The sequence below is a fragment of the Plasmodium malariae genome (genome assembly GCF_900090045.1).
Source record: "Plasmodium malariae genome assembly, chromosome: 14".
NCBI lineage: Eukaryota > Apicomplexa > Aconoidasida > Haemosporida > Plasmodiidae > Plasmodium > Plasmodium malariae.
The window spans coordinates 1,228,084-1,348,847 of NC_041788.1; the positions used below are offsets into that span (position 1 = coordinate 1,228,084).

At 24.4% G+C, this 120,764-nt stretch overlaps 26 protein-coding genes across 26 annotated transcripts; 15 read left to right on the plus strand and 11 right to left on the minus strand.

Moving 5' to 3' along the window:
• Nucleotides 1–1,594: 1,594 nt before the first annotated feature.
• Nucleotides 1,595–3,490, plus strand: PmUG01_14035800 (conserved protein, unknown function; the record flags this gene model as incomplete). The annotated part of the gene is made up of 1 exon (XM_029007918.1): nt 1,595–3,490. One exon carries the CDS (start codon nt 1,595–1,597, stop codon nt 3,488–3,490), a length of 1,896 nt encoding a protein of 631 aa, XP_028864259.1.
• Nucleotides 3,491–4,038: 548 nt separating this feature from the next.
• Nucleotides 4,039–6,636, minus strand: PmUG01_14035900 (conserved Plasmodium protein, unknown function; the record flags this gene model as incomplete). Its single annotated transcript, XM_029007919.1, has 1 exon — nt 4,039–6,636. The coding sequence occupies one exon, from the start codon at nt 6,634–6,636 to the stop codon at nt 4,039–4,041; it is 2,598 nt and encodes an 865-aa protein (XP_028864260.1).
• Nucleotides 6,637–8,278: 1,642 nt separating this feature from the next.
• Nucleotides 8,279–10,825, minus strand: PmUG01_14036000 (N2,N2-dimethylguanosine tRNA methyltransferase, putative; the record flags this gene model as incomplete). The annotated part of the gene is made up of 1 exon (XM_029007920.1): nt 8,279–10,825. One exon carries the CDS (start codon nt 10,823–10,825, stop codon nt 8,279–8,281), a length of 2,547 nt encoding a protein of 848 aa, XP_028864261.1.
• A 3,687-nt stretch (nt 10,826–14,512) lies between these two features.
• On the plus strand, nt 14,513–19,678 carry PmUG01_14036100 (conserved Plasmodium protein, unknown function; the record flags this gene model as incomplete). The annotated part of the gene is made up of 12 exons (XM_029007921.1): nt 14,513–16,580; nt 16,774–16,836; nt 17,019–17,099; nt 17,286–17,356; nt 17,503–17,649; nt 17,810–17,935; nt 18,077–18,242; nt 18,418–18,498; nt 18,598–18,683; nt 18,846–18,901; nt 19,004–19,085; nt 19,364–19,678. The coding sequence occupies 12 exons, from the start codon at nt 14,513–14,515 to the stop codon at nt 19,676–19,678; spliced, it is 3,342 nt and encodes a 1,113-aa protein (XP_028864262.1).
• Nucleotides 19,679–20,647: 969 nt separating this feature from the next.
• Nucleotides 20,648–20,872, plus strand: PmUG01_14036200 (conserved Plasmodium protein, unknown function; the record flags this gene model as incomplete). The annotated part of the gene is made up of 1 exon (XM_029007923.1): nt 20,648–20,872. One exon carries the CDS (start codon nt 20,648–20,650, stop codon nt 20,870–20,872), a length of 225 nt encoding a protein of 74 aa, XP_028864263.1.
• Nucleotides 20,873–23,700: 2,828 nt separating this feature from the next.
• Nucleotides 23,701–30,066, plus strand: PmUG01_14036300 (conserved Plasmodium protein, unknown function; the record flags this gene model as incomplete). The annotated part of the gene is made up of 1 exon (XM_029007924.1): nt 23,701–30,066. One exon carries the CDS (start codon nt 23,701–23,703, stop codon nt 30,064–30,066), a length of 6,366 nt encoding a protein of 2,121 aa, XP_028864264.1.
• Nucleotides 30,067–31,006: 940 nt separating this feature from the next.
• On the minus strand, nt 31,007–33,547 carry PmUG01_14036400 (protein phosphatase PP2A regulatory subunit A, putative; the record flags this gene model as incomplete). Its single annotated transcript, XM_029007925.1, has 1 exon — nt 31,007–33,547. One exon carries the CDS (start codon nt 33,545–33,547, stop codon nt 31,007–31,009), a length of 2,541 nt encoding a protein of 846 aa, XP_028864265.1.
• Nucleotides 33,548–36,283: 2,736 nt separating this feature from the next.
• On the plus strand, nt 36,284–36,718 carry PmUG01_14036500 (conserved Plasmodium protein, unknown function; the record flags this gene model as incomplete). Its single annotated transcript, XM_029007926.1, has 1 exon — nt 36,284–36,718. The coding sequence occupies one exon, from the start codon at nt 36,284–36,286 to the stop codon at nt 36,716–36,718; it is 435 nt and encodes a 144-aa protein (XP_028864266.1).
• A 1,158-nt stretch (nt 36,719–37,876) lies between these two features.
• On the minus strand, nt 37,877–41,866 carry PmUG01_14036600 (conserved Plasmodium protein, unknown function; the record flags this gene model as incomplete). The annotated part of the gene is made up of 1 exon (XM_029007927.1): nt 37,877–41,866. The coding sequence occupies one exon, from the start codon at nt 41,864–41,866 to the stop codon at nt 37,877–37,879; it is 3,990 nt and encodes a 1,329-aa protein (XP_028864267.1).
• A 3,228-nt stretch (nt 41,867–45,094) lies between these two features.
• On the plus strand, nt 45,095–48,832 carry GP1 (golgi protein 1, putative; the record flags this gene model as incomplete). Its single annotated transcript, XM_029007928.1, has 1 exon — nt 45,095–48,832. One exon carries the CDS (start codon nt 45,095–45,097, stop codon nt 48,830–48,832), a length of 3,738 nt encoding a protein of 1,245 aa, XP_028864268.1.
• A 955-nt stretch (nt 48,833–49,787) lies between these two features.
• PmUG01_14036800 (ATP-dependent Clp protease adaptor protein ClpS, putative) lies at nt 49,788–50,892 on the minus strand (the record flags this gene model as incomplete). Its single annotated transcript, XM_029007929.1, has 5 exons — nt 49,788–49,870; nt 49,964–50,109; nt 50,233–50,352; nt 50,488–50,561; nt 50,725–50,892. The coding sequence occupies 5 exons, from the start codon at nt 50,890–50,892 to the stop codon at nt 49,788–49,790; spliced, it is 591 nt and encodes a 196-aa protein (XP_028864269.1).
• Nucleotides 50,893–52,274: 1,382 nt separating this feature from the next.
• On the plus strand, nt 52,275–54,194 carry PmUG01_14036900 (TBC domain protein, putative; the record flags this gene model as incomplete). The annotated part of the gene is made up of 1 exon (XM_029007930.1): nt 52,275–54,194. The coding sequence occupies one exon, from the start codon at nt 52,275–52,277 to the stop codon at nt 54,192–54,194; it is 1,920 nt and encodes a 639-aa protein (XP_028864270.1).
• A 798-nt stretch (nt 54,195–54,992) lies between these two features.
• Nucleotides 54,993–57,296, minus strand: PmUG01_14037000 (conserved Plasmodium protein, unknown function; the record flags this gene model as incomplete). Its single annotated transcript, XM_029007931.1, has 1 exon — nt 54,993–57,296. One exon carries the CDS (start codon nt 57,294–57,296, stop codon nt 54,993–54,995), a length of 2,304 nt encoding a protein of 767 aa, XP_028864271.1.
• Nucleotides 57,297–58,438: 1,142 nt separating this feature from the next.
• Nucleotides 58,439–59,434, minus strand: SPB (type I signal peptidase, putative; the record flags this gene model as incomplete). Its single annotated transcript, XM_029007932.1, has 1 exon — nt 58,439–59,434. One exon carries the CDS (start codon nt 59,432–59,434, stop codon nt 58,439–58,441), a length of 996 nt encoding a protein of 331 aa, XP_028864272.1.
• A 951-nt stretch (nt 59,435–60,385) lies between these two features.
• PmUG01_14037200 (SNARE protein, putative) lies at nt 60,386–62,184 on the plus strand (the record flags this gene model as incomplete). Its single annotated transcript, XM_029007934.1, has 6 exons — nt 60,386–60,427; nt 60,775–60,889; nt 61,167–61,436; nt 61,585–61,640; nt 61,788–61,850; nt 62,098–62,184. The coding sequence occupies 6 exons, from the start codon at nt 60,386–60,388 to the stop codon at nt 62,182–62,184; spliced, it is 633 nt and encodes a 210-aa protein (XP_028864273.1).
• Nucleotides 62,185–63,450: 1,266 nt separating this feature from the next.
• RAB11a (ras-related protein Rab-11A, putative) lies at nt 63,451–65,207 on the plus strand (the record flags this gene model as incomplete). Its single annotated transcript, XM_029007935.1, has 5 exons — nt 63,451–63,490; nt 63,698–63,746; nt 64,186–64,610; nt 64,953–65,035; nt 65,154–65,207. The coding sequence occupies 5 exons, from the start codon at nt 63,451–63,453 to the stop codon at nt 65,205–65,207; spliced, it is 651 nt and encodes a 216-aa protein (XP_028864274.1).
• A 1,538-nt stretch (nt 65,208–66,745) lies between these two features.
• On the plus strand, nt 66,746–70,896 carry PmUG01_14037400 (conserved Plasmodium protein, unknown function; the record flags this gene model as incomplete). Its single annotated transcript, XM_029007936.1, is given in 2 exon segments — nt 66,746–67,909; nt 67,924–70,896. The coding sequence occupies 2 exon segments, from the start codon at nt 66,746–66,748 to the stop codon at nt 70,894–70,896; spliced, it is 4,137 nt and encodes a 1,378-aa protein (XP_028864275.1).
• A 1,543-nt stretch (nt 70,897–72,439) lies between these two features.
• PmUG01_14037500 (dihydrolipoyllysine-residue succinyltransferase component of 2-oxoglutarate dehydrogenase complex, putative) lies at nt 72,440–74,081 on the plus strand (the record flags this gene model as incomplete). The annotated part of the gene is made up of 3 exons (XM_029007937.1): nt 72,440–72,469; nt 72,665–72,770; nt 72,961–74,081. The coding sequence occupies 3 exons, from the start codon at nt 72,440–72,442 to the stop codon at nt 74,079–74,081; spliced, it is 1,257 nt and encodes a 418-aa protein (XP_028864276.1).
• A 944-nt stretch (nt 74,082–75,025) lies between these two features.
• Nucleotides 75,026–75,910, minus strand: PmUG01_14037600 (RNA-binding protein, putative; the record flags this gene model as incomplete). Its single annotated transcript, XM_029007938.1, has 4 exons — nt 75,026–75,061; nt 75,297–75,358; nt 75,461–75,607; nt 75,778–75,910. The coding sequence occupies 4 exons, from the start codon at nt 75,908–75,910 to the stop codon at nt 75,026–75,028; spliced, it is 378 nt and encodes a 125-aa protein (XP_028864277.1).
• Nucleotides 75,911–77,960: 2,050 nt separating this feature from the next.
• Nucleotides 77,961–79,922, plus strand: PmUG01_14037700 (conserved Plasmodium protein, unknown function; the record flags this gene model as incomplete). Its single annotated transcript, XM_029007939.1, has 1 exon — nt 77,961–79,922. One exon carries the CDS (start codon nt 77,961–77,963, stop codon nt 79,920–79,922), a length of 1,962 nt encoding a protein of 653 aa, XP_028864278.1.
• Nucleotides 79,923–80,438: 516 nt separating this feature from the next.
• PmUG01_14037800 (conserved Plasmodium protein, unknown function) lies at nt 80,439–89,526 on the minus strand (the record flags this gene model as incomplete). Its single annotated transcript, XM_029007940.1, has 4 exons — nt 80,439–80,510; nt 80,671–81,144; nt 81,459–87,733; nt 88,293–89,526. The coding sequence occupies 4 exons, from the start codon at nt 89,524–89,526 to the stop codon at nt 80,439–80,441; spliced, it is 8,055 nt and encodes a 2,684-aa protein (XP_028864279.1).
• Nucleotides 89,527–92,398: 2,872 nt separating this feature from the next.
• On the plus strand, nt 92,399–92,956 carry PmUG01_14037900 (conserved protein, unknown function; the record flags this gene model as incomplete). The annotated part of the gene is made up of 3 exons (XM_029007941.1): nt 92,399–92,422; nt 92,519–92,614; nt 92,840–92,956. The coding sequence occupies 3 exons, from the start codon at nt 92,399–92,401 to the stop codon at nt 92,954–92,956; spliced, it is 237 nt and encodes a 78-aa protein (XP_028864280.1).
• Nucleotides 92,957–93,223: 267 nt separating this feature from the next.
• PmUG01_14038000 (conserved Plasmodium protein, unknown function) lies at nt 93,224–102,808 on the minus strand (the record flags this gene model as incomplete). Its single annotated transcript, XM_029007942.1, has 1 exon — nt 93,224–102,808. The coding sequence occupies one exon, from the start codon at nt 102,806–102,808 to the stop codon at nt 93,224–93,226; it is 9,585 nt and encodes a 3,194-aa protein (XP_028864281.1).
• Nucleotides 102,809–103,527: 719 nt separating this feature from the next.
• DHHC8 (palmitoyltransferase DHHC8, putative) lies at nt 103,528–106,108 on the plus strand (the record flags this gene model as incomplete). Its single annotated transcript, XM_029007943.1, has 11 exons — nt 103,528–103,579; nt 103,764–103,884; nt 104,195–104,308; nt 104,439–104,485; nt 104,600–104,653; nt 104,789–104,876; nt 105,110–105,218; nt 105,342–105,415; nt 105,609–105,751; nt 105,871–105,919; nt 106,069–106,108. 11 exons carry the CDS (start codon nt 103,528–103,530, stop codon nt 106,106–106,108), a joined length of 891 nt encoding a protein of 296 aa, XP_028864282.1.
• An 858-nt stretch (nt 106,109–106,966) lies between these two features.
• PmUG01_14038200 (3',5'-cyclic nucleotide phosphodiesterase, putative) lies at nt 106,967–112,167 on the minus strand (the record flags this gene model as incomplete). The annotated part of the gene is made up of 9 exons (XM_029007945.1): nt 106,967–107,156; nt 107,283–107,686; nt 107,866–108,129; nt 108,387–108,794; nt 108,993–109,154; nt 109,489–109,599; nt 109,781–109,880; nt 110,107–110,211; nt 110,447–112,167. The coding sequence occupies 9 exons, from the start codon at nt 112,165–112,167 to the stop codon at nt 106,967–106,969; spliced, it is 3,465 nt and encodes a 1,154-aa protein (XP_028864283.1).
• Nucleotides 112,168–115,744: 3,577 nt separating this feature from the next.
• PmUG01_14038300 (3',5'-cyclic nucleotide phosphodiesterase, putative) lies at nt 115,745–119,460 on the plus strand (the record flags this gene model as incomplete). Its single annotated transcript, XM_029007946.1, has 9 exons — nt 115,745–116,003; nt 116,241–116,389; nt 116,499–116,680; nt 116,868–116,972; nt 117,101–117,302; nt 117,482–117,619; nt 117,786–118,058; nt 118,206–118,421; nt 118,624–119,460. The coding sequence occupies 9 exons, from the start codon at nt 115,745–115,747 to the stop codon at nt 119,458–119,460; spliced, it is 2,361 nt and encodes a 786-aa protein (XP_028864284.1).
• Nucleotides 119,461–120,764: the final 1,304 nt, after the last annotated feature.

Below are 120,764 nucleotides of genomic sequence, written 5' to 3' on the forward strand. Positions count from 1 at the left end.
TTAAATGATATACTTTTTAAATCTTATAAAGGAGAAACAATTTCTACTTTTTTTGCTTTTCCTTATTTACAATTTTTTTCTTTGATTATTTTTATGTTTTTATAAAGTAACATATTTTGTATTATTTTTTATTATATTGTATTCACACGATCTTTATTTTAAAATTTTGTTAATTTCTTTTAAATTATATATTATGGAAACCTCAAAAGAAAAGCCCTTATTACCCATTGATAAATATACACATAATATTTATGCATACAATGCTATACATATATAAAATAAATATTTAGATAACTAAAACAAAATGTCACAAAAATAAAGTTTGTTTTTTCCAATTTTACATACGAATAAGTTTTCTTTCTAAAATATTCTTTTATGCCTCTTAAACTACTTTCAGTATCGTTCACATGTATATATATATAATATATACATGTGTACAAGAATCTTCGCATAGTAGCATTATATACTTATATGTATATTTGTGAACATTTGTATGTATGTACGTATGTATATATATAATATATATAGTTTTTTTTTCTTTAGCGCCTTTTTTTTTTTTTTAGTTTTTTAATTATACTATGAAAATTTAGGAAATTGCATATTCTTCATCTTGTGTAATATTATATTTATTCTTTCATGAAGAATTATATATGCAATTCATATTTTACTTTATACGCAGCATGCATTTGACGCTATATATATTGTACATATATATATATATATAATATATGTATATGAGGATGCATAATATTTTTTTTCTCAGTTATATGCGACATTGCTGTTTATGTATTGTTATGATGTATTTGTTTATTTTTATATTGAAAAAAGCTCTTTGAACTAATGTTCCAAAAGTACATACATGTATATATATATATAAGTATGTATGTATATATATATTTAAGTATGTATGTATATATATATATGTATTTATATGTATATATATTTATTTATTTATGTTACTGATTTACATTTTGCACGAATTTTTTGTTTATTTAAAAGGTTTTTTGCGTAAGCTGGCAGTAAAATACGTACGAAAAATTCGTTTTAATGTATTTTCTCACGCTAAAATATTATTTATATTTTTGTGTATGTATTTTATGTGAAAAAAATGCTTTCCGATTTATAGTATATTTATATTTACATTTTTCCCCCGTATTCCTTTCCTTGTATCATTCATTTATTCATTCGTTTTTTTTTATTTTTTTTGTGTTTGTATTATATGCATGACGAAATAAACCTTGATTTTATCTTGTTTTAGCCACTATTTTTCGTGTTTTTAAATTTGTTTTATTTTAATTTCAAGTCATCTTTGTTTATTATTTATAATTGAGGGTGCACGAGTTGTACCTTATATTTGTCCCATTAAAATTGGAGTTACTATTCGTGTTTGGCATAATTATTACTTTAATAAAATAAAGTTAAATATTAGGGTGAAAAAAAAAAAAATTATATATACGTATACATATATACATATGTACTACATATGCATATATATATATATATATATATACATATCTGTTACATATATATAATATATGTATTTTATGAAATGTCTATACAAAAATAGTAATGAATTTTTAAGGAAGAAGAAAAAATGTCATCTCTGATTAAACTACATTATGACGAGAATAATGACGAAGAAGAAAATTTGATAATAAGATTTGCAGACTATGAAACGTTTAAGTCTTACGTATTAAAGAAATATGATAAAATCTACGAAGTAACAGATTATGAAAAAGAAAATATAAACTATTACAGTATAAAATGGATAAACTTTATAAACAGAAAAGTACCGATTTTGCTTCAGAACAAGAATGGACCATGCCCTCTTTTATGTATAACCAATATTTTACTATTACGTAATCAGTTACAGCTAGATAGGAAAATTAAAAAGATTTCACACAGTTTTCTTGAGGGGAAAATTATGGATATATTATTAGAATCAAATAAAAAGAATGTAACAAATCATGATTCATCATGTAATTATCGAAAAAATATTATTGAGTGTGTTGATATATTACCACAGTTAAAATATGGTTTAGATATAAATTGTAAATTTACTAATATTCATTCATTTGAATACACTAAAGGATTCTGCATATTTGATATGCTTAATATTCCTTTATATCATGGATGGGTTATATCCTCTGATGATATAATTTTCTATTCCTATTTAAAAGATTATTCTTATAATGTAATAATAAATAAAATAATTAGATACAATGAATATTATGAAAAAAATAAAACAAGATATGCAGACGAATCTTCAAATAGTGAACAAAAGACATTTTATCAAATAGAAGATGTGAAGGTTTTATGTGAAGAAAAAAATAGAAATGATACCGAAAAAATGGATGTGGATCAACATAATATTCCTGTTTTTCCAGATGATCTAGATAAAAATGGTCGGTCAAATAGGAATAAAAAATTATATAAAGAAGATAATGATATTGTTAATGGCACTTGGTCTGATAATGAATACAATGATGATACAACAAAGAAGAAAAATAATATTCCTCTCAGTAATAAAAATTCAGATGATGAAGGAAATAATAACAGAAAGAGAAGAACACATATTGCTAACTCCAATAGTGGCAAAAATTCTAATCATTTAAATTTGGATAAAAACACGAATAAGTCTGATGTAGAAATAAAAGATGATAACTTACCAAATTTTTCTAATAAAGAAAATAAATATACGAATAACTCATTATTTCATAGTAATAAAAACAATACTTGTAAAAATAACAAAAAAGATTATAGTGATAATAATTTGTTAAATACTCCAAAATTTCCTGAAGATGATTTTATATCCGGTTCTAGCTGTAATAATTCTCGAACAACTAACCAATCATGTGATAAAAATGTACAAGTTGATGGTGATACTATGAAGGAAAAAAATATAAACGAAAAAGAATTAAGGATTAATAATGAATTGTTTACTGAATTAAATAAAAAACCTAGCCAAGCTAGTGATATTAATGGTGACAATAACACGGATAATAATACAGAAAATTATATTATGAATAATTATAATACAGAAATTAATTTAACTCCATATGAAATTCATGAAGCTTTAATAATATCCGAATTCCTTGAAACATATAAAACACAATTAACCTTAGTAGGGTTGAAATTATTGAAAGAAAATTTGAACCCAAATCAACTTGTTGCATTTTTTAGGAACAATCACTTTAATACTTTATTTAAATATGATAATAAATTGTTCCTATTGGCAGCCGACATTTCCTTTTTACACCTAAGTTGCACATGGGAATTGTTTGATAATGTAGATAATGATACGTCTTACTATGATAACAACTTTCGCTGTTTATCTAGTCAGAAAAATCTTGAAAAAAACTTAAATCATTCTATGGTTTACTTAAAAAATTATGAAAAAGGTATTGCAAAGAATAATATGCACTGCGTAAGGTCAAATACAACCCTTTCTAATACCAAAAAAAAAAAAAAAAAATGCACATTTATGTAGCTTGTTGATTTGCACATTCATATACAGGCATCTACTTATGTGCTTATGTGCAAATTATGTACGAGCATCTGTTTTTGTATGTTGATATATGGACGTACATGGACATATATGTGTGTACGCAGAAAAACACTTTGCATTTTGTTCCTTTTTTTTTTTTTTTTTCTTTTTTTTTAAATAACGAAAAGGATTTAAACTTAATTTTTCATTAGCCCATGTGTATATTTCGAAGGCGCCTTTTTTTAAATAGAAACGCATAAGTGTATTATGTTAATTTTCGTTTTACCTAATTAAATTTATGTTATTAACAAAATAAGTCAAATTATACGTTATTATGATATATATATATAAGTGTGAGTTTAATTAAAGTTTTTTGTATAATTTTTTTATATTTCAAACAATTTTACGACATGATTACGTATATAAATCACTAATTTATTTAATTTTATTTTTTTTAATGTATTATTATTTTTTCTTTTTTTTCCTGTGTCTTTTTTCTTTGTTCTTTTTTCTTGTTACTTTATTCATTTTTTATTTTGCGCATATTTTTTTTAAAATATCATTTCAAGTAAACTTTTCAACAAGAGAGTTTTCTCCTTTATGCAGTTTTCATTGCAAATGAAAACATTTGGATATTTAAAAATAAAACTAAAAAACTTGAGTAATAAGGCTCTTTCTTTTTTATCAACAAATAAGAAAATGTAATTTTCCTTTCCTCGGTTAGTTAGCATGTATAATATATCTATTAAAATCACACAGTCGTTAGAATTTAGCTCTTCACCGTTTTCCGCCGTTCTGTTATTTTTGAGTCCCTTATTTACATTTCCATTTTTTATACATCCATTAAATTCTACTGAATTTCCATCTTCATTTGTTCCATTTTTGACGTAGGTGAAACAGGGATCGTTTTCATGGTTATTTCCTTGTAGCTTTTGCATGATCTCTTCTTCATTATCCATATTTTGAAATAATACTAAAAAATTATTTTTAAACAAACAGTCTAATATATCAACGTAAATATCTTTATCTAAATTGAAGTGAAAAATTCCTTCTTCCAGAAATGCAATTTTTAAAATATTTAATTGATTTTTAAAAGAGCTCTTTACTTTATCGGAGTTCCATATTATCTCGAAATTTATCTTGTTTTTAATTTTTATGTTTTCACAATTTTTTATACTAGGTATAGCAGTTAATAGTCCAGGTCTCGTTTCTTCTAAATCGCTCAGTATTTCGTTCTCACTTAATGTTAAACTACTATCACTATTTATATCTTCACTATTAAAGATGTTATTATTCTGTTTTTTATTGGTTTCACTTATATTGCGAATGCTTGCATTATTGTTTTTCTCATCTTCCATCTCTTCTTTTACTTTTTCCACGCGGTCTACAATTTTATTTGCACTTACTGTATACAGCATACCATGTTCTTTGCTGTTCTGTTCATTTTTAACAATATCGCGTATTACCCTTTCTTCCCCCTTTTTGACCTTTATTATTTTTTTATTACCCCCAATACTTGTAATACCAACACCATTTGTATGTTCCTTACTTAATCCTAGATTGTCCACTCGTTCAGAACTGCAGTTTAATGTATTACTATTACTGTTACTATTATTACTATTATAATTATTTTCACTATTGTTATGATGTTCTCTATTATTATTCCTATCACTGCCGTCGTAAGAGTCCTTTTTAGTGCTGTCCTGACATCCATTGTTGTTGTTAGCACAACCATTGGTGCTATTATTTTCTGGTGGTCCTAACTCTCTAGTGTATTTCTTCTGTATGATTTCAATCCTTAGCATCTTCGATTTTAATTTATATCGCTCTAATAATGTAGATGTGTACTCACTTTGTCTCCTAATGTGTTTTTTTATATTATTTTCTTTTATTATATTTTCAAGAAGTTGTATAGATTTATCTATATTTATTGTTGTTGAGCAATTTATATCATTTGTTAGATCTTTAGAATTTTTAAAATCTGCAAGAGAATGTTTATAAATTTTTAATTTATATCTTGCCATCGCTCTTAAATAATATGCTTTAAAAATAATATTTTTAATATTAACTGTAAGAAGATTTTTTATGCTATATTTAACTGAATCCTTCTTACGAGGTAAAAAATAAGTATAAAATAATATTACACATGAACAATCTTGTATACCTTCAAAGTAAGAACATACTCTTTGAAATGCTAATGCTCTGTTAATAAGTGCTTTAGTTCTAAGAATACATAGTTCTTCTATATTTTTATTTTCCAAAACATAGTTGCATGACATGACATCTATATATAATTCATTGTCATAATTTTTTTCTATTTCTAGAAATACATTGTTACTTCTTAATTCATAATCTATATAACTTATTATATCGTTGTAATTTTCTAAACATTTATTATATCTCCTATTCTGATAATTTATTTTCCCTTCTTCACTTTTACAAATAAATATGTCAAATGCTCTCGATCCCACTTTAACTATTCGTTGTTCTTCCTTATTTAAATTTAACGACCATTTACCATCCTCCTTCAATTTGTAGTCAGAACACACTTGTGCATCTGTGTAATTAGACTTACTTATATCCGTTTGTAATGAGTACACATCTTCATTTTTACCTCCTACACCTGCTATCTCATTGGAGCCTTTTCTTTCTTGTTCGTTTGTCCTTATTTCGCAGTGGTTGAAAAGACTCTCCGCATTGTTACTATTAATATTACTGTTACCGCTATTCTTCTCCTTATTTTCGATGCCATCTTCAACATTCTCTATTATTAGTTTTTCCCATGCCCTGTAGTAGTCATCTAAAGAATTGCAGTCCCTCTTAAGAGAAGAGTTTTGATTGAAGTTGCTTGTCTTGATTATATTAATCTCCTCACTACCCTTTTTGACATTCCTTATTTCACAATTTTTTCTTTCTTCCTTAATTAAATTAGTTGCATCATCCTTTTTTGCTGTGGATATTTTCCCCTTACTTTTTCCTTCCTTTGTACTCTTCTCTTTTTCTTTCTCTCTTTTCTTCTCTTTTCCCTTCTCCTTTTCTTCCTTTTTCCTTATTTCATTTTGCCATGCGTATAGGTCTTCGAAGTATTCCTTTATCTCTACAGAATTATGTTTTAGCTGCTTCGCTATTTCAATGTTTGATTTGGCCATATTTTAATTTCTCTTTGCACATTTATGCGTTTTGTTTCATCTATGTGTTCTCACTTTATGTTTTAACTTTGAGTTTTAACTTTGAGTTTTCACTTTTCACTTTTTTCTTTTTCTATTTTTTTTCTATTTTCTTTCTTTTTCTTTTTCTTTTTTTTTTTTCCTATATTCTATCTTTTTCTTTTTCTTTTTACTGTTTCTTACCCATTCACTGATATTTCACGCTTGTTTTCGATTTTTTTTTCGACAAATTTTTTACATTCATATGTGCTTTTACACTTATATGCGTATGAATTCTATATTGAAGAGAAATGAGTCGCTTTCTCTATTTCTATATTAACAAGTTTAATCATTCCTTTTTTCCCCAGAATCGTTATGCTATCACATTTTGTACTATCTTTCGTTTTGTTTTGTTTGTTTTTTTTTTTTTTTTTTTTCTGTAGAATACAGTAGTATACAAAAGACAAAATTTTCTTCATTTTCCATTTGTGAATTCATGTAACCTAGGAAAACTTATTTTGTATTTTTAAAGGTTTACATCGTTTATCTGTTTAATATTTTAGCTTTATTTTATCATATTTAAATATATGAATATAATGTAGTATCTCATCTTTAATTATAAGAGATGCCTATTTTTTTTTTTTTTTCTTTATCATGTATACGTTTTATTAATCTGTCATTTATAAGGCGCAAAATATGTCTTTTTCATATTTCTACGACAGAAAGAAATTCATTATATTCATTTACTTATTTTTTTCAAGAGTTCTTATAGTTCATTTTGCATATATATATGCAATTTAAATTAAAATATTTTAAAATATTTCAAAAAAAGAAAAAAGCTATTGACAAAGAATTATATGTTGAGAACATGGTTTCCTATGGGTTATTAAGCAGTTCCTAACCGCTTAGTTTAAAACATAGAAGTATCATATGTGTACAACAGTCTGCATTTATATACATATATGAGTTTCACAAATAATTGGAAAGCGTTAATTTTCAAAAGGAATTAATGACATTAATGAGCTATAAAGAGTTGAGTTAATTTCAAATAATAAACAAGATGTATAAACATATTTAGAAATACATAAAAACATATTTAGAAATATATATAAACATATTTAGAAATACATGTAAACATATTTAGAAATACATGTAAACATATTTAGAAATACATATAAACATATTTAGAAGCATATGTAAACATACTTAGAAATACATATAAACATATTTAGAAGCATATGTAAACATACTTAGAAATACATAAAAACATATTTAGAAATACATGTAAACATATTTAGAAATACATATAAACATATTTGGAAATATATGTATACAAATTGCTAAAATGCGAAATTTTACTAATGTACAATCGAATAATAAACACATAAAAAGAACAAAAAACATACATATAAATACATAATGCATGCATAGGTACATACATATATGCATACAAACATACATGCATACACATACATACATGCATACAAACATACATGCATACACATACATACATGCATACAAACATACATGCATATGAACATTTATAAAATATACAAAAGAGGTTAAGAAAACGTGTGTCAAAATAGGCATATATCAATATGCGCACATGTCCATACTGTACTCAAATTCGTACAAGGCTAAGTTATTAATTTCTTTCAAAATGTTTTTTCATTGGTCCCCAAAAAGGCTCAGGGTTTTCTATAGTAAATAATTTAAGGTGGGTTTTATCTTTTTTATAATTCGAAATATTAATGTTATCAAATGAAGAATTTTTTTTAAAAAATTCATATGTTAATAACTTTTTCTTTAATTTTTCATCTTTAATAGTATTTATAGAATACACTTTTTTCTGTGTATTTTCATTCCCTTCTTTACAATTTTTGTTGTTTATTCCATCTAATTCATCGTTTTTTCCATCGACAGAATTAAAGCTTCTTTTTTTCGAATTAATTTTATATATAATAGCGCGGAATATATCCATAAAAACGTTGTTAGGTGCATTCGTTTTTACACTATCCGGATCCTTGTGAAAATAAGAAACTTCATAATTCAAATTGACCAATGCATTAACCAGTAATTTTCTGGAAAATGAGCATATTTTAAAATTTCTAAATAAAGCTGGCATATTATAATATAATGGTATATTTATTTCTTGTTTTAAACATCTAAAATTTATTAATATCCTATCTCTTGTTTTTATTGTATTTAAATTATACTCCTCTAAATTCTCTAATAATGATATACATGTGAGTATAAAATCAGCATTATGTAATTTTCCTATATATATAGGTCCACCTATTAGTATATCCCCTCCGCATTCTTCACATTTATTCGATATTTGTAATTTGCTACTTTTGTATTTATATCCAATTATCGTACTCTTTGCATTTTCCGTTGCTTCTCCACCATTTTCTACCTTTTCCACTTTTTCGAAATTCTGTGCATTTTCTGTATTCTCACCATTCCTAACAATTTCAACCTGTTTACAAAATTCAGTGTTCAAAAGTTTTTCCTTCTTATTTTCACTTCCATTTTCTAAAAGATCACGATTACCATTAGGAAAAGAATATTTCTTTTTATTTTTTTTCCTTCTTTTTGAGTTATTATTATTATTATTATCATTATTATCATTGTTGTTGTTATCTGTTACAGACACATTTACATCTTTTTTAGATGCTAAAGGGTTAATGTAAAAGCTAGAACAATTGGTGCACTGGTACACTAAGCCACTATCAATGCAAAGGTCCTTTGTTTGTAAAGCATCATCCAATACTTGTATCAATATACGAATATAAAAGTAAATATTGAGAGATAAAAAGGGAATAATACACTTTTTATATTTAGAAGCAATTGTTTTTATTTTATAAAATAAGACTCTTATACTGTATTCATTATTGTAGTTTACTTTTTTACTAAATATCATACTATTATACTTATAAAAGGATACGTCTGGAAACTTTCCATTCAATATCCTCATATCTGTATTTGTTATTAAAATAAAAAAATTACTTCTACCATATTTTAAGCAACTTTCAAGATATTCTATTGATGATCCATATGGATCTATATCTATTATATCGAATATATATTTTTCCATTAATTTGCTTTTTTTAATTAAATCATCAAGAGTGCTTTCACTAATATTTTCCTTTCCATAATGGTTTTGTATTCCTTCATTATGCATCCCTTCGTTATGCATCCTTTCGTTGTGTACCTTTCTGTTTTGTTCTCCATTTTGAGCTTCTACATCTACTGATTCCACATCTTGGTGCACATCGTCCCCCTCAACAGTTTTATGCTCGTTCAATTCTTTTTTTGCTGATTCATTTCCACTAATAGCATCATCCCTATCACTACAATGCGTCAAGCTATTATAGTTGGTTTCGTCATACTGGTCCGATTCATCTTCTATTAAATCTATTTTAGTATTAACATCATCGTTATTTGAAAATGCGGTGGAGTCACTATCTTGTATGTCTTCTTTACTCTCATTATTATTGCTTTTTACTCTGTTGTAATATGTTAAAAATTTTAAAAATTTTAACGCTTGTTTGAAATAACTATTATAATTAATTATGTTATTAATATAAGTGAAACCTATATCCAATTTCTTATTGTTCCTTTTCTTTGTATATATATTATCAATGTTTAATATATTCATAACACTATTAGCATCGTTGCATAGAATTGTGTATTTATCTTTATTTATGTTATTTCTTTTAAAATTTCTTCTTATTTGCTTACAAGCATATTTGTCAATATCGTTTGTTATTATATGATTTATCGTTTCCCTTAATTCTTTCACATATCTTATGCTTCTTATTCCGCTTGCACTTAACAATTCAATAACATTAAATCCTCTGAATAGTGTTTTTCCATTGTCCTTATTTTTATTTTTTAAATAGATTTCCAATGCTTTTATTAAAATTATACTCATATCCCGATTATATACTTGTGCCTTATTATAAAAAAGGTGTTTATTCTTGTTTTTTATTTTCACACTGCCTTCAAATATATATTTATTATCTTCATTGTAGTATGCCCCTCCTACTTCTCCTTCCTCGAATTTATTTTCCGTCTCATTCTTTTTATTGCTTCCATTACCTTTTCTGTAAAATATTTTTTTATTTTCTTCTATAAACTTTCTTTTTCGCTTCTCATTTTTTCCTCTTTCATTACCAATCCCTATCATTTTTTATCTGTGCTAAATTTTTTTTTTTTTTTTTTTTTCAGTAAAAATTTACGTAAAATGTGTGCTATAAATATGAGCTATCTATGCACAACAACGAAAATAACTCCGTAGTTACGTACAACATATATACATGAGTATATGTATAAAGCAAACACACTATATAATAAATGTATTGTAGAGTCGTACTGTAATAATGTTCTATACATACGTACTATAAATATATATATTTTGTATGTGCAAGTATTAAACACTTAAATTATAAACACGAACTATAAATATGAACTTATGTGTGTCGTACTGTAAATATGTGTTTCAAATACGTACTAAAAATACGCATTTCAGATGCGTACCATAAATAAGTGTTTTAAATACGTAATATAAATTTGCATTATAAATATGGAGGATGTATATATTTTGAAAAAATGCATGTGTTTTAAAGGTACATATGTGTTATATATATGTATATAACATTATGTTAATTAATTTTGGGGAAAAGCATTTTGTTCCTCAATACCTACTACACCTTTGCTTTTAAGAGAAAAAAAACAAAAAATATACATATATATATATATAATATGAAATAAGTATTAAGATAACATTGTATAAAAAGTACTCAAAATATTGGCTAAATTTTTAGATGGGTGAAACGCATACATATATATATATGTATGTATATATATATATATATATATATATAATAATTATTATTAATTCACATATTATAATACTTTTAATTTCTTACAAGGGAAATAATAATATTGGCTTTTTTTTTATTTTTTTTAAATGTTCATATAAATGAACACTGTTTAAAAATATGGTAAAATTTAATTATTCTTTCATTTTTTTAAATATATCAATATGTATTTTTAATGAGATGTTACTTTATTGTGGTCATTTTTTTTTTTGTTTTGTCGCATCTTAATCTTTTTATATTAAGTTATTTTTCCCTTGGTACTTTTTATGCCGTTATTTTTATTGTTTCTCATTATCATTTTTTTATAATTTTTCCTCGATAATTTTTCTTCTTGTGTTTATTTTAAGATAATACTTGATGTAAAATTTCTGTTATTTATGTTAAATATAGCTTTATTTTTAAATATTATATTTTTTGCTAATTTGTGATAGCTTTTTAATAATATTTTTTTTGAGTGTTATTTTTAATATTTTATAGATGTATATATATATATTATATATTTTTTTTTAACGTTTTAATATTACTCTTGCTTTTTTATTATATATATAGTTTTATTTTTATTTTAATTTCAATATATACATATATATATATATTATATATATGTATATATAATTTTCAATTATTTTTATAATTACAGTTGTTTTTTATTTCCAAATAAAAATTATTTGTGTTTACATACAAACTAAATTATAAAAATAATTTGCAACGTTTTATGAAGACCATAAATAGTAAGTATACAACGAAAAGGAATATGAAAAAAAAAAGAAATTTTACATTAAATATTGTTTCCCCATTAATAAAATATACGCCAAGAAATAATTTTTTAAATCCATTCTTTTGAATTTATTCAGGAAATAAATACAAAATAAATGCATCAAAATATAATAAAAAAGGTATTATTATCGTATACTATATTTGAGTAAAAAAGTAATAAGCAAAGTAATATTAAAAAAAAAAAAAGAAATATATATGTAAAAAAAAAAAAGAAAACGGAACTCCCCCCTTTATATATTGCACCTGTCAATATTTAGGGTAAAAAACCCGAAGGTATTTTTTATAAAAATTGTATTATGCCCTTTAATTCAACCGCATATATATATATATATATTATATTAAAAGAAAGTCTCGTATTATATATATATAATTAAAGAACATGCTGAAAATTTTAAATGTATTATTATACTATAAGTCATTATATCTTTTTATTACAACAAAAATATGAAAAATATTGCAATTGTAAATATATGTATATATTAATGTATATACAGTTTACATGTATACATGTAGGCTTATATTTGCAAAAAGAGGGTGTTACTTCTGGATTTTTCATTGTACGCATGTACAAACAATATAATAATTTATTACAGTACAAAATTTTCAAATTTTTTTTTTATTTTTTAAACAAAGTGACAAAAAATACTCTACGATGAAAACGCAAAGAAAGCTCAAAACACCAAATTTAATATACAATTGTAAAATGATGAAAAAAGTTTTAAGCAATAATAAAACAAAAAGTAGTAGTTAGATTTGTATGCATACAATGTATTATATATATATACGTGTGCATGTATAGGTGTTCACCTGTTTTTCAAGCATATAAAGAAAGATACTTCAGAAATGAGAGGTGAAACTCATTATGAATTTTATATCTAATACAATTTTGCCAATTCATAATTTTTTATTGTTTGGTATACCATAAAAGGAAGAAAAAAGAAATTAAATAATGACAAAGAAATAGTATAATAGCTTTATGTTCAAAACTGTGTGCATGCTTTTTTTTTTCTTTTTTTTAAATAAAGGAAAATATCATGTTGTGCTGTCTAACAGGATATAAACACTCTTTCCTTTTTTAAAATTAATATATATATATGTGTACATGTGCAAGGAAATTTTAACGTATTGTACACAAAAGTCATTTTTATTAATTTATTTTTATACCATATTATGTCATACTATATAACGTGTTATTTGATTAAAATAATGTAAATACTTATTTTCTAATTAATAAAGAATTATGAAAGATAGTAAGTATAACATATATTTTTCTCTTTTTAAAAAAAAAATTAACCTGATGTACTGTAAAAGCTCAATAATGTACTATTATTTTCAAGACAAAATAATTGCTTGCTATCCATACATATATATATATAGTAAGATTTAGAAATTAGTAAGAGAGGGCAATTATCTTAAAAAAAAAAAAAAAGTGTAACAATACATTTTTTTTTATGATGTTCTTAAAAGCATCTCTAATAATTATTCGGAAAATGCTTCATGCAAAATACACAAAAAAAAAAAAAATAAAAATAATAGGTATGCATTGTAAGCATAATATATATGTAAAGAAAAAAAAAAATTATAATATATAAAAAAGTTAAGAAAAGCGCTTTATGGTGATTCTAGATTAAATATTATAACACTTAAAGTCAATTCATGCTTTTTTTTTCACTGATAAAATGAAAATATAAAAAAAAAAAAAAAATACCAAAAGGATAAAAGAGTAAATCATTAAAAGGAAAAAAATTATAATTTTCTGGGATACATATAATTAAAGGAGCATAAGTAGTTTTCTTTTGTGAAAATAATAAAGAATTTTATATAAAGTTATTAAAAGAAAAAGTGCTAAATGGCCTTTTTTTTTCTTTTTTTCTTTTTTTAAATATATTTTAATTAAACACACCTTAAGTATATTTAAATGACTGTATATTTTTTGTATACGTACACATATACATAAGTACATATGTAGATATATATATATATATATATATATGTAAGTATACAGGTGTGTACAAGTACGCATATTTATATGCGCTCGCTCATAATGGTTTTTGTGTGTAAATATTTATTTCACCGTAATGAGATGATTTCAATTTTCTATTTAAATCGAAAATATCCTAATTTCATTTTTTATAAAATTTAGAAAAGCACGAAAAAGAAAAAAAAAAAAAATTTTATTAAGCAAAAAAAAATAAAAAATAATAATAATAAAATTTAGAATGGAAAATACGGTTAAAAAAAAACCAAATGAAAAAAAAGGAAAGAAAAATACAAACGACATTAAAGAGAGAATTTTAAGTGGACGACCTGTTTTATGCTTTGATGAAGAAATTGAATTTGATAAGTGCTGCTCTATTAACACGGATATCGTTGATAATACAGTAGAAAATGGGAAAAAAAAAAAATTAAGTAAAGATAATAGTAAAAATGTTTCTCTAGAGGTCACCGAAACCCTCCCCAAAAAAAAAACTCAAAAAAAAATAGAAAAAGGAAGAACAGACCATCATATACAGAAAAACGCAAGGGATAAGGATAAAACGAAAAAAACAAATAGAATAGAAAGTTCCAATGCAAACTTTAAGGACAGTAATAAAGGGGATGATGAGACAAGCATATACAAGAATGTAGACAAAGACGACGAACTTAATTCAAATAAAAATGATTTATATATTGTTTTAGATAGTTCAACAAATAGTTCAGCTAGTCCTGGAATAAATAAAAATGATAATGAATTAAAAAAAAAGAGTCTTTCAAAAATTATAAAAACACAAAGTAGTAGTAATATTCAAATAATCTCTGAAGAAGATAATGAACAGATGAATAAGTGGATAGAATTCTTGCCAACGATTAACTTGGAAATTGAAAATATACTAAATTTTCAATTACCCTGTTATAATATACTTAACAATGTTAAAAGAATTAATAAAATCAAAAGCATTGCGTATAACGAAAGTGAAAATGATGAAAAGCTGAACTCAATAGAAAAGTCCAGTCTTATGTTTAATTCTGTAAAACTTACGACCAACGAAAAGTATATTATAAGATTCCTATGTGAGGGATCATTCTATAATTTATCACAGTTAGTTGATATCCTGTATTATGTTTTAAATAATGATGAATTAATATTTGAAATGTTTCCTGTTAAAATGGTTAATTGTAATATTAATAGAACTGTAGGGTGTACAAATTTTTTAATAAACGACAGTATTTCGGAAAAAAAGGAAAAGAACAATGAAGAAAATAACGTTAGCAAGGAATGCTTAGTTAATACAGGAGAAGATAATAAAAAATGTATAACAGGGAGTATCGCTAATGATGATAGCATTAACATTCACATCAACAGTAGGAGTAATGATAACATTGACAATATCAACATTAGCAGTAATGATAACAACGACAATCATAACAGCAGCAACGACAACCATAACAGCAGCAACGACAACCATAACAGCAGCAACGACAACCATAACAGCAGCAACGACAACCATAACAGCAGCAACGACAACAATAATCATAACAATCATAGCACCAACCTTTCCCTGGACAATTTTTCGGATGAAGATTGCTACTCCGATGATGCGGAGAAGGAAAAAAAAAGTTATAACATTTCCATCAGTAAAGAAGATCTATATTCGAGTATACCAATTTTAGTAAGTCGAAAAAATTTAGGGGATAACATGAAACAAGTAAATATAAGTAAAAATGAGAATAACGAAAAAGAATGCTTATGGGTTTGGGAAAATGATAACTATGACATATTTCCATCTTATTATAAAGAAATATTTAAATATTTTAAAGAATTTCGAAGTAATATGAGCAAAATATATAAAACATTAATTAAATTAAGAAATTTTATTATAACTAAAGATCTACAAAATATTATAAAGATATATGATTATTTAAATGAATTAAAAAAGAAACAGTATTTGGAATCCGAGAAAAGGTGCAAAAGGATACTTATTGAAAAAAAAAAAATTATAAAAAGAAAAATGGAAATAAAGAAACAAGAAGAAAAAAAAAAAAAAGTTGAAGATGCCAAATACCTAGAAGAGAAAAAAACATCAAATATTGTTAAGTTAGACAGCTATATAGCACAAAATAAAATGGAAGAAAAAAAACCGAAACAACAAAATCTTATACTTTCTTGGTTAACCCTCAAAAAAAGTCACACTGCAAATCCAAATAAAAATCCCGAACAGTATTTTAAATACCCAATTGTGAATGTTCTTAATTTTAATGAAGGATTGAAGGACAAACTGTTGGAAGCCCAAAACCAGTTACCTATCTGTATGATCTCTTGCATTTGTTTACGCATCAAATTATTGTTCATATATATATATATATATATATATATATATATATATATATATATATATATATATATGTATGTATGTATGAGTGTATACTTGTATGTACGTGTATATGTGCTCTAACGTGTGCATACACCAATATAACCCATGAACTACTTCTTTTTCGTCAGTTACATGCGACAGAAGGGATGTTAACGTGTCATATCATATATTTCAGAGCAGCTCAGAAATTGGTATAATTAACAAAATGATAGCTATGTAAAAGTGAGAAAGGGGAATTTGCAGGGCAGCACGGTGACCCCATTATATATGTGCGCACAACTGCACAAGTGATTGAGCTCATAAATGTACAAGTGTACATTTGCATAATTTTGATAATTTTTATTTATTTGTATATTTCTCTTTTTACTCTTAGACAAGCAAAAATTGCTCGCTGATTATGTAAATTTGTGCGAAAGTCATAAGAGGACAGTCGTAGATTATTTCAGAGTATACGGTATACTAAAGTTGAAAATGTTTCTCTTTAACAGATATATATAAAACATATACATGCACATGGACATATACGTAAAAAAACATATGTGTAATTATTTATTCTTTTTGGGTGCATTATTAATGTTAAAATAAGTGCGGATTAACACATATTGAAAACTCGTGAATATTTATTTATCCTTTTGTGTAGTGGAAAATAAAGAATTTTTTGAAGAAATCCCATTGGTAGATAGTCTTGACGGAAGTAAAATAATTACACAAGTAAGTATTTTATAAATTTTTTTTTATCGTTTTGACTATTGTTAATAATTATTACATTTTTTTGCTCATCCTTCTTTTATTTCATTTTCTTTTCAATTTTATGAAAAAATATTTTTTTTTTTATTCCCCTTTTCCTTCAATTGAAGAATGAAAAAGGTGTAAGATCGAAACTTTGGGAAGATAATGAATTTTATATTAAGTTAAAAAATTCAGATTATATAAGGAGTTTTTTTTTTTACGACAATTCATGGACCAGACCTTATATGTCCTTGCTAGTGCATAAAATTTTGGATGTAACATTTTTTTCCAACTCACACCATATTCTTTAATAACAACGTTTTATTATCTGTATACATATACGTACACATAATTATATATACCCAATGATATGAATTCATAGAGTTTTTAAAATTATTATATGCTTTTTTTTTTTTTTTTTTTTTTGAAATGTAGGACAACATAAATGTACTTCCCTTTTATTATCATGATGATATGATGTATGAAAATGACACAAATGAAGAATATTATGAAAAATTCGAAACTATCGATTTAACAACGGAAAATGAAGAAAATGAAACCGTATGAAATGGAAAAGGAAATTAACTTGTACATACAAGTACATGTTCATTTGTGCATGTATATATATTCGCACATGTCTGCATTCTTTGCATATGTAAAAAAATAACCGACAAAATGTCAATAAACTTTTAATTATCACAGGAAAGTGATGGAAGTTCACAAGACATGTTTATCGTTCCAGATAACGAAATAAATAGAGATATCGAAATTACACCTATTACTGTACCAACTAGTCAGGACATTTATTTTTTTTCTGTCTTTAATTGGGAATGGACTTTTGAGGGAAATCTTAAACGAAATTACAACAGTATATACAGCTAAAATGGAAAAGAGAGAAAACATATACATAACAAAAGGACGAAAAATGAAAATTAAAAAGAACATGAAAATGAAGGAATAAACTGCTATTTATGTTTCTTTTTTCCTTTTATATTATAATATAGTAATTTAATTTTTTTTTTTTTTTCTCACCATTTTTTCAGTAATTGATAAAAATACATGGAAAGAGTTTAATTTGATATGTAAAGAAAACATTTACGGGTGTCAGTATATGTCGTGGGGAAGTAATTACAACTATATTTATTTTTATTATTTATTTTGATGATATTTCTTTTTCTCACGTTTATATATATATGAAATTTTTTTTTTCTCCCAATTAACAGAGGACAACAATCCGTTTAAATACCTCTCTGAAAGGAACAATCCAAAAAATACTTTGGATAAATATGATATTAAGAAATTAATAAAAGTTAGAATGTTCAAATTTATTATTTTTTTCATATTGTACTGTATATATGCCAAAGTACAATTTTTCAATATTTCATGTTATAGTACATATATAACTGCAGCATTCTTTTGTACACATATTTTCCTATTAATTTTTTTTTTTTTTTTTTTTTTTTTCGCTAAGCATTCTCATGGAAAAGTAACAAAAAAGGATGTGCTCGTTGATCAGTTTAAACTTAAGTCAGATAAACAATTATATTTTTTGCTTACTTCTTTACAGAAATATTACGCGTGTGTGTTAATTTGTTTTAATTTGCACCTACTTGTACTTATTTGTTATAGGAATGAGCACCTAACAAAAGCAGATACCGAGAGAAAGTTCAAGATTTATTTGATGTATAAGAAATGCGAAGATAATAGAAAAGTAAATAACACTGAGTGTACATATTATCACGCATTTATGTCTGCACGTGTACGGTCATGTAGCTTCAAACATATAATTTGAATGCCAGGATGTTTTTTAACTTCCGCTAATAACAGATGTGTTTCATACATAACTACTTGTGCTCTTTCTCATTCACTTTAAATTATTCGCCATTTACTGTTCACTGTTTAATGTTCTCTATTTATTATTCAATGTTTACTGTTCATTGCTTATTATTTGATATCATTCTTCCTATTCCTCCCCCTCTTCAATTTCAGAAATGGATGGCCTCAGAAGAGGGTGTAAAATTATTTAAAAACGAGGAGCTGTTAAGCAAAATATATGACATACGAAAAAGGAAATTAAATTTAATAACTCAAAAAATGGAAGAAGTAAAAAGACAAAAGAAGATGGTCAAAGAAAACTTAAAAAAAGAAGAAAAAATAAAAAAAAAAGAAAAAACAAACCAGGAAAAATTAGCAGTTGTGGAAAACCTGAAAAAGGAAGAAACAACACAGAAAAAAGATGAGCCGAATGTTCAAAAATTATTGTCAAGTAGTTCGTTGACTAGTAACAAAAGAGCCAAAAAATAAAGTGAAAAAAATTAAGGAAAAAATATTTTTAAAATGGAGAAAAACTTAAAACATGTGCGTTTACATAATACAAGCGAAACTAAAATGAAATCTTTAATTTTAAAGGGTTGGAATGGATGAAGTTTATTTTGCACTAAATACGGTTTCTTTAAATGATACTATTTAAAAAGAAAAAAAAAAAAAAAAGATATATTTTTATAATAAACTCCATTTAATTATTATATTGTAATGAATAATTGCTTAAATAGGAATATATTATCACACGGATTTTAAATTTAGAGAGCGTTCTCTCTTTCTAGTACTTGAAAATTACATTGAGATGTTATTATACCCTCACTGCTTGCACAATTCTGGAAAAATTAATACATTTTTTCGTATTAACGTGTGATTATATATACATACATATATATATATATAATTATAAATTATTTTGTATTTTTTTCTTTTTTCATTTCTGACCAGTATACTATTACTATTGTTATATATTGCTACCATTTGGGAATTTAAATTGTAAATTTTTATCTTTTTAAAATAATGTATGAAATTTTTTTTTCCTTTTTTCAATACCAAAATAAACCTAGAAAAAATTTAAACTTCTTTATATTGTAATGTTACAAGCATCATAAATTTATGATGGTGCTTTCGGAATTTACATGTACAAATGATATCACATATGTATATACGAACATACTATATATATACATATATATATAAGTACACACATCTGGATATGTCATGATTCTCTTTCTTGCACTTTTAAAAATACATTTAGGAGACTAATTTTCTTTAGTCCCTTCAAATATTCACGTTTACGTAGAATTTTATGGAACTTATCTTACATTGCAGCTCTATAAATTTTGGTACATACAAAACATATGTAGTAATTTTTGCAGAAACATTAAAATATATTTGATGTAATAATAGCTTTCTATTTTTTTTTACTTTTTTTTTTTTTTTATTCATTAAATAATGGAAAAAAATATATTGAAGAAGTATAAGAGTTTCTTTAATTTTGTCAGTAATGTAAAAAGCCAAACGGATAAGGAAAAGAACATTCAGTTCAGTCAAAATTTGTATTTGAAGAATATATCAAAGAGTAATTATAATGTTAAAAATAATACCGATCAAATATACGACAATAAACTTTTCTTAAAATATTGGGTACGGAAAAAAAGACCAGGAGCTAGAAATTGAAAATAGACCAAAAAATCGATATAAAAACTCCTTTTTATAAATTTGATATGCTCTTTAAAAAAAATAGAAAAGAAAAGAAATGATAACAAAAGATAAGATAAGGAAAGAAATTAAGAAAAAAACCTAAAACATGCACATAGTATATTTCAAGTAGTTATTTATTAGTTAAGTAACATTATGGTACAACTTCGTAGTATTACTCATATAAGTAATTTTTTTTTTGATATATAAAATTATTCATGTATCAAATTATAATTACGTGGATTAACCAAAAAAAAAAAAAAGAAAAAAAATAAATTCTGATCACGTTTAATCCTTAATAGGAATATATATACTACATAAAATTTAATAACTTTCTAAATCTTTTTGTAATTCGTTTTTTACTCGAAATTTTCCTTTTTTTCCCATAATTTTACATACATTCATAATGCACACATAAACTACTAATCTTCCCACAAAAAAATTAAACATTTTTATATAAACCTTGAAAAACAAGCAAGCAGTTATATATGCTAAAAATGAGATACTATTTTCTTTTACGACATATATTTTTCAAAAAAATAGAAATTTTCCGCTTAACATCAGGCATTTAGGTAAAAGTTATAAAATATATGCTATATATATTCTTACTATTTCTGCTGCTTATTATTTTCCCCTTTTTTAAATGAATGGAAATACATTATAAGGAATTTATTGGGAACATTTCATTTTTTAAGTAAAACTGCGCAGAAATAAGAATAATCAAAATTTTTTAAGGATGTGCACTTAGGCTTTCACCATTCTTAAACTTTTGCATCTTTCCATATTTTGTTCTGCCAAGCTTTATTTTATTTTACATTATCTTGAATGAGCTCATTTTGTTTTATCTTATTTTATCCTACCTCATATCAACTTTTTTTTTTTTTTTTTTCGCATTTAGAGATAAAATAACAAGAAAGCGCTCTTTTTGATAAAACAAAAACAAGAGGAGATAAAAAAAAAAAAAAATAAAATAAAATAAAGAAAAATTATATCATCTTGCACATTCTTAATAGTGCAAATGGAAAATGTGGAAAAAGGCTTTTCCTAGATTAATTTTAATATAATTTTTTTTTTTTTTATAAAATGTGCAAAATACTATTCCAATATTTAAAGAAAAAAAGTGGTGTGCAAAACGTGGAAATTTTTGTGGTACATGAAATAATTCTATGAGAAATTTTTACGAAAAAAAAAAAAAAATATATTTTTAGAATTCTACAATTTCCGATATTTGAAAAAAAAAAAGTTTTAAGGTGCGTATATACATCAAAATTCCTACTTTTTTTTTCTTTTCCATTACATTTTCTTTTTTTTTTTTTTTTTTCCAATTTTTCTATTCATCTATTTTTCGTTTTTCACTTTTTTTATATTTTCATTTTAGTTTAAACTTTTCATATTTTCCTTTGAGGAACACTTGAGTGTTATTTTTTTTTATCACGAATTGCATTTTTTTATATATAAGACAGTTAAAAGAAAAGGAAAAATGAAAAAACATGTGACAAGTTTCCATTTTCCCTACTTTTTTTTAGCCTTTTTTTCCATTTATTTCTAACTTGTTAGTTCTACTGAGGTAACTTTCATTTATGTAAGGAACATTCTCCTGCTCTAAAGTGGGAATGATTCTATAATTGCTCTCAATTCATATTTTTTCTTGTTTCATTAGTGTTTTTTTATTTTTATGCAGTTTCTTTACATTCTTTTTATTGTTATTTGGTTTTTTTTTTTTTTTTTTATTACCATGCCTCTTTTTTTCTTTTCCCTTTTTTTTTCTTTTTTTCCGGCTTGATCACTTTTTTTATCATTTACAACGTTTTTCGTTTCCTAAGTATAAATACGCTTCAAGCAATACATGTATATACGAATCAATGTTAGTAAAAAAAAAAAATTTTAATGATACATTTTTCCTTTTTTTTTCTTTAGCTTCTTGTTTTTACTTTTGTCCTTAACATTCTATAACTACGCGAGTTTGACAATACCTACTGTTATTTCGTTCACGTATTTTTATCTTACATAAAAAAAAAAAAAAATAGAGCAAAATAAAATAAAAAAAACTGCTTATTTCATTTTATTTTATTTTTATTCTTATAATTTATTCAAATGTATGTAAACGTTTTTTTTTCTGAAAAGTTTATTTGAATTCGATCTTTTTTTTTATGCAATTTATGAGAGTACTTTGTTTTAAAAAAAGTACGTGCATATATATTTATATATATGTGTATATATATGTATGCCTATGTGTGTATATGTATATACGTGTACATATGACTGTATGCATATAACATTACAAAAGGGTACTCTAATATATATAGCTTTCACCAAATAAGGCGCATTTCACCGTAGTTAGTATGTAATGGAATTAAAGTATATTTTTTTTTTTTTTTATTCCACATTAATTTTATAACATGCCTTAGTTTTATTCTATTACAGTTTACTGTGAAATGCAAGGAAATAATTAATTTCGGAAAAAAAGAAAAAAACATTATTAGCTTAATTAGCTCTCTTCCTTAATTTAACATTTCTGTGCAATTTGTAGCTTATATATTTGTATAAAAAAAAAAAAAAAAAAAAAAAAACCCACGTCATTATTAGCATATACTTGTTTTTTTTGTACATTTTGCCACATTTTTTTTTTTTTTTTTTTTAATTTAAATAGACCATATTATGTAATTTTAAAAATGTATATATAAAGACGTATATGTGCGCACATATATGTATATTTGTATGTATATATATATATTTATTTATTTATTTACACATATTTATACACATACATACGTATACATATATATACGTATATATATGTACCCACAATGAATTGCAAGTATCGCCACTCTACGAATTTGTCAATTGAAAGATATGAAACATTAGATTTACGAAGGAAAAAAAGAAACAGTGAGGAATACATAATAAACAATAAGAAAAAAACACCAAAAAATATAGGACAAAACTTTGATAACAAAGTTGCTAAGTGCAACAAAAACAATTGGAATAGCAACAATTACATAAACGTTAGACACGTTAGAAAAAATCATTTAATTAAGTGCTCTTCACCTATTAAACGAATTAGAGCTCACATTTTTTCTGCGAAAAGAAGTAAAGAAGGGAAAAACATAGAAAACACAAAAAATATAAAAATTATTCCGTTATTATCAGAAAAACCAAATTTATGCGAGAAAAGATATTCTACAAACCACTCGGAAAAAGTGGTGACGCTTAATAATAATGTAAATAGAGAACTAAGTGATACTGATAGTAGAAGCAATGGTAATACTAACAGCAACAATAATAATAACAGTAATGGCAACAGTAACCACAATAGCAATGGTTCACACAACAATGACAGCATGCATATAATTAGCAACAACGCTAAATATCGGCTTAGTTGCAATAGCAGCATATATTTAAATGTTAAAAGCGAAAAAGAGAGGAGTCAACTAAGAAGTGTTAAACATGCTAATTCTATTTTTGCAGATAAAGTGTATGAGGATTTCTCTAATTTGAGAAAAACAAATGGTAACATAAAGAATGACGAAAGTGTGAATGGTCCTTTGAATAATAATACAAAGGAGAAAAGGGAATATGAAAATAAAAAGGGAAAAAATGACAATATGAAACAGATGAAAATGAGGAAGAAGGAGATAAAACAGGACGTTAATAATATGATAAATTTAGGTACCATATGTCGCAAAAATCATCCTTTAACAAACGAAGAAGATGTTTCTATATCTGAATCACATAGTAACACCATTTCAAGTATCGATCAGAACAAAAATGCTTATGAAACATATAAGGTAGGGCATAATGATGAACTCGTATTTAATAAGAAAAGATGTCTAATTGTAGATTCACCCAATGACCAAAGTATAGAGAATCCAAAAAGTTGTGTGAAAAGCAAAGGTAAAGGCTTTGAAAGTGTAAATTGCAGTAGCTGCACTAATAATTGTGTTAACTCAGGTGCCTTTGGCACGCCATACAGGTGTATTCGTAGTAGTTATAGTGACATTAGAAATATTAGTCGAAATGATAATTCAAATTTGATGTTATCATTAGAGCAAAATAATAATTATAACAGTAATAGTAGTAGTAGGAATAGTAGCAGTAATAGGAATAGTAGTAGTAATAGGAATAGTAGTAGTAATAGGAATAGTAGTAGTAATAGGAATAGTAGTAGTAATAGGAATAGTAGTAGTAATAGGAATAGTAGTAGTAGTAGTAGTGGTAATGATAATAATAATAGTAATAATGACACATCTCTAATAAACAGAGAAGAAAAAAAAGATAAAGAATTAATACACATAGAGAGCAAAGAATGTTTGGAGAAGAACACATATGAAACGTTTTCAAAATATAATTTAAGATGTGATATATATAATATTGATTTTAACGAACTAAAGAATGAAGAAGAAAACAATACTCTCAATTCAGAAAATTTAATTGAGAACGTAAGGGAAAATAGTAGCTTTTTACATAAACCATCTATCAGCGGCAAGAATGAAAATATATTATCAGACGTACCCATAAATAATGAGTATAAATGTTATAGTGTTTGTGGGTATAAGGACAGCAATTCGAATAAATCAGATAATTCGAATATTTCTAATTCTTCTGATAATTCTAAAAATCATAAAACTAGAAATGTAGATACGGAAGAAAGGGATATTCATTCCATTGGACGTGCAGGAAGCAGCATGTCTAAGGATGACGTGGAAGTTGGTCAATGTAAAGTCCAAGATCACGTTTTACATAAAAAATTAAATGGAATATTAAATCAAAAATTAACGGATGAAACAGTAACGGAAAGCACTAATAACACTTCCTGTGATTTCAATGAAAGCCCGTTTAACACGAGTTCATCAAAAATCACCAAAAATTTAAGTAATACCTACAATGATGAAGAAAATGAATTAACTGGATTAAATGAAAAATCTACCTTATATAAACCTTCTCCAAATAGTGCTGTAAATAGTTTAAGCTTGTGTACAGACTCTTCTTCTACCATGTCTGATGGCTATTTATTTATTGATTTAAATAAGAAAAATTCTAATACTATAGAAGAGGAGGAAAAGGGAAATATACTATCAAATGCACAGAAAAAAAAGGATTATAAATGTGTAAATGACATGAGTAATTTAGCTTTCACTAATAGTAATGAAAGTAGTGTTAGCAATGGCCTTGCCGTCAATAATATCAGTCAAGTTAGCCAAACTAGCAGTGTCAGCGGTGATCATACCAAAGAAGTAAATAGTGTCACTATCAGTAGTTGCGTCAGTTATGATAATAACAAAGATGTAAGTAATGTCACCATCAGTAGCAGCGTTAGCAGTGAACATAACAAGGAGTTAATTAGTGGTAATAATGGCGACTCTAAAAAAAGCGTTAGTAGTAGTGATATCAGTAATAACAAAAGAAAGAGTAGCTGCAGAAACAGTAGCAGTGGATGCGGTAGTGAACCTTCATCTGTACAAGGAGAAAGCAGTGATATCACTTGTATAAGGGGGGAAATTTTTCCCAATCGAGCAAATATAAAGGAGAAGGATATGTTACAAAAAAAGACGAATTTAAAAAGAACTTCAGATTGTAACTTGGATTATAATTTTAAAAAGAAAATGAGAATAGAAGAATACTCCTTTATTAACTTGAGCGTATACAAAAATAACCCCTCAGATATATACAAAAATAATAGTTACAATACATATATATTAAAAAGTATCCATAATTCTTATATACAAAATAAATTAAATGATAAGAATATCAAAGTACATAGCGTGAGGCCTCTCGGTGAACCCTCATCTAATACATTTCCTGAAAATACCATTTTTACAAATAATGAAGACAAATATAACTTCGATAAAGAAAGAAGCAAATATAGAGAATATGATGAAGGGAGAAAAGGGAGTTTAACTAGTAACATAAACAACGAAATAGATGATAAAATGAAAGGGACAAAAATTATTATGCAGGAGTATAGACAAAAAAATGATATGAACATTAATTCAAGTGAAAGTGCAAATGGTGACTCTAATGGCTATGTGAGTGGCAGTCCAAATGATTATCCTAATAACGAATGGAGTGACTATGCATGTAACTATCCGAGTGACTGTATGAATGACAAGTTAAACAAAATTGAACATAACAAATTCTCCAAAGTGATGAGTAAAACTGTTACATGCAGGAATAATGTCATTAAAGAAACAGCTTTCAAAGGAATCTCCAAAAATGCTCAAAATTTGTCTAATGAACAGATAAATTATGTGAACTTTTTAAGAGACAACAAATTTAACAATTTTGATTTGAATTTGTGTGATATAATAAGCTTATTAGAAAATGAAAAAATTGAAGATCTATATTCAGAAGAAGAATTGAAACGTATAATAATTCCCATACATGGTATATATTTTGATACTAACAGAAAAAGTTGGGTATGCAAATATGACGATATTGTAATAAATGAAGTACCAAATGGGAGAACAAAATTATTTTCCACAAGAATTAATTCTTATCATAAGTCAAGACAATTAGCTCTACAACTAAAATACAATGACCTAAAGAAGAACTGTACTATTTTTAGCAATTTAAATGTAGAAGAAAAAATCTTTTTTATGTCAGTTAAATCGTTTACGACAAATATAAGTAAAGAAAAAGCAGGAAAGGAACAAAAACGATGCACAAATTCGATTGTAAATAAAGAACTAGAACAAAGGAAATGGGTGACAGAAAAGGAAATAGACAAGGAATGTTTAGAGCATTGTATCGTTCAAGGAAAACAGGAGCGACAGAAGAAGATGAAAGCTTCTATAGCCTTACATAAGGATAATTTAAAAGAAATAGAACTTACAAAAAATAAGGTAGAGATAAAAGAATATTCTTCTAACGACATAGTTGAAAATCATAATTTTCTTGACACAACAACAAATGATACTTCTAACACAAATGAAGATGTAAATTTGAACGAAACTTTAAAGATATTAAACAAAGAAGTGTCCCTTGATTTGTGCTCATCTTTACCATATAACTGCGTTAGTGTAAGCCTTTCTAGTAACAACCAAATAAAAAATGATAGAAACGATAATAATAATGATTACAGCACAGGAATTAGTAACAACACAAGTAGTGCCATAACTACTCAAAATGAGATGTACATTTCAGTAAATAAATATATAAAAGGAAACATTAAGAAAGAAAATAATGCAGATGATAAGAAGTACAAACAATGTGAAATTAATTTTAAAACACAAACATTTCTACATAAAACACTAGGTATAACTTTTTCAAATGATATAATAAAAAGAATGAAAAATTTACAGAAGGAAAACATATTTTACGAAAAAGAAAAAGAAAGATGGGTTATTAAAATAATTGACAAAAGGAGCAATATGTTATTATATCTCAAAGAATTTGATTGTAAGGTGTTTGGTTTTGTGTATGCCTGTATTTTAACCATAGAGCATAAACATTTGTATGTAGACTATTTTTTAAATGAAAAAAACTATGACTTTTTAATGAAATTAATTCAAAATAGCTCCTTAAAAATAAAGAAATATACAAACACGATGTTTCATTCACCTGGTTTAAATAATAACAGTTATTGTAACGAATATAATAAGAACTTCTTTAATGACATTTTTCAGGAAAGAGAAACAATAAAAACAAAAGGTGTACATAAACAAAATAATCAAGGACCAAATGAGTATACCAGTTTTTCCTCTTTTGAAAAAGATATAACGTTAAGGAAGATGCACCAAAAGGTAAATCGAATAGAAAATAATTATGTGAAAAAGAATTTAGAAAAAGGAAGTTCAAAATTGCATAATAATACTACATTAAATAATCATTCCGATTTATTGTATAGCTATGAAAATACAAAGAGTAAGATAATGAACGAAGAGGAAATCCCTGTGCCCAAAAAGAACCGTTTGAAAAATATATTTCAAACATTGAACATTCAAGTTGCCAACAGATCAAATGTTGTTTCTTCCTCATATTTAGAAAATAAAATGAATGATAATTTTCCCAAAATTTTAGATAAGAATAACCAATGTACAGAAGGAAGATACAATTTTGAAAACGATTTAATTGGTATAAAAGTTGAAAATTTCCGAAATGGAGATACAGAAAAAGAAAGTTCCCACCCCTCAAAAAAGGGGCAGCAGATAGTAGACAAACCTCAAAAAAAGAAGTGTGGTAAAGTGGAAACAAATACATTAAATAACGAAAAGGAGGGAAAGGAAAGCTACAATCCATACACAAATAGAAATAATAAAACGTTAGTGAGAAAAGGAGACGGGTATAGCATTAACAATATTGTTAATGGTAATAATAACAATGATTATAATGATAATATTGTTAACTATAATGATAATAATAATAATAATGATAATGATAATAATAATGATAATAATAATAATAATGATAATAATAATAATGATAATGATAATAAAAATGATAATAAAAATGATAATAATAATGATAATAATAATAGTGATAAAAATAATAATAATAATAATAGTGATAATAATAATAATAATAATAATAATAATGGTGATAATAATAATAATGGTAATAATAATAATAATAATAATGGTGATAATAATAATAATAGTAATCATCCATACGAAGACGTCAACTGCGATGGCAGTACTAACAAAGTGTACACCTTCCGTAGAAAAGATAATAGCGAAAATTGCCATATCCAAATAAATGACATTAATGAAATCGATGATAAGAAGAGGAGGAGGAAGAAAACAAAAATGGACCCTTTGTTTCTTAAAAGATCGAAAAATTTAAAAGATTCATTATTATCAAATGCAAAAGATACCAGTTTGTCCTCATATTTATTAGCACAAGAAGAGACAAATAATTTGCACAAGTTAGATTCTTATGTAGACACATTAAACAATAACAGTGATGTAACATCATTAGCCAAGCAAACAATTCTTTTGCTGCTAAAAGATATTCTAAATTGTATTCCTTTTCAAATGGCTCCATCTGTAATATCAAGAAAAATATATGATCAGAAAATTAATGCTCATGTGAAATTTGTATACCAGTCAAAGAGTCTTATGGACCTAATGCCCTACTTTTTTATATTTAAAAATGTTATTAAACAGAAAACTCTTCCTAGCGACCAATCATTGTATATATGCAATGTTTTGTTGTATGCCTTGTTTGAGGCATGAAATATATGAATTTACAGAAACATACAAACATAGATAAGTAGATACAAAGATAAGTAGAAAAATAGATACGAAGAAACATAGATACGAAGAAACATAGATACGCAAAAAAATAGATATAAATAAACATGGAAGTATATGGACGCAGAAATGCAGAAATAGATAAATGTAGAATTTTGAAAATATAACGTAAAAAATAGATATTACTTCAGTTTTGTGTAGTAGCTGCTAACTGCAGATGAAATGCCGCTCCTTTTTTTGCATGTACACATTATTTTTGATTTTTTTTTTTTTTTTTTACACACCCCTAATTTATTTATATCCACTGAATAAATGAGTAAATGTATAAACATGTACCTTTGTACATAGGTGTGTTTTCATTTTGTTTATTTATGTTATTTTATTTTTTTTTTTTTTGCAATGTTTACACCCGCTCAAATGTTTTGGTGTCAAAATGCCATTAACAGGAAACTTTTAGCCTCACTTTTACATTTAAATGCAGCAGCAACAAGAAGTTTTGCTCAGTTGAAACATGCATATAGTTTGTCCGTTTGCATTTGTTATATTGTACGTATGTGCGTATGTATGTATATATATACTCATATATATGAACATATACATATATATATTTTATGTCATTTTGTAATGGAAAAAAAAACAAACTTATAAAAAAAATATTCCCATGAAATATATAGACATAAAAAAGGAAAAATTAATGCACGGCTAAAAAAAGTGGGTGGTAGGGGAAAATTGTACATATTAGTTTGAAATATAACGATAAGTCAATAAAAAGAAGTGTACTCCTATACGCGTCCACACACTACCAAACACTTTAACACACCACCGCAAACTACAATGAACCTACATACTCCAATTTACTTGCTCGTACATGTTGTTGGCGAAACAACTACCACTGATGGGAATTAGCTGCGAAGGGGTAGAGTCACTTAATTGGCTTACAAACAGTGTTAAATGTATTTACAGAACTTATGTAAAAAAAGAAATCATTATTTTTTAATGAGTACGAAGCCTTGGATACATCATTGTCAATGTCTTTTTCCAAGGAATTTAGTATGTCTGATAAGAAATTTAAGATATGTTCACAGCTGTTCTTGTTTGTAATTATATTCTTCATGTTATGATAAAATGAGAGTGAAGATAAATGACACGAATTTATTAAAAAGGAATCGCCTTTATTATGCATCTTATAATTTAGAAGATTTTGTCTATTTTCCAAAAAATGAAAATAGTGAGTATTATTATTTTTGTGCCTAGGGGTGCTGCAATTTTGCTTATTTTCTTTATTTTTCTGATCAATCATTTTAGTTACATTATTTATCAATTCATCATATGTATTATTTGTGATTATAGTCAGAACATGTTTAACATATTTATTTATATAATATATAGTCTTAACTATGTTATACCTAATATTACTTATTTTGTCTTTGCTTAGATCTTTGATAACTTTTAAAATATAATTTTCAATATATTGTAAAGGAAATAGTATAACTAGTTTTGATATAAATTGTAAACAGCTTATTCTATTTATATAATTAGTAGACTCTTTTAAATCATTTAATAAATATGTTAATCCCTTTTCAAAAAAAGAAAAATTTCTATTTTTAATTAAAAAATACAAAGTTTCAGCTACCTCTATCCTAATAGAGTACACTAAATCCTTAGCTCCTGTATGCATATAATTCCAGAAATCTACATAATTCGAAGAGCTATTTTCTTTATTTTGATATAAAAAAAAATGATCAAAAAATTTTAAATGATAATATAAAGAACATCGTAGTCTCCAATTTTTACTTTTTACAATTTCTTTACTTAGTGGAATAATTATTTGTTTCATATCAAAAAAAGATATAAGTTTTGATATTTTATGTAAGCAAATAAATAATTCTGATTTCAAATTACTTTCTTCTATTCTAATAAAAAGTAAAAATAGTGGAAGAATATATTCGATTGATCCGTCCTTATCTAAAACATCTGGTAAGGTACATAATAATTTGCATAACGAAATTTTCAAGTGTATATTATTACTATCAATATCTTTCTTTAAATCTTCAAATATTTCATCCAGTATATTTACTTTAATTTTTGAATGAACTAATATTCTATCCAAGTTATTCAAAACAATACTACGTACATTACTGTCCAAATCTTTTAACAATAATAACAATATCACAGATAAATCATCATTTTTTTGATTTTTTAGAATTTCTTGTATATTATTTGCTAACACTGCCCTAACTCTCCAACTCTCATCATTACATATACTAGTTAAAACCTGATCCAAATTATTCACAAAATTAGGGTCATTGTATAAAACCTCATTTAATATGGACACTGCACTAATTTGGACTTCATCCAACCCATTTATTGGATAAAAAAAACTACGGTATATTTCTTGAGCCTTTTCCCATATTTTGTCTACAAAGATTTTTGTTTTCTTTTCACTTGTTCTATCACTAAGTGAACTCCACTCCCCTTTGCCTCCCCATGGAAGGGCTGAATTTGGCGTACCTTCATTTGGAGAAGTGCCATTTGGCGTAATACCACTTGGCGTAATACTACTTGGTGTAATACCATTTGGCATAATTCCACTTGGTGTAATACTACTTGGCGATATACTGTTTGGAGCAAGCACCCATGCTTTATCGCCATCAGCATTCATTATAACATTTTCTTCTTCCCTTTTTTTTAGTTCCTCAGCTTCCCCTTCATTTTTATTTTCCTTTATCTGCTTCCATAAGCGGTGATTTGACTTCTTAATGTTCTTGTTAACACTATCAATATCGCTGTTATTATGGACTTCCTTTACATCAATTTCTTTTACATATTGCTCATGTTTTATAGTTGTATATGCAGAATTATGTATATGCTCTCTATACCTTTTTAATATTTTTAAAAAGTTACAAAATTTATCACAACAAGATTTTTTGACTAATATACTCTGGTCCTGACACAATTCTAGAAACAAGTGAATAAAAGATTTCATATAATTAGCTTGGTCTTCATATATACATCTTTCTATTAAGATTGGTATAATTTTACTGACTCCAATACGATAATTATCACTTTCATTATTGGCCAATCTTATTATTCTTGGGTATATAATATTAATCAATGTACTACTATCACATTTATGTATATAATTTTTAAAAGCATTATACCCATTTATATTTATTTCCTTTTCATACGTTATTATAAAATTTAATATTAAGTCACACAGAAAATAGCAGTTATTTACATTATTTATAAAGTTTGTTAAGAATACCAAATTATTTGATAACTCTATCAAAACATCTGAATCATCTTCTATTATGTTATATAAAAATTCAACTAACTCCATTTTCGTCCTCTCCATGCCTATGATATGGCATAATACTTTCAACTCCTTCATATATTTTAACCGAGTTTTACAATCAAATGATTGCATTCCATCTAGTATTTCTTGTGCTTTCTTGTCCCCCATAATTACACACTTTCTTCTGTTTTCTTCACTTTTTTTCTCACTCCTTAATTTTTCTTTTCATTTATTTTCCTCACTTTTCTTTTCTCTCCTTATTTTTTGTTCTCTTTTCTTTTCTTCCCTTTTCTTTTCTTCTTTTTTCCTTTTTCTTCTCCTTTCTTTTCTTATTTTAATGATTTTGTGTATAACTGTATATCTTCTTTTGTCCAACTGTCGAGGGAAGTTTCGCATTCATATTTGTTTAAATTGTGTGTACATGTGTGTTTGTTTGTTAGTATATGTACATGTTTATAAAAGGTGTGCGTACATATGTGCGTATGTGCTTATCAATAAATTCACATATATATATATTAATGTGCACTTGCGTATGCAGTTACGCATGTTATTATGTGTACAATTATGTATGTGTTATATGTATAGCAACTTATATCAACGCATAAGTGAAAATGTACATATCTGCCTATTAATTACTGGTATTAAAATAATGTATATAAAAATTGTTTCATATTTTTTTTCTTTTCATACCATTGCTTATGCAAAAGAGCATTTGCTTGTGAGATACTATATTCGAGTGTTTTTTTTTTCTTCATTTTTTTGTTTACTTCTTTCCTTCACTTTTATTTCTTAATTATTTAGTTATCATTATTTTTTTTAAGAAATATGTAGGAGCAATTAAAATATTTTTATTACGCCTTAACCCACAAAGAAAAGTTTTTTTTTATTTAGTATTATTATTTCTTTTACATGAAATCCTTTTGTTTTTCATAAATTTTAAATAATTTTAAAAGAGGTCTATTAAATCACAACATTCACTATTTCCATTTTGAGATTATTAATTTATTATTATTATTCTTAATTTATTATTATTATTAATTATTATTATTATTAATTATTATTATTATTAATTATTATTATTATTAATTTTTTTTCTTTTTTTTATTATCTCATTTTAAGTATAAAAATAGGAACTGTAACGTTCATTTAGGTATTGAGAATATTTAAACCTAGGAACTTCAACATAACAATTTCATTTTTGTGTCTTACTATATATACATTGTACTACAACATAATTACAGGTACATAAAATAAAAAGAGGCTTATGACATAACAGGTTTGTAGTTAAAATAGGAGATCCTTATCTCCAAGTTTTATATTTTTATTGCAGAAAGGTATAAATGTATCAGTAGAGCACTTAATACAGGTCCAAATATATATATATATATACGTACTTAAAAATGTTCGATCCTCTTAGAATAGTTTAATTTAAACTACCTATTATGAAGTGATAAATTCCTTTGAAACTTTCCCAATAAAAACGTAGAAATGGGAAAACAGGAAAATTAGAGTTGTTTTGTGGTCATATATAATAATTTTGTTTATAAATGAAACATTACTATTTTACCGATATTATATGCTTACATTGTTTTAGTAATGTTGTTTTTTTTATTAATTTTTTCATAATAATTGATCATTTTACTTTCTATCCTTTTTCTGTGTTTTGTCCGAATATTTGAAAACACCTTTAAGTGTATACTATATATTTATGGATCCCATTTATTATTATTTTTTTTCTTTACTATTCAAGTCACAAAATAACATATAAACTTTCTACATTTTTAGAAATGAGTTCGAGTATTAGCAATATTTTCCTTTTCAGGGGTCAACTAGAAAAAAAGTTTTTATATATCCAAATATATGTACATATATATATATACATAATATAAAAATATACAAACTTACTGAATATTTTGACGCTACTACTTTCTTCTAGGAACTTTTTTCATAAATAAAATACGGTATTGATTCTTTTAGTGCAGAAAAAAAAAAAAATTTAGCCATAGTACTTTATTGCAAAATACAATTTCAAAAAAAGAAAAAATCAAGTACCCACACTAATAGCTCAGTTAATAGCTCCTCATATATTTCTTAAGCTTGGAAATTTTTACTTTTTCCAACTTAAATAAAATATTATCCATTCTTTTTACGACAGTTGTTCCTTCTTCTTCTGCATAAACGCACACATAAGTACACATATATATATATATATTAAAATTATATGGGAATGGTACTCTATAAGGCACATTTGATACAACATAAGGAAAAAAAGGAAAAGGAATTTTTAAGTAATACATATAAGACAGAAGGAAAGTTACAATACACATACAGAAAAAAAAAAAAAAAATTATAAAATAGATGAAATACAGTGAAAAATTATTTTGAGGAGTATTTCCCCTTTTTATATTATATCTAAAAAAAGTGCAAACGTAAGGAAAACAAATGGATTAAAAAAAAAAAAAAAAAAATATAATAGACAAGGCACAGCTGTAAGCAAAAATCACTACATAATACGCACTTAGAGCAAAAGAAATGATAGCACACACACGTACATACATATATATATACAAATAAATTGGTACCTGTAAAGCATTTTTATGTTAAATATAGTTCAACAGAAATATAAATATTCACTTATGCTAAATAAATGTTATCCTTTTATTAAGCTATTAAGAAAGTATGATAAAGTAACAAAATTACATGTCATTAATGAAATTTTACATTATCTTTAAAAAAAAAAAACATTTATCTTAAATGAACGATTAAAACTGGAGTTGCTAATTGTCCATATTTTAACTTTTTAAAACTAATATATACTTTAATTATCATTTTTTTAAAAATATGCATAAAAAATTAATACTTAAATATTATACAACTTTACCTTGAATTATAACTTTTTTCACTATGGGCGCACAATTTTTTTTTTATATACTCATCCTATTTTTTGCATTTAATTCGGGAAAAGGTGCTGCAGATACGATAAGTGATAGCTACAAGAATAATTTGAATTACAATGTGGATTTATCATCTTTTAAAAATATATCAAAGAAGATGGAATTTAATAATTTAAAAAAACTTCTTTTGACAAAAAACATTTTGAAGGGTATAGGAACTATAATGATGATAATGTTTTCTGTATTTGTAATTTTAGACAAGATTTCACATTCTAAAGAATTAGAAAATTATAGAAAAAGGGAGGAAGATTTAACAAGTCGATTAAAGTCAGCAGAAAATGATATGTTATTATCTAGGGAGGATTATGGTAAGAAGGTTGAAGAAATTCAAAGTGTAATTAATAAAATAATTTTTCATACTCTAAATAATAAAAATATCAGTTAAAAAAGTTATTACGCATGTATTATCATGAAGAATGTTCTTATGTATCTTTATTATTTTTACTTTATTTTAATTTCGTTGAAATATAGCCATTAAAGATGTGCAAATTTATATGTTACGTTAAAAGCTTTTATTTGTTTAAGAAAATATTTTACATAAAAATTCAGTTATAATATATATATATATCATAATTTTTATGTATTCCATTTCTTCCTATTCTTTTTTATTGTATTATATTTATCATTTTTTTCGTACAATATATATAAATATATATACATGCATACATAAATACATACATATATGCGGGTATGTATAATTTCAAATTGTAAAATGGTTTTTATGTGTGTATGCATTTGCTTTAAACTATGATATTTACTACCAAAAATATGCCATATATCAGGTTTTTCAAAAGCTATATTAAACATATTTCACATAATAATATTTTAATTATTTTTTCCAAATTTTAATAAAACTTAAAAAACACTAATGGATATCATACGTGAAAAAATTGTAGAAAAATTATATTTTACTACATAAGTATTTAAACATTTCTTTTCCTTTGTCTGAACGTTCTTATATATGTAAGAATGTAATTCATTTAAAGATTTTCCTCATACTAATTTAATAAATAATATATACAAAAATAAGTTTAATTACTACCTTACTTTCTTCTTTGTAAAAAAAAAAATTACGGCATAATAGTCTTACAACGCAACACTAATAATGCATTAATTGTTTAATTACAAAAAAAAAAAAAAAAAAAAGAGAATAAAACAAAAGAGAATAATAAAAAAACAGAATAAAATAAAATAATGTAAAGCAAAGAGGAGTAAAAAAATAATTGAAGGAGCGTTTAAAGTCGCAATACGAAACTGATAAAGATGTCCAAAATAAGGAGTAACAAATTTAAGGAATGAGAAAAGGGGAAAAGGGAAATATATTTGACTGCAAGCTGTGCATTGGTCGCATGTATAGAACAAAAGGGAAAAAAAAAAAAAAAAAAATAATAAATAAATGAATATATAAATAAATAAAGTACAAAAATATAAAATATAACGAACTTCGAAAAATTAAAAGCACAATATTTTAAAACTGTATGGTGAATATTTTTTTTTTTTTTTTTTTTTCGTTATTACATTACAAACATAATGAGACAGTATATTACGCATTCCTATAAAATGTGTTAAAATGATATATAAACTCATAAGCATATGCCATTGGACAAAATATTGTTTGAGTTTTCGAATCAGTAAAAGCATTCCCATCTTCATTTTTTTGAATGTATTGAAACCTTTTCCAGAATTCGGTAGAAAAATTCCAAAAAATAAAAAAAGTTGAATTTTTTAAAATATGCGCTAAGAAAAAATATGCTTGTGCATGAGTCATATAATCATAATTTTTTTTTTCCAACAATCCACTTTCTCCATTTTTTATTAGCTCGCTCAATATTAAGTAATATGTATAGGATTTCCTTGTTAAATATTCTTGAACATTCATGTTATGATTAATGAAAAATGATGTTTTTCTTCTTGGTTTTATGAAGGTGTCTATAATGAAATTATAGTACTTACAACCTTCACTATTATTTGAGCAGAGAATATATTTTTTAATTTGTTCATAACATTTTCCAATACGGCTACCTATTGTACATACGTCAGGAAAAAGTTCATTGAGTTCTTTAAATATATTATTCATCTCGAAGTAACAATAATTATCGTTATTTTTTCTCACTAATGGGTAAATATCATAGCAATTTTTATAAGGATAATAGTCTTCACTACAACTGAAAGTTAACTTATATAACATGTTTTTAGCCTCTCTATTTATATAATGAAAAAAAAAATTTTCAATGTTATGATTTACATATAAATTATGTTCAAATTTTACAATACCTGATAATGTTAGATCATTTTTCGATGTAAATCCAGTAATAATATAATATAATTCTTTTGAAAAAATTGCTACATTTGTTAGTTTTAATCCTAATTGTTCATATTTTGTTTTTCCATTTAATAATATTTCCAAAATTGTTGTTTTCATTCCCGTCTCATAATCCAACGTTTCTGCTTCAACTTTTAAGGTTGTAAATCCATGCATAATACAATAACCAAAAACTAACTTTAGTAAAACATTGCTTAAGATAGGGTTATTTATGTGATATTTTTTTCCAGGTCCTATATATTTTATTATACATGCATTATTAAAAAAATGGAATCCTATAATTTGACTCTTTACAGAAGAATTTTCATCCAACGAAATGCCCTTAGCTTCATACAACAAACCTTCAGGATATATGAAAGTATCACTATTTCTTTGCTGTCTCTCTCCATTGATTGAAGCGTCCTCTGTATAGTAGTAATATATCCCCTGCTCACTATTCCTCAGTGTATTTTTGTTTTTTTTTTTACTAGTAATATGCCTTAGTAAATATTCAAATGTCTGCTCTTCCTCAAGCACTCTAACTGATAACACATTTTCAAATTGAGCTTCACAATAAACACCACTACTGCTGGAAAATTTTATAGGCTTTTTTGAATATGGCCATATACTGTCTTTAGTGCATAAAAATTTTAAATTTCTTTTTCGTAATAGAGAATTATTTGAATTTTGTTCTGTACCATTGTTAATAAAAGGTTTTATTTTTATTTCTTCATCATCTTCTTCTTCTTTTTCTTCTTCTAATAATAATATGTTTTTATATTTGGTAGGAACGTTCTTTACAGTAAAGCTATAATTATTATTTGTGTAATAAATAAAATTAAAAAATTCTTTTCGCATAATTTCATTTTTATTAGGATTATAGTCCTTCTTTGCATTAGTACCTCCGCTCATATGATAACTTTCATACACACTTCGTAAAGTATTGTATTCATATAGATTTTGTAAGTTATTAATCTCTTTTTCGCCTTTGTGCATTATAAATAAATACGGATATATTCCCTTAATTTTATTTTTATTATTACGAAAGAGTGTATCTAAATGGTTAGGGTATTTCTTCGTTAATAAATTAATTTCATCCATTATTTCATATTCTTCTAATTCATTAGAAGTATTATTATATTCTTTTTCAGAATAGCTTTCATGAACATACGAGTTTTTGTAATAATTTTCCCTTTGATGATAATCTAACTTTTCGTAGCAATTTTCTTTTTTATAATCATTATTATCATTGCAGCAGCTGCTGTGTTGTGAAGTGCCAAAATTTGAAATTTTATGTTGTATGTCTGTTAAGGAAAATTCGATACTATTTTTCCCCCCTTCAACATATTCATATTTTTTAAAATCGCTAATATTCTTACGATTAGAATGCTCCAGAAATAGATTATTCCAAATATTATATTCATTTAACGTTCTGTTACTTTTTTTTCTGTAGTCCCTTTCATAAAGCTTTTCATGATATTTTATATATTTACTAATGTTGCAAATTCTGTTTTCTAAGTTATCGTTTATATTTATTTTGTCTAATTCGTCTTTTAGTATAGAGTTTGTGGATTCAAATTCAAATGTGAACATAGTATTCTCAAAAAAGTCTTTTTGTATATTGTCATCATGCGGAAGAAATATGCCTCTATTTTCAGTATTTTTTTTAATTTTATCTTTTATTTTTTTTGAATAACTTTTATGTTTAAATGTAAAAGAGTTACTTTTATTAACATATTCTTGTAATTCTTCTATAATTATATCGTTACTAAAGATATGTAATTGTTCTTCTTTAATGGTGCAACGTTCAATACATACAAAATTTTCATATAGAAAATGATGCAAAACACTTTTTGCCTTTTCATCCAAAAGGGTAGATGATTTAATATTACTAACACATTCTTCAAAAGAGAGAACATTTTTATCACAAAAGTACTCAAAGATTACTATTAAGAAAGAATCTCCTAATTTGTTCATATTTTTTGACCTAAAATTTCTATATTTTATTTTATTACCGAATTTTTTTTTTATATATATTTCGTCCTGCTCATAATAAGTAAACAATTCGTTCAAATAACATGACTTTATCCTTTCCCTATAGTTTGTCTGATCTAGTAAATTTTTCAACTCCAATAATTTATAATTAAAGTTTTCCTTTTTTAATTCTATTCCTCTCCATAATAAATAGGATTTATTAGCAAAAAATTTTAAATTAATTCTAGGAATACCTGTTTTTATTAAGTCTTTTCTATTTCTATTAATAAAAGAGTTATCACTTCTTATACTGTATTTCTCACTGGAATTGTAAAATCTGCTACTACTAACATCAAATCCAAGATTAAAGATACTACTGCTTCCAGAACTGTTTTTTTCAAAAAGCTTCCCCAGGGAAAATATATTTTCTGAAAATAATATTTGTCTCTTATAGCCTAATCTTATGCATAGGCCAATTAAAATTTTTAGAATGACACTTTCTCCATACGATAAGTAAGAACTAACGTTCATATTTAACTTACATACATAGTTATTTCTGGTGATTTTATCAACATTGTTACCATAATTTGTGTGTTTTCCATTAGTATCATTACTACTATTATTGCCATCATTGCTATAATTGTTACTGTTTGCGTTACCATTTTCGTTATTTCTATTTTCGTTTCCTTGGTGTAATAATACTCCTTTACCTTTTTCAGAAGTACTTACATTTTTACTTAACAAGTTGTTTGATTTCAAAAAGTGCTTATAACTACTTTCCCTTTGTTCTATATCATTTCTCTTTTCTATGTCGAACCCTATAAAATAATTCTCTAACCTGTATGTACTGTTATCACATTTTATTATTTCGTAAGAATTGTCATAAATGTAGTATTTACACATAAAATTTATTTCCTTTAGGTATTTAGATAAACTTGAATGAACAAAGTCCCCGTAAAGTATATCAACATTTTTTATTTTTATGTAAGACGTAAAAAAAATATTTTTGCAAAGAAATTTTGAAATAAAAGTAACAAAATTCTTCTTCTGAATATTGCAAACAGAAAGTAATTTTAAATTATGAAATACATTTTCTGCGTCTAAAATATTATTGTCAGAATCTAAATATGTTTCGTTGAAATCCTCGTAAATTTTTAGCAACTCCCTTTTGCTAAATTCGTAAGGTTCTATTATATTGCAAAATAAATATTTAATAAAATAAGTTGAAAGCAATATGATATACAAAACTTTATACATTATATAAAGGCAAAAGAGAATGAAAATTTTATATATTAATTCCATTCATATGGGTATATATGTATATATGGATATCTATATATAAGTATATATATACTTCTTCTTTGCTTTAAAGGATCGATTGAATTAAATAACCTCTTTTTTTTTTTTCTTAATTCAAAAGGAATTTTATTTCATCTTACTTTGGGAATATTCTGTTTTTTCTGAGACACTTATTATATATCGAAGTAGTGTAATCTGTACACAGATATTTTATTTATCCTTCGTTATTGCTTATTTTTTGAGTGCTCTTTTTATTTGATCCTTTTTATTATAATAGTTCTTTTTTATCAACATTTTATTTTATTTTTTACACAAACACGAATGTCATTTTAAGGTCATACACCTTCCTTATAATCAAACTCAAATGACATAATTTTCATTTCGTATGTAAAGAGAAAATGCATTTCCTATGACTTCGATAAATTTTTGATGCAACTGTAAAAATGTATCTATATCTACATATACATACACTCATGTACACACATATATATATATATATATATATAATGAGAAATAGGAAAATTCCGGGAATACTTCTTTTACATGTCACACTTAAAAAATAGGTGAAGTGGTAACCTTTTTCTGCTTTAATTAATTTTCTTAAATAATGAACATAACAATGAAATTACCACATTGTAAAACTGCTAATTTGATCAAACAAAAATATATAAAAATAAGAAAAAAAGTTTGTTTTAAACAAATTCAGCTCCATTCACAGAAAAGAGTGAGGAAAAGGAGTGAGAAAAACTTAATATGTAGCATCTGCATGTTTTTATCTACATATACATACAGTGTATATAAATAAAATATATATACATTCTGTTTGAACACATTATATAGTTATTATTTAATGTGTCAACTTAAGTAATAACGTTCTTTTTATATGTTAAATTCTATAAACAATTTTTTTTTTTCTTAGGAATTGAATTAACGGCTAGTTTACTTACCTTTTGACTAACATAGAATATGTAATTTCAACTATTTTTTTTCATTTTCAATAGTTAATTCTTAACAAAAGGAAAAAAAATAGAGATCACATATATGATAAAAAAATTTCATTAGCCAATTTTTCTTATATATTCTAATAATCGATTATGAGGTGCTTTTAAAACACCATCAATATTGAAGCTCATTAAAATTTTCTTTTTTCCCAATTTCATAAAATTTGTCCTATCTCTAAATAAAATATATTCAGAATGTTTAAAAAAAAAGGAAGATTTTAATTAACTACATAAATGATCACAGACTATTTTATCATTCTATGTATACATCTTATTCAAAAACTTTTAATTTTTTGCTTTAGTTCCCCCTCCCCTCAACATTTTTCATTTGTTCATTTAATCTTTATAATGAATTTAGACAATGGGAATTATACGCCTTTAATATCGAACTATTTTTTTTTTTTTTTGAAATTATGAAATATTATGTAATTAATAAAAACATGCTTTTATTACTCTGTGATGAAGAAACAACTGTTTCATAGTTTGAAATAAAGGAAATATTTCAAGTTATAAAATTTTTTTTCTTTCCTACATCTTCCTATTTTAATTTTTATATGGGATATATTAATGGGGCATGTGAATGAACATTAATACGTACATATATATATATATATATATATATATATATATATATATATGTTTTATCTGTGTTCCTTTAGAAGATTTCCCTTTTTCCAAATAACATATTTTTTTTTCTTCATTTTACCTTCTCCATTTATACATACAATTAGTGTATATATGCCTATTTGATTATTTACATAGTTTGAGAATTTAAACTGTTTTTTTTTCTTTAGATCTTCAGTTCAACTTATTTAATTTCTTTGATTCTTTAACATTGAAAATATTATTATGTTAACTATTTTCTCTAAAATTATTTCATGCATACAACATACAGGCAACATACAAATGTGAAACATATATACATACAACATATATATATATATATACATGCACACAATGCACACTTATATAACGAACACACTACACAAATATATATAACGTACATGTACGTATATACATAATATACATATACAATTTTCTTAATTATGGAAAAGTAAGACGCACAACTATGTTTCAATCACGCATGTTTTCTTTTTAAAAAGGGCGATAAAATTTATCAACCTGACACTTATGTTTATAACAGTAAGCTTTTCCTCTTTACAAGAACTATGTTTTAATATGTAAATTTTTACTTATATAAATTTTAAAATAAATAAGGCAAGTACTTATTACTATTTATGAGTGATTAGATGAAGAAATTAATTCTGATTTACATAGAGGAACAAAACATTTTTATAATATTCATCTTATTTCTTAAATTTTCGAAATAAAATTATCGATCGTCACACGTTTTAAAATTTCACTCGTTTAAAAACTTATAAAATGTAAAAATGATAAGGAAAAATAAATAAAATATACATATGCTTCTCTATTTAAATATAACGATAATAATTTTATACTTAAAACCCGTACAACCTTCAGCCTTAAATTTTTTTTTTTTTTTAACTTTTTCGTAAACACATCTTTGTTGCCTTGTTTATTTTTCAATTTTTATTAATTTTTAATTTTTTTTGAATTAAAAATATATAGTAACGAATTCACAATATCAAAATGTTGAAGTTTATTAAGAGTACAAATTTATATATATATTTTTTAAAAGACTTCAAATAGGTCCCTTTTATTTGATTTAACTGTTTTATATTCACATAAACGCATATGTATACGCATTTGTACATGCATATTGTATACGCATATAGTATACGCATATGTATACGTATATGTACATGCATATTGTATACGCATATAGTATACGCATATGTATACTCATATGTACATGCATATTGTATACGCTTATGTACATGTATATATATATATGCATATGTATACGCGTATACATACAATATAATGCATAAGTTTTGTAACTGGGGAATGGTAAAATTAAAAAAAAAATATGGCTTTTTCCTTTGAATTTAAAAATATTTTTTTGTGTTTTTAAATATATAAGGAAATTTTTATTTCTCTTTTTAATTTTTTAAAATATTTCTCCTTTTTGTTCCAGATAAAAAAAAAATAAAAAAAGGAAAAATCAAATAATTTTCCATACTTCAGCAACAAAAAAAAAAAAAAAAAAAAAAAGAGTACTTACACTACAAGCACAATTTTACATAATTCGCACTATTTAAATATGACAACTAGTACATTAGCAATATATTTTGTATTTCTTAATTTTATTTTTAGTTTGTCAAGAATATACACTCTTTCTAGTAACTGCGATTTTAATTTTAATGTAAAGCTACTATCCGATATATATGATAAATATAATGGACGAAAAGTGGAAGAACAAGTTGAAAACACAAACCATTGTAATAATTTAGAAAGTATTAATTCTCTTAAAGCTTTTTGGTTATTAAAATTAAAGTCCATATGTACAAAAGAAACGTCAATTTTAGATAAACAGGTGTTCAATAATGTATGCAGTAGAACATTTACTGTACCCCATGTAACTATTAATGGGTTAGCAGTAGGAAATGATGTTGTGAACATTGAATTTTTTTGTGCTCATTTTTTATATAGTAATAACAAAGAAATTATAAAATGTGTAAGGCACAATGTGTTAAAAAATTACTTAAATATGTATCATATAGCGTTTGATTTGTCTGTGTCACAAGATTTATTAAAACAGTCTAGTCATGTCGATATTGTATTAAATTTAAAAGATATTAATGGATTATCCTTGGTAAAAAAAATTGTGGATGACTCTGTATGCAGAATACATTCAAGTGTCCACACTATTATGAATAAAGCAGATTTTGATTTATTAAAAGCATTATCAGGTTTATGTACGAAGTTAGGCTTTCATAACCAATTTATTATAACAGATAATATACATCCATTGGCCAATGCGTTATTGAAGGAAATACCATATAGTTTAAATTCATTACATTTTAGTATACAGAATAGTTCTATATATTATGGCAATTTTGATTATTATTTATATAACCTTAAATTAGCGGATATAGAATATATATTAAACTCATATTTGTCTTCATCAGTATTAAAATTAAGTAAAAACCATTCGTATGTTACATGGATAGGTTTAAATAAAGATAATAATCTTTATAATAAGAAATATTCAGAACTATATAATTTATTGGATAATAATAAATATGTTGATAGAATAGTACGATGCTACAGTCAGTATACTTCTAAATATTATGGAGACAGTACAAAATACTTCCTTAGGTATATACCAGAAAATAAAAGAGACATGATGCAAAATAATCCAAAAATTTTTATTTATTTAATTAATACTATATGTAAAAATATCCCATCAATTCATAAATGTGCCGAGAGAATTATTTTTTTGGATGGGGTATATGATCTTTATTTTAAGAATTTTATGATAAATTTTATATATTACAACGCAGCATGTATATTTAATTGCAATCCTGTTGATTTAGGAAAAATATTAAACGTTGAACAAGTGTGGGATATTCTTGTAACATATTTCTCCAATTCATATTTGATCAAGTATAAAAAGACAAAGCATAATAGTATTATTCATAGAAATAATGCTGATGCATCAGCAGATACGTACAAGGAACTATCCAAGTCATATTATGCGAATTATGATTATGATTATGTTCATACTGGCAAATGGAGAAAGGAAATAAATTTAGATGATGAAGCAGCTATTTTGAGGCCTTCAGATGATGCAGTTGAATTTGAATTTTACAACTATACTTTTCAATCTCTCGATTTAGGAAGTTATGGCTTTTTCATTTTTAAAAACCAAATGGACGAGGACAACATTTGTAAAATATCTTCCCTAATAGAAGCTAATGGGAAGAAGTATGTTCATGTAAATAAATTTATTACAGATTTCTTTAATAAGAATAATAAAAGAATGCTTTCTTTTGATAAAGGAAACGGTAATTCAAATGATCATCATGATGGTCATAACGGAGGAAATGACGATGATCATCACGATGAACATGACGATGATCATCACGATGGAAATGACGATGATCATCAAGATGGAAATGACGATGAACATCACGACGGAAATGGCAATAATATGGACTCTTTTAACCTATTTGATGACTTCCTTGGAGATGATAAGGAAGGTGGTAGTTTTATGGATTTATTTCAAAACAGTAACATGTTCAATAAGAATAAATTATTTGATAATTTATATCACGGTGAAGATGGGGAGGAAAGCGATATTTATTCTGATAAGGAAGAAGAACCTTTTGACATAGAAAAGCATAAAATTTCTACAAGCGTTGGTTATATATATCCTCTAAAAAATGAATATACTCTTAAGGAATTACAACATGTGTATGAAGTTCATCCAACTTTTAATGATCTTGATGAAGAAATGAGGCATCAATTTTTTAGAAATAAATTATTTGAAAAAGATCTTTTTTTTACGCTGAAAGATGTACCAACAAAAATAGATAATTATTATAAATATTATTATGAAATAAAAAAACACATGAATTTATTTGACGCACATGATGAGGAACATTATCAGACTTTAATTAAGAATTCAAAAAGTGATCCAAATGTTTTTTCCAAAATTGATGTAGAATTTTTATGCACAAGGACAGGTAAATGGCCTTTGCATAGATCTTCGGGAAGATGGTTATCAGATGTTTTGTGTGAAGCTAAATTAGTTCCCCAGTTATTGTATAATTATGAATACGCAGAGGAACACAAAAATATAAATAAAAATGAAATTGATGTTAATTTGTATACCATAGAAGAAGACACTAGATTAATTGGTATTGAATTTGAGGATCAAGAACCTCATAGATGTGCTATTAGTTATTTAGGAAATGAAAACAGAAAGACGCTTCTACCCATATCAGCAACTTCTTTAATTCAGGCATCTGTTGGATTTTGTATATTACATGGTTTTAAAATAGTATGGTTAGCAGATTCTGCTTTTGATATATATACAAATATTTATTTAAGATATACTTCTATTTTAGAACAAGGTGTAACATACTATGAACAAAGTAAATTTGAAGTATATGGACAGACGAGATTAATAGCCAATTTGGAGTATATATCATCTGGTATGAATATTGAAAACAACCTTATTACATCAGGTATATTTAAAAATAAATATAATTTAATTAGTTTTCCAGGAATTGATTTACCTTTTCAATTACTGATGAGTAAAAGGGTTAAAGATACTGTTTATAATTTAAAATTTGATTGTAATAGTTCGTCGTATAATGGATGCTCCGAATATTATCCTCTGATGAAAAAAAATAAAAAAGGTGCGTCTGATCGATATCATGGTAAAATAATTCTAAATGGTAATTATTCCCAGAAGGAAAAAGATGAAATGTATGAATGTAGTTTTATGCATGATGAAACGTTTATCAAATTGAATAAAATGTTTCCTAAAGAATGTACCTTTGGATCTAGAATAGGTGATTGTCATAAAATAGTAAGAAAACATATCCCATGTCATGATAAACATTCATGTAGGTACTTGTTATATATTTATGAAAATTTCCTTAAGCCGCAAAATCATACAAATTTGTTGCATGAACATTTTATAAAAGTTTCCGAAAATTTGACAAAATTGTCAAAACCATATTATTTACAATCGATTTTATCACTTGAACATGATATAGAAATAAAAAAAAGTAACAAAATGAATACGCAGTATGATGATATTGTATTATTTATTTTGAAAAATTCTATATTTTATGTTTCCTGGGTTACCTCTAGTGAATACTGGAAAAGGGCTGTTTACGTTCAGTATACAGATAACCTCAACACAAACAATACCTTTGATGGAAATAACAAAAAAGAATTATTTTGCCCAGTTGCTTATGCTCATGAATTTATAGGACACTTGTTAGTTCAGTACATGAAGTTTCCACAAAATGAACTGGAATAAAAAAAAAAATTAAACTAGTGTAATTTTACGCCTTTGGAATTTCCCACAATGTGCATTCGTGTATATATATATATATATATATATATATATTATACACGTATTAATACGCTTGCGTATACCTTTTTGTTTTTTCTTGTTTTTACAGCTTTTTACGTATTTTTGTTTTTTGTTTTTTTGTCCAATTCCTTTTGCTGGTATTGTTTATTGCATATATTATATATAAGTATAGGCATGTTATATATTGTTTGATGTGGCTGATGTCGAAAGGATTATTTTACATTTTTAAAAAAAACGCTGTTTTTAGGAAAATGCTTTGTTAATATGTATATGTATGTAACATATATATAAACATGCACATTTCATATGAGGCAAAATACTATAAGTTAAGCTCATTTAGATTGCTTTATTTTATTATTTTATATAATTGTCTTTTTCCACACATATCCCTAATTTTACAACTGTTTATTATTTTTTTTTTTTATTTAAATAAGCAAATATGATGTTCATTCATGTATATATTTTCCATCTATATTTTATGAGTAAATTGTTGAATAAAAAATTTTTTTTTTTATTATTTTTTATATTATAAACCTTTTAGTTTGTTTTTTTTTTTTTTTTTTTTTTCTCAATAATATGCATAAACTACTATTTTTGTGCTTACACATATATTAATTTTATTTTTTATAAAAAAATTATGTTTGAAAATTATTTACATCGTGTAAGAAACGGGCCAATATATATGTGTAAATATTTCTAACAATGGCTTCTTCTTTTTTTTTTTTAATTTATAATTAAAATTAATACAAAAATGTAAATATAAAAACAATTAAATTGTATTATTTTATTTTTTTTTTTTTCTATTTTTATTTACATAAGCATAATGTGCATAAAATGAAAAGCGATTTTCATTTATAACATATTTCTTAAGATAAAAGTGTTGGTAATGATAAAGACCTTAAGAGTTTGTATCTTGGTTCTTCTTACTTTTTAATTGACTTTCATGAATTATTGAAACTGTTAATCCATTTTTTTGCAGTTCTATAAAATAAGAATGTGTACAATTAATATTTTTGAAAACATCATCATATACGTATGTACGAATGTCTAAATAAGTATCCATTATAATATTACCTTCGCAATACTTTTCTGCTTTTGATTTCCAAGTTGATAAAATGAGAGCTTGCCCTGTACTATGAGCCTCAACAGTAATTGTATGCGCCTTCGCTTTACTTATTTGTCCAATTACTTTTACAATGACGTCAGTCACATAGGTGAAACTACAAATGGGAGAAAACAAAATAAAATAGGGAAACGCGTTTCACATGTATACATATATGCATGTACGTATGCATATATATACACATATAGATAAGCTATATTGAAAATTATCAAAAGAGTACTTGTGAATATCATCATTATAGAGGATGACCTTCCATGCTGTCGTTTCCTTTTCTCTCTTTTTCTTTTCTTCGTCATAAAACTCCTCTATGTTGTCTTTTTTTATCTCCTTTATAACTTGTCTATTAAAAATAATTATGTTATGTAGAGCGATATCCGTTGTAATAATACAAAAGGAAAATGAAAATCACAATGAGATTAAGTGCATAATACTCATCAAAAACAGTAAGAAAAGAATGGAGGGAATTTATTGTAACCTCAGTTTCTTGATTTCTTCCAAATTTGCATTTTGCTTAGACTGGATAATATTTTTATTTTTTTTTATTTGACTCTAAAAAGGAAAAGAATAAAAAAAAAAAAAAAAGACGGATAAAATATACTAGGTTGTTAACTTTGTAGATGGCCTCAATACCTTTATCTGCTTCATTATTTAAATAAAAAAAAACTTGAATGAATAAACAAAAATATCAAAATTTTAAACGTTTTTCCTAAACCTTGAATGCCTTAAATATGTATATGTTATTGTTACTGTTCTGAATTTTCGAAGAAACATTAACAAAATTCCACTGCCTATCGATATATTTTTTGTTATATGAATTTGTACACTTACAAAATAATATATATAATAACAACAAAAAAAAGGATTTTACATATTTATACATTTTTTCTTCATTTGAGGTTCATAACGTTCTATCAAATCAAACGAAAGTAAAAAAAAAAAAAATCATAAAAAAGGAAATAACTTATCTCTTATAAGATCATTTATTCATCTTCATATGGAAAAAAAAAAAGGTGTCCTATGACTTAATATTACGCACTTTCATTATATAATGTAATCATATAATTTTTCATATATCCATATGTGAAATACACTTATCTGTGTAAAAGGTTATCATCTGGAAGGAAATATTTTTATATGATAAGCGTAATGTACCAAGAAAAACCCCTATATATATAATGTTACACAATTCATTGAAGTATATCGTTAATTATATGCTATTACAATATCGACGTTTAACTTCTTAAGCATTTATCATAAATGACACGAATTTCTTCATATAAAAATGTACTTGTTCTAATTAGTAACGTTTCCCTTTTTTTTTTTTTTTTTTTTACTATTGTTCATGCTGTAAATTCCTTCATCCGAGGAACATTCTGTTTTATTACATTTCATTTTACCGTATTAAGGTATATTTTAATGCATTATATTTTATCACATATGCGATTCCGCATATTTTATTATATTATATTTTCCTTATATTTTTACTTACTTTTTGTGTAATTTCAATCCTTCACATTCTAAAACAGATACCCGTACAGGTGAAATTACTTCATCAATAACTTTCCATTATATATTTTTTTAAGTCCAAAAAAAGAAAATTTTTTTTTTTTTTACGAAAATATCAAAAGAAAAATAGAATACTGTTAAAAAATACAGTTTCACGCAATCCAAGTATACTATAAGGATTATGCGATTGGAAAAAATATTAAATCCACTTACATAAAAAAGAAATATTTGCATTGCAGTTATAATTTGTATGCATTTTACATATATATTATTATGAAGGTAGTAGGACATTATATACATTTAACAATAACATATTAAGAATATTTTATATATATTGCCAATAAATCCATTAATAATGGTTTTCCTTATATTTCCCATATCTTCATATTCTAACAATTTTTAAATTTTATATATTTAATGAATATTTTTTTCAAGTGAAAGTTTTTATCATTTATATATTTCTTTCTTTCTCAGTTACTCTGAAAATATTAAAACAGATGAGGATGTATTCTTTTAAGAATTCGATTAAGTTGCGTTATTCTGAAAATAGCAGCTTAAATGTCTACCGTATGTAGTATATATGTGTGTTTGTATTTATGCATATTTGTACGTATGTATGTATGTATGTTTGTTTGTACATGTGTATGTATTTATGTACGCGGGTATTTATCTACGTATTCATGCATCTGTTCATGTATGTACCATTGCGAACCAGCAACCCATGTTATATGAGCATAAAACATTATTCACATTAAAATGGAATATAAATTAGAGTTTTTGAGCTATTTGCTTATTTTTAAAAAGAAAAATGAAAGAATATCTAAATTTGATGAACAAATAAAAACGTGTATTAATATATTTGAAAAAATGGTAGTTGATGAAAAAGACTTGATATATTTGTTTGAAAAAAATATATTAGATATGAATCCATGTATTCGCTCATTATGCTGGAAATTGGCATTAAAACATCTTAGTTTAAATACGAAGAAATGGAATGAAGAACTTATTGAAAAGAAGAAATTGTATGAAGATTATATAAAATGTTTTGTAATAAATCCTTTGAGATGTAGTTATAGTAATGATGTATATGAAGAAGAAAAAAAAGAGAATGCTTCAACAAAATTAAATGAGGAATCGGAAACGAACATAATAAATTCCGAATTATTCAGTCAAATTAATAAAGATACATTTAGAACTAGACCAGAATTATCATTTTTCAATTTAAATCCGCAACAAACTATTAATAATAATATTAAAATTTTGAACAGCTTAATTAACGTAGAAAATTATGAAGAAGATAATGAAGAAATACCATTCTTAGTTAACATAAATAGTAACAACAATACAAACTTAAGTAGTAGCACGAACAACTTGAATAACAATGAAAACAACTCTCATTTTTACGATATATATACAAATAAAGAGAAAAATAGTATAGCAAGTACTGTTAATAAAAATGAAAAGGCAGTGGACAACATGATAAATATTTCAACAGATGTTAATAAAGACAGAACGCCAAATTTTGAGATAAACAGTCAGAGATCTAATGAGAAAATAACAGACATGCATATTTTAAAAAGTACTGAACCTAATCCAACTGATGAAGTTAATTTATTAGTATACAAAGAGGATAATAATTTATATATGGAACAAAAAAGGAATCATGTTGAATTTTTATCAACAGAAAGCACATCACAAAATCTGCACATAGGAATAACAAACCAATCATCAGAACATTGTGTTACTTCGAAAAATTACGAAAAATATGTAAACCATTTTTCCGATGTTTGTGATATAGTTAATCCGAGAAGACATTACGATTTACTATGTAGGATATTATTTATATATGCTAAAATTCATCCATATGTTAAATATGTTCAAGGCATGAATGAAATTTTGGCGCCTCTATATTTTATTATTTTTAATGATCCATTATGTAACTGTTCATTACAAGGGGAAGCTGATACATTTTTTTGTTTTATTGAATTGATGCAAAGACAAAGAGATGTTTTTTGTGAAGGGTTAGATAATACTGATGACGGTATAAACGGAAAACTTAAAAAATTTTCTCTTTTACTAAGAATAAAAGAATACGAAATATGGAAGAAATTATATATTCTTAAAATAGAAACTCAGTATTATGCTTTAAAATGGGTTCTATTATTATTAACACAAGAATTTGATATGGCAGATACTATTATATTATATGATCATTTTATTATTAATAATAATGAAAATTTTATTTTGTACATTTGTTTGGTTATTTGTATGAAGCTAAAAAGCTCCCTACTATGCGGTAATTTCAGTGTTAATCTAAAACTTCTTCAAAATATTCCACCTTTTGATCCATATGACATTATTTATGAAGCTAAGAATTTAATGAACAATGATTTAAAACAAAATTTTAACATTACTGATATTTATAATAACTATATTTGTGAAAAGAAAAGAAAAAACTCTTTGGAATCTTTAAAAAGTGATAACACAGTTGATGTATCATCGTCTTCTGAAAATTTGTCGAACATGTACGATTGTAGCATCAGCAGTAATAGGAGAGGAACTCTACTTAACAACCTACGAAATAAATCCATTGTACAAAACATTAAGAACTATATTAGCAATAAAATAGATACAAGCAAAGCGTTTGATGAGGATCTGGATTTTGATCATTTGTAACTTCCAGCCGATTTTTAGGACATTTTCGATAAATGGACCTACATGTACAGGCGTAAGCGTAGAACTGCGTGGGTTAAACTGTTCTCATATATGTGTATGAAGCATACATATATATAAGCTCTTTCAGTGTGTTCACAATAAAGCTTCCATTCATGATGTAAATTCACCGTGAAAATTAAAAAATTGAGTCAACTGTACTTTTCTGCGCGCTTTTTTCCCTTTTATTTTATTTATTTTTTTTTTTTGTGCACCTATTTTCTCTACTTAAGTGCATGTATAAATATATATATATATATATATATATGTATGTACAAAAGATAGTAACGTAGAAACATATATATTAAATACCCCCAAGTAATATTTCTTTTTTTTTGGTAAAACATGAAATAAAATTTTTAATTCATTTTTTTAGTTTTTCTTTCAATTTGCACTATATATGGGACGATATTATTTTGTATATAATTTATGTATATGCACAGTATCGGACGTATATGTATACATGTATTCATGTACATATGTACAAACATGTATTGATATGTTCGTTCTCAGTTAATATGCCTATATATATTACTAATGTAAAAGGACCCTTATTCAATCACTGATTAAAATAAACAAAAGTAGCAGTGTATCCTAGCGTGTCCATTGCTTTAAAAGTGTTTGAACAGCCGCAGAAAGTTTTTACACAAATAAATTTATATTAACCAGAAAGCTAATGAATATATATATTTTTAGACTTTTTTATTTTACTTCACTTCATTTTACTTCACTTTACTTTATTTCATTTTATTTTTTTTCTGTTTACTTACGTTTTTCATTATTTTGCGGCTTCATTTCTCCAGATTCAAAACATTTTGACAGAATATCTTTCAGCTTAATATCTATTTTATTAATATTATTTATGTTTTCACTGCATACAATACAATTTTTGAAATAATTATACTTTTCAATCTTTAGAGGCTCAGATGCATATATTCCAGTTTTGCTTCCCCTTCTTTTACTTTCCATATCTCTTTCGTCTCCTCTATTTAGGACAGATTTCACTTCGCATAATTCATCATAAAATTTTTTATTAAGAATAAAATACTTATCAACGTTTATTATAAAATTAGACAGCTGCTCTTCTATTTGTAAATTTATCGTTCTACTCACATTTTTTAAATGAATTCGAGATGATAATATCCAATGATCACTTAGTTCTTTATTCTTTTTTTGTGTTAATATATCTACACCATAATTATGTACCTGTTTAAATTTCATTAAAATGCCATTTTTATTAATTAATTTAGGAAAGTTATCTAAAGTATAGTTATTTATTGATTTCTTCAAAATGGTTATTTTTTCTTTTACTACTTCTTTCGGGTTGTATAAATAAATTAAATCATCAATATCTTCGCTATTTATGAAAATAGATTCTACTACGAAAATATTATCTGTTAAACCGAAACAATAATTTAAACCACTAACTAAAGTGTTTTTCCTATCAACGACACTGTAAGTTTTTTGTAGCTTATATGTGATATTTTTATAAAAATATAAATCCTTCATTTTTCCGTGACCATTTAAGCTTACAAGTTTTTCGTATAAATTTCTGTTCTCATGTACATCTATATTAAAACTGCCAATAACGAACGTGGAGCTGTTTCTAAAAATCATAGTTGATATAGGTTTGTCCTTATGACCATGATTTAAGTTATTGTCATTGTCGTAATATCTACCACCATTACTTATGCTACTATGGTTGCTACTACAAGCGCTATTACCATTGATGCTATAATTGATTGCTCCATTTCTGTCAGAATCGATATCATTTTTTGCAACGTAATGTCTATTCCTTTTCCTTGCACATTCTTCCCCTTCCTTATTTATTTTTGTTATCATTTCATTTACCTGCGTTTCCTCGTGAAACACACTTTCATTTTCATTGTCCACCTTTTCATCACTCCTCTTTAGACTCTTCCTGTTTTTATAAAATAGCTGAAATAAATATATTTTCCAAAATGTTTTCTTTATTAATACAATTAAATCATCTAAATTACTCATTTTATTTTGTAAACTATATAAATCGAATTCGCATAGGAAGAAATATAAATTATATTTTTCTTTATAAATTAATTTTACTACTTTGATAACTTTCCTTTTAAATAAGATATCTGATGATAAAAACATGTAATCATAATAGGATAGATGAAATAATTTCTTAGTCCAACAAATATATAGCCCCCCATTACCATAAAAATAATTTTGGAACGTGTACAAAATTTCATTTAAAAAGTTATATGATGAAGGTACATTATCAAGTAATATAGTATGTGTACATTTCAATTTATCATACAATATTTTCTGATATTTTCCATAAACTGATCTCAAAAATATTAAATCAAACTGCGAACATAAATGCGCAATTTGTTTACATCTATTTTCATTATTCCTGCAAGTCTCGTAAATACCGTACAGATGAGGGTTATATCTGAAAATGTCGTTGTACAGGTAAGCATTTAACGAAAATATGCGTATGCAGTTATAGTACATATTTTTTGTATCTTCATATCTTTGTTCATTACTGGTATTACTGATGCTATTGCTATGGCTACTACTATTACTACTACTCTTTTTAGTAGTACTGTACCTGCTATTTTTTTTACTCCTATTTTTAGATAGAATAACAGAACTATCGTTAATGCTTTGCTCACTTGAATTATTGTAACTTTCATTTTTGCTGCTATTGCTTAAGCTATTAGTTGAATTATAATCCTCTTTATTCCTGTAATCTTCATTAATAGATAATTTATCGCTTAAAGACAAATAGTCTATTTCATCGTAAGAACTACTACAATAGTCGGATCTGTTTAAATTGGATGAATTACTTGAAGAAGTATATTTTTTTGAAGAAAAAGAAGATATAGAGTACCCTGAATTTTTACTTTTTACAAAAGATTCATCTGATTTTATTCTCCCTCTTCCTGCACCTCTTTCATATAAATTTTTACAATCATTATTAATGTCTTTTAGCATATATTCTAAATCTTTGTACTTCCAACACTCCAATGTAAAATCCTTTGATAAATTACCTTCTTCTTCATCGTTGTCACAAACACAATTCATCTTAGAGGATAACTCCTCAACTTTTTTCATTTGGATACATACATACAGTGTATATATTAAGTAATTTTGTACTTTGCTTATTCTTTTATTCTGTATATACATATATATATATATATACTTTTTTTAGTTTTTCTTTTTGATCATAAATTGTTACTAAATAGTGTAAGAATTGTCTCGTCCGTTCTACGAATAATAAATATTCATATCAAAGATATTTAATTACACATAATTATATATTCAATATTATAGGGTGGAAAAAAAAAAAGAGCTAAATATTTACTTATAGCTATACCTATGCATGAACAGTATATAACTTTAAGCTGACATTAATAAACTTATATCTCTACGACAAGAAGTGCGATGAATACTATTCTTATAATATAATAATACTCACATTGTGTAAGTAAAGACCGTTGCTAAATAAAAAAAAAATAATTTAAATAAAACAATTTCAGAGAATGAAAACCCAATATATAAAATGATTTGCATGCAAAAATTATCCAAAATTGTAATTAATATTTTTTCATATACATATATATATACACACATATCTACAAATACTTCGCAGATATTTTTTATTCAAATAATAAAAAAAAAACTTCAGTGTCTTGGTTGTCATACAGCCATTAAGTTGCACAAAATTTGTTTTTTTTTTTTAAATGTCTTATTTTTTATTTATTTGTAACTAGTAAGTAACGTTTTTAAAATTTCAGCATAAAAGAATTTAGCACTTATTAAATAAGATACATTCAATTAAAAAAAAAAAAAAATCATATAATAAAATAAAACAAAATAAATATTCTAGCCTTTTAAACAAATAAAACGCAGACTTCTTCTCACATAATAAATATATGTGTATATATGCATATAATGACCCTTTGTTAGAGGTTTAATTTTTTTTTTCAAATTGACCCTTATAATTTTATCTCCTTTTTTCCCTATATCACTACTTATTTATCTGCTCTAACCTCCACATTTATAATTAATTACACATTCATATTTCGTTTTAAAAACATTTTATTGTACATATTTTTTTTATTTCTTTTTCTTCTTCTTTTTTTTTTTTTTTTTTTCCTTTTTATTGGTAATTTAACATTTTTTTCTGGAAACACTCATTGAAGAGTATTGATTCAGATCTTCATCTAATTGGACAAATACAAAAATCGATTTTTCTCTATTATATAATTTTTTTTATTGTTAATATAACAAAATTTCTTAAAAGGATCTAACAAGAAAAAAACCTTACCAATTATCAAATTTACATGTACACAGCCATAATTTCTACTATCAAAGGAATCCATTTTATTGTCCCCTTCCACCCATATATTATCTTTAGGGATTTCAAGAAAATACTTGAAATTATCAACAAATAATTTATCGCTTTCGATTGCTATAATTCGTTTGCACACTCTTTTTTTATTATTTACAGGTGATATTAATAACACAACATCACCTCTCTTATAAATATTTTTACGTGCTTCTATATTTCTTTTATGATTTTCTATTTTCCTATGAATTCTATTATTAATATTGATAAAATACGTATGATCAACATTTAAATTAATAATACTATGGCATTTATGCAGAATGTTTATACAACTACATGAGTACATATTGCGCAATTCATGAAAAAATCTTAAAGCATAATCACAAATATAAAATAAAATCACTCCATCCTTATTTATTAATGGGTACATACTAGAACCACTGGTGAGAGTCATATCAACAAAATAATTATTTATTCCATATATAAGCAAAGAACATAATAATAATTTTTTAGTAAAATTAAGAGGAGAATTAATTCTAACGAGGTTAAAAATACTCTTTCTTTTTTTCTTAAAATTTGTTCTACTATTACTTTTCCATCTTTTCTTTCGTGCGCATTTTTTCAATAAATATGCTCTAATTTCCAAATGCAATGGGGTACTAATTCTGCCACTAGTGCTTCTACCGCTGCTACTGATTAATATTTTATTTTTTCTGTATGTCTTATAGTTACTATTTTGGAGCATACATCTTATCCTAATGTTCTCATTGGAGCTTAGTGAATTGGAGTTAACTTTATTCGAGTACAATAATTTTCTTTGTAAAAATTTTAAGGAATATATACTTTTAACAAAATAACTACGCGTATTCATATTATTGCCATTCTAAAGGAATTTATCACTATGTATACATTTAAGTATACAAGCATAAATATTAGAATGCTCACATGCAAATAAACAAGTACACATATAAGCACCCATTATTTTTTCTTTCATGCAACATTTTCCATTTTATACTTTTTTGTTCGTGAAAAAGATAAATAAATAAACTACAACTCTCAATTTTCTTGAAGTGATTATTCTTAATTGTTTAACATAAATATTTCAAAATTTAATTAAAAAAAAAAATCTGGGTTGAAGAATATAAACATATCAAAGTAAAAGTCATTATTCCTTGTAACACATTTATTAATTTTCAAATAGTCACTTTAAAATATTAAATTCATGAATAGTCATAATAAAAAAACAAAATAGATATAACGGAAAAAAAAAAAAAAAAAAAAAAAAAATAAAAATAATAATACTATATATATCAGCTTCTTTTCCGAAAAAAAAATAAGCATAACTTTTTTCCTTATCGTTGATTATTCTTTTTTTTTTTTTACATATTCTTACAGACGAATACATAATTTACTTGACTAACTTAAAATGACGTTTATTTTCTCTCTTTTTTATGCAATATAAATTATGTTTTATGTATTAAATATTTCCTTATTCTTTTTCTCCAACACTGAAGTTATATTACAAATATGTATATATATATATATGTATATATATTATTGTTTATATATTTTTTTAAAAAATATAATAATTAACTTAAAACTGATAATTTCATCAGTTTTAGCATTTTAAGATTTTACATTTTCGTTCAGTAAGTTTAAAAAAAAAAATTTTTTTTTTAAATGTTTAATACTACTAATTTTTTTGTAACAATTTTTTTTTTTTTGGCATTTTTTTGGGTATACTACTCATGAATGTTCTGTTGTTTGAAACATTTAAGGATAAAAACTTTTAACAAATGAAGAAAACGTTTTTTTTCTCATTATGGATATGAGTCCAAAAAAATCTGCTTATTCCAAAAGAAATGTTAATATAAGAATGCATAAAATACACAAACACGTGTCCAGATGAACATACATATATTTAAATTAAAACATTATATACACGAATAAGAGTTATACACACATATATATATTTTACGATAAATATGTACATTTGTAAAGAATCATTAAATCTTTTTTGTATCTTTTTTGTATTAACTCATTTTGAGCACCTTTTTACATAAATGAGAGAGCTTATAATGAAACTTTTAAAAAGATGAATAATAATACCTATTCGTTATAAATAAGCATATAGGCATATACAATTTTGCCTATTTATTAATGTATATTTACTTACAAAGTTTCATGTGCTTTCCTTTTTCTGTTCCATAGAAAATAAGCGAAATTGAAAAAAAGTGTGAGGAGAGTTTAAATGAAATACTAAGGTCAGCAAATGAAGTAACCGAAATTTCGAAAAAAGCAGAAGAAGAATTAGAACAGCAGACAGGTAATAATTTTGTTATGACATCTATGCCATATACACAATTAAAATAAAATTATCATGTTTGTCCATGTTGATTTTATTAACAATAAACAAGAACAAAATTACACAAAAAATAATAATAATAAATATGCGAGCAAATATAATGAAAAAAGAGAAAAAATTCTACACATAGAGGTATATATATATATATATATATATATACATATATATGTATATATTTAACAAAATATAACATGAATATTTCAAAAATGCATTTGTATTTTAAAATCGTTGTGCACAGAACAAATAAAACATATAAATAAGGAAGCTGATAATATTCAAGAAAATTTAAATAAAAGTCAATATCACTTAGAAGGTATAAAATATTGGTGGAAAAATATAAACTCCTTCTTAGGATTCGAAACATTTAATAATATTGAAAATAAAAAAACAAATAATCAGTTAAACGATGATACGAAAAAAAGAATAAATCATAATATTAAGAACACTTATGAAAAAAATTGCAGCCAAAATTATAAAAGTTCGTTGAATATTGAGGGCTCAACGCAAAGTAAGCAATGATAGGCACACTTATACAATCGTTGTATTGTTTACTATTACACATAAATGCATAAATATATATGCATATATAAATATATATTCACGTAAGTACATAAAAGCAAATCATTATTTAGTATCAATACATTATTTTTTTAAAGGAAAAGGAACATTCGATGAAAATTACGAAAGAGATTTAAGCACTTTGTCATCTATGGTACGAATTGTGCATACGTTCAACATGTACACATATGCACCAGTTCGTGTTTTTATTTTTTTCCATATTTTTTGTTATTTATTACGCTTTTCTCATATATATTATAACACATGTTTTCTCCTTTTATTAAACTAATATTATATGTAGCTCGACGAATTGCATACTAGAGCGTTGATTATGGGAAATACAATAAGTAGTCAGAACAAAATGGTAAGCAAAAAATGTGTATATATGTATTATGGTACCTCTGTACATGTGCGTATGTGTATATATGTTTTTATGAACGTATATTGCTTATAAATTTTCGTTAACTAAGCAGTACCATAATTATTTAAAGTACTTTTCATTCTGATTTACCATAATTTTGCGAACATTATATAGTTTTTCATCTATATTAGAAATTCGCTTTTCTTTTCATTCCATTTATTTTATTTTTCTGTTTTGTTAAAAATTACAGCTAAGTGATGTTAATGAAAAAATGGAAATTAACATAGAAAAAATTAGAGATCAACAGAAGATGATGAAGGATATAATGAAAAAATAAATCTTTACATACATACGTATTCTTAAATGATAAAAATAGGGAGATATATAAAGCTACATTACCGAACATAATTATATATGTGTAATTTCCTTTTTAAAAAATCTTTGTCAGATATCTGTTTTAAATTTTTATGTAGTTATCCTTTAAATTTATTTGCAAAAATAAAAAAAATAAAAAAAAAGTACAACTTTTTAAAAATGATATATATATACACATACATTTTTACATATACACGTATGAATTTATATGCATTTTTTTTTTTTTTTTTTTTTTTTTTGGTATAAACATTTTTGCATTTCTGAAATATTTTTTATAATTTTTTTTTATATTTTATTATAAAAAAAATGTAAGTGTTGAGTTCTAATTGTGTGCAGTTATTTTTATTTGAAAAAATATTGTAAAATTAAAAAGTTGAAAAAGAAAATTTTTTGTAATTTCTACTTCATATTGAAAACTTAACAGCTATAGTTTATTTCAATTATTTTTTTGATTCATAAAAAAAAAAAAAATTATATATATATGTATATACTATATTGCATATATCATATATATAATGTATGATATACATTATATAGTATACGCAGATTTGTACAAAAGTAAGAAAAAGTAAATAAATTAAATTAGAAAAATTTTGTAGTAAGCAAACTGTGAAAGCTAAAAATTGTTATATGTACATATATACATATGTTCATTTGTGTATTTACGCATATATGTATAGAAATTATATAAATGTATATATATAATATTTAGTATAAACACTTAAGTATTTATGTATATATATATATATATATGATGTATGAGTTATTAGCAGGACACTTTTTAAATGACATTATATAATTTTGCATATTAAATTTATATTAAAAATACATGTTAACAAGATTCATTAGGTGAATCAGATGATAGGAAAAAAGTGATAATTAAATCATAAGAAACAAATTTTATAATGGTGTTAAAAAAAATGAAAAAATATAAATACATCATATTTATTTGTAAATCTTAATATTTACCATTTTTACATAATACGTTGCTTCATGATAATATATTATTATTAAATACAACACTATTAATATACAGTAGCACAGATTTGTGTAAATTATAGAAAACAATATTATAATACAAAGTACTAATAAAGGAAGTTCGTCCATAGAGATTAGAAGTCTTTTTTTTTTTTCTTTTTTTTTTATTTGCATAATCATAGAATATATATATATATATATATATAACATTTGGATTTATTGCTATATATAACTAAAAAGTTTTATAAAAATGTCTATGAAGGAGGATTACTATGATTACCTCTTTAAAAGTAAGTTACATATATAAATATATGTGTACCTATGAGTATACGTATTTATGGATATCTGTACACTGATAATCATACATATGAGTATGTGTCCCATTCGCAGACGTATTCGTAGGTGATGGACTAGTTTTGATATCATATTCATAGTTATTAATAAGTTGATATTATTTTTTGTCTTTCATTTTTTTTTTTCTATCTTGTATTACGTAGTTGTTCTGATAGGAGATTCGGGAGTAGGGAAATCAAACTTACTTTCCAGGTATGTGTGTACATATATACATGAAGGGGGTTGTATGCTTATTTTTTTGCTATTCTAAGTAGACATATTTGTATAATTCATTTAAACCTAAAATGAGTATATCACAACCAAAATAAAACGTATTAGAAAATATCTAATTAAACATTAGCATTACTTGCCACTAGAAAAAATAAAAAGAATTCATCATATAAAATGTGTGTGCAGATTAGATATCATATATTATTGTATTAGCGAATGCGTGTATATGTGCGTATGTATATACATGTTTATATTACTATATAAGATTATTTTGAATTTTATTTAAAAAAGAAGGCAATTCTGTAGAATAGATTAACAATATTTAGATGACATTCATATGTGCACATGCACATATATATATGTAATATTATTCATGATGTCCATTTTCCTTTTCCGGACTCCCTTTCGCCTGTAATTGCAGATTTACAAGGGACGAATTTAATTTAGAAAGTAAAAGTACAATAGGCGTAGAATTTGCCACTAAAAGTATTCAGTTAAAAAATAATAAAATTATAAAAGCTCAAATTTGGGATACAGCAGGTCAAGAAAGATACAGAGCCATCACCTCCGCATATTATCGAGGGGCAGTTGGTGCATTATTAGTTTATGATATTACAAAAAAAAATTCCTTTGAAAATATTGAAAAGTGGTTAAAAGAATTAAGAGAAAATGCTGATTCCAATATTGTTATTTTATTAGTTGGTAATAAAAGTGACCTAAAACATTTACGTGTAATAAATGATAATGATGCTACTCAATTTGCAAAGAAAGAAAAATTAGCTTTTATCGAAACTTCTGCTCTTGAAGCAACTAATGTGGAATTAGCGTTTCACCAGTTATTAAACGGTTAGCACGAGAACATGTACACACGTAAATGCGTGGTTGTTGTGTATTATGCATTCATGTATGTACATATGTTTGTTTGTATGTGTGTTTGTTTATATGTATGTTTGTGCTTATGTATGTTTGTGCTTATGTATGTTTGTGCTTATGTATGTTTGTGCTTATGTATGTTTGTTTATATGTATGTTTGTTTTTATATATGCTTGTACGCATGATAAATGTACATATATATTTGCCATATATGCTTTATCCCGACTTAACTTCTTAAAGTGCTTTTTAAAATAATTAGAGAAAATTGCACATATATAAATATATATACATCTTTGTTTTTTTTTCGCTTCTTAGAAATCTATAATGTCAAACAAAAAAAACAAGGCGCAAAAAATGAAGACAATTTATCGATACACCCTCGGGGAAAAAAAATAAATGTTTGAAGAAATAAAAAAAAATAAAATAATATACATTTTTAACAAAGCTTCATAGTAATATTTCTAAATAACAAATATTATTTGAAACTTGTTTTTTTATTTTTTTTTTCATTTCCAGGTTGACGATGATAATGACCAAAGTGAAGCAAAAAAGAAGTCGAAATGTTGTTGATATTCTTACAAATTATCTTTTTTTCTTTTTTTTTTTAAATTCAACCAAAAAAAAATTATAGATACAACACTTTTTTTTTTTTTTTTTTTTCTTTTTTTATTATATATTTGTTATTGTTATAAATTTTTTTATTATGAAACGTTTTTCATTTAATAATTTTTAGCTAATATATAAAAACAGTATTATTAATTTAAATGTTTTAATATATTTTTTATTTAAAATTGCTGCCTCATAGTTTATTAGAATTTTGCTAAAAAAGGAATAACTAAAAGTAAAAAAAGTTAATAATTCAATTAAAGGGTAAAGAGTAATATACAAATATGTAATTATATATATATATATGAATATACATATATCTTTTTCATTTGTTCCATTTTTTTTTTTTTTTTTTTTAAGTACTATTACTTCCATGTTTTTTCAGCAAAACAAATAATGTTGAAAGAATATTCATTAAAAATTTACAAATAATTCGTAAACCGTATGGTCTGACTAATTTTCCTGTTTACATTCTCAACAGGTTAAATAGCTCTTAGTTGGTGCATGTATATGGGTGTATTTATGTTTTACACTTACGTATTTACATTTTTGTTTTCTTTTTATTTGTGTAATTTTTATTTCAATGTGCTTTTCCATCCATTGGAAAAGTTACGTGTAAAAATTGATTTTCTATTAAGAAAAAGTATTTTAAATATTTTTTCACGCATGTATACATACAATATATATATAAATATATTATTTTTTTTTGTTGCGCGTACTTGTGCTTACATGCATACGTCCATATACATGTATATTTACAACTGTTTATATTGTGTTATTTTATTTTTATTATATCTCTTTTTTGCATTTATTTTTATTTTTCTTCTAAAAAAACATTCACTGTTCTTTTACAACTTTATTTTGAATAATAATTCAATTTAATCTTTCTCAAAAAGTTGTAAAGTAAAATATGGTTTTTCATGTATACGTTCTATTTCCTTTTTTCGGCTAATTTGCACATTTTTTTGGAAAATTTATTAAAATATTTGTCAGACAGTACTAAAATATTTATTATATATATTTATCTCACAATTATCAGATTTTTATTGGGTACATTTATAGTCGCTTTTTAACAAAATATTCGTTAGTTAAAAGTCACAATGGTTTAATTCCTTAATTGCAAATTTGTTTATTTGCCCATTTGTTTATTTGCCCATTTGTTTATTTGCCCATTTGTTTATTTGCCCATTTGTTTATTTGCCCATTTGTTTATTTGCCCATTTATTTATTCGCTTATATATTCACTCGTAATTATTTTTTCCATTTTTAAGTTAATTTATTTTTCTCACCTTTCTGATCAAAATTTTATAACGGATATTTTGAAAAAATCACATTCAAGACATATAAAACAATGTATTATTAAGATTTGTTTTTCACTTGTTTTTATGGATAGACAATACCCCAGCTGACAATAAAATAATAAAGTATATAAAAATCGTTTGTATCACTTAAATATACTAATTTCTTTACTTTTTAAATATTATAAAGAGGAAAAAAAAAAAATGGAAGAAAGGAATGTTCTCGAATATGCAGAAGTTATAATTGACAGACAAAGGGACAAGATTAATGAGTTGGAAAAAAAGTTACTAGAATTAAGAAGTAGTAGTGAAGAGTTACAAAAAAATGCTTTGAAAAATGATGAAGAAAATAAAACATTGAGGTTGGAATTAAATAGAAAAAATGAGAATGATATGCTTTTAAGCATGCAAATGAATAAAGGAAATGAATTTCTTCAAAAAATTAGTGTATTAGAAAAACAACTACTTAAAAGAGATACACTTTTAGAAGAACTAAATAATTTACTAAAAAAAAGGAAATATGAATATGAAATATTATTACAGGAAAAAGAAAATCTTATAAACACAATTAATACGCTAAGGATTGATATATGTAAAAGTAAAAAGGATGAAAACTTAAAACAACAGGAATTTTTACATAATGAAAAAGAAAATGAAAAACTCTTAAATTTATATAAAAATAATAACGAAGAATTGAACATAACCAAAAGATGTTTAATACAAATTGAGAGTGAATTGCATATGTATAAAAAACAAAACGAACAACAAAAAATTGAAATTCAAAAATTGTACAAAATAATTAGTTGTATGAATAAAGAAAGAATACTAACACCTCCAGTAATATTAGCATTACAAAATGATTATGGAAAAAAATTAAAAAATAAAAGTATAAATGAACATGTTCAACTAAAAGCTATTCAAGATTCTTCACCAAGTATTATTACCAATAAGGAAAATAAGTTAACCACATTAAAGCAAATGAATAATGAAAAAAACACACAAGAAAAATTAGCATACAGTGAAAACTTATTAAAATTAAACCTAATGCAATCAGAAGAGCAAAAAGATTTATTTAATAAAATAGTAGAAATGTTGAATAGAATAAAAGATACAAAAACTATCGATAACAAAGTTGATTTTTTTTTTTCATCCAATGTTTTACATTATTTTCGAAGAAATACAGCAGGTAAATTGACATCTCCGAATAATTCGTCAATAAATAATTCAGATGGTTCAACAACCGAATCGGAAGATGGATTAGATCAATTTTCCAACGTTAGTTCCTATATAGATTCTAAAAAACAGATGTACAAAAAAAAGACAAGGAAAAAAAAGGAGAAAAAAACAAGAAAAAAAAAAAAAAAAAAAAAAAAAAAAAAATGAAAGATGACACAGTGCATATGTATTCATCAGCTAAGATAAATAAAATGGATAAAATTATAAAGAAAAAGTATGAGCAAAAAGGAAAATGTAGCATAACAGGTACGGATGACAACACATGTGACCATTATATGAGTACGGATAGCATAAGTACTGAGAGTGCGAACGTGAGTGATAACAGCATGAGGAATAGTAGCATGGAGAATAGCATCCTGAGGAATAATAGTGTGAGCAATAGTAGCGGAAGTTATGATTATTCTTCTGACTTTAATACAAGTAATGAAGAATTCAAATCCGAGGATAGATCAAGAAGTGATACGGAAGAAACGGATAATGCCCATTTAAAGGATAAATATAGTTATAATAAGGGGGAAAAGTATAATTTGTTAAATTATGAAAATTATAAAGAGAGATTTATAGGAGTCACAAATAAAGAAATTTTTATTTATAATAAAAAAAATGACGAAGAACCAATGTACATAATAAGATGTAAAAATTTAAAAAGAATAAAAATGTTATATAATAATCAAATATATGTTATTAAGCATACACCTTTTTATAATATTTCAGAAAAGCATTATTTTTTAATAAAAAACGATGATAAATCTTTAAGGATATTTTATGCTTTGCAGTACGCCGGATTTATAAAGGAAAACAAGGATAAATTTATAGGAGATCAAGAAAATAAAAAAAATTATATGTTCAGACGAAATAATAATTATAATGATAATAAAATTCAAAATTTAAATAATCAATCTGAAAGGAATTCTTGTTATACAAAATTAAACTCTACCACACCAGAAGTAATGGTAAATATCTTTACCCCGAATGGAATAGATGAAAGCGGGAAAGACGTGCCTTATACATGCAATAATGTATTATTGAAAGGAGATCCAAAAAATAATCATCTAATATTTATAAATTTTGAAAAAAAAAATTCTTTTATTAATTGTGAAAATTATTATAAGAAATATAAAAATAATAAATTCATCCTCTACTTTAACAGTTTTAAAGATCAACATATTATAATACCTAAAACCAAAGACAGCGCAAATCTTTTACATGTTATTTTAAATAAGATGATCTGGAAAAATTCTAATCATAATAAGGAAGTGTGTAACAAACCAATGCATTCTGATGGTGACATCAAAAGCTCTACTGCATCTTCATACACTTATGATAAATTTACAAAGAGAATAGATAACTATAAAGATATCGAAGAAACACTTGAAAGGAGAGAACGAAAAGAAATAAAAGGAGTAAAGAAAAGAGGAATAAACAAAGGAAAAGAAGGTGAGCATGAGTATAAAAATGAGAGTTATCGAAAAAGTGAGAGTCAAAGAAAAAGAGAAATCGAAAGAGAAGGAAGCGCAAAAGAAAGTGTAAGAGAAAGCGCAAAAAAAAGTGTAAGAGAAAGCGCAAAAGAGAGTGTAAGAGAAAGCGCAAGAGAGAGTATAAGAGAAAGTGCAAGAGAGAGTATAAGAAAAAGCAAAGGAGGAAGCAGAGGAGGCAGCGAAGGAGAAAGCAAAGGAGGAAGCGAAGGAGGAAAAGAAAGTGATACGGGAAGAACAAAGAATGATACACCTTCACTTGGTAGCACTTCAAGTAAAAAGGGAGACACATTTTTGATAAAAGACAACGTTCTATATATATCTAAAGATGGTACCCCCTTTAAAAAAGATCAAGTAGATTTTAATGATTATAATACTTTCAAATTTATGAATAAAAACTTGAAAATTTTGAAAGATGACTATCTTAATGAATTGACATTTGTCAAAAGTGAAGAAAATAAGGACGAAGAAACATACATTTTTCAGTATCCTAAGAGAGAGAAATATAATCATTTAGTATCCAAATTAAATAATAATAATTTTGATGTAATAGAAAAAGATTTATACGATAAAATAAAAAAGGAAGATAAAAAAGATGAAGATGAAACAAAAATGATTGATAATAAATCAGAAACAAAAGATGAAGAAGAGGTAGGTAAAAAAGAAAAAGCAGATCAATTTATAAAAAATAATCAAGTTGTAGTTATTGAAAAGGGTGTTCTGTCTATTTATAAAGATTATGGTAATGAAAATTCTGTTCCAATAATGAGATTTATATCTGATTCTTCTGATGTTCATGCAAACGAACAGAATGGAGAAATTAGTATAAAAGATAGTTCAAAGGATTCCAACGAAAAAATAGTTCTTGATTGCCTAAATAAAACAGAATTCCATAGATGGAAAAGCGCATTATGTTTCGGTGGATTTATAAAAGGTGAAAATATCAGTATCTCCTATATGAATTTAAAAAAACATATATTTTCTATAAATTTATTTGATAATTTAAATATAAAAAGTTTAGTGCATGTTGAAGGTAAATTCATATATATCTACCCAAATAATAAAATTAACAAGCCATTATTTTCATTTGACAAAGAAAAGATAGAATTGACTTTGTTTCCAGAATTAAGGAAAATACGAATTTATTTACAAAGAGAAACTATATATGAACAGCGATATGATATAACAATTCCGTTAGCACGTGATTTTACCAGCATTAAAGAACAAATAGAAAAAAATAATTTTCATACATTAAGCAGCAAAAAAACGCAAAAAATTAAAAAACCATTCGTTTTATGCAAATCAAATATCATTGCTATACATAAAGATAAATATAAATTAAAACCAGAACTGATATTAGAAAAAAAAAATTGTACTGTTTCATTTGATAAAAATAAACATATTATCACCTTCAAAATTAAAAATAAATTTGATACTGCTCGTGAAGATACAAAAACTATAACTTTAACCAATGAAATTAATTTCAATAAATGGATGGTTACACTAAAATTGGCCTCATTTATACCAGGTTATAATTTTGAAGGAAGTATCACTTTTCCTACCATTGCTTTTGGACATACTTGTCCTGAAGCAGCTAGCTTACTTAAGAAAAGAAGTTCACTCATGAATTTATTCAAAAAGTAAAAAAAAAGGAAAAAGAAAAAAGAAATAAAGGCTAACTGGGTGAGCTACATATGAGTAATAATAAGAAGAGGATATTTTATAAAAAAGAACAATTAAAATACTTATTAATATGTAGTTATGAAAACGAAGACACATATGTATTAAAAAGAAAATATATAATATTCCCTCTTTACGCTGAAAAATTTTTAGCTATTTGACTATTAGCTATATTTGCATAATTTTTGAACGTGTACCAAAGATTTTTAGTACATCAAAGGGAATAATATAATTATCATTGATATATTAAAATCATATGCATGGTGTTATATGTTCATCAACACGAAAGTTATAGTAACATTTATTTAATGGTTCAATAATAAAAAAAAAAAAAACAAAAATCATAATCAAAAATTTCATATTTATACTGTTTTGAATTACCATTCCAAATGTAATTTTTTGAATGTTAATTGGAAATATGAAGTTTTAAAAGAATATAAAAGGAGATATAAGGACAAAAAGATGTATTAGAGTGATCCATGATGAAATATTTTTATTATGATGAATAAATATGTAGTTACATTTTTATTAATTTTATTTATTTTTAAACATATGTTTGTTTTCTTAAACAACTATTAAATGAATTTATTGATTTATATAACTTAGTTTTTACTTCTTAAATATTGATATAGCGTATTTATGAAAAGGAAAAACTAATACATGAAAATTTATATATGTTTTTTTTTTAATGTTTCTTTATTTTTCCCTTTTGTTTTATTTCTCTAAGAACTTTTGTAATGTACATGAATGTATGTTCCATACATATACTATTTAAAATCATTAACTTTTTTTTGTTTTATTATATTTTTCCTGTTTTTGTGTGTTATTCGTTAAATTTTACATTTACCAACCATTACACTTGTACATATTAGCAACATGATATTTTAAGAATTTGAACAATGCTAAACGTCTTTCTTAATTTTAAACTTCCTTTTTTCAGTTATCTTTTATTTTCATCGTATCAATAAAATAATTTAAATATTTTATAAGCAAAATATAACGTTTTCAAACAACAAATTGCTAAATTGCATTTGTTTTTCCCTATTTAATATTTTATTTTTATTTTTTATTTTTTTGTTGTATGTGTGTATGCATAGATGTTTGTAATAGTAAAAGTGCTAATTTTATTTTCATAACTGAATTTTAAAATTCTATGTAAAACAATGTTTTTTTATTTTATTTTATTTTTAATTTTACTCTAATTTTTTTTTTTTTTTTCCTTATAAAGAAGAGCATTGGACATATATACTCATTAAAAGAAATACATTTCACTCATAAATTATTTTATAATATTTCCTTTTTTTTCCGTATTTACAAAATAACAAATATGCGAGCATGTAGTAAAGAAAAATGAATGTAATAATAGATTAAGATTTCCGTATAAAATTAAAACATTATTTTTGTTTCGAAATTTTTTCTTTAAAAAATATATGGAAAATATACTGTAAATTTCATGTGATACATATTAAAACAAAAAAAAATTTAACCATATTTTTTACTTCAAAAAATGACACAGAACCTTATTATTCGAATAAATGTAATTTTACATGCATATGATATACACATACTCATATATATATACATATACAAATATACATTGCATTACTGATGCGCATATTACCTAAAATTTTTTCATGTTGATAAATAAAGCTGTAAAGGCCTTATTTATTCCCATCTGTAGAAGAAACATATGTTAATTTTTTTTTTTTCCCTTTTCCTTTTTTTATAATAGAAACCTTTATTTAATAACACAAGCAGAATTAAGAGAATTCTTTTTAATATAGAGAATAAGCACAGGGGAAAATATCATTCCTCTTTTAAAAGATACTTTTCTATAGGTAAAATTTAAATTTATATAAAATATAATACAGTTCTTTTTTTTTTTTTTTTTACACACACACAAACGTGGTGCATGATTTTAAATAATTGAAGTAATAACTTCTTTATAAATATTATATATATTTAACAAGTTCCGCTTACATATGCAATGTTTTACCTATTTGTGCATGTTACCCTTTTTTTATACAGATACGGTAAAGGTACCTAGGCTAGGTGATTCAATTACAGAAGGTACTATAAGTGAATGGAAAAAAAAAGTTGGTGATTATGTTAGGACAGATGAAACGTTAACAGTTATCGACACTGATAAAGTTAGTGTTGACATAAATGCAAAATCATGTGGAGCTTTATCTAAAATATTTGCAGAAGCTGGAGACATTGTTTTAGTTGATGCCCCACTATGTGAAATAGATACTTCAGTAGAACCACCTCAAATTATCGCAGAAAAAAAAGATGAAATAGAAAATGAAAAAGTAATGAACACTAATAATGAGAAAATAGAACGTGAAAAAGATGAAAATTTATTCAAAGGAAGCAATGTGAATATAAAAGAAACGGAAAAACAAGTAAATAATGAAAACAAATTAGGCCTCTCCTATGAATTGACAAGCGAACGAACAGAAAAAAGAGTTCGTATGTTACCAATAAGAAAACGAATCGCGGAAAGGTTAAAGGAATCGCAAAATACGTGCGCTTTATTAACAACTTTTAACGAATGCGATATGAGTAAAGTAATAGTCTTAAGAAATGAATTAAAAGATACATTTCAAAAAAAGTATGAGTGTAAATTAGGATTTGTATCCTTATTTATATATGCTTCAACATTAGCTTTAAAAAAAATGCCACAAGTAAATGCATATATTGAAAATGATGAAATTGTTTATAAGAATTATATAGACATTTCTGTAGCAGTAGCTACACCTAATGGGTTAACTGTTCCAGTTATTCGTGATTGTCAAAATAAAAAATTACCACAACTAGAATTAGCATTATCTGAATTAGCTACAAAGGCAAGAAATAATAAATTATCTTTAGATGATTTCACTGGTGGTACATTTACTATATCTAATGGAGGAGTATTTGGTAGCATGTTAAGTACTCCTATTGTTAACATGCCCCAGTCTGCTATTCTAGGTATGCACACAATAAAAAATAGAGCAGTTGTTGTTAATAATGAAATTGTTATAAGACCCATTATGTACCTAGCCTTAACCTATGATCATAGATTATTGGATGGAAGAGATGCTGTGCAATTTTTATCTGCAATAAAAGATTACATAGAAAACCCTAATCTTATGTTAATAGATTGAAGGGAGTCATGGAAGTGCTAAATATATGCGCATGTATATATATATATATATATATATATATATATATATATATATATATGTATTCTTTATATTGTACTTACTCCCCACCTTTTTTTCATTTCACCCTTTTTAATCTTACCCGATTTATCTGTAATATTAACTATAATTCAGCCTAAATTTATCAACTAATACGTGTACATGGTTGTCGAAACTGTTCAGATTATAATAAGAATTAAAACAACATAGTATACGTGTATTTACCTATTTTTAATAATATGAATATTTTCTTATAAAATATATATATATATTTACCATTAAAAATATATCCAAAGAATAGTACATTTTTCTTGGCATAAATAAAGTTTTTCATTTTATACTTTTCCTTTGGACATGCCTTTTCCTTTTTTCTTTATATATTTTATCCATATAACACCTTAAATAAGAACAATATTTAATTACAAACGTTGTATGCTCATCTACGTCATATCTTTAAGTAAATGAAATATTAAGATTATGTGCACATATATATTCATATACTGTTAAATCATTCTTAAATTAATTTCTTCTTTTTTTCCTTGATTGTAATAAAATAAAATTAGCTACATGTTAAGAAAACATCATATAAGGAACATAATTCTTCTGGACACATATGTGTATTAAATTAAATTGTGTTTTAAAGCTTTTTTTTTTTTTTATATAGTAAAATTATATTAATATTAATATTCATTTTTGTTTTTGTTTTACTTTTGTAGTGGAAAATTTAATTCATAACATATAAAATATAGTTGAATACGTGAAGGGATAAAACAAATATGCAGTAACTCACATAAAAAAATAACACAAAATAGAATGCGTCAATAAAATAAACTATAAAAAAAAGGTTATTCCATAATTAATAGTATCATTATGATAATAAAAATGATAAATCATAATGGCTTTCTATTTTACTCATTAGAAATATCCTTTCCAGCGTTTTCCACCTGCAATTGGAACAAAGTTATATATATTATGTGTGAATAAGAAGCTGATGTACACTTATTAAATGGCTGAAAAATAGACATAATAATATGAACATAGGAATGTAATAAATGACCAAATAAAAATAACAAAAATAATGAATTCCCCAATTAGCAATTACATATGTATAGCAAAGTTTACGAAACGTATATGACTAAAATTAAGCAGTATATATATATGTATTATGTATATATCTACGTGTGAATTTTCCTCTTCCAATAATTTCATTTGTTCCTGGTTATACAAGTCGTCTATCCATACTAATAATGAAAAAAAAAAAAAAGAATTGTGTATTTTTTAAAAAGAATTATTCTAAAAATAAAACAAAGAGTAATATAAAACAATACGGAGAAATAGTAAACCTGGTTTATACTGATCCATCTTTTTAGTTTTGGAATAGTTTACATAAATTTTCTTTCCATTCAATTCAAAATTATTCATATTATATAACGCGTGTTTGGCATCTTCTTTTTCTACGTATTCTATAAATGCGAAACCTCTGTTTTTTTCTTAAAAAAGAAAAAGGAATAACGAGAATGGTAAGTTTTTTTTATTTTTTTATTGTACTGTTTTATATATCGAAATAGTTAAAGAAAACTTAGAGATGTAATAATTATATGCAAAATATAAAGAAATAGAAGATGTAATTTCCACCCCCTTTCTTTTTTAATTGCAGTACTTGTAACTACATTCACAGGAATTTCTATATTCCTTATATCACCGAATGATGAAAAAATGTCATACAAACTCTTTTCATCTAATGTCTCATCAATTCCACCTACAAATAATATTTCAGCAGCATCATCAGCCATATTTGACTTTTTAAATTTTAAAACATTAAATTAGTAAGACTATAAATTTTTTTACATTTTCGATTTAAGTAATGCAAATAAGTACATAAACATATATACATATATATATATATATATATATATATATATATATATATATATATATATGTACATATATTGTAGCTCCCTAAATTGTTAACTACATAAAGGTGATAATTTCACCATATTGAAAAAAAAGAAAAAAATTTTATTGTTGTAATTATAGTAAAAATGATTGAAAAAATATATAATTTTCAAAAAGGAATTTTTAGCATGTATTTTTTTCTTGTGCGTATTACAAGAATATTTCATTTTATGAATGTGAAAAATCTATTACGTAATAATAAATATAAATTTTTTTGCCATTTTTTTTTTTTTTTCATTCAGAATAATTTTACTAAGTTAATACTCTTAACTTTTTTGAATATGTCAGATATGGCAAAATATATAAAAAATTTTATGTTTAAAAAAGATACGTTAAAGGCTTAATATATGTAGAACATACACTTTGGGAAGTACTAATTATATAAATAAATTTGATACTTCCAAATTAATACTACGTTTAATAAGCATATGCTCAAAAAAAAGAATAATCTATATTGTTCAGAAATCTAACATGAAAATATTTGAAAGAAAATTTTTAAAACAAAAGATATTTCCATAATTTTTTTTTGTTAATTCTAACTTAAAAAACTTGTTTATATATATAAAATTATTAGAAAAAACCAATTATCATAACGTATAAAAAAAATTTAACGCTGTATTAAAAATTGTCTATAAAAAATTATAATAAAAATATGAGAATATTCTTAACATGTAATTACATTAAATTCGAATATGTCATTTTTGTCATTATAGGAAAGATACAAAATATATATACCGTTCTTAATATTTCAATGTATTAACATTTTGATTTTTTTCTTTTTTCATATAATCAGAAAAGTATCCACGAAAAACTTGTATGCTATTTGGAAGATACATTTTTATAATTATTATTTTATATGTAATATAAGAATATATCTATATAAGGTCAAAACAATATTAATCCTTTTCTAAATGGAAAAATGTATTTAAAACAATAATTGGCTTAATTCTATTTTTATTGTACTTGTCAGAAACATATTTTTGTTTTTGTTGTTCCTGACATTTTATGCTTTTCTTCTAACAATACTGTTATTAACAAACGTATTTAAATCATATTCTTCTCATTAAAATCTCATCATTTATTTTATTTTGCTATAATTTCTTGTTATTATAGAATTTTTTTTTTTTACACACATTATGTATTTAAGCTAGGTCAAAATATCAGTGAACCTTTTTTTCGTTCTGATTCTCCGTACACTTTGTTTAAAAAAACAAAAAGATAATATTTTAATATACTTCGTTTATATTTGTATATATATATGTCTACTTGTAGATAATATACATGTCCGCATGCGAGAGTTATTCATAGATGATAATTCGAATATGATATATTTTGAAATTGTCTTATTTGGCGTAATATTATATTTTTAGTTCGAGTTAAAAATCAATATAATTCCACTTCTTTTTCTTATTTCTTTTCATTTTATTTACGTTTTGTACATTTTGTTTTATCTACGCCTTGTACTTTTTGCTTTATCTATCTTTTGCACTTCTTGTTTTGTTTACGTTTCGCACTACTTGTTTTGTTTGTGTTTTACACTACTTGTTTTGTTTACATTTTACACTACTCATTTTGTTTACATTTTACACTACTCATTTTGTTTACGTTTTACACTACTCGTTTTGTTTATGTTTTATGCTATTTGTCTTGTTTATTCTTTGCATTTCTTGTACTACTTCTTGTGCTAATTTTCCTTGCTTCAAACTTTTTTTGCTGCTTTTCCCCTTATCCAATTGCGACTATTTTATCATTGACCACATTTGACTTAGCAATTTTATCATACCTCACTCTTTTCCATTTGCTACAATCGTTTCTTGCATTATTAGTTGCTCTAAAAAAAAAAAAAAGAAATTTCATATATTAGTTAAAATAAAAAGTTGCGCAACAATGAATACGTCTAATTCGAAAAACGAAAAAAATCTCTTAATTTATGATAAATCAAGTAAAATAGGATGTATATATTTTATAGGTATTAGCAGCAATCTGTATAGAGGGAAAATAATTCTAAAAAAAAATAGCATTAGTGATAAAATAGTGAGATATACCAATTTAAATGATAACTTGTTGCTAATAAAAAATGGAAATTTTAACTTCAAACAGACGGCTATATTAATCAAAGGAATAACTATATTTCTACATAGACAATTAGAAGTGCTGCTAACCGATTTTTATTCTATGTACAAGAGATGTTTATTTAATAGCTTAAATGCAAATAACGAATTAAAAGGAATTTTAAAAAAATATAAAACGAATAAAAAATTTAAAATAAAAAAAAATATTATGTATTTACAAGATGCTGCAAATAGAAGTAGTAATAATGATATATTAATGAACAACACGTCTAATTATTTAAATAAAAACAAAAACATTGCAAATATAAATGATATAATGTTAAAAGAAAGTAATGAAATGTATATCAACGATTATAATTTTGGAAATGATGATATTCATAATGATCAAAATGTTATATATCAAGATATGCTAACCAATTCATCTTCTTTTGAGTGTTCAAAATTTAATAACTTTTATACGATTAATAACGGGATGTATAATTTAAATACCATAGGAACTAAAGGTGAAACAAAAACACAAAGAGATACGAATAATATATTATTAAAACTTAATTTGCAGGATGAAAAAAAAAGTAAACATATAGAAAAAAATAACTATTCAAATGTTAGTTTATTTGTAAGTAAAAATTTAGATAGAAAGAACTTTTCTTTGAGTATAATGAATAACAGCTTATTTATAAATGGTGATGCTATAAATAGCAAAATAGAAAAAAATATGGAAAATATATATGATCAAAATAAAAAAAATAAGAATAAAAGAAATTTTGCACAAATTGATGAAGAAATACTCTTACGCGATGACACATGGAAGAATATAAAAATAAACAAAAAAAAAAAGGTACTATCCTTTTTTGATGACCATTTGGAAAATATTAATAACTTCTTTCATTTTTTAAATAACAGTATTCAGGGGAAAAACTCAGTAAATAATAATAATTATATACCAATTTTCAATTTTCATGAACCCACAAAGAATTACTTTTCTTTGGATGCTAGAGAAGAATTATACAATATATTTGATAAAAAGTTAATAGAAAATGAAAAGTGTAATATGCAGACCGATAACACCAAGCTACTTCAAACTAAATCAACATTATCTTCTCTAAATGAAAAAACGAGAAAAGGAATGAATGATCTAAATATGGAAAAGTTAAGAGGAAAGTTTAATGATGATTATTTCATGAACATAGAATTAGAACATAACCAAGATAAGAGAAAATATCCAAGAAAATCAGCTAATTATTTTATGAACAATGAAGACCTTGTTGATTACAATTTTGATAGGATAAGTGATTCACACGACATCAGTTCTGAACAGCAGAAGTTAAATCATAGAGAGCCTCGTTGCAACAACATAGGCAGAACAGATATAGGTAATAATAATAATAATAATAACAATAATAATAACAATAACAGTAGTAGTGGTAGTGGTAGTGGTAGTAATATGTATTTTCAATATAACTATGCCTGTAACACATTTAGCGACACTTTTAAAGAAACTCTAAGTGTCCCTTCGAGTAAATTAGTTAAAAGAAGATCTTTTACTTCATCACAATATAAACAAAATGAAGAATTAATAAGATTAAAAGATTACATAAATAAATTAAGCGAAAAAAACCCTAATGCTTTAGAAATTGATCGAATATTCCCTATAAACAAAACATCAGACAAAAGTATTTCAATAATATTCTATAATTTGCTTGTTCTAGCATCAAATGACGAAATAGATTTATATCAAAAATTCCCTAGTGATAAAATTCTCATACAAGTACGATGAAATCGGTAGAAAAAATATAAAGAAAAGCTAAAAATTTTTTTCTTCTTTTTTTTTTTTCCTTTTTTATTTTTCTTTACCTTTTTTAAAAGACAAAATGGCATAATTAAAGTCAAACTAATTAACAAAAAGACATATAAAGACAAATATCACATAAATACAAAAAGGTGGTAGCATTTTAAATGTTCCTTTTTAAAAATTATAATAAATTTCATTAAAAGAGCACATGCAAGCATATACCTATATATGCATGTGTGCACATATATATTATACCTTTTTACTCGTATGCATAAAATTGAAAGAGACTAATAATAATGAAATTGCATTTAAAAAATTGCACTATATTAAAATATGCACCTTTCAGATTAATTACATTTATATTGTATATTGTATTTTATATGTACACTTAAAAAAGGTTAAAAGAAGAAAAAGGATTTTTAGATAACTGTAATTTACATATTAAAAAATTCAAGCGTAAATTTAAGTATAAATAGAAGTGCGAATTTATTCTGTGTTAAATTAGCTAAATATTCTATATTTCGCCTTTCTTAGAACTCCACGAATCTTTTTCCTTAAAAAATAATTTATTACCTAATAGAAAAAAAAAAGGAAAAAAAAAAAAAAGAATATGCTTATGTAATATAATAATATGTATCTTAGTTGTGTATTTATAAGCGCATGTTCGTATCAAGTCTAAATTTATACATGCTACGAATGTGTAAAAACGATATTTGAATAATTATGAAATTACATTTTTAACAACAAAAACTGGCTCCATAAAAGTGCTATTAATGTAACTAATAATTTCTTCTACAGCGGAAGAACAATTATTCCCATGGAAATTACATTTTTCATTTAAATTTTCATAGAATGTTGGATTCATTGTAACTAAAAATGATTTATTATTCTTTTTTAATTTATTCGGAATATCTACATAATAGCTTAAATCACTTAAAAATAAATATCGAAATTTAATTTCAATTTCAGTTAAGGGTGATAAAATGCACTTAAATAATTCCTTGCTGTATTTCATGGTGATTTCATGACTGGTAAAATTATATATCATTTTATTAAATGTATCCTTTGATATCCTATATATAATATTTTTATTCAAGAAATTTACGCTTAAAGGAATATATAATTCTTCATCAAATCCATCACCAAGTAAGGTTACATTTTTTCCATTTAGTTGTTTCAGGCAATTAATAACTCGCACATTTGAGCTCTGAGTAAATATGTATAAGCACATATACATACATAAATAAGTATTAGCACGCATACATATATATGCATCTGTACAAATACGTAAATACACATTATTACACATGCGCATATATATATATATATATGTACTCGTATGTACATATAGTACTACTCATTTTATACGAAAACATGTTCTGCTAAAAGAGCTACATTTCATGCATTATAGCAACTTAAAATGATTTTTTCGAAATAGATATAATTAAAATTGATGAAAATAATATGTATGTTAAAATAAACAAAGACATATATGAATAGTAGCAAAATTTTTTAAAATACCTCATTAAATTGGCTATCTAAATTTTGTATATCTGGGAATATGTAGTTAGATTCATTCTTCAAAACAAAAGAAATTTTTAAATTGTGCATTTTAATAGCTGACATTATAAATTCAGATGTGTACTGATTAATATCATGGTCCTTTAAGATAATATAAAAGAGAAATTTTATTACATCCTCATTATTTTTATATAATATATGTTTAGTTTCTTTTGCTGTTGTGATACTTAATACCATGTCATAAATTGAAGTATTGCTTTTATGAGTTATAAAATTACATCTATCATTTTTATCGTACGGTTTATCCAACAAAAACCATTGCAAAATTGAATATAAAAAATCCGAAGAAGTATACATTTCTTTTTGATATTTTTGTAAATTCATTATATTAGAAACAATATTGAAATTTACTGTTTTAGTACTATGTATAAAGTTTCCATTTTTTCCCTTTTTATCTTTATTTATAAATATAAATGAGGACGGAATAACTATCTGATCAAAAACATTTGTTGTATTATAATCATTAAAAAAAGGTATAACCTTTTTATTTAAAAAATGTAAGCATTCAACTGTCCCATAATGGTAACTAGATTCCTCATCATTTACTCTTATCATATTTTTTTCTTTCCGAACTCTTAAGCAATCTTGCTTAGAAAGTTTTAATTTATCGCTATCGATATTTTGATTAGACTCCTCAGAATAAACACCATTCGATAGTTCTAAGAAATATTCAGCTTCATTAGAATCAACTCCTCTTTTTTCATAAATAACATTATGAATTGTAACGAGGCGTAGTAACCCATTGTCCCTTCCCCTATTGTTGTAATAATTCATAGATGCTTTAATAACATAGTTAGGCTCCATTAGTTCTATATTGTATAATAATGAAATAACTTTATTAAAGGATGTTTCTTTTATAAGATTACCCGTGAGATTGTTATAAAAAAATGTATTATATTCATTCATCAATAGGCAGTTAAATTTGGACCGATTTTTATTTCTACGTATACTGGAATATGCGATTGTTCTATCAAGTTCGGATTTATAATTTCTATATAAAAAATAAACTATATCTTTCACTAAAATTTCTTGTGATCTTAACAATGATATATTAAAGGATAGATAAAAAAACTTAGATGAACCTAAATCTATTTTTATTTTCACTGTTTCGTTTTTCCTAATAGATGAAATGCTAGGAATATAAATCTCTGCTTTCTTATTTAATTTTCTTGCACAACTTATGACTGTTTTTCTATCAATTAAATGTAAACTATTTCTGAGAACAATATCTAACTGAATATTCATAGGTTTAAATGAAAGAACATTAAATTGTTTATTTTCATTAACTGATAACTCGGATTCTTCGTTAATTAATTCTTTAAGAACAGTACCTATTGGCTTATGTAAGTCTATCTGGGTAATCCTAATTTTGTCTTCTGATAATAAGTCATTTTTTTCAAATTCTTCTTGTATATGCGTATAATTAATACATTTACACTTACCTTTAAGACTCCAAAATATATTATTAAGCAATACAGCCAAATTTATATCTATATCTTTTATTGCAAAGTTATCTATTCTTATAATAAAGGAATTTATAAAAGGAATATTATATTCGTTAGTCGCTAAGCGTATTGATCTATAGTCCACATTTAAGGGGGGTGTTTTTAATTCATTTAGATTAGTATGATACGCTCTACTTTCCATAGCTTCCTTTCTCATATATAATAAAAAATTATATTTACCTTTGAAATCAATATCGATAAATCTATTTTTATTATTGTTACTTATGAAACTAGTTATTTTATCCGTGTCTATATTATAAATAGAATCCTCTACAGTATATAAATTAATATATATATTAGAATATATTTTTTCTTTCTGATAATTATTATAAATATGTTGAACTAATAGCAAATTACTGAATTCACTGAAATTCACTCTCTCCATACATCTATTTATAATAGTTTCAAACGTGTCATTATTCATTTCTTTTAAGGGAAAATTCTCCAATTCATATAATTTAAATTCATACGATAAATGTTCATATATACTGAAATAACCATAGAATAACAAAGCCTTTAAAATGATATTTTTTTTAATGTTATAATATCTATCAAATAATCTTTCTCTCAATATGGTATTTATATCAGGTTCTGAAATATTTCGTAAAATAGATAATGTATTTTTAATATTATCATCCTTATCTTCTAAATAGGTCAGCTCTTTTTTAAGTAGTAAATATATATCAAATATCTCTGGTCTGTATGCTTCAAATTCAATGGAGAATATTTTCATGATTGTTCCTACGATTCCGTTTTTAAACGTATAACAAGCATACATATATTTCTTCATATTATATTCATCTAAACTTGAATAATCTATCGTATTTTCTAATTTATCACCATATGGTATTTTATTAACATTTGATTCTTCAGATATATATGCCTTTGGAATCTTTTTTTTTTTCTTTCTTCTGGAATAATTTTTCAAATTAATGTTAGAAGCATTTGTAAAATCATATTCATTTTCAGTTTTATCTAATTTATCACTTTTGTCAACACTCTCTGCAGTAGTATCCTTTGTTCTACGGTAAAAATCTTCATCTGTGCTTTCATGCTTAACTGAAATGGTGTTTATTTTTCTTTCATACGTAGGAAATTGATAAAGGAACTTAGACATCGTTTTACCTTTGTCATCGTCTTTTTTCAAATTATCGTAAAAATTATGAGACCCCTCTGATGAATTACTAAAACTTGTTTTTTCTGCACTCGCATTCATTGTATATTTAAAAAAACACGTATCAAAATTATTCTGATCTTCTCCTTTACTGCTTATAATATCACTACTCCATCTATTCATCGTTCGATCATGCGTTTTCATAAAAAGCGATTGCAGATAACTTTCCTCTTTGTACCCAATAGATTCACATTTCCCTTCAAACCATTCGTATATATACTTTTTAGAAAGTCTTTTCTCTAACTCATGCACACTGACTTTCAAATAAGATCTATATTTAAATATATTAAACCTTTTTTTTATGAAAGGATTCACAGCTTTTATCCATAATAACACCATAGGGTTTCTCTTAAGAATGCTTACTGTGTATTTCCCCACGGGGAATTTTAATTTCCTTTCTATATTTTTAAAAAAAAAATTTCGTTTTAAAAAAATAGTAGATAAACTTAAACCTAGAGAAAAAACATCACTTTTTAAATTATATATGGTCCTGTTAAAATATGAATCTAATTTTTCAGGGGATGAATATATTGAACTTCCTCTGAATGTTCCATAACTGCTTTCTTCTATAATATAATTAAAATCTCCTAATAAGATATCGATATATTTACTGTGTGCTTGCTTTTTTTGAACAAAATAATTATCTGCCTTAATATTTCTATGAATTAGACCTAATGATTGTAAATAGTATAACTTAGAAGCTACTTTTAAAAAAAAATCATATTTTACATCGTAATCATTATCCATTATATCACGGTTATTCATGACAAAGTGAACTGCATCCTCTTCATTTAATATTCTTAATTTAAATCCAAAATGATGTATATTTTTACTTACATATTTTATTACTCTACTAAATATAGATGTATTTGTATAATTTTCATTTTTTCTTATTATTCCAGTAGGTATATTCCAGTGAAGAATTTCTAAGGCACATTCAGAAACTAGTAAGAATAATTTATTATTAATAAAATGTAAATTAGATATGTTAAAAGTATCTTCATTGTAAAAGTACTTAACGTTTTTGTAATTCTTACAAGGACTAATGTTAGAATTTAGTAAATAATGTACTAAAAGCAAATATGACTTTAATTCTTCCTCAAAAACGTTGTTGTTATATTTGTCATTGAAAAAAAATTTTAATGCTGAATAATGAGGATGAAAATTAGCATTAATTAATATCCCTTTGGAGTCTTTAGAAATAACAGACATTTGGTTATCATTTCTTAATTTAAAGACATTTAGAATTTTTAAGTAATCTCTATTTATCATATTATAAAACAATTCATTGTAATCGCTAGATCTAATAACACATAAGATGTCATTTCCATATAACCAATTTAATATGAACATATCTTCTGCTTCTTTTTCAAGTAGACCAACAATCATTCTATTAGGATGCTTATCTAATATATTTTGATAGATAGTTAAATCATCTTGTTTCTCAAAAAATTTATCATTTAAATTTTCATTAATATTATGTTGGTTCATATATTTATTAATATTATAATTGGACAGCCCAAAAAATTTACGTGCAGATTGTTTACTACCTTTTAATAGAGAAGTTACGTCTTGTGGATAATCTTGACCATAATTATGCACTTGTTGATGTAAAGAATTTTCATTATAATTATTAGTTCCATATGGCTCAGATTTTTGATCATTCAAAGATTCATCCTCATATTCAAACGATTTATCAGGGAAGAGTTTCTTTTCAAGTGAAATTATATCGTCATCATTGAAATATTCATGTGTTTGAGACTGTTCATCGGATTTAACATTTTCTTCTGATAGGAGTTGTTCATTAGTATTACTCTCTTCTTCAGATTCTTTTTTTATTTGATCTAATGGGTATTCTATATCAGTGGAATAAGGCTTATCAATTCTTTCTTTTTCTTCAAATACATCATTCTGTTCATTTTCTAATTCCTTGTCTGTTGCTGATATTTTTTCCGATGAGGCTTTTTCATCATATATTTTTTGAATAGATGGCGCTATTTGATCTGTTATTGTTTGCTCATTTTCCTTTTTCTCTTGTTCTAATTTTACTTGTTCTTGTGAGATTTTCTCAGCCAATGAAGGATTTTCATTGGATAATGACTTTTCTTTGACACTTAATTTTCCCTTATTTGTTAACTCCTTATCAGATACATTTTTTTTATTTGATGAATCTTTATCAAAAGTAGAGTTTTTTTCAGTATTTCTATCTTGAAGTAGTTTACTACTAGCTAGTACATTAGCCATAACATTAGCAACGCTATCAGCTGTTATCATTGCACTAGTACTTAAAGGTATACTTTTAGTGTCATTAGAAAATATATCTTTTACTTTTTTCATATATCCTAAAACACCAGATATATAGGAAGAATTAGAATTCGAGTTATTGGTCTCATTCTCAGTGTTATCTTTGTCTTTATTTTCATTTTTTTGGATTCCCTTAATATTTGAAGTACTCTGAACTTTAGTATTATTAACTGGAGAATTATGACGTTTAATATCCCTCTCTTTACTCTCTTTAGTAAGATCAATATTTATATCATACTTGTCTTTGAAGATATCAGTCTTCCTTGTTTCGTTAATTATATGCTCATTTTTATCCCTCTCCTCACGAATGGTATTTACAGTGCTATTGCTACTAGTATTAACATTGCTGTTGTTAATTCTATCGTTATTGCTATCATTAACACCGCTTTCAGTAATATCTGAATTTTTATTAGTATCATTTACATTAGCATTACTGTTGCTACCTCCTCCTCCTTGTTGTTCACTATTAGCGGATCCTGGAGCTACTTTTCTATAGCTTTCTCCCATGTTTTTATCATCTGATTTTGATTTTGCTTTTAATTCGACAAAAGACAATGCACTACTGTTTTTTGTGTATATAACATTTCCCTCGTCTTTTATTTTCCTACATGCCATATTGTATTTACACAATGTTTCATTTGATATGTGAGATCCAAAATAGTGATCACTTGCTTTATTATATTTGGATTTATTTTTTTCTTTTAATTTTGACTGCTTCTCATGTACATTATAAAATTTGCTCCATGTGCTATTTTTGTTTTCATTTGTGGAATTGTTGTACCTTTTGTCATTTTTCTCTATGAAGCTGTAATGTTGAGGAGAATAAAAATTGATATTATGTATGCCCACTTCTGAGTTATTTCGATATTTTGCTAGATAAAAATGAGGATAAAAATTTTTATATTTGTTACTATTAGTGAAATATTTTGATAACCATGTATAAATAAAAGCATATTTAATTATACCCTTATTCTGCAATTCTAAATGCACCGGATTATATTTATTTAGATAGAAATATATATCATTCTCATTTACAATACCATTCTCATTCATTAAAATCTCCATCTCAAAATTGTTACTCATAATTTGAATATCTCTAGAATATATGGAATCATAAGTGAAGATATCTTTATCTTCTGTTTCAAATATTATAACCTCTTGACTTTCTTCTGATTCAATTATATTATCCCTTAATAAATTATACATAATGAATCGATCTTCGACCTTTTTGACTACAAAGGAATGGAGAAAAAAAAAGAAAAACGAATTTGACATAAATAAAAGTATGGGAAAACACATGTAGACATACACATGCAGACGTAAGAACATATGTTTATTCCGCTTTTATAGAAGGTTTCACAAAACATTTAAAAGAACTTAATAGAGGTAAATACTCTGAAGGTGTGCAAGTAATTTTTTCTTTTTTTTTTTAATATGCTAATAATAGTTTTGTAAAACTAACAATTTTATTTATTAATAACTTTCAACACTTTCAACAAATGTCCAACGATATTTAATTGTACTTTAAAATGCATTATAGATAGAAGCATAAGCAAAATACCTTGTATATTTTAGTATTTTAAGTATAATACACAGTTTTTATAAAAATCAAAAAAAGGAGGAAAAAAAAATTAGAATAATTATTGTGTACTTAAGAAATTAGGATAAAATATGAGATAACATATTTCATGCATTTTTATTTTTTGTAGTATGTATTACATATTTGTTATTTTATTCTGTTCTATTTTATTATTTATTATTTTTATTTTTTATTTTTGTAGCTGTACTAACAATTTTTTTCCAGGTCACATAGAACACTATAACCTCTTTCCATTCTTTGGGACACATACTTTATTTTATCAAAGGAAATTAAATTCTTAAGGAATTCATCACTTGCCTTCTGTTTAGATATTTCAGAATAATTCTTTTTTATATTGAAAGTATTGCTAACATATGGATTAATAAATTTAAAATTTATATATTCTAAATATTTCTTTTTAGAACTATAAAATGATTTTAAATTATTAAAAAAGTTGTCATATGTTAGGTTTAATTTGTTCTTCAATGATTTCCTTAATATTTTAAATTGTTGTAATTCATCTGTGTTAAAAGAAATAGTCCCATAATATTTTTCTACTCCTTCATCACATCTTACTGTAATGTTATAATTATTTTTTTGTAGCACTTTCATGTGTGCATTGAACCATTTTTCTGTTTGATTAATATTGTCTTTTAGAGAATTCCTTATAACAGCAAAAGTTGCTACATAAATTATCTTGTTATTATAAAATTGAAATTTTGCTTCATATAACTCTTTCTGATTATCATTATAAAACGATTTAACATACACTAATTTTAATTTTCCTTTAATATAGGAAAACCTTTTTATATCCTCAATGGATGTATATATAATAGGTATTTTTTTTTTTTTTTTAATTTTTTCATTATGTTTTTTTTCCTCTTTAGAAGGTTCTTTAATTCCGATTTTTCCCTTCAAGTTTTTCCTTTCGTCTGAAAATGGGTTAGTGTTAGTTCTTTTTAAATAACTCGTTTTCGTTATTTTTTCATTATAACTAGTACTACTATTATCATATGCACTATTATCATAAGCATTATCATTATCAGCACTATCATCATTACGACTATCAACATCACTACTATCAACATCACTACTATCAATATCACTACTATCAATATCACTACTATCAATATCACTTCTCTCAATATCACTACTATCAATATCACTACTATAAATATAACTACTCTCTTCATCACTACCTGCGACATTATGATCCTCATGGTCTACAGAAAAAAAGGTTGTTTCATCGTGCCCAGATGTATTCCTTCTACTTGTCTCACTTGTTTTCCCCTCCTCATTATTAATATTTGTATTTTTAATACTTTTAATTTTTAAAGAATGTATAAAGAAAGAAAAATCACAGTTTTTTTTTTTTATATATTTGTTTAAAATAAAGATAACAGCATTAAAAATGAAAAGTCTCTTTATAAAAGAAGTAAATTTCATTATGTGTAAAGGCACAAAATTAAAACGAAACTATATTATTATATAATCACACAAGTTGTATTTCTACTCCTAAATAAGTATCATCCTTAGTATTCTATTTACGAAGAAATGCAGAGATAATTGTCTATCAACGTGTTAATCCGTCTATCTTTCCATATATATATATATATATATGCACATAAAGGTAAACGAAAACTGAGCAAATTTTTTGCAGCACACGTATCGTTACGGTACTATGTGCAGCATTTCCTTAACCAACATTTTATCTTTAAATATTCGAATAGTTCATTTTTATTATTATTATTTTTTTTTTTTACTGCGGTATATTCAGTGAATATTTCGTTTATTTACAAAAAAAAACTAAATTTATTTCATTGTATATTATGTATACATATAATTTTAGGACATTATCAGATAAAAAGAAATAAAGGAGAAATAATGAAGAAGGATATATCTATCCAATATTCTGTGCATACGAAAATACATATATATATATCAAAATTTAATGGGTCTATACGTATATATTTTTATTGTGCACAAAATTGCACCTTCGATTACGTATTCTTTCTCTTTTTGGAAGTATTTTTGAATATATTCCTTTTATAAATGAATACGTCTTTTTTCTTTTTTTTTTTTCTTTTTTTTTAAATTCAATTATTACTTTGATTCCTCGTGAAATGTAACAAATTTTAATTAAAAAAATGTGCCCTAAATTATCAAATGCTCTCTATTAGTTAATTATATGATATAGCAATATTCGTATTTTTGGTTAGATTGGGCTCATTGAAAAAAGAAAAAACAGTCAATTATACATTTTAAAATTAAAAAATTGAAAATTTAAAAGGTTCCAAAGCTTTGGGTGTACCACTTACCTTTTTTATATATATTGTTTTCATTTTCAAAAAAAACAAGACAGGAGTAATCACTTTAGTATATATATATATATATATATATATATACATGTATAGAGAAATAGATAGGGAGAGAAAGATTCAAGCGTACATACTTATATATAAAAAAAAAATTAATTATATACTCAACACGGTTATTAAAGTGCGCATAAAACTATATGAATATATGGGTATATGCCCTAAAAGTCTTATATTTTATGTATCACTCTTTTAGATTTCAAATACAAATAATAATACGTGTGAACTACAAAATTAAAGGATTTGTTATGTAACATCTAAGATACGAGCGTTGAAGAAATTTATTCTTCAAGTTTTTTCAGAAAAATGTAATCATAACGATATTTTGACCTTTCAGACATAACTGTAATAGATTTTATATTCTTTTTTTTTCCTTTGCCTTTTCGTGTGTTAAATGTTTTAGTAAATATTCTTTTAAAAAAACATCAAAATTAAAAGAAAATAGCTAAACTTAAGTATGTCATAAAAAATTGTTTAAATTTTATTTTAAAACAGTGGTCACCCATTAACAGTAAAATAATAAAGTTTAAGCATATTGCGTACCAATAATACATTTGATCCGGAAAACAATTATAAAAAAATATTTTTCATTTTGGGTAAAACGTATTGGATATTAAGAATATTTTCTTAGAAGGAAAACTCAAGTCAAATACAGCAAAGTTGGTAATTTATTTTTCACGTTTTTACAATGATATTTATATTTAATTTTAGATTCGTTCTCTATTCAAGCGAAAAAAAAAAAAATATATCTAACATTTTACTTATATATATATATAAACATATCATTTAAGCTTAAGGAAATAAAATTTTACATCTAAAATCGTCTAAATAACACAAAAAGAATTTGAAGTTAAAAGGCATTAAAACAGATTAGGTTCAAAAATATGAAAAGAAGATAACTCAAAAATTTAAAAAGGGTATAAGCTAAAATACGTAAAAAGAGTTCAATCTCAAAAATATAAAAAGTATTTAAGCTTAAAGATGTAAAAATTCAAAAATAAAAATTATAATTCGTATTCATATCGTTGTAATGGCACACTTAATAAAATGGTTGTTGATACTGCAAAATTATTTTAATACAAATAAGTAACCTCTTTAGTACTTTATTTTAAAATATCGTTTTTTTATTTTATTTTATTTATAAGAATAACTGCTTTTATGTAATATATATTTTACATTTCGTTTTTTTTCTTTTTCCTCGTTCTATTGTTATTTTATTTATTTTATTTTTTTTTTTGTATAATTTTATTCGATAATCTAATTGTTAGGAGTATTACTTTTAACTTTAACTATGTTTTTACATAGAGTTTTTTTTCTATTTTAAAAATATTCCCCAATATTTCTTTTTTTGATGTTAATTCCTCTTTATTCATTACTTAAGCGTTTATAAATAAATATATAATGTATTGTAAATATATAATGTATAAATTAATATAGAATTTATTTAAAAATATATAATGTACAGAAGAATACATACTGTATTTATAAATACATAATATACATATAAATATATAATGTTATATGAATATATGATGTTTATATGAATATATAATGTATATATAAAATATATTCTGTAAATGGATAATACAAACATATGATGTGCATATATATTTATTCATAGATAACTAATGTTTACATGATATTTTTAAGTATGAAAAATAATAGCACACCCTTTATGTGAAATATTTTTGGCTCATATAAAAATTTTTAAAATTTTTTATTTACACATAATAAAAGAATATAAAATATTTTTCCAGTAGTTATATATATAAATATATATATATATTATATATATATTATATATATTATATATATTATATATATTATATATATTATATATATATATATTTTTTCTTTTTTTCCTTAACTGTTTTAAATATTGCTATTTAAACATCTGATTTTCTTGCCTTACACCAAAGGAAGCGCTTGTTAAAAATAATAAAATGGGTAAAGGAAGCAATGCATGTGTAGGTTTTAAAAAGAGAACTAAAATAACAGTAATATAAAAAATTTGTTAAACTAGTACTAATGATTTCTTTTTTTTTATGTACAAATTCAAATAGAAAAGAAACCAAGCAAGGGAGAGGAAAAACGTTGAAGTAAAAGCGGGGAAATCTCAACTAAAAGCGAATAAAGAAGCACTGAACGTTATTTGCAAAGTAAACAAAGAAAAAAATACATAAAAGTTGAGCAGTGTATGCATTTTTGTGTATAGCAAAACCAGTTAGAAATTAAACTTTTATGTACATTTCACATGATAAATTTTTTTTTTTTTTTTCAAGTGATCATATTTATGCATACATGATATTAAACAGTATGAATACATTTCAATTTCTTCAAACAATTTTGCTTTATATTTATTTATATTTTACTTTTTCCTTAAGGTGTGTTATACTGTATTTATGCAGACGCAGAGTATTGCACAGCTAGCCGAGCATGCCCAAAATAAACATAATAAAGACGTTAAGGAATGTTTTCCTGATAAATTTCTAAGTTTATAATATGTGCATGATTCTTAAACGTGCTTATTTTATACTTTTCTACGTCATCTTGCATTTTTACGTTACTACGTAATTTCTTTTTTTCTTTTTTTTTTTTTTGTAATTATTATATTATATAAAGCATTTTTTAAAGTATATAAAAAAGTTATATATATATATATACATGCATACAAGCATACATACATATATCAAGCAAAAATAAGAAAAAACACAAAAGAAAAGGATTACATAGCAATGTTAAATAACTGGTTTGTTTTGTTTTTCTTCTTAAATCGAAATTTTCAAAGAATATAATAATGTGTAAATGTCTGAAAAAAAGTTATTATTTTTCAAGTATGTACTATTCAGTATACTTAACAGAAGTTCCATAGTTTTCAATAAAAACGGGTTGATTTCATATCTTGTTAATTTAAACGTATTATAAATGAATGTTGTTTTAGTTTTAATAATATTTATTTCATCATAGAAATAACTGTTGTAATAGAGAACTATATTTTTTTGAAAAAAAATATACAAATTGATTAGGAGGATAATTATTTTATTAAATAAATTACTTAAGCAAATAAGGATATTAGAATCAAACAAATCCAGTTTTTTCTCAGAATGTAATAAAAGTAAGTAATCATTTAAACTTCTCTTAATGTCTGATATGGTATGCATTCTTAATGCTGATAAAAAAACTGTTATATACTGTTGTTCATCACTGTTTACAGAATTATAGTCTTTAGAATTGTACATTTTATTTCTTAAATTGCTAATTATCTTTTTCCATGTACGTCTATAGTTTAATAAATATATATCATGATTAGACAAATTTATTTCATACTTTGATATATTTGCAATTATACTGTCAAATACTAAATCGTTCACAGTTTTCTCCTTTTTTTCGAAGCTTAGCGTATCAATGAATACGTAAAAATCAATAACATCAGTTTTGCACTGCTTGTTTTTCGCATGGAATTTTGCTTCATTAATTCCACTGCTATTACTACTACAGTTGTTATTGTTACTGCTTCTATTTATATTACTTCCGCTAATACCATTACTACTTCTATTTCTATTACTTCCTCTAATAACATCAATGTTTCCAATACTGTTATCAACTTCCTCAAAATGTCCGTGAACTATTCTATTATCAGAACCTCTCCCCCTATGATGCCCAATCGGACTGCTATTGAACTGCATATTGCTAACATCATGTAGGTATTTCATGCAACAGGCACCTTTTTGTGTGCTCATAATTATGTTATATAAATAATAAAACAAAAATAAATGATTTAGCAGTATATTGTTAATATACAAATTGTATTTTTCTTGGTCAAATAATTTTATGGGATTGTAATAGAAACTATTCTTAATACAGCCTTTTGTTTGATATATGCAAAAAGTTAAAATGTATAAGGATATGTTACTATAAAATTTTGAAATATAATAGATAAAAAATTCACAGCACATCATATCCTTCATATATTTTGAAATATTTACCAAATTCTTATTCATAAAATCTAATACTACAATTTTCGTTTTATATCTTATTAACTCATTTTCATCATTTAACATGAATATTATGCAGCTATATAATACTATAAAAAAACTGGTAAATAAATTGTACTTTCTAACATGTTTTAGTGGATTTTTTATATAAATAATATCGACAGTGATGTTTTGTTTTATTATTTTATTATATACTATTTTTTGTATATATTTGTTTAAATCATTTTTATACCACTTTGAATATTTTTTATGCACATTAGTTATATAAATTTTTGTACACGAATCAATGCTAATATTGTTGCATTCTTCTTTATCTTCATTACACATATAATTATTAGTAACCATCTGATAGTTGTATCTAGAAGTACAATTATTATTATTCGCAAAATATGTCATATCAAAACGTTCTCTCTTATTTTCTATTTTTTCTATGTCCTCCATTTTCATATTTAACAAGCCATTTTTTGCCGAATAATATTTTACGAAAATTTCCTTTTTGCTTAGAGATTCTTTATATTTTCTATGGTTATTTTCTACATGGCTACTCATTTTACTCATTTCTTTTTCTTCCTTTTCTAACTCGTCGTAATTATATTCTACAACACCGTAATTTAGAAAGGCTTTTATAAAATATTTCGTATATGTAACTGAATTTTTATTATATAACAATGAAAAAAAATTCATAAATATAAGAAAATAAAAATACACAAAATTATAAATATATGTATTCAAGTTACTACCAGAAGTTAACAGTAATGATAACCTATTTTTTCTTTCTTGTTCAATATAATCAAATATATTTTTAAAGAAAATGCCTCTAGGTAAACATCTAGTAATTACTCCTTTTTCTCTATCCTCTTTTTTAACACTAGTAAAAAATTTTACGCACATAAGATAACTATATGAAATAATATACTTGTCTAGGTAATTCTTCCCTACATTCTTTAAATAATATTGTTTCATCGTTTCAAATAAAAACAAATTTTCTAAAGATATATATTTTATAACCGTTAATATAATGCTAAAGCAGTATTTCTTTATGTTTATATTATCATCGTACATATAAATAATTTCAAACAGTAATAAATAAAGATATATATATGTATATTCATCCACTGATTGCCCAATATCACCGGAATCATCCTGATTCCTATCTTCATTATATACATGTTTCATTACTCGATTACATATTCCCTTTTTGGTAATAAATATGGATTCCTTTTTATTATAGTTGGTAAAAAACTTAAAAGAATTATAATCTGAAAATTTATTTAATTCGTTTTCCTTTATTTGAAATTCCTTTTTATCTCTTTTTTTTATATTTAATAACCAATTATACAATAACGATTCTATATAATTTTCATTATTAATAGACAAATATATGTCTAATATAGATACAAAATTATTAACAGTTTTGGTAATTTTCATCAGAAACTCATTGATTAATACAGGTATATACATGTCATTATCATATAAACTTATTTTATTAAATAACAGAACTACCACATTTTTGTTTATTGTAATTGGAATTTTACTATACAGAATGTTTAAAATTTGTAGAATTAATAACATTACTGAATATGCATTACTTTTTATAAATATAGATAAAAATTGAAAAAACATTTTTCTGAATTTTCTTTTATTTTCATCTATTAAAATGGTTGTTTCCTTTCTCCTAACGAATTCAATAAATAAAAGCAAATAGCAATTTTTCTTTTTTTTTCTAACTGCATTTATTACAACTTTATTCAAAAAATTAAAAATCAAATTTTCCTTCTTCAACTTTAGGTAGATGTGTAAGTAAACGTTGGTGATTATTCTGCAAATAAGAACTTGAACAAAATAGTTACCAAATGTTAGTAATTTTTTGAAATATTTTAAAAATATGAAATATATACTTACATTACTTATATTGTCAACAAAGTTATAATTTGTTTTATAACTCGCTGTAGCGTTATCGGAACTAATCTCCTTTTTATTGTACCCCTCTTCATTATTTGTTTCTATTTCCGCCTTCCAACAATTATTTACGATATAATTTGTTCGTTTTTCTAAAATTTTGTACATATTACAAGTAGTCGACAAATCTCCCTTATTACTGTAGAGTAAGAAATAATCGTCATTGTTAAAAATTATAATATTTGACAAAAATATTAATATTGGTATAAATTCAGCATAAAAATGGGAGTAATCAAAAAAGGATTCAAATTTGTATTTACTACAAAATTCATTATTTAAAGATGTACACTTCTTCATAAACACATTTAGAAATATATTTAATAAATTAACCGAATTTAGTAAATCAAAAAATGTTAAATTTATATTTTTAAATATTCTACTTTTACTTCCTGTACAGAAATAGTACATATTTGATGATACGTGATATGAATAATTCAATTTAGCTAACAATCGTTTTGTCAAAATGTTATATAACGACGTACTAGAACTTTTTAGACAAAAAAATTTACTTTTATAATAAATTAATGATATTTTGTATATATCATTAATATATTCATATAATGTTTTATTATCTATAATGGTATATATATGTTTTATAATATTTAAGCAAATCACTTTTTTATATTTGTTATTACCATTATACAAGTAATTTAGGGTAATTCTAATTATAAAGTTATATATGATATATTGTTCTTTAATTCTATACGACTTGGCTAAAGAACTTAAAGCTAAACACATGTTGCTCGACTTTCTTAAAAAATTTCTATTAATTTTTTTATTATCTAAGATGAGCTTATTTAATTTTTCATTTATTTCAAACTTCCTTTGATCATGAAAATATTTCGAGCAACTGTCTCCATTAATTACGTTTCCTTTTTCGTCTACTATTCTATAGTTACGATTTATATTTTTATTTTTACTTACATTTGTATTTTTATTTTTACTTACATTTGTATTTTTATTTTTACTTACATTTGTATTTTTATTTTTACTTACATTTATATTCATATTTTCCCCTCCTTCATTATTTTCCGTATTAAAATACGAATTACTAAAATTTATAGATAAAAATTCACTTATATCAACGTTGTTCTCATCTTTCGAAGTTAGTTTTTTATTTAGACTGACAATAATTCTATTCAAAATTTTAAAATTATTACTATTATTGTTTTCACTAATGATACTATAACTATCATTTATAATGTTCTGTTGTGATTTGTTACTTGTGATATCATTCGTAGAAACTTCCTTCTGTTGCATATTTGCTTCGTTTATATTTACATTTTCCCCAATACATTTTATAGTATTTTTTTCACTTTTAAAAATATGCAAAATTATATATATATAAAACAAAGGAATTGTTTGCATATCTTCATTAGTTTTTATTACTATAATTTTGCAAACATCGAGTAAACAATCGGCTAAATATTGCTGACACGCAACATGCTTTGAATATAATAATAAACATAGAAGATTTTGAATTATAAAATGAATTTCTGTCTTGTTAAAAAAACATATAGATATATTTTTATTTTCACATATAAGAGTTACATTTTCTGCTTCTATATTCTTTTCGCCTTCGTATTTTCTTGTTGAAATTTTATCTATTAATATAGATTCTTTATCAGGTGACCATTTGTAACAATTTACACAGTATTTAATATTAAATTTAAAAGAAAAATCAACTATTGATGTAATTAATGTGCATATGTACTTAATAGATAACCATATAATTATGGAGGTTGCTTCCTTTTCATTCTCTTTTTCAAATATTAAGTGCCCTCTGCAGTCATAAAAGAAGTTATTCGAACTGCTTAGAAATAAGATGTTTAAGTAGTTGAATAAATAGTACAAAATTGTGCATATATGCACTTTTAACAATAGTAAATAGCTGTATGATGCTGAAACGTTATTAATTAAAATGTGGACTAGCTTATATTTATCAAAATTTAAATATGTGCTACATTTGCATAAACTTATTTCACAAAAGGATCTAAACAATTCAACATTCTCTATCTCCTTATTGAAATTGATGTTATCCTTTAAGTATGACACAAATTCATTTATGTAATACGCTAGTTTGTACATTTCACTATTTTCTATATCCTTATGCCTCGTCAATTTCACAATGCTTTCCTTTTTTATTTTATTAATAAAATTTTCTAATATATACAAATAAATATTTCTAGACATATTATATTTGCAATTATCACTAAGTAAATAATTTATGTAATTCGTTAAATATGTGTTGTTTCCCCTTATATTATTCCCAATATCGCTAAATTTATTTAGATGATTAAAAAAGTTACAAGAAAGTACATCTTCCTTCACAAATAATTTCAAACTATGCACATTTATAAATGTCATATTATTACTACTGCTTCCGTTAGTATTCGTATTGTTTAATAAATTCATTTTATTCTTTTCTGTGATATTACTGTTACAGTTTATTGATATATAACACAATTTTAACAAGAAGGCAGAAAAGGAATGATCAACTTGTCTATGAGATTTCATTAATGGAATAAATGACTTATTTAAACATTCAAGATTTTGTTTTTTTAACAGAATTATACTTGCTGTTTTAAAAAAAATTTCTTTTGATATTAAATAGAATTCCTTCCAAGTTGTTTTAACATTAAATAGAAAAAAAAAAAAATTAATATTGTCAAAATATGCAAAATAATCTACTATTGTATTTAATATATCAGAACAATAAACAGATACCTCTATGCTCATATCTTTATTTGTGCTTTTAAATAAAATAAAAATTATATTCATTAGATAGTAATTATACAAAAAAATCCCTTTATTAACATTGACGTAATTTCCATTTGATGAATAAAGTATACAAGTAGAATATACACTTTTTAAAAAGTAACTACTAATATCTGCATTAAGGACCTTTGTACTACTACCATATAAGAAACGTATGGCTTTTCTTAAATCTAATATATCGGTATGATCGTATGTGTAATATGGTTTATTTCCCTCTTCATAATATATTTTTTCATGTTCTCCGGTGTTTTCTGTCCTTTCACAATTTCTAACACGGTTGTTTTCATTCATTTTGTGATCGTTTTTCCCATCCTTTTGATCTAAATTTTTTTTTCTTCCTCCCTGCTTCTCCTTCTTGTTATTTCTTCTATCCAATTCGATCATTCTTTGATAAAAAACAAAAAATTTTTCAAAAAATAACAAAATATATTTTTTATAAGAATCTCTATTTGTTCTTGTAATATTGGTTATGGATGTAGTTAAAAAAGTTAAAAATAGATATAAGTCACATATGTTTAAATATTTGTTTTCACATATAAAAGACAAAATAGATAATATTACTTCGTCATTTGAAAAATAAAGAAAATTTTTTAACGTTTTCACATTTAATAAAAAATCACCACATAACTGATAAAAATAATCATTTTTATAATTTACTATCTCGATGTGTTCATATTTTCTCAATGTGCATAATGTGTATAATTCCAAATAAATAATTTTTTCTATACAATGAAAATTATATAAATAATATTTTTCTACTTTCATTTCTTCTAGTTCACATGTATATCTACCACCATATTTTTCTATTTCCATTTTTACAATTTTATAATTAAAAAAAATATTTTCCTCTTTTTTATATGTTATGTGGTTATACCATATCTCTTCTGATTTGTTTATCTCTAACAACTGATTCCTCAAATATTGGAAGTATTGTTCATTTATCAGTTCCTTTCTACCTTTCATCATGTTATTTACGCATATGAAATTATCCACATTAATATCACTGTGTCTGGTGCAATATGCTGGTCTATTTTTTATTATTTGTTTCTCTTTATGTTTATCAAAATATGTTTTTAAACGATAATATTCCTTATTTATAATAAAATACAAATAATTATTATCACTTTTATAAAACAACTCAATAAACTTCTTTATGTAAAATGTTTTCATACAAAAGCTATCTGTTATTAAAATGTTTTTTACAAATATACAATATAATAAATATTTATCTTCTACATGTGTAAAAATATGTTTAATGCACTGCTTTATCAACTCATATAAACTAAACAAAAAAAAATCATCCTTCTGAAAAAAGCAGTAAAATAAATATTCTAACACGTTTTTATGACACATAAATTCCTTAGAATATTTTAATAACAATGACAAACATAAATATTTCTTTTTTTTTTCCTGATAAAAAATAATATATGTTAAATTGTTATAGACATCCTTTTTTATAAATGTATTTTTCTTGCTAGTAAGTAAAAGCTCATAAACACCTATGCAACTTTTCCATATTATTTTAATGTTATACAGTGAATATTTCTTTATTAATTGTAAAATACTCTTAATTATAATTGCGTATAATTCTTTTAAAAATTCTATTTTCTTTTCATCACTGAAATAGTTGAAATATATTTTTAAATTATTTATATTCACACTTTCTTCACTGTTAACAATTTCACTTAAATCCGTAAGAGAAACATTTTCACAATTATATAGTTCTCTCTCAGGTTTAGCATTCTTACCTCCATTTTTTAGTAAAAAAAAATTTATTCTTCCATCTTTTATATTTCCCCCTTCGTCAAAGAAATGGTGATCACAATGATGATTGTGAAACTCATTATTACGTAATTCGTCAATGGTACAACCTTTTTTCCTAATGATATTTTCGTCATTACCTCCTTCAAATAAATTATTTTCAAAGGCATTTATTTTAGAAAATGTATTCCTAGAAACAAAATTGTTTTTTTGTTCGTTCATAACTTCATCATTTTCACAAAATTTTTTGTTTCCACAATTTTTTTTACTCAACAAATTATCATTTTTTACGCATTCTTCTGTACAATTATTACTCTCCGATTTGTAAGAAAAAGATTTTTCATTTTGTTTATTCGTTGGAAAATAATCCTTTACACATTCAAAAATATATTGTAATCCTTCATTTTTCTGCAACCAAAAGTTTATGCTCTCTATACACAGAAATATAAAAAATGGGTTTTTACTATTTCCGCATAGTAAATTTTTTATTTTAAAAAATAACACGAAATAATCCAAATTATCATCAGTGCTAACATTTTTTACATTTTTATATTTTATTATTAAAATACTTCTATATTTACATAATATTAAAAAAGGGTTCTCCTTTTTTTTTTCTTTTATAACATTATTGCATTCTTCAAGCATTTCCTTAATCTTTTTAATAAATGATAAATATATGTTGTATCCTGCAATGTCTAAGAGTATTCCGTTTTCGTTCGTGTCTTCCCTTTTGTTTTTCTGACATTTATTTTTACATCCCTTTTCATATTCGTCATTCAAAAACTCTATTTCACTCCCATATCCTATTTTATGTACGCCTCTATTTAAACCTTGTAAGACTGAACTCCAAATTTCATTTTCTTCAATTACTGCAGTATACCCAGTTTTTGTTCTGTATTTTTTTTTATTGCTTGTTTTAGTTAGATACTTCTCGTCCGGTATAGTGCCATTTTCTGTTACATTAATATGAAAATAATTCTCGTAATTTTTTTTTTCAATTGTGCATTTCTTATTCTCAATGTTTTTCTGCTTTTCACTAACTTGTTCTTTAAGAACAACGTAAGAATTTTTTTGTTCGCTTAAAATATGAAGTATATTTCTTTCATAATTAATTACAATATTTTTCACTTGTTGATATATTAAGCACACATGTGTACATATGTCTTTATCAAAAGGAAATTGCAACAAAATTTTTTTTAAATTTTTTGATATAAGAAAAAATATTTCAAGCATATCCCATTTTAATTCTAGTGTTGCGTTACCATTAAAAGTTATTAAAAAATTTGCAAAAATGTTTAAATAATTTTGATTTTTTTTTAAAAAATTGATTTTCAACTTGTTGTTAATGTACCATAATATATCTGTATAAAACATGCTAATATTATGTTCATTAAATATATCATGATTATTTATTATATATTCAATTACTAATGTTTTACAACTCATATTATAATGCTCCCTATAATCCTTTAAAAAGATATTTTTTAAAAAATGAAAAATTAATTTATCTTTCCACTTGTTGTTCGTAAATATATAAAAATTTATTACTCTAAAGGGATTGTTTTTAATTTTTGCATTTTTCAAGAATATTATCAAATATATAAAATACTCACCAATTAATAAATTTCTTTCATCACATATTTCAAAATTCTTATAATTGTCAAAAAACTGTGTTACATTTGCTTTTACATCTGTTACAGATATATTTATTTTTTTCCAGTATACAATTATTTCATCCTTCTTTAAAATATCTAAGCTGACAAAATTTGATAAGACTGATTTATGAATGCTTGCTATTTTTTTCTCAATTTCCTGTATTTCTATTTTCTTGATTTTTTCGAAAAATCGCAAACCTGCCATTATTCACATTTTATTGTAAAATTTTGTTGGTTTAAGTATTGTGTTTTTTCCCCTTAACCTAAATTTTTTACTTTCCCAATATATATATATATATATATATTTTTATGCGTCATTCCAAGTATTATTTTTATAAGCACAAGGTATTATATTTATATTTAGGAAACACAATCTATTATATATAAAATATGCTTTAAAATTAAGCAATATTCCAAGAGAAGAATATTTATATTACTTCCAATCATTTGATAATGCCTCAAACCCCAATCTGATAAAATATTTGTACGAATATTGTAGCAAAAACTTTATTTCACTTTTATATATGTATACAACTAAATATGTTTATTAATGCCATTGTATGTATTTTTCTATGTAGCGTGTTGCTCAATTATTTGCACGCACCTGTATTATAAGTTATATATATATTAAGTTCATTTTTGAATTTTTTTTTTTTTTTTTTTGAATATAGTGAAAATTATTCTATTTATCACTTATATAACTGTAAATAGTTACGTGATGTATGCATATTTGCATATATATATATATATATCAACATGTATTTGTGCATACATATAGAAACATTGACAAGATGTAATAGATGCTTATATTTATTTTTATAAATGTTTAATAAGAGTTGGTGTTGCATAGATGAAAGAAAACTAATAATATACAAAAATGAATTTTGTTTTTCTTTTATTTTTATTCAAGATACTCTCATATAAATGTTTCAAACAAAGGAAGCTAGGGCTCCATTCCTTTTACCGTTATACAAAGGTTACTTTCATCTTACAAAAATATATCTATCTATATATCTATATCTATATATATATATATATATACATATATATATATACATATAAATATATTTACGTATATTTATATACATGCAATTATATTTTTACAGCAATATATATAAAAAAAGTAATAATATGACATAAATGTGTTTTATTTTTTTTAGTTTACGAAAGCAACAACGTTTTTTTATGTCAAGGAAAAGTCATTACAGGGCCAAACATACGTCATCTAATTTTTACCTATACTGTTATAATTATTACAGTTTTTCCAATCTATATAATTATGTAAGCATTTCATTTATAATTTTAAATAAGTATATATATGTAAACAAATTTACGAGAGGATATGTACTTACCTATTTCGAATAGTATAAAAATTGTGAACAGCCGTAAATATCAAGATCAGGAGAAGAAAAATAAGACAAATTTATGAATATATATGAAATGATAAATGCAACTTTATTTTTACACAGCTGAATTTTAGTTATAAAACTGAGCCCACCTTTTTTAATAATATAACATATATGCTTATATTTATAAATGAATAAACATATATGCATATGTATATAAATATATCACTGTTGTGTATTTATAGACACTCCCACATAGAAAGCCTGTTACAGCTAAGTCTTGCAATACTTGCTTTAACGACTTTCTTTCTTTTAGTTTTATTCTTCTTAACAACAACAGCATTTTGTGATCCTGGGATGTAAGAATAAAAATTAGTCAATAAGAATACAAAAAAAAAAAAAAAAAAAAATTAATAAACAATAAACAAAAAGAAGCAAACCAATAAATAATTGAATAATTCACCCTATTAATTTCATTTCCATTTGCAGTATTCCAAAAAAGAGTTATGTTGACTTATCCCTACCGAAGGGAAGAAGTAAGATAAAATGAATTTAAACATGTTAGATATACGCATGCGTAATTTTTATTATACCCCCTTTGGGCATAAGATTGTTCATCATTAATTTTGACATAATTTATTTCATTTTAGCTGCATTCACGACTGTAAAAATAAATGGCACAGTTATAAAAAATTATTGGTGTGGTAAGTCCTTCCTTCTTTTTTCTTTTATTTTTTTAAAAATAAAAGAACATACATTATTGTCATTTTATTGCTATTGCACTTTTACATAAAAATAATAGCATGTACAAACACTCTGTTTAATTTCCATTTTTACAGTTCACTGTAATCATTTTAAGGAACCAAGAAGTAAGCACTGTTATGTATGTAACAATTGTGTTACTAGGTTTGATCATCATTGCGTTTGGTAAAAATTAACAACAGGAAGAAATTACAAAGTACATTTGTGTGTTTTTACATCCTAATATTCACAATGTTAGTTATATTTTGTTTCATTTTTTTGTATATTAGTCATTAATTGTTAATCATTAATTATTAATCACTAATTAATAATCACTAATTATTAATCACTAATTATTATTTAGTAATTATAAATTAGCAAGTAGTAATTATCAATTATTTTTCCTTTTGATTTTTTAGGCTAGGAAATTGCGTGGGAACCAGAAATTACCGTACATTTGTTTTTTTCATTTTAAATTTATCCATCCTTTCCATGATAATCTGTTTTATCTTTATTGGAACTTTTATTGTAATGAATATTTATCTACATTCATTATAATATACATTTACAGTACAATGATAATATAATACTGTTATATTTAATGTTGTTTTTTCATTTATATATACTTTTTGCGTCCCACGTTTTTTACAGAGTTTGAGTATTAAGGAATATCAGAGCTTAACATTAGGATCAATTTTTTATATAATGTTTGAATATCCGCATATGTAAATTAAAAAAAATAAAAAATTAAATAATATCTCCAAAAAAAAGATATGACATATGTTGAAATATATAGTATGAACTATGATCTCGGTATATATTTAATCTTAAAAAAAAATAAAATTTATTTTTTTATGTGATACATGTAATTTTAAATTTTACACCTTTTTATTCTTTTCTTTTTTTTTTCCTATTTAGTGCACTTTATATTATTTATACCGTACCATCATCCCTATTGTTAATCAATTTATTTATTTATCATTTAAAAATGATACTCAGTAATAAAACAACATATGAGGACATTCAAGGTTTATACGTGCAGCACAATCCCTTTAATGAGGGTAAAATATAATATAAATTCGTCTACATATAAAAGCAGCCTTATTTACGCAAGATTTGTTTATCATCTACTGCCATTTATATAAAAACATATTATATATTTAATTTTTTTTGTATGCAGGAAAGTTATTAAATTTGAAGAAGTTTCTTTTTACACCTGTTAACAAAGGGTAAAACAATATTTTATTAAAAATAAAATTAAATTGTACTATTCCTTACGAACATGTACTTTTAATTTTTCTTGTGTCGTTTGTTATTATATTTTATATTATTATTTATTTATTTATTATTATTATATTTTTTTTTTTTGTCGTATTAGGCATATAAAATGGACCGAAATTGTAAGGGTTACTGTATAAATATAAATTTTTTGAAGAAACAAATGTGTTTTCCTCGTCCCTTCAGTATAGATTCTTTCTTTTTTTTATTTTTTGTTTACATTATTGTAATTTCTTATTTTTCAATTCTCCAACTTTTATATTTTCCTATTTTTTTATGTTTTTTAAAAAGAATAGAAAACTATACGTCCATCTTATATATTGTTTTAACCTTCCTTTTTTTTTTAACACCAAAAATTTTTAAATGACATCAGATTTTCAATTATGTTAAAAAAAAAAAAAAAAATTAATTTAAAAATTAAAAATTCTTAAAGACAGAAGCAACATAAATATAGAAAAAAGGAACGATAAATAAAAAAAAAAAATTGAAAAAAGAAAACAGAAAAATGAAAATGTTAAATTTAAAACAATAAGTAGCTGTTGCAAATTCTACCAACATAGGCGTATCTTTTTAAAAATAACATTAAAAAAATGTTAAGAAAAAAAAAAAAAAAAGAGAAAGACAGATTTAGTACGTAAATGTATTTTTAAAAAGGATGAACATGTATTAAATGCAAAATACTGTTATAATGTCTTAAAATAAAACGGCATAAAAAAAAATTAAATTAAACTAAATTAATAATATATATACTCCCAGAATTTTCACTGAAAAAATAATAGCAATTAATGTATATATATTCAAGTGGTAAAATTACAAACACGAGAAATATCTTTTCATACATTTCTTTTCAAAAAAACTTGTCATATATTGCAAGCAAACAGTTTCGTATGAAGCAACATTAATATGATGCATTTTCCTCATTCAATTTACTTTCATAGTACCATTTTATATAATCGACTACAAATATTTTTTTATAAAATAAGCAGATGTTACCTATATTAATCAGAAATACTCTTTATAAAAAATAGCGTCAAATCGATATAACTTTTTTTTCTTTTGTCCATTCTTTTTTTCATTTTATCTCTTTTGTTCTCATTAGATGAATCGTAAACTTTGATTACTTTACCTTCTTTCATAAATTTATCCCACATAAGGCAGTTGCTGTGTAGTCTTTTTAAACAAAAATTCCTGAAAATAAGCAAAACGAAAATGCACACGTGTATACGTGCATACATACATACACATATATATACATGCACGTACTCGAGAGAAAGGACTATAAAATCCATTTTTTACAGTACTAGCTTTAATTACCTTATGAATTTATTGTCATTTATATATGTTAATTCTTCAAATAGAGGCATAACAACAAATTTTAAAAAGGTAATTTGAGATTGACAAACTTCATTATGCTTTGTTCTATCGCATAAAGGTGATAAAGGCATTTTATTTTTTATCTCTTCATCTCCTTGAGAATAGAATTCACACAGTACTCTCTGACACCATTTATAGTGTTCATTCCATTTAACAGATCCATGAGATATATCTGCGCTTTTTATAATCATTTTGATTAGCACTAATAAATCGTCGTTATTCTTTATATAATCAAAATCTTCGTTCTCTCTTCTTATTCTAAATTTCGAAATAATCTCAAAATGATGCTTCATATCGGTACTCAGAATTAACTCAATAATACACAATCGTATTAAGCGAAAGTCCTAAAGATTACGGAGGTGAAGATCAAATAAAAATAAGGAAAAAATATGTACACATGTGTACTTGTATGTATATATATATCTACTGTGTACGCACATACTTATATGTGTATTCATGCATATATTCATTTACAAACGCACGTATATATTCCTCCTATTGATAAGCATGCCAACAGAATTACCTTCTCCGAAAATGATTTTAAAAGGTTGCATTGATTTAGTTGTAAAATTTTAAATGTTATAGATGCATGATAATTTTCCAAGACACTGATATCATTATAAATAATACTTAATGGATGTAGACTATTAACAAAAAACAAATTATTATAACCCGGATGACCTATATCATGACAAATCCCTGATATGAACATAACTAATTTTATTTTATATTCCATGTGATCATAAATGCCTAATTTCTTACTCAAGCAAAAAAATTTCTGTGTTACCTAAAAAATTGAAAAAAAAATATGAAACGTGTCAAATAGTCATGTATAAAATGGTGAAGAGCAAACTGAACAAGGTCCAAATGGCGACATGCAAAATAGTTAATAACTTTTTATTAAAATTATGAAAATTTTCTTTTCCTACAAATAGCTCAAGTTTCTGTGCACTTTACTGTATTAACCATCATATGTATTTTTACTATTTTATAAATATATTCATTGTTGAAATCTATAATTTTTTTTTTTTTTTTCTTTCTTACCATGGTAGCATGTATAGTATTATGGTATGGCACATTGTTGTACTGTTTTTCAACAAAGGATAAAAAATTGATGATTGAATTAATTGGAATATCGTGTTCAATAGTAAACATCAGCGATAGATTAATATCAAAAAAAGGATAATTTGATTTTTCAAAATAACTCAAACAACTGAAGTCCCATTGAGACAAAATTTTGTTATCTATTAGTTGAATCATATTTGTTACGTGAGGAATGTCTATTTCCTTTAAAAATTTCTTAATCTCTTTTTTGTCTATATCTACCTTATCAACACATATACAATCATTATTCGAAAAGGATTTATTTAATTTAAAATCAACACGATCATTCTGATCCGCTAAATAATTGCTCTTAGTCTTACTTACATATGCTTCTATAAATTTCTTGTTCTGAATAAGAAAAAAAAAAAAAAAGAAAAGAAAATAGTAGCATGTAGATAATAACAAATTATCACCAAGTAGTACACAAAAACGCACAAATAATAATTAAACAGTTAGAACATATTATTCGATTATGTATTATGGAGTATCTCAAAAAATATATGTATTTCCTATTATAATATTTTAATGTTATCCTTTAATCTTTACCTCAAGTTTATCGAAAGCACCGTAGTCAATATTATAAAGATTGTCTGTTTTTGTTAATGTTGATAAGCACTGTTCTAAAATATTAGTACAGTAAGAAGTTTTACTAAGCACATTAAAATTTACATCATTTTCACTTTCTATTTCTAAAATGACTTTTGTGCACTGCCGAAAAAAAAATAAATAATTAAATATTTTAAAATAAATTAAAATAGAACAGTATGACATAAACAACATAATAATATGTATCATTATCTTGTTCATTTTAGAATGTTCTAAAAAGTTCATCACATGTGAAAAATACAGATTTATTTGCACCTATATGTGTGTGCTATTTTACTATTAACTCATTGTATAAAAAAAAAATATATATATATAAATAAATATAGAGCTTCAAGCAGAATAAAGCATCACTAAAAGGATGCATCAATATTATAAATTATTTTACATAAGAAGTAAATAGAGAAGAGGACTAAACATGACAAAATATATATATTACCTCTTTTATCATCAGAATCAAATCTTCAATTGCTGTTGAAACTTTTTCTTTATTACTTTTGTTATTTTTGTTCATGTCCGATTCTACTTTGTCTAATTTGTATCCAGTTATCTGCATTTTGGACAATCACAAAGAAAAAAAAAGAAATAATGATGAATCAGTTTATAATATGTAGCTTATATAGACACTTGTGAATGTACGGGCATGGATATACATATATATATATATATGTATGTACATATATATTTGCACGCCTAAACTTCGTTAAAAAGTCTTCGTTTATTAAATTTACCAGTAAGTTATAAAAAACGTAACGAATTTGCAATTCTGATGTATAACAACCCATATACAGAAGTACACACAGCATTATGTATTCGATAACTCGAAAAATCCTAAAAATTAAATAGAACACAAAATAGGGAAAAAACATTTATACTTTATAATAGATATATTTGGAAACATATAAATTTCATTTGATGTTATTCTACTTTTATTTCTAAAAGCATATCAAAATTTTTAATTTCGATTTTAAGTAGAATTTTATTAGAAACTGAGAACGCAATTTTATTTCATTCTTAATTTCAACAGAAATTTATATTAAAACATTTTTAAAATTACACATATACGGCAGGCATAAACGCAGGGTTCGCGGTGCAAACTAATATTATGCTAGTCGAATTTAGCACTATAAATATTAGGTGGATAAACCAGTTATATTTTGTTCTGAACAAGAAATTAAGAAAAGAAAATAAGAAAAATGAAAAAAGATAAAATATGAAATGATAAAAATAAATGCTCTTATTTTCGTTGCTCTTTTTTGAAGGTATTCGTCTGATTATAGTACTGTTTTACTTTATAGTCTAATTATTTTATTTTTTTCATATTTTCATATTTTCACATTATCCTTTTTCCTTATTTATTTATTTAAACAAAAGCTATGACATAATTTGCCAGACACCTGGAAGGAATGAGCACATCCATGATTACTAGAGGGAGTAATCCACAAAAGAAGGTAAGGGCATATATAGTTTCAGCTGCTGATGACAAAGAAGGTATTGCTTTTGAAGTTATGTTTTCATTCAACGTTAGACTAATACCTATATTCCACAATCCCCACATACTTACCATGACACCAAACAAAATATAGGACATAAGTTCTGCATATTTACTTAATTCAGACGATCCAACAATTATAAAAAATATTAATATAATAGTATTTAAAACCATTAAAGCATGAAACAATAAAACTACATAACTGTCTTTTTGCCATGCATTTGATTTAAAGGACCAGGTAAATAAAAACCATATAAAAAAACATAAAATTAACATAATTATTCCTATTATTATCATCCTCGAAGATATCCAATTGTTTAAATTTAACACATACAATGTTTCTAACGTTTCATCTTTAAATTTTAAAGGTATTCGTGTTACTAACTCTTTTTCATTGGACTGATTTAAACAACTCTCCGAAAAATTACTCTTATATGGATTTAATCCATTCTTATTATTTGATGTATAAAATTCCTTATTTATTATTATATTTTGCTTCCATATTTCATAAAAAAATTGCTCAAATACTTTCTTTAAATTCTTATTTATACCAAAAATTCTTTCATTTTTGATCATTACATTACCACCTGAGAGTTTAATATTTCCATAGGATCCACTTGGTGAATGAAAAAACATATTCGTATTTGTGCTTGCATTTGCAACAAAGCTAGTATTTGCACTTGCATATCTATTTGCATTATTTCTTAAGTTGCTAAACTTTTTTTCATTATTATCGTAAGTACTATTTCTCTTAAATTTGTTCATTATTAATGGATTTTCTTTATTCCTTTCTATTTTTATATTTTTTAAATTATTATCTTCTACATTTTTCATAAAACTTATAGAACGTTTTGATTTTAAAGGGGCACTTTCATTTTTTTCCTTACCTATAATATCATCTATATTTATCTCTTTTAGTTTCTTTTGTTTTATGTCATTTAAAATTTGGTTATATTCAGGTCCATTTTTATTTTTCGTATTTGATAAATTCTCAGAATTTTCTCCTATTCCCTTTCTTTCAATTTCTTCCTTCTTATTTTCTAATATCTTAACTTCAACCTTTGAAAAATCAGAGTTACTATCTGTATTTATATTACTTGTGCTCCAATTAATTGAGCTATCATCTTTTTTAAGGTAATTTTTGTTATTATTACTATTATTACATATTTCTTTATCATTATATGTGTCTAGGAAATTGTTAGTTAATGATAATTTATCTTCTTCACTTGTGTTATTATCCTGTCTGCTTAGCTCATTTGTTTTTATTTTTAACTCTTTATATATATTATTATTGTTGTCACTTAAATTTTTTAAATTACTATTTTTTTTTTTTACTACATTTTTGCAGATACTATCATTTCTGCTTAAATCTTTTAATTTGCTTTCTTTTTCTTTAATATGGTCTAATTGCTCACTATCTACTTCACTACTGTTACTTTTTGAGTGTGCTAATACATTTTGTAGAAAACTTTTTTTAGTTACTAAAGTTTTATGCATATTTGTGCCAGAATTAGTATTCTTGTCATCTGAAAAGCTGCTATTCGAATTTTCATTACCTTCCTCATTTTTATCATCACTGAAGTTAGAATTCTCATTGTTCTCTTCTAAATATTCTAGATTCTCCATTTCTTGTACTTCATTCTAAGTATCGACATAATTTTTTTTTTTTCTCTGGTTCACATACCCATACTACATATACATATATATGCATGTACTATGTATATATGCACGTATACATATATTATAAACACATATATTTATATATATATATATATATATATACATATTTTTGCATTCATACTAACATACGTACACATATATTTACATATAATAAAAGGCTCATAAATTTCACAAAACCCTTACTAAATCAATTTTATGAACAGAATGTAATTTTCACATGTTGTCAATTATCTGTATTAAAAAAAAAAAAAAATCTAATATGCACTATTATTTTTATACTTGTTCAACTTTCGTAACTTCTGTCTTATATATTTTTTCTTTTAGATTGCCATGCATAGTGCATATTTTTGAAAAAAAAAAAATTTACAATTATGACTTTACAAAATAAAAATATATATCCAAATCAATAAATCAATTTTTTTAAATTGGAACTAAAAGAATAAAGCAAAATAAAAATAAAATAAAACAAGAGGAAACGTAATTTTACGTTAACATAAGTTTGCATACGTACTTTATATATAGTGCACAAATTGAAAAAAGCGAACAAAAAAAAAAATATTTCTAAATATGCCTAAACTTTTATATATATCCCAATTAAAAAAATTTTTTTTTATAATATTTTAGTTAATCATATACCTTTTATTACATATATTAAAATAAACTAAAATTAACTCAGTTAAAAGTTAACTTTCATTTTTGAGGAAAAAATATATAATCTTATTTTTAAACACATGAAAAAGAAATATACAGACGAAAAAAGGATAACACAAAATATGTACACTACCAATAGTGTAATACAGCACAGATCAGATAAAAATTTATAACCTTATATAATATTCGTATAATTTTTTTTTTTATTCAAGCAATACCCATGCACATACCCATACACATGTAAATATAAATATAAATACTAGTATGTCCCTTTTACTCGAACATTTAGCGTTTGATATTATATGAACTTCATTTACACTAACTTTTTGATAGCATATTATTATATATTACAGTTAAGTATGAATCTGAATTTCATAACATGGGAAGTTTATATATGTACATGTATATATGCTTTAATAGATATCTACTCATTATGCCCCTATATCAGTTCAACTAAAGCAAATACTCTAGCGAAGGAAAGGAGACAATTTTATGAACTCTTGTAAAGACACAAAAATATTATAACTAAAAAAAAATAATATAAAATAGATATACGAACAAAAATAACATAGTTAAATTATAAAATTAAAATATATTACGATACAACAAATGTGCACAGTTACAAGAACAGTAATATATAGTATTTAACTTGTATCTTTTATATATACTCTTTAAATTAATATTATTTTTTAAGATGTTAATAATCTTTTGTTACTAATTCTAATGTGTAATTGTATTACGTTTTGCTTTTATTTGGAACTGTTAATTATTTGTTTTTTAATAATATATTACATTATATTTTTTTATAATAAGATTAGTGCACATTTTGACATGGAAAAAAATAGTTATGTAATTGTCGTGTCTGGTATGTGTATCTAATTGATGAACAAACAATTAGCTATTATTGAAATTAGGATGTTATATATATATGTGTGTATTTTTTTGTTTTCTTTTTCTTTGCCATTTTAGCCATTTTTCAAATATAAATTAACCAAGAAAAATTTCATTCTTCTGTAGGGTGTTAAAATATACTTTAAGTAACATTTTTAATTCTAGTTTTTCCGTCTTTACGAGAACATATTCGTACCCAAGTACTCAAAGACATAATAAATATCATTTTACTTTTAAATGATTTAGTCTAATAAATTTATATTATTTAAATATGCCTTTATTTAATTTTACCCTTTTCATCGTATATTTTTTTTTTATTTACAAATATAAATAAGGAAAAAAAAAAACATAAAAAATTATACTGTAAATGATGAATTTTTTTTCACTCATATATTCTTTTCGGTATCCTTAGCAATACACTTACAAATAAATAAAGGATAAGATAAACAAATGAATGAATGAATGAATGAATAAATTAATAGATCAGACCATTTAAATAGGATACAGTGCGGTGAACTCAAATAAATTTAAAGAACAACAATTTTGTTGTTTATGCTTTAAATATACTTAGCTACACTCAGTAAAATTTCAAACTTTGTAAGTGCAATTTTTTTTTATATGTTATATACATTTATCACCTACAAAAATTCTAAATTGGGTTGTTATTTATTTTTATTTAAACATGTTCTCTTAAGTACTGCTTACTTAATACTACTAGTATGGGGGTGAAAAATGAGTTTATAAAGTTCAAATATTCATATATACTAAGAAATAATGCATAACATAAGTTGTAGAATATAGATATTCAATTTCACTACATATTAATGAAATATAATGGAATGAAGGAAAACGGGGTAAAATTACAATTTTTTTTTTTCTTTTTTTCTTTTTCAAAATAATACGCAAATTTATGTTTTATATGTACATGTATGAATAAATCTACTGCACTGTTTTTAATTGGAATAAAAAATGAAAAAACGATTATGTAAAAATTTAAATAAGAAATAGCCCCCTCTTACAGATTTATTATATTATTTCTTAATTATGACTTAATAATTTTTTTGGTCTTCTAACAAATTAAGTATATGGAGTTTTATAAAGTTCAAAAATAAATTACCTTCTAATTTAATTTTACAATATATTTACGAAGTAATCTCACAATTTATTATTTGCAACAATCGAAAACACTACTCAAAATATAGTTGCATGTTTTTTTAACAATAATGTCCCTTATAAGAATATATACATTCTTACATGTAAATGTTTAAATTTTGATATATTTTTTTTCATAAATATGCAAAAAAAAAAGATAATCAATTTGTATGAAATAGCTTCTTACGCTTTATGCATATACATATATATATACATACAATATATACAAACATACACACACACGTACACACACACGTACACACACACGTACACACACACATACACACACATATACACACACGCCCATACATTAGTAAATATTTGCAGTGTTACATTTTCCTTATATTTCTATATATTTTATTTTCAAAAGGAAAAATTTACATTTTAAGAGAATTATTTTTGAAGAAATAATCAAACCATCTGCTGCGTTTCATGCAAAATGAAAATATCATTGATAAATACTAACCATGTTGAAAAATAGTGAAAATTTTCTTTTTTCCTGAGTTTTGTTCATATGTGAGTAAAAGCACAAGTACTCATAGACATTTATTTATCAAGTTGTCTTCTTTACCAAAACAATTATAGAATTTTAAGCTTACATACTTAAAGGGTGATTAAGGGCATAAGAAAAATTTTGTACTTTATTTAATGTTTTACTCTCAGCATTTTATTTTATATTTTATTTTATTTTATTTTTTTTTTCTTTGCTTATGTTTTTGGTTTTTTGTTCTAGCATTTGGGGTGTCTGAAAATTTATTTAATTTTTTTTACCGCCCTTTTAATTTCTGTTGTTTTGTATTCCAAATTCTTGAAACACTTTTTTAAAAACATGATAGATCATAGTAAAGAAAAATGTAATAAAAATGATGCATTTAGAAAAGCTTTCTCTCTTTTCTCTTATCCTAGCAATGAAGAAGAAAGGGTCATCAAATTCTGGCCTTTGAAATTTAAAGATAATGAAGAAGAGTTCATATACTTTATTAATCTATATGATAATATTTATAAGAAAAAACTTTTTATTTTGATTTCTCATTTAAGCTCCCTCTTATTTATGTACTCTATTTGTTTAATCGTTGGGAAGATAAACGGTATATTAAAGGAACTTACTAAATGCAGAACATTTAAAAGGAAAAAATAAAAAGGAATAATGTTGCATAAGTATAAATATATGTACGCATGTACATAGACAAGTACATACACATATACATTCAATACTGTGCTACATATAATAAAGTAAATGAATGAATATGCACATACGTGTATACCTCGGGACAATATATCGTGCTCTCTATGCAATCGTTTTCTTTTCTTTTTTTTTTTTATAGATTTATTGTCTATCCTAAATTTGACATTCGTATTTTTACATACTTTTGCTGCGCTTAATATAATACTTATGCTAATATTACACTATACACACTATATAGAAAAGTTTAAAAATATTAGAGGGATACTATTTATCTTCTATACTATTTTGGTAAGAAAAGGGGAAATGAAAATGAAAAAAAAGAGTTGAAAATAACAGTCATTTATTCATATCATGGAGATTCATATTATATTGCACTTTTTTAATTCTTCCTTGGTAGATATTCGTCCTATGGTGTTCATGGATATTTATATTATTTACTGATGTTAAGGATCATCTACCAACCGTTGTGAATGTTAATAATTTTTTATACGCAACATACGTCCATAATAAAATAAATATTGTATTATGCTTTTTTGGATACCTTCCAGTTTTCTATTTGATAACAGTAATACCATGCAGGTACGGGGAAAAAAAAAAAAGAAGATAACATATGAAATATAAAAGATAAAATATAATAGATATTATCTTATTCAACTTTCTGTGTGAAGAAATAGAACAAAGTTGCACTTTCCCCATTCTAAATAAAAATATGTGTACCCATAGAGGCATACGTCCATTCATGTGTTTATGCATATATTTGTGTCAGAATATGTTACTCCTACATTTTCGACGTGTTGTTCTTCATGATGAAGATAGCAATTTTTTCCGTTTACTACATTATTACAGTGAAGAATTATATCCTAACAGACAAGTATGTAAAAAATATACCAGAGAAATAAAAAAAAGTAGTATCATTATATATATGTGTATGTATATGTATAAGCATACCGAATTAATGAGAAAGACACACCTATTTCCGATTTTTATGTCATTTTTAAGTATATTTATGATAGCGTCATCATTTGTAGGTAGTATTTTTATATTTATAATAAGATACATCATTGAAATTCAAAGAAGATTAGCTTTTCATAATTGGAATAAACAATCAAAACAGATTATTAAATTAAAGATAAACCTAAGGGAACAGAAGGAAAGGTCATCAGTGACTAATATTGAAGAAATTTACAACATAATTAACGACGTATGTTTTTTTTTGTTTTTTTTTTCGATACTTGTTTATCTTATATATATATATATATATATATATATATATATATATATATATACATATATATTCATACTTATCATTTGAAGAGTGCAATTGTCAACGGAAAAAAAAAGAAAACTTCTTAATAATCATATTCTTAATTCATTTTTTAGTCCATTGGAGATTATTACAATTTAAATACAAGTCCAAGAGAAAAAAATATTTGTATCGTCAATAATTTAGAAAAAATTTTAAATATTCTAAAGGAGGATAATTTGTTCTCTCCTGATTTGAAAACCATAAACAAAAAAGTTAGAAAAAAAGAAATAAAAACATATACATATATATGTATATATACATGCTTATGTAGACTTTCTGTATTAATTGTATATGACACACACCAAAGAAAGAATTGATCTTCACTAACTTCATTTTGATACGCTATATAATGTACCTTCTATTTTTCCTTTTCTTCAGAATTATAATCATATATATGGGTATATGATGGATATTAAGAAGATTAAACAGAGATTAATTCATAAGGGAACATATAAGGAGGAAGGAACCGTAGAAGGAACGGAGGAATGTAAAGAAGAATGTGCTGAAGAATTTAAGGAAGAATCGGAAACAGAATCGATGATTGAATCATTATCAGAAGTACGGTCTAAGGGTAAATTAGATTTACAATCTAAAGCTTCTTCAAAAAAGGGCGAGCATAAAAGTTTCATAAGTAACTTTGACATAAACATGGTATATAAAAAAATAGAAATAAAATGATGCGTAATATTTCTTTTATTTTATGTGCAACTTTATAATGCATAATCTACTTAGAACAAATAAGAAAAATTGTGTTTACAATATATTTTTTCATTTTTTTTTTTTTTTTTTTTTTTTAAGCATCCTGAAGAATTAGATATAGACATATGCAACACAAAATTTCTAAACACAGGCGCACCTAATGAAGATATTTTTATTCATATAGGAAAATATTTATTACACAAATATTACACGGCTAGCGAAAACATACCAAATGAAACATTATATTCACTGCTTTATGAAATGAAAAGGGGATATAACAATGTTCCTTATCATAATTGTATTCATGCAGCTATGGTATGATAATAATATTTTTTAAATCCTTTATACAGGAGAAGAAAGTTATTTAGTGCGATTATTTCTTTTTTTTTTCTTTTTTTTTTTTTTTTTTTTTTTGGATTATTCCTTTTCATTTAAGAAACAACATGCACACAATGGTATATTTCGATATTCTCCTTAATCTGCTTATTTATCTTATATATCATTACTTCTATTTCAGGTAACACAACACTGTAATATTCTAATCAATAATTTGGACACAGCGAATATATTACGAGATAACGAAATGGCTGCTTTTTTGGTAGCTGCTTTGGGCCACGATATAGGACACTTTGGGAGAACAAATATTTTTCTTAAAAACTGCTCAAACTTTTTGAGCGTAATTTATAATGATAAATCAATTTTAGAGAATTATCACTGTTCTTTTTTATTTCATATATTACTTAAAGAAGAAAATAACATTTTTAAAAAAGAGGATTCAAAAAGTCTATTAAACCTGAGGCAACAAATAATTGAACTAATCTTAGCAACTGATATGAGTAAGCATATAAAAATATTAGCTCAATTTCGGATTAAGTCTATTAAAACCAAATCATACATAGAAAAAAATATTATTTTATGTTTAAAGATGATTATAAAAGCTGCTGACTTATCTCATAATTGTGTTGACTGGGGGGAGCATTATTTATGGGTTAAAAGATTAGTAAATGAATTTTATTATGAGGGAGATGAACAATTGGAAAGAGGATATCAAATTAACCCCCTATTTGATAGGAATTCTCATAATAATTTTATACAAATTCAAAGAACATTTCTAAAAGAATTAGTTTATCCTTTAATAACTTCTCTTAAAACTCTTGACAGAAGCACCATTACACAAGTTATGATGGACAAAGTTAAAAGAAATTATTCTAAATGGACAAAAATAGAAAAAAGCGATACAAGAAAAAAAAAATATTTAAGTGAACTGTTAAATAATATTCCCGATTCATGGAAAACTCCCTATAAACCAAATTTAACCATTTATCAACTGCAGAAATGTAAATATAATTCTTGATTATACTACACACTTATATATATATATTATATTTTTTATGCTATATTTAATATTCGCAAAAATATAATCTTATAAATCTACTTATAACGTTAATATATGTTTATTTACAAACATCTACAGTGTACGTTTGTGCAAAAATAATACATACTATAACATCACTAGAAAAACAAGCACACAAACTAGTATGTTTTAGGTTCTTTTATTTTTCTTTAATGTGTGCTATATAAAATTATTTTGTCTGTTTTATTTTGATTTAATTTACTTTTCTGTTTTTTCTGTTTTTTCTGTTTTTTGTCTTTTTTTTCATGATCATTATGAAATCGTTTAAAAAAAATAGGAACCTTCTCAATAGCTCTAAATTTAAAAGATGTGAACAAAAAACAGTGGATATGCAATTTCCTTTTTTTTTTTTTTCTCCTCCTTTAAATTGTAACATGATTGCCTATATGTACTTATATATATGTACAATTCTTTTTCTTTTAAATCCTTTTTTAATTTCAGATTAAACTTCATCTTCACAGATTAATACTGTTTTTCTTTCTAATATTATCCTTCTCCAACTTTTTAAATGTAAATGACATAATATTTTTTTTTTTTTTTTTTTCATTTTACCTTTAATTTTGATATATTTGAAACGTTTAATATATATTTTTATTTTATATATATATGTTATTTTATATAATACAAGGATTAAAAATTGAAGCGAAAAAAAGGTAATTTATAGTCTTAAAATGTGTTTTTTAAAATTTTATTATGGAATGTTTAAACAGAAAAGAATTTTAATATATAAATTTCGCATTTTATTTGTTTTTCTAAATGTACTAATATCACGCAAGAATGCTTTACAAATTAAGTAAAAATAAGGGTACGGCATTTTTTACTCCATAAAATATATATAAAATTCCCCATTTTTGAATTATGTCAAGAAGTACGCTGTGATGGATATTTATATAATTTGCATTTATGGTTCAAACATTTAAACTATGAATTATAATTGAAACACGTTTCAAAGAAAAAGAACAAACAAAAAAACAACTTAATTTTAAGAAAAAGTATTACACTATTTTCAGCTCTTTTAGGAACAATAACTCATTAAATATTTTAATATATATTATCAGCAATTTAAGAATTCTAATGCAAAAAAAAAAAAAAATATATTCCTTTGATTGAATATACTCTTTATACATGTATCATATATTTATTCATAAATATAAATATATATATTTATACGTATATATATATGCACGTAAATTGAATGTTTTGACACATCACATGTAATTGTACGAATTTTTCGCCTCTACTTT